Genomic DNA, 128,935 nt, shown 5'->3' with positions numbered 1-128,935 from the left:
AGGTGAGCAGTCAGTAAGGGTAAAAGTGTCCAAGCAGTGACCTGGCAGTCTGTATGTGCCAGATAGGTGCTACCAGTTTCTCTGTCCTGGCTGAACTGGCAATGTGTAGTCAGAAACCTTAGGTAGGACATACAGCAGTAAACTCTGTTGGGAAGGCTGCAGCAGGTTGAGGGCTTTACATGAGCTCTAGTATATCTAGTCCCTTTCCCCTCTACCTCTCCTACACTCACATTCTCCATTCTTTCATCACTGCCTCCTGACATTGGCCTTGTTTTTGCACAGGTACCCAAGCACTCTCTGTAGGTCTGCATTTGGATCCTTTTCCACCTCTTGGGCTCTTGTAGCTCTGTTCCCATTCTGGCTTTTCACACCATTGTCCCCCTCCCTGCATTCATCCTTCCCACTGCTTTGTCAGGTCTCATGTCCTCTATTTGAAGTTACAATCCCTCTCTGGACTGTATTACCTGCTCTTTTTAAACATGGTAGAGGAAATCTAGGGAAGGAGAGAACTAAAAAAAGTTCACTTATGGTGCACTTGATCCTAGGTTTGGAAATAGATTCCAGCACAGCTGACTCCTGGCATTTTTACCTGCTAGAGCTGTGAGTACAAATGACAGTCAAAGAGGTGTCACTTTGTTGGGATTTTGTTTATTAGGTTGTTTTCTGAAGTAGTAATTTAGGGTCTTTTTTTAAGTTCAATTTGTCAGACTTTGTTTAAAACTAAAATGTACAAAAATGAGTTTGTGGGTTTAATCTGGGTGTTAACTGTGGGTTTGTAGGAGACAGCACCATGCACAGCTCACTTCTGCAGCATACTTTAAAAGCTGAGTGGTTTACTGGCTTATGAGAGCGTTCAATGGCATCATATTGCATTCTTCAAGGGGTGTGCTGGTTCCCTGCAGCAGGCTAGGGTTAGATGTCCCTCTGTGAGTGCTGGTGGAAGCATCAATCACTTGTCTGAGCTCTGAGGAGGACACTTTCTCTGAGAGACGCTCTAATCTGGTAGGATTAGTGTTAAAATTCCTTTATTTATAGCTCAAGTGATAATAAAAATGCCTGCACTGCTGTGTGTGTATATTGTGTAGTGGTTATATGCCTTGGAAAACTCACCCAGTGCTGCTGACCTCATCAAGGCAAGAACTGAGAAAAACTGTGCTTCCTCCCAAGAGGCTGGATTTGTCAGATTCACATCTGAGGGAACGTGCTGGTGCAGTACAGCGTGTCCTGCAGTGCTTCACGCACGCTGGCCCAGGCTCCTTTTGGTCTGGAAGCACTGCAGAGCCTGCTGGAGATGGTGGGTTTAAGGCACGGGGGGCCCTGGCAGCGCCTTTGCCGGAGCACTGGGCCGCATCTGCCTGCTCTTTGCTGCCTGCGAGCAGGAGCAGGGGCTGACGTCAGCCACGGGCCGGGCACGTGAGCTCTCTGCAGAGGCAGAGCTGCTCCCTGGAGCCACGGGAGGCTGATGCTTCGCTTGGCATCTTACATAATCCACTCTCTGACATACATGTCATTTTCTGGGAACTTAATGAATCTTTGGGACTGTATCAAAATGGTAATTTGTTTCCTGAAGTGATGCTTCCAGCGAGGGGCTTTGTTTGCCTCTAGGACCTTGAAGAGTGTGGTTGTGTGTCTGCTCACGTCTGTGTTTTGGAGGGTTACCAGGTGTGAGATCTAGGATGAGGCTGGCCTTTCCTGAGGAGGAGCTGGTAGGAGCTCGGCCTTTGGCACAGCCCTGCAGATGGTGCTGTGGTCCCAGCTTGGCTGTGCCTGTGCTGGAGAACAGCACTGCCTCAGGCTTCCCCCTGGCTGGAGAGCATGGCAAGGTGCAGCCCCAGGCAGAGAACTCCATTCGGGACTGGGCTTCACTGGGCACAGCTGCAAAAGGGAGCTTTAACCTCCATTCCTGTGCCAGGAGGAATGACCCTGATGTGAGGCTTACGTGGGGGAGCTGGAAGGGGACTTGCAGCTTGTGATACAGGACTGGGGTTGCATCTCATCTTATTAATCTGAGGCTTGAAGCCCTCCTAGGGCTGCATTAGTCCATGATTTGGGACAATCTTTAGTGTGCTGGAGGAGAGAACTAGAGTACCATTCTTGTTCTGGTGTAGTTTCCATGTAATTACCCTGAAGTGCAAGAACTATCTGTCTTTTTAGTCTTCCACCCAAGACATGGGGTGAATGGGATTTTCTCAGGGACCTGAGAGAGTCAAATAAATGTGTTTATCTCTGCAGTGCTCTCAGCCAAGGCTGTGGTCTCATAGGGATGAGATTCCCTTCCAGCTGAGGAACTGACACCCACAGAATGACTCCACTCTATGGACGAGGGCACAGAAATTCTCTGGGGATGCAAGTGACTGAATGTGTGTGGATGACTGACCTGCACTCAGTTCCTTGATGCAGGGCCATACATCAAAATGGATTGGAAAGGAATTTGACAGTCATCTAGCCCAATATTCCAGTCCATGTAAGAATCAACTTGACTTACATCATTCCTGACAAATGTTTGCCCAGCCTGATCTCAAAGGCTTCTAATGCTGATAAGGAATTTTGCATCCAGTCTGTTCTGCTGCTCAGTTCTATCTGCCAGAAGTTATCCTTAGTGCCCAGTGTTCCTTGCTGCTGTGGAAGGCGAGTGCTTCTCCTGTCCTGAGCTGGAGAAAGCTGACTCACTCCTTAGAGCAGCTTCCATGTGTTAGTCTGTTGCTGTGTTTCCACAGGCTTCATTTCTGAGGGGGAAAAAAACACCAACATTGTGTTGTTTCTGTAGGCTACTTGCACATCCTTCCCTTCCTGCTTGTGAGATGGAAGGGAGGACGAGGTGTGCTGAAGGGTGATGTGCTCCAGGAGTGTTGCAGGTGACATTTGTACATGTGGTGAGTGGAATAGGAGAGCTGCTACAGCTCATCTCATTAGAGAGGAGGAGTCATTTCCCAAACAGTGAAGACCAAGCCAAAACTTGCATTAACTTTTATTTTGTCTGGGCAAGTTTCCAAAAGCTGTATTTTAAGTTTTAATAAACTACTATTTCTACTCTAGGTTACATCCAGAGAGACAAATACCCAGTAAGAGAAAGCTTGTGTCTCACAGTCAAGATGAGATACCAAGACAGACTTTATTCAGTTTCCAAACTATTTCTTCTTCCATAGGTGTTTTGATATGTTTTAAGGGTCAAATGTTCCTCCCTGTGGAGGGTCATGTCACAGTCCTTCTCTGTTTCTTTTGCCTGGCAACTGCTTACAGATCTCAGCACAGTCCCTTCAATCCTTGGTAAAGGCAGGAGTTCTTTACATGCTCCCATCCTGCAGCTCTGCAGCGGTGGCCATGGCCTGCTCTGCATTCAGCTGCTGCAGTTGGGACAGGTAGTGGAAGTTTCTGTAGCCTTAAGGATGTTCTCTAGTGTGCCTGAGTTGCCAAATCAGACCCCTACCCAGCTTTCCCCTGCTGTGCAGCTATGGCACATTGTTTGTGCCAGACAGACTTAGGCTGACATGCCCAGGGTTCAGAACCTGCATTTGAACTCTTCCCAAGGGCTTGGGGTAGGCTTTTGTAAGTGTGTCTGCAAGCTGGAGACAGTATTGTGTGGGATGCTGACCTATCTGAGCTGTCTGTCCCTGGACTCTTTGGTCTGACACAATGGGTCTGGCAGAACAGCCTTCTGAGGGCAGAATAAAGTACAACCAGTTTACTGAGTTACCTGTTCATGGTACTTGAGGTTTTTGATCCCCTCCAGAGAGGTTACATAAGTGTTATGTGACAGCCCCCCCCCAGGTAGAAGGAATGAGGCAGATGATGGAACATGCTGGTACTAAGAGGTGATCATGCTAACCTGCGTGTGTTCTGAGCTGAACACCACGATGGTTTTCCTTTGGTGCTGGAGCCTGGGATCAGGCCTTTGGAGTAATATGGTGTGTGCAGAGGCACTGGAGATTTTGCAAAATCAAGCAATATGCTCTTGAGCCAACTGCTTGTGGATTTCCCTGTGAGGACAGAGTGGTTTAGGATGACAAGGAAAGGGGAACCTGTTTGCAGCACTTCCTGCTCACAAGCAAGGCCTGAGTAGTTCCAGCAGCACCCAAAGGCAGATGTGACACGCACTCTCTTCTTCATCTTCTGTTGCTAGGTCAGAGACAAGTAAGCTGTCATTCTACTTTGCTTCCTTTGGGAAATTCAATGCTGCATATGCTGTGACCTTGCCAGTGGGTCCATCCTGTACTGGAATTCACCAAACCTGGATTCAGATCCCTGCTGTGTGACAAACTCCAGGCCTGACCTCGGGTGGATTATTGTGTATTATTGCTTATTCTGTTCCCTGCTGTTATGGTTGGAATAACATCCTTTTGCTATCTTACAGGCCATTGTAAGTGTGTCATATAGAGGACATGGGGTGTTCAGTTACTTCAGAAAGGACTGTGGCTGTCCTATGGCAACCACTTCTTCAATTACATCCAGAAAGAGCAAAGAATGAGGCAACTTTTATGGAAACCACCTCATCTGCTTCTTGGTTTCAGAGCACACCACCCTGCTGCAATGTTATAAATCACATTTGTTTTGCTGATTTCCAGTGCTGTCAACGCAAAACCAAAGGATGGGGGAGTAAGCCTAAGTATTAGCACTAGGTTCTCTGCAGCAAACACATCTCTAAGTGTGCTGAGAGCATGGCAGACAGCCAAGCCAGCCTGCTGCAGGGTGCTGAGAAAGGGCAGCCTGGTCACAAAAGCAACTGGTGCTTCTGCAGTGCTTGAGCATCAAATATGTTGCTGTTGCAGACAGGTGGAGAGAAGTGCTGCCACATGTGGTCTTCATGGTTTGTCTTCTTTGAGTGATTGATGTCAGAGCTGTAGCTTTGTGGTGGCTTCTAGGCCTAAAGATCTGCTTCACCTTCTCTCTTCACCAGCAGACCTGAATGGTCACTCGTGTGTGCCTCGTGCTCATCCTAACACTTTGGGCAGAGCAGGCATCAATGTGTCAGTTTAGTTGCAGTTCCCCCCCAGTATTAGGATGATGGTGGTGGCTACACGATCAAGGCCTTGTAGAAAACCTTAGAACAATTGCATGGGAACAAACTGCAGCTTGGGGAGGAAGGGGCCATGACCCCATTAAATACTTGCTCTGTGTTCAGCTTGCTTCTCAGGCCTTGTCCTTTCTTTGTGGTGGCTGGGATGCTCTGAGATAGTCCTGTCTGTGGGAGGGAGCATCAGGAGACATTGCAGGGATTCTCAGTTCCCAGGCTGGAATTTGCAGCATGTCAAAGAAGAGTTTGCCTTCTAAGTATGTGAGGCCAACAGTTGTAGCCAGAAACTGAGACACAGCAGAGGAAAAACCACAGCAGAGTCAGAGGAAGAGCTCAAGTGCTCTTAATGGCAGTTTTGGCATCCTAGCTCTAGCTGTACTTATTTTTCCCTTTACTGGTTCTTTAAGTAGTATAGACATCCCAGCTGGCACTTGGGAGGATGATGGTACAAGAAGAACAGTTTTTCTTGTTCCTTCCTCTTTGCATGAAGAAAGGATGGGAGAATGTGACCAAAGAAATGTTCAGTTTCAAGAGCCTCAGTCTTGAGACACAACATGAGAGTAATTTTCAGCCTGTGTTACTGACACAGCCATTACTAAACACTTCAGGACCTGGATGTACACAACTGACAGATGTGATGGAGGAGGATAGGAAGAAACCATTAAATGTTTATCTAGAGAAGACAAGGTTCTTGAGAAAAGGTTTGTTAAAATGAAGCTGAGGTTTAGGAGAGATGGCCTGTGCTGCCACATTCCTGGTTTGCCACTCTAAAATGGTAAGTACATATGTGGGGTGAGTCTGCAAAAGGTACAAGTTGTATACAGGAGAAACTCTGAACCCCTCTGCTCAATGTCTGTGCTTCAGAGGGTGAATGGAGCCCCTTCTGCTGTGAGGATGGCTTTCTGGTGGACCACAGGCAAGTAAGAGTGGGAGGGCACAGGACTCTGAGGAGCCTTGGTGATGGAGAGCAGAGCACTGCTCAGAATGTGTCACAAAGGTGCCACTTGCCTGAGTTTCTTTAAACACTAGCTGCACAGTTAGGTGTAAGGGAAGCAGAACTCTGCTTCTAGTGGGATGTCTTCTTCAACAATTCTTTCATGAGAGGTTTTCATTTCCACTTTGTGTAAGCTGCTGCCTAGAGATTTAGCTCCCCAGCTTCTTTTTCCTTTTGTGATGCTTAGCTTGTTTCCTATGTTTGGTCCATAAGCTCTAGCATGAGCACAGTGGGGCTTGTCCATCAGCCTGATAGCACAGTGCTTGCTGCAGTGGAGTCCTCACCTGGCAGCCTGAGCTGCTGTGAGACCTGCAGTACCCAGCCATGGTAGAGCAGTGGCCTCTGCCATCAAAATCCTTGCTGTTTATCTGAAGTGTTCATCCAAGACTGTCTAGATTGTGAACACAGTTGCTTGGGTTGTTGAAAAAGCCTTGAATTATAACAAAATCCCTGGCCTGGTGTTTGGCTGATGATTAATTACTGAGGTTTGTGTAATGCTTTGATGTTCCAGCTGTAAATCCAAAGTAAGCTGTTACAACTCTGTTGACCTCAGTGGGGTCATCCCACTGGCTCCAGTTGGGTTGAAGTTGTCTCATCTGGTGATAACGTGGTATTTGTATTCTGTGAAACAAGCATCCAGCCATTGATTTAAGCCTTTCCAGGGACTGGAGGCTGTTAAGCTGACAGACCTGTTCTCCTTTTCCATATTGCTCTGCTCCTTACCTGGGAGTTCCCTTCTCGCCATTCCTTTTGCCTTTGAGCTTGCTTCCCTGAGCCTTTGCAGTTTGTGGTGTGTTTGTGCTGTCACAGTGCTTAGAAGCTTTTCTCACAGGTTCCTCCATCTCTTTCTAAGCCTTCAGTAATCTATTCCTCTGCTGGTACGGTGTTGTGTGATTCTCCCCCTGCCAATATTGTTGGCTTGCATGAATACATTTCTTTAAGCTAGACAATTTAGAGCAAGCTTGTGACAGAACAATCCTAATTTAAGGGGGAGTTTTGTTTTGCCTTACCCTTCATGTGATTTTGCTGCTGATGGTGTTGGCTGGGGTAGGGGCCATGGTCCTGGCATTGTGCCCTCTCTGCTTGGAAAGAGCAGATTAAGATCATACTTCTCTCAAACAAGGCTTCTTCATTTAATGTGTATGGGCAGCGAGCACTCAGGCTGAAAGTAGATTTTGTACTTTAACTTCCAGGTCAGTGAGTTGTTTTGTCTCCTTTATGTCAGCAGACAGTAGCCCTTTGTTCAGTGTCACGTTTCCCACCTCGGCAGCGTGCACGCGCTCACATCCACATGACACAGATGCTGAATTGTGCAATGACCTCCATGCTAAGTTCCATAAACCCAGCAAATATATCATCTGTTCTGCTTCAGGGCTTCATTGTGTGTCCTACTGACCAGAAATAAAGCCAAGAGTATGAAGATAGTTAGTTATTAGTTTATTTTGGCTTTTCCATCCGTCACTGCCTATGTGGGAAAGAAGCAGCTTAAACACTTTGAGAGCGAAAGTTTTGTCTTTGGAGAGGTGGCCTTTGAAACTTGTGAAAGCTGGAAACTAGAATGAAATTAGTGAAGTATTAATTGCTAAATTAAATGATGTAAGTAATTTTGTTACTAAGTAGGGCCAGGATTAAGGCCAGAGTAGGTCATGAGCATGAAAGTTCGTAAGTCATCAGCACAAAAATTAAAAGACGAATGTGTCTGGATGAATGCCTTGTAGCCTGCTGCTGGTGTCCTGATCACAAAATGACTGCTTGAAATCCCATCTTTGCAGCTGCTGGTGCTTGCTGACACCTTCCTCTGCTCATGCAGAGTCTGGGAAAGCAAGGAGAGAGGCACCGTTCCGCTGCTGATCGTTCGCCTTTTCCCGAGCACTCTTCTAGAGGGTGTGGGCACTTGCCAGTACAGCCTTGAGCATCCGTTTGTGGATACTGCTGTACCTCCCACGCAGGAGGTGGGAGGTACACACACTTCTCCCTCTCAAGGTCTGACCTGCTGCTTTTCTCTAGACAGTGGGCAGAAGAGTGGAGGCAATCCCCTTTTTCCTTGCTCCTCTAATCTGGCAGTGGCTTACGCCTCCACCAAAGCTCTTCTCAGGCCTGGAGTGCTCTCAGCCCCAGCTGTGCCTGACCTCCCATAACCTCGCTGTTTGTGCTGTGGATCCCTGCAGAATTCCCTCCATCCTGATCCTCTTGGACTTCGTCCCTAGCAAAAAATCCCTGCTTAGGCTTCTCAGAATTAACATGCATCAGCCTAACTCAGAATTGCCATTTCCTGGGAAGTTCTGACTCTGTAAAGCTTGTTTGTTTGGTTTTTTCCCCCTCTTTAATCAGAATGAAAAAATCTCTGTTCCCAGTTTCCTATAAGGACACCGTGTCCCACATTCAGAGCTTTAGGAACAGAAACGTTTTGCTCTGGGATTTCTGAATTTTTGTTTTGAGTTCTCTCTGGTTCAAGTTGTACTGCTTATGCACACTGCTGATTTGCTAAGACATGGAGTAGGTCACAGTATGGATGTTATATAAGAAAGCAGTAGTTACTTACCACTTTGGGCCTTTTTGTTTGATCGATAAGAGGAGCTGCTGCTTAATATGACCGAAACGTCTTATTCTCTAGAACAAGGAGTCCCTTGTTTGCAATGTAATGAAAGTCTGGCACTGCCATTACAGCACCCAGGAATGCCTTCATCTAGAAAAGCAAGTCACATTTCATTCTGTAGTAAGTAGTGATTCATCTTAATGATCTAAAAAGTAATAAAATCTTTCACTACTTCTGTCATGTCAGGGCAAGATAATAACGATGCATGTGGGAGAACAACCTTTAAGATAAAATAGGTACCATTTGGAAGTTCTGAAACAGAGCTTCTGAACTGCCAGAAACAAAGCTGTTCCAAGTAGCTTTGGCAGGAACTTTTAGCAAAATCAATACTCTTTCAGAATCTAATTGAAAACAATAAATCTGTCCTTAAAATAAGTTCTTCCTTGGAGGATGTTTTGATGGTGCATTTCTACTCACTGGATTTCTGTCCCAGCAAAGGCACTTTTTGTTACACTCCTTAGCATTGTGACTAGGGAAGATTTAAACATCTCTCACTAGGACTTAAACTCAAGTCTCCATAGTGAAAGCCCTAAAAATTCCTCCATTGCACAAGCTGCCCTTCTTTGGCTCCTTCACTGCTTTTGTACTGCTTGCAATGTACCATGGCAGGTATGAAAGGATTCTCCTTATCCTGAGGCAGGAGCATGCTGTTCAAACAGCTGCTGGCTTTCCTGCCCCCTACATGGGGAAAGGGCTGTGCTCTCACTGCTGGACCTCATCCCCAGAGGCCTCCCTCCAAGTGAAGGACATGGCAAATGTCCTGCCCATTTCTCTTTTACAAGAGGCTGTCCAAATGAGCGCACAAATGTGTTCCAATGAAACCTGGGAGAGCCTGAGCAAGGAGGGTAGCTTGCATGACTGGAAGGCTGCAAAATTAATAATAGCCAAAGCTGCCTTTCCTGGCATGAGATTTGCATGCATTGCAAATTTCCTTTGCATTGAGATTTGATGACTAGTGGCTGGGCTGTTGCTGCTCACATAGAGGGAGGCCTTTCTGTGGTACCCTTTCAGAAGTCATCACTGCAGACATGGGTGAGAAGCCACAGTTGGAGGAACCAGATCCCAGTGTGGCTCACAACACAGGTGAAGAGTTTTGCAGTCTTAAATCCATGCAGCTATTACACCATAGAGTTAAAAGAAAACAAACACACCATAGAAGCAGCTTGCTTTTTTGTTTTAAGCAAACATGTTCAGTTTGGGAATAGCACCCACTGTGGAGGAGCAGATCTGAGCTGTGGCACGGGAAAGGACTGCAGGGGCAGTGAGATTTATAAGTGGATATTTTCATGGGAGTTGGCACACAATGCAAGCATTGATAGTTTTCAGGTGTCAAGTATCCCAGCAGAGAAGCACAAGTCAGCAGTGTGCTGCTGAAACTGGTCTGCTCTTAGCAAGACAGAGCTGCCATGTTCACCCCACTCCACTGGTTTTGTAAAGACTTTCATTATCTTCATAGTGTCAGTGAAAGAAACACATAACAGAGAAGGCTGAGCTTTCCAGAAGGTAGAAATAAAGATGCTGAAAGCTTTGTTGTGAATGTAGAGAATAAAAGGGTAAGAGTTTTTGAGTGAGTGTAGAACAAGCTGTGTGACCTTAAGGCCATGACTACTGCAAGGATGTGGGAGCAGTGCATGAGTGAATAACAGGGTATGAGGGCAGTTTCTGGAAGCAGGCCACTGAAACAGCACTGGACAAGTTCCCATGGGTGTGCTCAGTTTTATTTCCACGAGGCAACAGATATCCCTGCTTGTCCCAATTCACAGAATTATATTGAGGGTTGGAAAGAGGAAGAATTCTTTATTCCCTGGGCAAAGACCTGCATTTAGCCATGTCCAAATTGATTCTTCATGCAAATATGAAACTGCTTTGTTCTCAAACAATATTTGGTATGCCATTTTTGCCCTGGCTGGGTTTATGCTGGATCTTTGAAAGGCTGGGCAAAAGGCTGTCATCTGGGAGACATCATAGCTACATGGATGACAGGGAAACCCCAGTGTAATGAATTCAGCAGGAATTTTGCCCACGAGCAGCTAAGTGGTGTTTCAATAGCAGGGAAGCCTGAGGAGAGCTGGCCCATGTTAGGAAAAGATGTTCCTATTGTTCATGGCATCAGGGAAAGGTCAGTGTGGATGTACTTGGCCATTCTCAAAGAGCTGTTTGGTTGCATTTTAGAGCTTGCAAGGTCTGGCTGTGTAATTCTGAATAGGACAGAGGTCTAAGGTTTGAGGACCTAGGGGAGGCTCTATTCTTTTGTCACCACTGACTGAGCCATAGAAGATCCTGAGTTGGAAGCCAGAGAGTCAGTGGTGTTCAGAAGAGCCTACAAACACAGGAAGGAGGCCCAGGAGGTGTAGAGTCAGGGGAGTCTCTGGGGGGAGTTTGTTGTAAAGCCAAGGAGCAGGGCAGTGCACTGGTACCTGCAGTGTGTGCAAACTCCTGCAGGAGTGCAGAGAGCCCAGGATTCAGCACCGGCTTCAGGCTGTGTGTGTTCTCAGCTGGGTGGGAAGGATGTGCACGGGGTGGGGGGAGGCTGGCAGGGGGAGTGGAGGAGGAGGGAATGAGCTGAGTGCTGAGGAGGCTCCTGCAGGCAGCAGAGGAGCTTTGATAACATTAGGAACATGTGGTAGCGAAGTGTCAGGGCTGATATGGTTGTAGGATAGTTTCAAGGAAACAGTCCTGCTGCAGATAGGGAGGTTTAAAACTCACATGCAAGGGTGCCAAGAACACTGCGTACAGTTCTGTCACAAAAATGTACTTGCCCAGGAGCAGGTGCAGAACAGGGCTAGGAGAATGAGTAAGGGACAGAAAGCTTAGCAGATGAGAGAAAAGGAAAAGAGATGAGTTTGTTTTGCCTAGCAAAACAAAGACTGGGAGAGGAATGTGGTGGCTCTCTGTAAACACTTCATTGCAAAGTAAATACTAGAGGGGAAGAAAAAGTCTTTTATAATAAAGATCAATGCTAGCACAAGGACAAATTGGTACAAATTTGCTATTAATAAACTTAGCCTGGAAATTAGATTTTCAACCACTAGATGAGGGAGATTCTGGGGCAGTCTCTTGAAGGGAGAAATGGAAACCACAGGAGCTTTGCAAAGAAGTCTGAGGAGCCTGCAGTAGCAAAGGGAGAGGAAATTAATCCTCTGGCACAGTCTCATTTTATTTTATGCATGTTGATGCTATAGACAACCTGACCCAGAAGTAGGCAGGAGAGCAAGTTGCAGCAGGAGATGGAAACAGCAATCAGCAGCCATAATTAAATCGATAGCTGAGTTACAAGTCAGCTGTAGGAGATGGTGAGTTTCAGGACAGCTGAGCTGTGCAGCCATCCAGCTTTGGCTGTATCGAGTGTTTAAGAACAGACACTTCACCAAATTGACTAAGTTTAGAGTCTTTTCACGCATCTTTTAGAACCAAAACTTGCACAGTAGGACTCCGTGCTAAATCTTCTCTCTCCACTTCCCAGTTGCTGCCATTTGTTGTGGCCATAGTAGCGTGGCTTTGTCTCTCTGTCCCTAATTCCTTGTTTGTAAAAGACTAGGATGTATTTTAGGGTATGTTTTGAGAATGCCTCCAGTTTTGCTGGAGACTTCCCAAGAGAGCCTTCTGGCATGAAATTGTAGAAGGAAGGTTAGCAAAGGTTATAGCAGAGCTGCCTTTGTCAGAGGAGGTGCTAGGATCCTTTCACAACCCAGCTCGTTGGTTTGTAACAAGCTTCAAATCCTGTCGGTAAATTTTTGGATTAAGAGAAAATGAAGTAATTTCTTGGAAGTGTTTTGAAAAAACTGTTATCTCAGGTCAGAACTGAGGAACACTCACCTATAGGACAAGCTGAACTTTTCAGGCTAGAAAAAGAGAGGAAAATGTAAATAGAGAAGCAAAAACCAACCAGCTAAAACAAGAACTTCAGCCCTTAATGGTGGTACACAGAAATGCATTTCCAGAAACAGCAGTTCTTTGGAATTGGGGTGAAGAATGCAAGAAGCAAACAATAAATAGAAGATCCAACTGGAAAAAAACATGAGGGATGAAAGAAGGGATAGTAGGGCAAGCAGAGCAAATATCTTTTTTCAGCCCTTAATCAGACATGAGCATTTAGGGCAAAGACAGACCATTCCTTCCGGCTGTGCACACAGACAGCATCAGGCCACGTGAGGGAGAAAGCTGCAGGAGTATTATTGCCTATCTGAGGAAAAAAATATCTGCTGCTGCTTTGAATTTTGCCCCAATATCTATGGTGTAGCTCTGCTGAGTTTGCTTTTCTGTGCAGCATTTTTTCTCTTACTCATAGACTTTAGCTATTTGTCTCCCAGCAGGATCCTGACTTGGCAGTGAAGCTAAGCAGAGCGTTGGAAAGTTGCCGTTAATCGATGGAGTCTGTGCATTGAAGGGATAAAGTTAATATAAAAATTGCATTTCCCAGAGGAGGAGGCTCTTACCCCATGATGTGAGAACCCATATGTCTTTCCAAAGAGGCCAGCTTTTGTTGACTTCAACTCACTAAAGCATTCCGGCCCTGCATTTTCAAGTGATCGTGGGATCGGCAGCAGGGAGTTTTGTTAAGAAGAGAGGAAATCATGAAGGACTGACACCAATGTGATCTAATAGTTGGCAAGACCAGCAACCTTACTCCTCCTCTGCAGCCTAGCTGGATACCTGTAGTCCTTACACAGAGGCCTGAGCTCTTAGCATGCTCTTTTTCAATATCTTTGCCCCATTTGTTCTATGTACAGTGAAGTTAACTGTCCTGTGCACATGCTGATTTGGTACCTTGGTTTTATATTCTCCTTTTGGTGCACAGAAGTGGTGTGATAAGAAACAAGCCTCGGGGATATGTGACCTGCAGTTGCTATTGACTTTGGGGGATGTTTCTCCCCATTTGACCTGATAGATCCAGAGACATAGGGTTGAATCCCGGTCTTACCTACTATAAATGAAGACAAGAAGTTGCCAAAACTGTATTTGAGGATTTAGAAAACTGATAGAAAAAGTTTCTAGTAAACAGGTGCAATAAGCTAAGACTGTTTCATCAGCTGAAGGTTGATGTGATGTCTGAATTCCTGTCTGGTTTCCAGAAGTGAAAAGCTGTGGTTGAATTCTGCAAGACCCAAATCCGTAGTCTGCAGGAAAAGGGGATTTTTGTTCATTTTTCTTTTTCTGCAGTATTTGAAAAAGGAGGTTAGAGTGTTAATACTCTGTAGAGACAAAAATGCTGTCCTCAACTGTCCGAACAATGCCTGTTCCAAGCTGTCTTAGGACATTTGCCTGAGCAATACAGAGGCATTTTGAAGAAGCCTACTTTCATGGAATCACAGAATCTTAGAATGGCAGGGGTTGGAAAGGACCTTTAGAGATCATCCAGTCCAACCTCCCTGCCAAAGCAGCTCCACTTAGATCAGGTCACACAGGAACGTGTCCAGGCTGGTTTTGAAGACCAGCTCCAGAGAAGGAGCCTCCACACCCTCCCTGGGCAGCCTGTGCCAGGGCTCCCTCACCTTAGCACTGAAAGAGTTTTTCCTTGTGTTTAAATGGAACTTTTTGTGTTCCAGCTTCTTCCCATTACCTCTTGTCCTGTCACCAGATACAACAGAAAAAAGTGCTGCCCCAACCTCCTGACATTCACCATTTAGATATTTGTAAATATTAATGAGATCCCCCTCAGTCTCCTCTTCTCCAGGCTGAACAGCCCCAGATCTCACAGCCTTTCCTCATAAGGAAGATGCTCCAGTCCCCTGAGCATCTTGGTGTCCCTGCACTGGCCTCTCTCCAGCAGTTCCCTGTCATTATTCAGCAGTAACAGAAACAAAGGGCTCAACTCTCATTTGCCTTCCCTTTTTGTTATTGTCTACTCCAAACCAGAGCAGTGGACTCAGAGAGTACTGAGAAATGGGTAGTTGTCAACTTGCAAGTTTTGCCCTGAATGCATGTTCAGTATTGAAACTTTCTAGGTGTTTTTGCAAGGTGTTTGAGCTTAGAACATTGAGTGCTCAAGAGTTTGTGTATTCCTGTAAGTCATATTGAGAATCTGCCTCAGTTATGGACATTCCAGAATGGCAGTGCCCTCAGAATAATGGAAATTTGGAAAATGTTTGCTGTGTCTTTTTACCTTGTGCCACTGCCACATCTTCTGTATGAACCAACAGCACAAGAGCTGCTCTGCAGGCTTGAGAGCTTGTAAAAGCAAACAGTGGGTGTCAAACCCCACGTTCCTTTGGATGGAAAAGCAGACATCCATGGAGCAGCCCAAGCACACTTCTCCAATCAGAATAGTATTTGCTGAATGGCATTTGCTAGTTAGCACAGATAGCAGTGTTGAAAGAAATTTCAAGGCACTGTTTCTAATCAGAGTCCTTTTTCCTCAAAAATACAGAGCTGTGTATCTTGTCAGAATCACAGGGTCAGCACCTCTCTCAAGCTGAGTCTCAGTCTCTCCACTTACTTGTGCCAGTGATGGGGGTCATTGCAGAGAGGTTCTTGTATCTGTTCAGCTTTTGTTGCCTTAACTTCAGTCTGACAGTAAGCAATGAAAGGTGAAGGATGTGAATCCCAAAGAGTGTTTTCATACATTCAGATTGCAGAAACGCATTGAGTTTGGATGGTGTTGCACAAGATATATTGAAAAACCCGGCCAGAGTTTCCCTGAATGCTCCTATTCATGATTGACAAGAGTGTTTTCCATTAAAAGAATAAAGTCCCTGCACTGAATCATGAAAGGTCTTTATTCCAGAAGTTACATTCCTCACTTGTGGCTCATTTAGGATGTTGGTACAACTTTGATACACACACCACCTCCTGTCCTGTCCTTCTACCAGCCGTTCCTCTCCTCCTCTGTGCAGGTGCAGCATGTTTGCCTTCTTGCTGCCATGAAGGAAAAGGTTAAGCACAGGCTGCTATCATCCACAAGGCATTAGGAGCCCAATGCTGCTTTGCAGAATTCCAACACCCAAGGGACTGGACTTTGCTGCCTTCTCTGAAAGTCAGCTATGAGAGGTTCACAAATACCCTTCCATATGGCAGGACAGAACCTTGGCACATCACTGTGGCTTCATTCAGGTTCAAGTGATGTGAGCCTGCTCTTGAAATATGTCCATTAAAACCAGTGCCACAGCATCATGCTCTGTACCACTCATTTAGAAATATCTGAAGAGACAAATCTGGGTTATTTGGGATGTGGAGGGCCTCCCATGCAGAGTTCACTGCTTGCAGTCTCATCCTGAGCATGCAGCAAATCAAAAAGAAAGAGCAGATGGCATTAGAAGATGGATTAATAAAACGAAGAAGGCTACAGGCAGTGGGATTGTTCCCATCTTTCGCTTGTCAGGTCTGGCCAGGGGCTTTTACAGGCTTTATAATAGAGAGCTGAGTGCCTAGCTGAGCAGAACGGTCCAGCTACTAAAGTGAATATAGTTTCAATGTCCACTTCTCTGTCTAGGACTATGGATAATGACACTTCTTTTTAAGATCTGAATGCAAGAGAATCTGCAGTCTGTGCTGTTTGCTGCCCTAAGGTTGGATTTAAATATAGCTGAACAGTGAGGGAAGAGGAGGAAGGGATGTTTGTGTGATGCTGAAATCTGTATTCAAGGCAGTAGCGCCAGACTCTGGAGAGGAAATCCACTTGAGGAAGTGAACTAATGTGGTGTAATGCTCTGAGAAAAACCTATCCAAATTAGGAACTACACTAACCTTGGTGTCCTGCCTTTAACTCTTCTGTGCTGCCATTGACCAGGAGGAGCAATGCTAAACAGTCCCTGGGGCTGATGAGGCATTTGCCTTGCATTTCCCTCGGTCAGGGGAGGGAGTATCCTACAGAGACAGGACATCATCCAATTAAGTTTAGGTGCCATAATCATGGCATTTCATAGTGATATTTGTGTGAGGTGATTCTCTTCTAACCTGTTACTATGAAGGTGGTGTGTTTCTTCCTTTAACCACCTTCCTGAACTGCTTCCACTTTTGCCACACTTCAGCCATTCCCATTGACACCTGTTGGAAGTAGCTGAAATGCAGCTGTGGAGACTGACCTATTACACAACCTTGGGCTACAAGCCACCTGTAATTTTCCACCTTGAATCCTAATACTGTTGGGAGGGGTTCCTGTGTGCCTCATGCCAAGTGACTCATGACCTGCACGTTTCCTGCCCAGCTCTGATAAAATCTCTGCAAAAGGAGTTGGAGGATAACTTGCTCTGATCCCACCAGCTCATGTGGGTGCTTGTCTCCAAACTCCTGTCTCTGCTGTCAGACATGTTATTTGAAGATCCAAAGCTGACAGCTCATATCAAGCTCGTGGGCTTTTCAGTGACTTTAGCAGAAGGATATATCCATATCATATACATGTATGTATATATTGTCTTGTAGGTTGAGAAGCATCAAGTAGTTGGTGGGGTTTTATTTTTCATTGTCTTTGAAGTAACAACAAAGCCTGACCAGATTATTTTAAAATATTCTGGTTCTTGAACCTATACCTGTTGGGTTCTGCCCAAGCTTTGTGCTGAGTTTAGCTCACATTGGGGATGGATGACCTCTGTGAAGTATTTAAACAATTGGATTGGCAACTGGGGGACACCTGTGGCAAATGGCCCTTTTACCTAGCCAGTGAAGGCTGCTAAATGCTTGCCCTTCAGGCAGGTGTTACACAGAATCAGGCAGGCATTAGGTGTAAATACTAGTGTGTCTCCTGGAGAAAGCACATGGAGCAGCTTGGACACAGGTCTAGTTTGCAGCAGTGGGTTTTTTTACATCTCTGGTGGAGCAATAAAGGTGTCTTAAGGTAGGCATGGATTAATTTTTCATCTGTTTGACCTTTCCTCACTGACAGAGTAGTAGAGGGGCACTGTGATGTGAGGGCAATTGTTCCCTTCTGGTCAGCACAGTGGTGGTGATGAGGCTGTGTGATGATAAAATGGTGCTGTATTGTATTTGTGTCAGTTTGTTCCAAATGCTGGCACTGTTTGTTTCCATGCAAGGAAGGAAGGAAGAAGTGGAGAGTTGTGCTTAGTGGTAATTTTCAGTGTTGCAGTTAATTGTAGACTACTGTGAAAAGTGAATGTATTCCCTTTCCTAGTGTTCCCTGCTCTGTTAAATTAAGCCTAAGTGAAAGTATTGGCTTCCTAAGATAACTGTATCACCACAAGTTCATTTTTGTTTTGTCTCACTGTTTCATGTGTATCAAAAGACAAGGAATCCAGCCTTACTTGAGTGCCTGAAAGATGAGGCTTAAATACAGTTGTTCTTTCTTCAAGAAGGGCAGTCAGAACAGCCCTGATAGTCTCTGAAAACCAAAATGTTTGGGTTTTAGTATATGTAAAAAAGAGAAGGTCTTATATAGCACAAGAAAGGGAAAAATAGGCATAGTCCTTAGTAATGCTGGCAGAGAGAATGATTTTTCACAGGATTGGGAATGTTTGGTTAAAAAGGCTGTTCTTTAAGGCAAAGTTCTGGTTTTTATGTTTACTTGAATCAATGCCATGTCACTGCTACTTTGTGGTTCCAACAGTACGTTATCTTTTACACTTAGCTATAAGGTGGTTATTGCAGCTTAGATCACTCAGAGCTCTGCTTTATCTCTGTGTAACATCTGTACCTCAGCCTGGTTCAGACTTGCAGCAGGCATTTATGTTTATTGGATAGCTGAGGTGAACTCTTTATTCTTTGTGGTCTAATGAGAGATACAGAAGAGAAAGGATAGTGTGTAAAATAATAATATGCTCAGTACAGCTTTTATGTAACAAAAATTGTACAAAATACACAGTGATCCAGTTGGAGGGATGCATGAGAAAGGGCTGTGCAGAAAGCTTTGGGAAAGGTATCAGTAGGAGAAAGTGAGCCCTTGCCAGGGCTGTATGACAGTTGCCAGTTTCACTTCTGTAGCACTGGAATGAAAATATAAACAGCCATTTCTTTATTTTGATCAGTGTTTCTGGGTTTTAACAAATGAGCATGTTTTGTTTGGAAGGGCAGTCCCAGGTTTTTAATATCTCGGACATGTGTGATAAAATGGGGCCTCTGAGCTGCTGATTTCCTGTCTTAGCTCAGATTAAATGCTGTGGGCCCAGGCAGGTGGGCAGGCTCAGCCCTGTGCTCTGCAAGCGAGCAGGGCTGGGACTTAGCATCCCTCACAAAAATTTACATAGTCCTCGTGTGGCTTGGTGGTGTTTGAATGTTGTTACTCAGAAGATGTTACTGAGATGTCAAACCAGGAGGACTTCACATCCCATTTGTTTCGCAGGAAAGTGCCTTTTTGTGCCACAGGCTGCTGTGTGGTCCATGGTGTTCATGCCTGAAGTACACTAGTGAAACTGTTCCCCAGCACGTGATCCAGCTGTGGCCTGAGCCCCTCTTGTCTTCCTGCTTCCATATGTACCAGCACCTACTCTCTGTGTTATCTTCTCACTAGAGATATCTACAGGTGCCTCTGTAGCTCTGTTCAAAGTGTTACAGTTGCAGGATGTAGATTGAACGGAGAAACAAGGAAAGGCACACAGTGAGGCCTGTGGGACTCATAGAAATGGGGGAAAAACCCACTTCTGCCTTTTTTGAGGCTGATCAGCCTCCAGGGCTGTGGACAGCAGAGAGCCTCTGTTGACTCAGGAAGCTGTACCAGGTGCCAAGGCTTTAGTGGTGGCCATAAACGCGATGCAATCACTGTACCTGCCAGTGAGCTGTGTGGCCTGTCTCAGTGTGCCAGCGAGCAGGAGTCTGTCCTTCATGCTGCTTGGGATGCTGCCAAGTACAGCTTATCCTCAAGATTTCATCAGGCACAGCAGGAACAGAATGAAGGGGAAGGGAAAGTTAGGGGTATGGCTCCAGAAGCATCACAACTCTTTCTTCTCAGCAGATTCTCACCTTCAGGGCTCCCACTGAGTTTCTGTAAGGTTGGGAGCTGCTTCCTCACCCAGGAATAAGTGTTTTGTTCTTTACACTTTGAGGAAGAAGCAAGAAAAGAGTGTGCTGGATTTTAGAATGGGGCAGTAGTCATTGTCCATTTCATACAGTAAATGGCAACGTAAATCTCCCCTGCCTCCCAGTCCAGATGGATTTATGAGCTCTAGAGAATGCAGAAGCAGGCATTGAGCAAGGAGCTGCTGAAATGGGCTCAGCTGTCATAGAGAAAGAGCAGAAAGAGGATTAAAAAGACTTTTTGACTAAGAAGCCAGGTAGATCAAGCATTTTACCTCTGATCCTTGAAGGGACAGCAGTACTCATGAAATCTGACCCTACAAACCTAAAAAAAAAGGCTGCATGCTCTAGCTGAGCAATCTGGGCATTGACAAATGGGTGTAAGTCAGATTCAGGTGCAGTATATCTTTCTGTCACTGTTGACCCTCAGAGAAGCTTCTGTTTTAAGAACTTCAGTTAGGTGTGTGCATTTAGCAAGGTCAATATAGGCAGCAAGAGTCTATACTGGCCTTGTGCTAATTAGTTTTAAAAAGATCAGTTTGTTGTTTAATGAATCAGTTTTTCCTGGAAGATGGCAAAGTGAGGTTAACTATTTGTTGCTTTATTTAAACCGTTTTCAAGGGTGTGTGTGGAGCCAAAGTGGTGCACAAGTCTGGGCAGAATCAGCTGTGACTGATAAGTCATTCACTTGTTTTAAGATCTTTATATGATCAGTGTTGGGTTTTGTGCCCTGTAGTAACTGTAAAAGCTGTCATGCTGGGAAGAGGTAATGGCACCCTTCCCCCCCTTCCTATTCTAATGGGCCCAGCAGGCCTGAGATACACCATGGGCTAGGAACCAAATGGAACACGGTGGTTGGGGTGAGCTGTGGAGGGTGGAAACTGCTGGGACTGTTTCTACTATGATGTGTGGTCAGAACACGGCTCATGCTCTTCATGCTGCCCTCTGAGCTGGGGCTTGCTGAAAGGAGACTCTTGGGAGTGTCTTAAGAATAAGGGAATGTCATGCAAGGAAAGAGAGAGGGGCTGCCCAAGGCTCTCTGTGCCCTATGCTGTGTGCCAGAGGAGCTTTGTTGTCTCTTGCTTTGTTCTGTGTCTGTATTTTTTATAATGGGTTTTGTGAACATGCTTCCCTCCGAGGTTTTTCCTGTTGATCTGACAATGAAGTAAAAACATGTGGATAAAATAGATGTTCCTTCCAAAGCTCCATTCCTGAGCAGGGGAGAATTCAAGGCAGCAGCGAACTCACGAGACACTGGTGCTCCTTTATATCAGCTGAATGGCAGTTGTTGTTTGGGTTGGGTTGGCTGAGGAACCAGGAATTAGCTACCAGTGGTTAAAGCCATTCTGACCCAAGGCTAATTAAAAAAAAATCATTGAGTGCTTATATGTATTTGGCTGAAAAAAAGCCCAATTTACATATAGAAAATCTGTTTCATCTCCCAAGTTCTCAAAAAGCTCTGAATTTTAAACAAATTCTGTGTGTACGTGCATAGGTTAAAAATGAAAGTGTAACATTCATTTGAGGAGGGAGTTGTGATACCCTCTGGCAAACAGTGTTATAAATGTCTTGTGAACAAAAGTTCATTAGAAGTAGCTACAGGACTGCAGAGCTCCATGTGAATGGGCTGGATCTGTGTGTGAAAAGATGAAGAAGTGGGCCCTTTGGCTGCAGCCTGACTTCCCAGGATTAGTTAGTGAATGCTGCTTAAAGAATCTTCCCCCACTTGAAAGTCAGTTGGCATTTCATGTTAAAACTTATTTCAGTTAACACTGAGTAATTTTAAATTGCTATCGTTGTTGTTGAAAGCTAAAAGTACATTTAGAGCAGAAGTTACTAGTCACATACCATAAAGGCTGCATGCTGTGGCTCAGTGAGCTCCCACAAAACCCATCTTTTCTCATAAACAGGTTTTTTCCCTCTGACTTCTCCTTTCTGAAAGCTTGGGTAAGTAGGAGATTCACACATCTCAAAGTTTGTCAGACACAAATAGTCTAGAGTCAGGCTACAGTGTCACCAAACACAGGTTTATTTCTCCACTTAGTAATCATTAAGAAGCTATTGAAAACCAGACATATCAGAATGGTAGGAGGTGAGAACAGTTCTCCATTTGGATAGTATAAGATGGAAATGAGGAGGTTTTAAAAGAAATGTGATTCTCTGGTATGTTCATCTGAGATAATTCCATAGTGCCAGTGTATCTATAACTCAATGTATCATTGAAATGAGACACTTTCCGTTTTATTTGATACTATATCATTGAGTGGATCCCCTGTAAATGCAGTGTACCATTTGGAAACCACTTAAGGAAGCTAGAAAGTCATCAGCCTCTGGCTGTTCTCCACATCCAAGAGTAAACACTAGTTTGGCTTTCAAGAATTGTAGCTAAACAATCGTCCTGGGTCGTAGCAATATTTGCACTTCACACGTGGGAAAAGCCCATTTGCAAATGCAGCAGCTCATTCTCATTTGGTCTATTTGTATATGTCCTCTCTTTTGCAGCCTAATTACAGACCTAGTGGGTCAGAACTCATGTAGACAAAGACCTGAGCAACATGGTCTAACTTGGAGATTATCTCTGCTTTGAGCTAACTTGATGGGCTAAATGAAACCCAGAGATCCCTTCCAACCTCAATTATGTCATGACAGACAAGTTGAATTGCTCTGGTGCTGGTTGAAGCACTTCTTAGTGGCTAAGAGCCTTTGTTTAGCTGCTGATAACTGTCTTTGTCTTCCAGTCTGAATCTTCTCCGTGGTAGTTTTCATCAAATGGATGTATTCTGTGATCTCTGATATATTCTTCAGGATCTTTTGTTGGGAATTCTTGTACAAAAGAAAAATGACAAGGTAGGGGAGAGAGGGCTGGGAAAGCAGAAGAGTCCAACTCCCAGCACAAGGCAAGCCTTCAGAAGAACCTCCACCTTCGTTCTACGCAATGGATTTTTGTTTGTGTATTTGCTTTTTACTTCTCTTTGATGTCTGGGGCACTGTCAGATGTGGGCAAGCATTTGGCTGGTTCATACCGTTGATCCTGTTTGGCAATTTTGTAGGACAATTCTTCAGCTACCCTGATTTTTGTGTCTGGTCCTGAGCACACCTGGACTTCTTAAAGATCAAACCACTGATTTGTCCAGTGAGATTCCAAACCTAGGATTTTTTTCCTACCTCTTTCTACCTTTCTCTAAGACCAGAAAATGCAGTTCTTTGAGAGACAGCTTTGAAGAATCGTTTCGTGTTCTGACCTAGGAATTAGCAAGGTGTATAGACGAGCATCTGTTTGGGTTGAGGCCAGAAGTGTTCCCACAGTGAGATTTAGTAGAAACCCCAGTTTCCTGGACAGAAGGGTTAATGAGTTGACTTCAGCCTGCTGCTGAAGTTGAGGCTGGCCACTCAGAGGGTGTTTGTGTTTGGCTTTGCACAGTGTGGAAGGTTCCAGGAGGGAGAAGTTTGGTCAGTCACCTAATTATATGCTGAAAGCAACAATTTCTTGTTGGGTGGCATGAAATATCTGTGGCCCTAGAAGTTAAAAGCTTTTCAGTAACTGCAATTGTTCACCTGACCCTTTTCCATTCTCTTTTTTCCTCCCTGAGTTGCAACTAGGAGAGTTCTGCCCCAAAAGAGAGACCCAATAAGATATTTCTACTCCTTTCACTGAATAAGATATTTCTACTTCTCTTCCCTTCCCTTTCCTTTTGTCTTTACTGGTGTTTCCCAGGGGCAGGGGGGTCTCAATCCCCAGCTGCCAGCCTGCATCGTGATCAGCACTTCAGAATTTGGACTCTTCCTTTGTCTCTGCTGTTTTCCAGCCATGGTATTTTTCTTCCCTTTCTTTCACACCTATTTTTGGAGTGCTTTTTTTAAGCTCTAAGCCCAGCACCTGACCAAAGCAGCGGGAGGATGCTCTGCATTGCCAAGGAGAGGATAAATGTTCTCCCTTAGAGTTGGGGATGGAGGTGTGTGTTAGTCCCTGCTGCAACATTGACTTGGTGGCTGTTGTGCAACTGGAGTCCAGGAATCTGCCTCCAGAGAAGACAAGTGCATGGTGGTTATACAGGTGCAACCTCTCAGTGTGGAAGGATCTATGTGCTATGTGGCCTTCAGCAAATCATTGAATATTGTTTTAACAGACTCATCACACCTGGGAGCAAAGGATCTCAGAGCTGGACTGGATGTTGGTAGTATCTACGTGACTGTGACCTCATTTAAGATAAAGCTAAATAAAAATACTTTCCCAACTAATAATGTAACATCTTATTTACCCAAACTTAAAAGACTGAGTGAAACTTGGAGTGTTTTATAGGAAAAAATGTTACAATGGGTATTCATTTAGAACAGTGCATTGCATGGCAAAGAACTGTGATCATGCCCTTTGGAAAGAGGCGTCTTCATAAACGCTGATCGTTGCTCAGTGCTGAAGACAGCATTGGAACAAGAAATGAATAGCAATGTGGAAGAGGAGGGGGAATGGGGTGCAGTTAATATAAATTAGAAATGAAGTGCAGAAATCTGGAAATGAAAAGGAAAATGTGAAATTATCCTTGGCTGCTATCTTCAAGGACAATAAAGGATTTAAGCATTCGACTTGAAACAGAAGAATTATGTAAGGCCTCTTTGAAATGAAAATGGTGCAATTGTTAATGATGATGGAAATAAGTAGAAGCATTTAGTAAGCATTTCTGATCTGTGTTTGGATGACAGCAGAATAATATGCTTGAGTCACAGGAGGATAATGAATTAATTTCTGATTTATTAGACCTCAAGAAAAAAGTATTATAAAACACTGACTGGTAATAAGCATTTTAGAAAGTACATGTTCAGGTTAACTTGCAGGCAAGAGCCCCAGCAGAAGTGCTAAGAGGATGGTGGTTTAGAAATGGCAATTTTTAATGCTGGGAAAATCCAGGAGACTGAATTTGTGGTTGAGATTTCAATATGCCCGAAGGGAAACTGGATTAGCCAAACAAAAAAACTGCACGGAGTTTAGAGTGAAGGATTTCTTCCTTGGCTCCTTCCTTCTTTGTGGTCCCGAGGACAAGGCCTGGGGGAGATGATCCCTTTGTGTACCTGCTGGATTAAGGCCTCTCGTGACTCCTACAGGACACCTCAGGTTCTTTAGATCATTCAGAGCCATTGAATCAAAGAATAAAAAGGCTGTGGGTCAAAATAGGCCACGAAGGGTTGCTGGTTTGAGAGGAAAGTGATCTGGCTGAGATTCAAAGCCATCATCCCCCAAAGCAATATCAATTTTGAGTTAACTGTCAGTGGGAGGTGGTAGCATGCTGGTTACTCTTGGATGTTCTGTCTGCTGGTGAATTAAGCTCCTGCTTACTTATGAATTAATTTCCTTTGGCAATGTTCTGAATGATGATCCAGATGCTGAAACAGTAATTCCTCTTCTGATAGGCTAGGGAGTGTGGAATCTGTACAGCTTCAAGCCTTCCTGCTGAGAAAAGCACTGTTGAGCTTTTGTGCTTTCTGTGACACTGTCCAGCTGCAGGGCTCAGATGCTCTGTGGAGAGCTTGCCTGTGACCTGAGGGAATTTTCCCACCTTTGCACGCGCTTCAAAAAGAATTTCTAAGATTAATTATAGGAAAGTCTCTTACATGCTGGCTGTGTCTCCACTGAGGCACTAACAGAGGCTTGCCTGCTGTGGGCTGAAGGCCTGTGTTAGATGCCAAAGCCAAGACTGTGTAATAAACTGGAGCATAAAAGTGTGAGGTGTTGCCCAAGGAATCTCTTCAAAGATAACAGGAAAGATGTGCCAAGTGCCACTTACCAGCCAGTGCCTTTGAGGTCCTCACTGCAGAAGCATGCAGCAGTAAAGGAAAGCCTGTTCAAAGGAACAGCATGCCTTTGGGGAGAAAAAGAAGGCAAGGCTAAGGGTGAAGTACTAAACTAGTTCACATGCTGATTTTGCTTTGAATCATATGATATTTGTGGTCTATACATCCTCACAGTCTCCTACCTCCCTATCAGCTTTGCCTCACAGCTTCCCATTTACCCTCCATGGCAGCTTTGCTACCCTCAGCTCCACGGGCTTCACCACAACGGCAGAGGTGGAAATCCCTCTTCTGTTTCTTTGATGTTGCCTTCCTATGAAGGAAACCTGGCTTTTCTTCCCCGAATTGCATTTGACATGTATTTTTCAAATATACTTGTGTATCCAGTGAGTGTTTCATAGTTTAAATGATTTCTTCCTAGTGTTCTTCTAGGAAATGCTTGTGTCTGTATCAGAGGCCTTTGTGTTGTCAGGTGAACTCAGAGATCAGAGCAGTTTCTGCACTCTCACACTTTACAATTTGCACTTGATATTCATCACCATCCATTACAAATAAGATTCTTAGCCTAATGTTTTGTTCCTAACTATCAAGCTGGTATCTTTAATGATGATGTGAAAGCAGTATTATTAGATGAATGGAAGGAATTAGCTGAACTAGAAATGGAATTACAAATGGGACTATGAATGTTTACAAAAGCTTAGCTATGCCATAGTGCTTTGTAGACCTGTATTGAAAAAGATCTGCACCACCCTGATGTGGCTTTACATAATCAATTCTTAGTATGTGGAGATTCAAGTGAGTGGTTTTTAGATTCCTCTTCAGAGCCCAGCACTGCTTTTTCACTGCAAGGTTCATGGCAGGGAGGGAAGCCAGCTGGGTCCTTCCTTCTCTTATCTTGAGGTGAATCAAAGGCACAACAGCTGATTTAAGTTTATACTATTGTTGTCTCGTTCCCATATCCTACTTCCCTCCTTACTTTTTCACTTTCCCTGCTTTGTCCTCACCTTCAGCCTCCCACAGTAGGAGGGGGGTGGGAACGCAGTATATGAAACCAATATGAGGAAACCAGTGCAGGGAAATTCTTCATCTTTCTAACTCATTTGACTTGATCCAGTAGAGATTCCACATTATGCAGGGGAAAATTTGCAAGAAATTGAATCCTAATACTACTTTGACAAAAGCTGTTTGGAAGATGTTTCTAGGGGCATACTCTGTGTCACAGGCTGTTCCATCTGTTTGCAGAACAGTTGCAGGCAGTATGTGCAGAAGACATGGAGAGGTACAACTGACCTCTTCAAGGATATTGCCAAAGCTAGAAAATACACCTCTGAAATATATTTTAAAAGACCTTCCTCTGAGTTAGCTCTGCATCAATGTCTTTGCATGTCTTAACTGGCACTGTTTCTGAAGCATTTCAACACTTCTTAAATGTCTGACTATATTCCTTCTTACAGAACATTTTCTTTGTCTTATTCCTCTGGCAGTTGTTAGGTTGGAATGCAAAGAGATTTTCCCAATAGCAACATGAAATCTGGCTACAGAAGAAAGATTTTTGGTTTTTAAATGTGATTTTCTCATTCATCCCCCCATAAAAATTAGAAGATTAAGAAGAAAAGAACAGGAAACGGATTCTTCTAGTTTATCTTGTAATACCCATTAATAGTGAGTTTAAATGAGTGCAATGCCAGGGCCTCCTGCCTTCTTTCCTCACTTTGTTGTTAAGGGCTGCTGCAGTGTGATTGCTGCCAGGTTTATGCATCTTGCAGTTTGTACACTGGATTGTCTTTTAGTCACACCTTTCTAGACCTATTGCTGTTACAAAAGTCACTGACAGAGAGTAGTGTTATTGCAGAGGTATCTCAGGCTTGTCATTTCCTTCATCTGTTAGGGACAGGAGTCCAAGGATGTTCTTATGATACAGTGAGTTGCAGACCATCAAAGCTGGGTCTGCTCAGTGATTCCTTGTACGTGGGCTGTACATTCTGAAGCGTTTCATGCAATCTCTGGCCTGGGTCACTGTGAAGCCACATTTAATTTAGACAAGGGTACATTCATCTGGCCAGAATGTGTGTGTGTGTGTGTGGAGTTTAAACTCATGGTGGTTTCCTCCTGCCTCCATGAGACTGATTACCACACATTCCTTTCTTTTAATTTCAGCGCTCTGCAGTTCTAGGAAAAGGTCTCTGATGAAGTACTGAGAAATGAGTCTATTTGCGGATCTAATTTTGTTGCTTCAATTACATTACTGTATGCTAAATATAGGAAAGCACCAAGCAAATCCTAGTTCCTGGACAGAACAGGGTGTTCAAGAGCACAGTTCAAATTTAAATGGCACGGCTTGGGCTTCAGTTTAATTCTAGCTAATGAACCAGTTTCTCACTGAGTGTAAATCAGCACATCTACATTGATTTATCGGCAAGGAGCTGGGTCATCACAGTTTCACGTAGCTAAAAATGAGCCTAGTGCCCAACTCTTTGTTTCCTGTTTCTAATTGAAAGTAGCAGAGATAAATGGTGTGTCATGCTGCTGGAGTTCAGATGTCCTGGAGGGATAGCAGAGTGCTTCAATCTCCTAGCTGGCATCTGAGAACCTAGAAATCAGCAAGTGGAAAATGTTCAACGACCTGTAAACTGGTCTTGTGGTTCACTGCAGACTCTTTATTGCTGTCTGTGCTCTTCCCTGGGTGATGAGTTGTTTATAGCCCTGAAATCCATGAAAGATAATGATGAAGTCTGCTTGTCTTTTAACTGTGTCCTTGGCGTTACAGGGAACCCCCGAGGCCTGTGTAAACCACACGGTTTTGCATTTTCTATCTGTCCAGCACGTGAAGAAACCACCCACAAGTGGAAAACCACAGCATTATAAGTGCATGGGGCATTTGTAATAGGTGAGAGACTGATTGCTCTGGAGACAGGCGTCTTATCTACTGAACAGCTACTGTATATCTCAGGGAACAGCTTCTCCTGCAATGCCTCTGTGGCTGCGTGCCATGGCCCTGTCCCGGCGTGACCAGTCCTTCGTCTGAGCTGCTGTGTGGCCCATTCATTCCCCGACCTGTTGGCCAAGGCCCCTGACAAGGCAGCCAGCTTGCTGGGTGCTCAGCTCAGCTCTACCAACACAGATACAACCAGCTCGCTTTTACTTTTCACCAAGGCCAGACTTGAGTCTGCACAAAAGTGAGTGTGAATTCTCATCCAGCTGCACTGCTGACTGCAAACGTTGCAGCACAGTTTCTCCCTCTATTCACAGCTCAGTGCTCTTGCCTTGTATTTCAAGGGCAACTTGTGGGGAACAGATTCCTGTTTTCACTTTCTCTGTGCCTTGAGGCTGTCCTCACATTCCTCTCAGCTAGTGACTGCCCTGTTTCCTTGAATCTTATTCAGTCCTGTACCTATAAGCCAGATACTTGTCATCTCTAAGAGATGTTTATTTCCACAGAAGAATAGCAATGAGGTTACTGTCTGCTCCCTTCACAGTCAGCCAGGCTGGGAGAAGTTCAAACATCCAATCACCCCTTGGAATTTGTGTTGCATGAAGATAAAGCAGCCAAAAATAGTTTCCATGAGCTAGATGGTTCTATAGCTTTCTGTGTTTATCTAACAGGAAAATGTTAAGAAGTACAGGAGGTCATGCACTAAACTGTGCAAAATCATGGGGGATGTGGGAGCTCATGGAGATGAGCTTATCATGTATTTATTTGATTAACTTAACCTCACTCTGCTTGAGAATTGTCTGCAGTTTTCTTGCATTGCTCTTATGTTTGTTTGATAAAAGGAAAAACCAACGAGCTGTACTGTGAGAGAGATGCTGAAATTAGAGATGCTGAAAGAGGCTTTTGGGGAGGGGAGGAGGGAGTTTGCAAGCTCTGCCAGAGCTTTATTTTTTCCTGCCTTCCAAGAACAGGGCTGTGTTCCATACCCTGCCACCCCCTCAGCTGGTGCTGGGAAGAGCAGCTGAGTTTAGCTCACTGTTCCTGGAAGTCACTGAGACACTGAGCATCGAGAAACCAGCATTTTCTGTACAGGCTCTGCTTGAATGGAAAAGATGAGCTGATCTTCATCCCTCTTGTTCACTAACCTGGAATAACCTTCACTGCATCAAGAGAGGCTACACAGGCTACAAAACATGCTCTTTTAGAGAGGCAGAAAGGCTTTCTTCATTCATTGGGGCCATTTACTGGAAGCCACTGTGAATTACAATGTCAAATGTATCCCAGATGTAAGTCAGGTTCACTAGACTTTTGCTAGGACCACTTTTTATGTTCTATGTCTTGCCCAGCAAGAGCATGAACGGAGCAGACTGCTGCATTGGCCATGTCCTCCCTGGGCTCTGCATTTTGGTAGGGAAAGTGTCTTTTGGAGTGCAAAGAACTTCTCAGCAAAAGACTCCCCCAAAATTATCCTTGAAAAGGTAATTTCAGTGTGGTTCTGTCTACTGATATACAGAATGTTTGATAATGTGCTCTTAGAGCCATGTGAAAACTATGTGAGCCATAGGGTAAATTCCAGTCAGTTAAATGACATCACTTACATGAGGGCTTCCACTTCTGGTATGGATAGGGAGGAGAAGCTTGTAGCTCATAGTCTTGTCATTTGTATTCTGTTTGTTGCTGCATGATTGGGGCCAAGCACTGTTCTCTAGTGCCTCAGTTTCCCCTGTGTAGGTATAGGATGTACTGATACTGTGGTTCAGCTGGGGTTCGTGAGGGTTTGTGAATGCCTGTGGGGTCTCACAACAGAGAGATCTCTGGAAAAGCAAACTATTACTGGATCCCTGGGAATGCACTGGCTCATTGGCCAGTTTTCTCTTTCAGTGTTTCTGTCTTTATATAGGGGAGAAAGAAAACCCTTTCCTTTCCCTCTGTGCCTAAAATTGGCTTCGTCTTCTCACTTGACACAGGTCATCAGGTTGATTTTTGATCAGCTTGAGGGCTTTACTTTCTCAGTCAAGCTCTGGTGAGGGCTGGCCCCTGGTTTCAGCTCCTCAGTGCACTAATCTGGGAAAGAAAACAGACTCACCATGAACACCAGTGTAGGCATCTGTCAAAGTACACACAAAGAAGGAGAGAATGACAAGGAGCTGGGGTAATCTGGGATATCAAATTCACTCTGTGCTGGTACTGGTAGCTACATGTAATGAGATGACTCTGGGATGAGTGCAGAGGTTGTAGAAGTAACTGGCTTTTCAAGGCACAGGCCATGAAGGAAGAAGGGTTGAAGCATTGGGATCTTACTAGCCTCTGCTTTGTCCCATCCTGTCACCTGAAGGAATTTGCTGCTGTTTAAGTTTCAGCCTTTATCGTCATCAACCTGCAGTATTGCATGGCAGAGAACAGGCTGTGGTGTGTGAATCCATAGTCAGCAACCTGCAGTACTGCATGGCAGAGAAGACGCTGTGGTGTGTGAATCCTCCTCGAGAGTATGGCCTCTTGGGAAGCAGCTGTGTGAACAGCCCTATCTGCTGCCTTCCCCCAGCACCCTGTGGAAGCACTGTGGTTTGGGTAGCTGCCTGGGTAAGCAGCCATAGGGAGGTTTCTCTGCATTCTGGGGACGTGTGAGGGCAGGGGGCTGCAGGCTTCCTGCAGCCTTGGGGGGCTGCACAGGTGCTGGAGGTGCTGTGGCTGGCAGTTCCCTGCACGCCTCGCTCAGCCCTTCTGCTGTGTGTGGTCTTGGTTTGGTTTGTGCAAATTCTTGCTACAGCGTGGGAAGCTGCCAGAGCAGTGATGTTCATGCTACTGATGAGCCTGTGAAAGTTTCTTTGTTCGACTGCCTCAGTTCTTGGAATTGATCTAGGCCAGGCAGCATCTTGAAAAACAGTAACTAGAAAAAGCAGCTCTTCCACCTGATGCTTTGCTATTAGCACAGATTCAGAGGGAAAAACAAGGCTGCTGCAAAAGAGTGCAGGCATCCTGTGTGGTGAGGGGGTGTCAGCAGCTGAGTCAGGCTCACCAAACTTTCATTTCAACCAAAAAACTGAGTAACCTACTCAGCTGGACACAGCTTCATTCCTGTACTGTGCCCACAAAGTGAGTGTTTGCAGGGGGAAAAATAACTAACAAACTCTTACCAAGCATGATACCGATGGTTTCGTTCTTGCACTGTGACCTTACAGATACCACCTACGGGAACAAAAGATACTTGTCCTATTTCTGAGTAGCAGAGTGATCACCGTGAAACAAGGAATACAATACAGAGTCTCACAGAACCCATGGTAACAATCACAAATTTTTGACCAATTGCTTCTCCAGAAGCCTTGAATCTTCAGGGATGAGGCATAAGAATTTCCTTTGATTTGTTTTTTTATGGTTAAAATGTTACTTTTTTTGTTCCTGTGAGTTGTAGAGTCTCTTGCCTGCTCCTCTGCACACAGTTGCTATACACAGTTCTTCCCAGGCTTGCTAGCCCTAGGACATTAGGTCATATGAGCTGTGACATTTGTCCTAGAAATACCAGGCTTGAAACTTAAAGTATTCATTATTATTTCCATTACTGAACCATTCATCATTGTGCAGCCTGGGATGCATTTCATGTTACAGGCTTATACTGTCCAGCAGCCAACACCCAGGAAGCTTGCATTCAATACCAGCGAGGCAAAAAAACCAAGGAAAGGGAAGCCCAAGGCCACACAGTGGTTTGTCCCAGGATAGCTAACAGGTTGAGGAAGAAATAGAAATATGCTTTAGGTCTTCTGAGTCTCTGCCAGCATCTTCACTGCCCTTCAGTTTGGGATAAAAGTCTCTGGAACTGATGATTTGATCACTGCTGGTTCCTGACTCAAATAGTGTGACGAGTCTGCAGTTGAAAGACTATGGTATTGACTATATGGTATTGACTATATGGTATTTTTTAGTACCATATTGTGCACAGTGAGGACTCTGGAATGGTGCTTGAAATACAGTTTAGATGGACTTTGGATGGACAGTGTCTGTGCAGCTGCAGCCCCAAAGTGTACCTGGGTGTTGGAGCATGAAGCTCTCCTGGGAAGCACAGAACAATCCCTTCTGAAAATGGTACTTCTTGAGAGTGAATTTTCTGTATAACCAGGCCTGGATTCCCCTAACTTATATGTGGTTTGGAGGGTTGGAGTTTAGAAGATCAGCTGACATCAAGCTCCTCAAAGTGCCTGGGAGCTTCACTCGTACAGCAGAAATTTCCAGAAGCCTGCTTATGAGGCTTTTGCACCAGGTGCTGACTAACACAGGCACAGGGTGGAGCTTGTGAGTGCTAATGCTGCTCATGACCTTCCTGTCAGCTTGTTCCTGTATCATCTGAGTCTGGAATGCAGAGAAGAGGTAGGAGCTGGGAGCAGACAGAGCTGCTGTGGCACAAATCCTGCCCCAGGAGTGATGATGAGGAAACAAGCAGAACCCTATATTGCTGGAAAAGTGTGGGTTTTGTGTCTTTTTGCACTCCTTACACAAATGAACAGAGACCCAGAAATGCAGACTCTGGCTCTGGTGTGTACTGAGAACTCCAAATGGATGGTGGCCTCTCAGTGGAAAGTTTCTTTGCTTTCTCAGTCCCAGGGGCATTGTGTTTTCTCTGTGCTTCCCTCATCACTCCTAAGCGACTCTCCCTACTGTCTTTCCTCTGTCCTCTCTGCCCTTCTTACTTCCCTTGCTTGGCCTACACTCTTGACTTCTTTTCTCACAGTACCTCATGTACCTTTCTCCCCACCTATCCCCTTACCAATCCTGACCACACAGAGTGTCTCTTTCCCTCCTATTGCCACCACACTTGTCTTCCTCTTCGTTCCCCAATTCTCTTTCTTAAACCCTCTCCTTTGCTTTATAACTGGCTCTTTTGTGGTTTCAAGTACTTCTTTCACAGACAGAGAGTGTAGGGAAATAACAAATAGACTAAACAAGAGGTTTTCCAGGTCTTTGCTGTGCTGTTGATAAATTCAGTGCTTTTGTAGCTCCTCATTCCTCTGACAGTGCGGGCAGGGAGCCCAGCATCCCCCCTCCCACGCAGTGAGCTCACAGAGAGCTGTCACACTTTATTCTAAGAAATCAGCTAATGTACAGTACTCAGCAGAGGCACCCCTCCCCTGGGAGGATCAGCAGAATTAGGATGTGCAGTAAGTTATCTTGGGGATTACACAATTTTATCACCTCCACCAGGGCACTGGGGAGCAGCGAGCACCGCACACTGAGTCACACTTCCCCCTGCAACGCAGTACAGGTTTCCTGACTCACTTCCTCCCAGGACTTCTGTTTCCTTAGGTTTCTGCACCAACATCACAAGCGAAAAACAATGTGACAGACAGGGAAGCCAAGGCAGCCATGGCCTCCAAGCCTTGCCTGTTCCTTGTCTGTTCTGACTTTAGGTGGGAGGCTAGTGCTGCCCAGGCAGGCAGTGCACACCAGAGCCGCTCAGTGCTGGGGAAGTGCTAGAAGTTTCTTTTGGCTTGTTCAGACAGCTAAGGCCTAGCTGAACATTTTCAGTTAGATGACTGGTTTGTATTTTTTAACTCAGGAACACACCGTCATATATCTACAAATTAAATGCACACAAGTGATGACTTTCCTGTGACAGGCAGCTTGTTCCTGTATCTGAAATTCCTGTGTCTGTGTTCCTGTGTCTGTGTCCTGAGTTCCTGTGTCTGAAATGGAGAGAAGGGGTAGGAGTTAGGAGTGGGCAGAGCTGCTGTGGCACAAACCTGCCCCAGGAGCCAGCTGATTCCTAAAAGCAGATCATCTAGGCAATGATGGTGGGTTTCCTTACTGCTGGCTCTCTGAGAGCTGGCACCAGCCTAAGCTTCCTCCAGCATCGGTGGAATGCTCCAGTAGTTGTAGTAGACAGTAGCTCTGGTTGTAGCTTTCTGCATACTGTTTTTCTTCAAGCTTCTGGCTCTGGATTCATAATTCTCTCTTGTTATAAGATAGTCTATTATTTTCTCCCTGTATGTGTGTGTTTTTAAAGATGATTCTCAGCCCTTGTAGTAAGAGGGAAAAGCCTGGAAAATCTGATTCTCTAAAGGGTCAGCAGTCTGAGGGTCAATAACCAGCCACATGCAACTATTCCACCCTGACATCCCTACTGCTAGCATTGTAGTCTGCTGATTTCTTGACACCTGGCTCCTTGGATTCAGAGCACTTGGAATCAACCTTGTGTTGCTTGCTCACCTACTTTGGTGGAGTGGGAGAGGGGTGCTGGGTTACTGGAATAGCTGTCTCTTCAGTAATTGGAACTATTCTTTCTCTCTGCATCACAGCCTAGTTTTAGACTGTGCCGTGTGACATAAATTAAGTTCAAGTTGCTACTCGTCCCCAGGGCTCAATTTTGTCAGGCTTTTATATTGGAGAAAAGATCTGTGTGAGGACTAAAAGGTCCTGCTTATCTCCCCAGTGACTTGACTGGCAGTGTGCGTTTTCGGGACATGTTGATAGAAAGTCAGAGCTGGGTTTGGTGTAGCCACATGCAGAGCTCCAGATCAGACTGTAGCAGCTGGCGGACTTCCTGACATCTGCCCCCGATACCACCCATGTGTGCTTTTAAGTCAGTAATATAAAGCCACTCTGCTGACCTGCTGGCTTGTGTCTCCCTGCTATTAGAGAGAATGAACAGGCCTTTCCATTTAGTTTAGTATGACTTCTCTGAAAACACTAGAAGGAGCTTAAAAGAGAGTAAATGTGCCACCCGGTTCCCGTGTCTGTTTGTGTGCTTGTAGTTTGGCTGAGAGACACGAGAGGGAAGTGTGACTGTATGAGACTCCACTTGGGACTCCTTCCTACCCAGGATGTGTGTTGTGAATGAGAATTTACTCACACAAGTTAGTGAATAAGCTGCCCCAGGGAACTGGCTGTGGGTTTAGTTCTTTGGGAAGTTTGGCATCTGTACAGGTCAGGAGGAGGTTGTGAGACAACCAGGCTCCATTGAGATGGAAGCAACTTGCATTCTGCGCTGCAGATCAACACTTTGCAAGGGATGAAATGCTTTGAACTGGGTTGAGCATGTATTTTTCTGTTATTCTGACAGCAGAGGTGGTAGCAAGGTCTTTTTTTCTTCTTTTCCCTCCTCCCCCCCCACTAGCAGGAGCATACGCTGCTCATTTGTTTAGCTACTAATAGCCTAGGAATGCTCCATCCCAGCAGTGATGGCCCTAGCCAGGAGATAATAGTCATGTTTTTCCATTCAGTTACAGGTTTACAAAGCTAGTAACTTGTACAAGAATCACAAAGTAAAATACTAGTTTGAGAGTCTTACAAGAAGGGAAGATAGAAGAATTTCCCCAACTTTAATCTTTCAGAAGGCAAAAAAAGGAGCCTGCAGCACTGATATTTGGGGAGCAGGAGTAAGAGCATTGGCCTCTGCTTTGGGCAAGGGGAGATGGCTTTGGGTGTCTCAGCAGCAGGGGAATAGGAGGGCCCTGTTGTGGAAAATCCCAGGGAGTGTCAGGTTTATTGCTGTCAAGTGGAGGGATTCCAAAAGTGGTCAGATGTTAACTGTGAGCATGTGAGAAGACTGGCAATCTCCTCTCCGAAATCCATCGCAGCTGATTACTGTGCCCCTTTTTGTGTGTATTGGGTGACTGCTTTTTTCCATTTCTTTTTGCCCCCTGTTTATTGCCCTACAGTCCTTGGCCTTTAGACAAGAAAACTATAGGATATAATAGGGTGTTGAAGTTACATTAGGAGAGCTGTAATCTTACTGTGACTGCTGTAACTGAATCTTAGAGGGCCTCTTTAGCAGGAGAAGCCTGACCTAACACTACTAGTTCTATTGCAGGCACTTTTTCCCCTATACTCCCAAAGGGCAACTCATGTCTTGGGGCAGGCACTCAGGCAGATGTGAAGGCAAGGAATGGCTTGGATATGACCTCTACTAACATTGGAAAATGACCAGTTTGTCTCTAGCTGTCTCAGATTCAGAGAGAATCATAGAATGGTTTGGGTTGCAAGGGACCTTAAGGATCGTCTAGTTCCAACTCCTCAGCCCTGGGCTGGGACACCTTCCATGAGGTGGAAAGATTTCGTAATAGTACCTGGTCACGTTCTTCCTTCCCTCTTCAATATCCCTGAGTACCATCCTGGAACACTGGCAGTTTGTCCCTGTCTCTGTGAAGTTCTTCTCCTAGTATATCTCATAGTTAAGTAGTTTTACAGTCTTGTCTTAAGCTTATGGAAAGGGTCCTTGCTTGACAGCTCTTGTAAGAGAAAACTGCAACAGATAAAGCACAGGATGTGAATCGAGGGAGAGGTTAGCAAGAGGGCAATTTAGACGTCAGACAATTTAGACGTCATGAGCGAATTTGTTTGTTTTCACTGGAAGGGTTGACATTAGTAAGTGGGGAAAGGACTTTTCTTGGAGGTTTGCAATGAGTTTGCAGATCTGGTTGGAATACAAGCCTTTGCCCAGCTGCTTCCATGCCTCAATCTGTGAAACCTGCAGAAGGAGAAAGTCTTTGCAGCAAACAAAAGGCAGCTTTGACGTCAGGGCCTGGGCCCGTTGCCCTGATGCTGGGAGGTGGAGCACAGAAAGGAATCCATAGCTAATAAGCTCTGGACTGCACTTTGGCAGAGGGACAGCTACTACCCCTTCTTTCCAGGAATAATATTGTTTATTTCTATCTCACTCCCTCTGGCTAAAGTTACCCTAGTCAGGTTTCACTTCACCTGTCTCCACCATAAAGTCATCAGAGCCCAGGAAAAACCTCATGTGCAGACTCCCCAGTTTCTGTAGGCTCTTCCCCAAAGAGCTACTCTGCCTATTTGGTTTGCTTCTTTGATTTGAGTTCATGACCACAACTTTCTCTCACCGAAGCTTGTGCTGGTACAATGTAATGAGCACATACATGTGCAGTTGGCTCTGTCTGTGTGTGGCTGCAAGCAGAGGTGTAGATGTTGGAGGATCATTCCTGCATGCTGAGGAGGAGTGGTCCCTGCGGTGCTGTTTGGGACACAGAATTCACCCTGTTAGCAGCAGCAGCGGATGTTTCTGCCTTGCGCAAATGCCTCTGTGCTCTGGATGAAGGGCTTGCTTCTGAGAAGCTCCAAAATGTTGCAATGGCGAGTGGTAACAACCTGAAGTTCAGTGGATTTGCTACGTGGTTCTCATTGGCTCTGAATTTGTTAAAAAGGCACTATTTTTACATCAGTTTCAGGTTGCCAGACTTTCCTGGGCTGACTTTACAAACTGTTGAGTCATGAACCAAACCTTTAGTAAACTGTCCCATATTTTGTTTTATTCATCTTTTCTAGCTCTACAGTTCAGGTCAGTGGGTATTTGCTCCCTGTGCAGCCTGCAAAAGTTTGAGCTGAATCCCAGCCTCTGGGCAGGAAGGCACTCAGGTGTAGCTGGGTTTGGCTGTGTATGATCCAGGAGGAGCTCAAGGGGAACTTTATGACCAGCTTTGGAAAGCTTCGCTCAGTAAATTAAATGCAAGTTTGTGTGCTGTAATCCCTGATCACTTGTTCCTTATGCTGGCTGTAGGGAGCAGCCTGTAAATAGGCATCCCCAATGCTGCACAAGGCAATACTGCTACAGGCTTTTCCACCAGTTCTTATTTAACTCTTTTGAGGTTTAACATAACGAAAGTGTGTTGCCACTCTCTTTACATACACATGCAATATGAATGAGAAGTATTAAAAATAAGTCTGTGAGATATTAATGGTGTAAGCATTTCTAGTTGATTTTGGGTTTGAGATTTTTGAGTTAAAGTCACCCCTTTAAAATACATGAGTTTGCTTTTTCATTCATGGTCGGTTACTCAAGATTGTCCCTGGTGGGATCTGAGTGCTTTGCTGTCTTGGCTGTCATTTGCACCCCCTCCACCACCTCAAATTCACATGTTAAAATCATGGAGATTATCTGTGTTCAAAAATAAAGTTTAAACTGTGTATTCAGCAGCTCCTCAAATAGAAAGATTTAAAAGGGGTTGTTTTTTTCCTTCTACTTCCTAGTACAAGCCTGTTGCTCTCACCTTACAACATGTACTTGAGGATCTGCAAGTTTTCAGGCTTGGTTCAGAGCTGTCTCTGCTTCTCTCTGTACTTCCCTAATCTGAATTCCTCACTCTGTGTTGTAAGAGTTTCTTTGTGTGTCATTCTACACAGAAGCCAGATCCCAAGAAAGAGTAAAAAGCTTCTTTTTAAAAAATGAGTTTCCTCTTACAATCTCTTGCCCCTGCTGTATGATTGAGTGGTTGGCAGATGAGTGATTCTGCTCTGGTCTGATTTCCTGGAAGAGCCTGGCTGCTGGCTGAAGTGACCACAAGAAGGAGGATGGGAGGGACTGCCTTGAAAAAAACCTGGTGGCAAATGAACGTCAACAGAGGAGAAAAAGTTCTTGGATCTAGTTTAATTTCCCCAGACTTCCTAAGAAAGGGAGGAGAATGAATGTAGCTCTCCAGCACTGCACTGTTCCAGCTGCCTTCTGCCCTTCCAGATAGGCACTAGCTCAATGTTTCTGTGTTGTGCAACAGAGAAGATGCTCCAGTCTGGACCTAAAGCATCTTAACACTTTAGATTACACCATGGTTCCTCACTCTATTTTCCACTGCATTTTGATTGAAGCTTATATTGTGGTGTTACTTAGAGCTTTGGTTATCTCTTTAGACTGCACTATGAGAAGAGAGGGCACCACTTAGATGTTTCTTCAGCAGAGGAAGGAAAGGTGGGGCACATGGAGACAGAGGAGAAGACTTGTAAGTTGAGCACGCTGGCTGGGTGCTCCTGATAAACTGATTGGCAGTGAAGTAATTAGCACTGGCACGCTGCCATCACTGAATATTGATGCAGTTTGCTTGGATCGGGCTGTCAGGGTTTTTTGCCCAAGTTCTGCCCCTAGCAACTCCACTAATGAACTGCAATTTGCCACAGTAGAGGGGAAAATGCTGTGATATATGATATATCTGTCTAGTTATGATAGTTGTAGCTAGGGAATGAAAACACACAAGTGGAGAATTTCTGAGTGTTGATAAAGGCAAGTCCTGGCAATGAAAACCCCATTTGGAAACCAGCTCTGTGGGAAATGGCTTTGTATTTTATGCTAGTTGAGCAGAAATACATGCTGGTGATGTGTATAGATTCCTAGAATTGGTTAGATTGGAAAAGACCTTTAAGATCATTGAGTCCAACCGTTACCCAGAACTGCCACATCCACCAATGAACCATGTCCCCAGGCACCACATCTACATGGCTTTGAAATCTCTCCAGGGATGAGGACTCCACCAGTTCACTGGGCAGCCTGTTCCAATGCTTGACAGCCCTTCTGGTAAAGAAATTTTTCCAATCTCGAGTCTAAACCTTTCCTAGCACTACTCGAGGCCATTTCCTCTTGTACTGATCCAGCCTCTGGTCCAGATCCCTCCACAGACTCCTCCTGGCCTCCAGCAGATCAGCACTTCTGCCCAACTTACTGAAGGTGCACTCAACCCTCTTGTTCAGATCATCGATAAAGATGTTAAATAGAACAGGCCCCAGCACTGTTGCCTGGGGAACACACTGGTGACCTGCCAACAACTGGATTGAGCTCTATTCACTACCCCTTCCTGGGCCTGGCTGTCCAGACAGTTTTCCACCCAAGGAAGAGCACACTTGTCTACTCCATCTGTGGGCAGCCAGTTTCTCCAATAGGATGCTGTGGGAGATGGTGTCAAAGGCGTTACTACAGTCCAGGTGGCTCACATTCACAGTCTTTCCCTCTTCCACTAAGCATATCACCTTGTCATAGAAGATCAGGTTGGTCAAGCAGGACCTGCTTTTCATGAGACCATGCTGACTGGCCCTGAACATCTGATTGTCCTGTACCTGCCATGTGATGGCACTCAAAATGATCTGCTCCATAACCTTCCCCAGCACTGAGGTCAGGCTGACAGGCCCATAGTTCCCCACATCCTCCTTCCAAACCTGCTTGTAGCTGTGTCATTTTTGGTACCCTCTAGTCCTCTGGGACCTCCCTGGTGAGCCAGCACTGCTGGTAGATGTGGCTCAACGAGCACTTTCACCAGCACCCTCAGCCCCACAGACTTCTCCTATGTGTCGATGTAGAGCAGCAGGTCACACACTATTTCCCCTGGGATTATGGGAATTTGTTCTGTCCCCTGTCTCTGTCATTTGGCTCAGGGGGCTGAGTACCTGGAGAACATCTGGGCTTACTATTGAAGGCTGAGACAAGGCATTAAGTACTTCATCTTTACCCTCATCCTTTGTCACTGTGTTTCCTCCTGTATCCAATAAGGACAGAGATTCTCAGCTCTCCTTTTGTTGCTAATTTATTAACAGAAACATTTTTGTTGTCTTTTACAGCAGTAGCCAGATTAAGTTCTAGTTGGGCTTTGGCACTTCTATTTTTCTCCCTTCACAACCTCATGGCGTCCTTGAATTAAGCCTGGAGAGGTGACCCTTTGGCACAAGTGGTTTGCTGGAAAAAGGCAGAAGTTACCTTGGTGGTGGCTGAAGAAGTTAACTGAAAAATGTGCTATGTCTGCTTGGAAGGACTCAGTTGTTTTCATGCTCAGTCTCTGAGAACCCAGAAGAAATAGGAAGGGGCATGGAGAACTGCAAGAAAGGGAAAGAAAGGGGAAATAAGGGATGTTGGAAGTCACCTGTGGAAAATGGGTACGATGGGGAGGGAATGTGTGATGTAAGAATTGAGATGTTGAGGGAGTCTGTGAAGCCTAGAATAATCAACTGAAGAGCTACTTTATTTTAAAAAGTGGAAACGATGCATAGAGTGAAAAGGGTGAAAACAGCAGCTGTGAAAGAGGAGAGTGAGTGGAATATGACCTGGATAAAACAAGGGCAAAGAAAACAGCAAAAGTGTGTGAATTGGGATGTTTCTTACATTTTGTTCTGTACTTAATTGAATTTTCATGGCACCAGCTAATGTCACACTGCTGACTGCTTCCTGTGCTTTACACTGTGTGTAAGTGTGTGGGAGCTTTCTCAAAACCTGCTGAGTATACAATACAACTGGGGGATCTTCCACCTCAATTAATACTCACAGCACCTTGCTGTCCTTGGCAGGGCTATGCAGGGCTCATTGGGATACAAGCAGCTCCATCCTCTATGCTGGGAGTAAATTCTTCACTGTCTCATCAGGAATACAGGGGGAGTTCCTAAAGCTTATTGCAGACCTGCTTTTCTCTCCTAGATGCTTCCTTTCTTACACCTCCATCACATGGGATATAGTATGAGGCAGGTGTCTGATGATGTATTCAGAGGGGGTTAAGAACATGGTTAACCTTTTTGTGTATCTGCTGTCTGAGAAGACTTTAGGATCAGTCTTAAGTTTTAGAGATGTTTTTCTCAAGGAAGCTGCTTGGTATTTAACAGGAGGAGGTAAATAAGGAAAGAGTGAATATAACTCAGCACGTAGGTGGGAGGAGGAAAAGCATCACCTGTCAGCCCTCACCCAAAGCATCCAAAGACTCTGAGAAACTGTTTGTGAGTCATCACTTAGGATGCTGGCTGTCAACACCTTCAACATTAGTAACTCAAAACTTCCTATAAGAAAGTCCTGGGAGTAGGCTTCCTTTAACTGGTCATCTTTCATGGATGTCAGCAGTAATCCATGGAAACCCTCACAGTTCTGAGGACTGCAGCTTGAAAACCACTGGTCTAAGGCAGCTTCATGATGCCTCCGGTGATGCCAGTGTTTTATCATGTCCTTTCTTCTTTGCTCTCTGTGTCAGAAAAGGGCTTGGATCTGAGGGAAGTCCCACTTTGCATTCCCACGTGGTCACATTGTGCTGCTGGGTCACAGCCAGTCTAAGTTTGTCCAGAGTCAGTGGGACTTTAGCATCAGCTCATGTCCTTCCCCATCTGGTGTGTCCTGTCCTCTGGAGGTGTCTCAGGAGTGTGGATCTTTGCTGATTGTGCTTGGGTTGGGTAGGGAGGGATGGCTTCCTTCTGGAAAAGCAAGAACAAGTTGTAGACTAGTGTCAGACTCCCAGTCCTCTTGATTTCTGCCTGTTTCCATGGCCACTACTAGCAGAAAATAGACTGTTACCAAACAGACCGTGGAGTTTGGAGATGTGGAGAGGGGCACAGACTGCCTTTTGGATAATGTGCACACTTGAAGGCCTGCTTTTACAAACCACAGTGCAGGATGTGGAAGTACATGAAGTTCCAGCCCGTTGAGGTTTCCAGACAAAGTAAGCTGATAAGCCATGCTGGTGGCTTTTTGGGTCCCATGGAATGGGCAGTGTTCCACGTGAACTTGCTTACTGCAGCTCCTGCCCACCTATTTAAAGTAGTAAGTGAACACAGTAGCCTCAGTTTTGTGATCCAGCAGTGCTTACTGCTGGGGTTCTTTGGCAGAGATCAGTGTGAGTGACTCCCTGGCTGTGCCTGACTTGTCTGTGATCGATGGCTCGAGAGGATCAGCAATGTGCTCTGGGAACATTGTAAAGTCTAGATCTTGACATTTTCTTCTTGGTGTAATAAATAATTTGTTGAAAAAGCTGTTGAGAAGGATGTGGAATGAGACTGAAAGCCTCCTCTCTTCCAGAAGCTGACCCGTAATGTATGTAAACAGCAGTAAATATTTTTCATTGCGACTCTCACACTTGGTTTAAGATCGCGAAGGTGAAAGTCCATCGTAAACTCTCCATGTTACCCAAATATGCTGCTTTGACCTTATGAAAACCAAATAAACACACTGTGTTGTGGCCTTGGGGACAGGCCAGGAAAAACTCTGTAAATGGAGAAATATCATCACCTTTCCTTGCGGCACAGATGATTGAAGGAAAAATGTGTGCTGTCAGAGCAGGGAAACCCATTTAGTTTATTTGCTTTCTTTCAGCTCCTAATTTTCATCCACAGTGTTTTGGGGTTTTCTGGCTGTTATTTTTCGGACAGGTGCTCAGAGAGCTTCCTTCTGAAAACCCCAAGCCTGTCCACAGCCAAGTGCTGTGCTGGAGAGAAGCTGGTCTGTGGGGCAAATTCTTTCTCTGTCACCTTGGCACAGTTTTTTGAAGGAAGAGAAATTGCATACGATTAGCTAAGAATTGGGTCTCAGACATGTTTGGCTCACACTATAGACATTTATTCCCTGGAAATAAATTTTCTAGCTAGGTATGTGGTAGACTGTTCACAAGAGCTGCTTAGAGCAGAGTTAGGAGCCAAGGTGGCTCTATGGGAGTGCTTGAGAAAGCTGTGACATAGAGGAGCTGTTATATAAAGCAAGCGTGCTGCCAGAAGCGTGTGACACGGCTCCACCAGCACACAGCCATTGGGAGCTGGGAGTGGAGATAATTTGCAGTGTAGTGTTAGACTTGGCCTCGGTTAAACCTCACCGTTGTGAGGTAAATTTCCTTCTGAGTGATATTAGTTACCGCTGATGTTTCCGCTTGGAAAGGCCTTTCAGTGTGATACCCAGGCATGGCTGCAGCCTCTGGCAGAGGCGTTTTCAAATCCAGGAGCTGGAATTACGGAAGGCAAATCCAAGATATGGCAGGAGCAGGGAGGCAGCACCGGGCAGGGGAGCTGGGGAAGAGAAGGGAGCTGCTGCTGACAGTCCAGACAGGCTGCAGCTGGGCTCGTGCCTGCACTAATCAGCACTGAAAAAAGGGCAAAAATAGTGCTCCTGGGATTCACATGAAAAAGGAGAGGGGAATGTCTGGAGAGCTGAAGGGTCTGTGTAACATAGCCTCTTATTTGTCATCCTTCCTCCCCCTCCTATGCCCCCCCTGCCCCCCCAGCGCTGGGCTGAGCGAAGGCCCAGCGGTTCTAGGAAGAGCTCGAGCCGAGTCAGCAGCTGCCAGTTCCGCGAACTGTGGCCCCGGGCCCCGCGGGACGCTTCAGGGAATTCTCGTTGCCATTCCAAGGATGGCAAAAGAGCTCGACCAGTGACCTGGGGCTCCCCAGCGTCAGGGGGCAAACGGTTGGAGGCACGCCATGGGACTGGGCAGATTACCAGAGTCACAAGGGCCTTGGAGATTTATGCCCTGCTCAGAACTGTACTACAGTTGGTTGTTTGGCTTCTTGGGGGGGAGAGAGAGAAAGAATTTGCTCCACAGGAGATACCAGTAGTGACCACAGGAATTTAGAAAAGGGATATGGAGTTAAAAGGTCAAAATTTCCCGCCATCAGTCATCGTCTCCTTGGTAAGAGTCAGAGAGGGTGCCAGAAGCTCAGACAGAGATTTCAAGACCCTGAAACCTCCCACAAGCACGTGACCTTGAATAAATGAAACAAGAAGCAGCAAATCGAGGTTGAGCCTGGCTTGTGCTACAGTCTCGCACTTTCTGCCTCCCGGTGCCATGGCTCTCACTCGTTGTTTGCCTGGTCAGGGTTCGGGCCTGTTGCATTCTCCCTCCTTCCAGAGCAGGAGATGATGGGAACCTTCCTCCCACGCCCTGCAGAGCTTCTAAGGAAAATGCTCAACATGTCACTGACAAATCCATGTTATTCTTGCTGCCCGTTTGCAAGATAAAATGATTTCACATGCTGCCGGCAGCCCAGGAGGAGTGGATTTCTCACAACCTTGGGCTTCAGACACATATTCTACATGTACTGACAGAGTTATGCTGGGTCAGCTTCAAATCAAAGTGTTGCAGTTGGGTATTGGATACTTTTCTAAGTCGCTGTAGCAATGCTGTGGGCTGCAGATAGTGCCTGTGTTTTCTGGTTTTGTCGTGCACACGTGGAAGGGGCACTTTCCCGAAAGAGGTGGTCTAACCTACAGTGAGTTGTTCTGAGAGAGGGAGGCAAGGAGCTGTGTTGTTTGGCCTTCTGCTAGGCTAGACTAGACAGGTCCCTTAGGCCTTGACATTGTCAGTGCCATGAATTTTATTGGGATATTGCACACTATTTTGAGTCTAGTCCTACTCTTTGAAAAGTCCTGTGAACTCTGTTACAACTCTGACTGAGAGTTGTGCTGCTCTTTTCTGACTCGAGCTGATAACCACAGCTCTGGCATGTTGTGCTCTAGCCAGCAAGTGTGTTGTCTTCTGGGGCTGTTCATTTAATGCTGTCAGCTTTCCCCTAGACAGCAGAGCAGGCTGTTTCTTTGCTTTTGCATTTAATGCCTTTCTAAGGTATCAGCCAGCCCCAAACCTCTTTCTTCCCATGTATTTTTTATGATTCTGTTTCTAGTGTCTGACCAGGCTTTCTGGTACTCCTGAGCGTTCCTCCTCCATGTTTTGGTTTTTTCCTGTGTATTTTTAAACACCCTTGGTTTGGGAAGAAGCATATGCTCAAGGCTTGGGGGGGGATAAGGCAGCTGTTCGTGCTCTTCATGTAAAAGACCTTAATGGATTCGCAGGATTATGCTGCTGGAGTAGCTGTTTCATCAAAGCCATAGCAACTTCCTTGTTGCCTTTCATTTTCTTAGTCTATTAGATGGATTTGCTTTCTGTGAACAACAAATTAAAATGCAGAAAACCAGCTCCTTTATTAAGGCTTTATTAAAATTTAATTTGCTTTTTAGGTTTTGGGAGGATAGAGAAGACTTTGCTCTTTCCTAGAAAGATAACAAAAGGATTGCAGTGCTATGCTAGGGTTATTTCTCTCATAGCTTCCTGTGCTCTGGGCAGGTGCAGGCAGGGACTGCTGCCATTGGGGGTACGTGGAAGGAAGGTGTGTGGGGGTGTGTGGCCAAGCCAGATGCTGAGAGTCTCAGAGTGCCATGGGCAGGAGCCAGAGCAGCTCAGCTGACTGCACTGACATCCCTCCTGCCCATGGCATGGGGTAGGAGAGGGTCCTGCACACTTCTTGCTCACTTGGAAGCATCCAAAATCCCAAACGCCTCTTGAAATTCCAGAGTTCACCCTCCCTCAACCCATCTCCCTGCAGACTCTTCATCTGCATTCTTCATTAATCTCCTACCAGGTGCAGATTGGTTTTAGTTAATTTCTATTCAAAGTCCTTGAAGACCAGGAGAGCAACATGTTCAGGTTTTTGTAGATGCTGTGATTGAATCGAGCTATTCCTAGGCTTTCTAGGATGCCTTCATGGTGCCTCAGTGTAGCTACAACAATATAAGGAGCCCTTTGTTTTCATGTCTCTGTTTTTCCTTCCTTCACCAAATATTCTTTTGGATGCAGGCACGTATTTAAAACACACAGAGCTCCTTCTTGGTTTTGTGACATTGCTTTGCTGGATTAAAGAGACAGGATGGAGCTGAGGGAAGCCAAGAAATTCTACATCAAGTTAAAAAAAGAAATCTTTATTGCCTCTCTCTCTTTCTGTTGCTGCAACTGGCACAAATAGGTGCAGGTGCAACATGTCATTATTCTCTCAGTTATATGCAATGTCAGCAGCTATTGCTTACATGGATGAAACCTGCATTTCAGATGTTACTTACTGCCAAGAGAATGTTTTTGATGACAGCAACGTCTTGCTGCCTTTGCTTATCAGCAGAATCATAGTAGAGCAATTATCGGTTTTCTCATGAAACCTTGAGTGGTTTTTGTTGATCTGTCCATTGCTGCATTTTCTATTTATTTTCCTTCTAGGAAAGGTATGATTTGAAGTGTGCACATAAGGTGTTTATTATGTGTGTCTCCAAAAGGTGAAACGAGTCCCAGCTTTTCCATCTGTTAGCTTTCAAACAAGCTCTGCCATTATTCCTCAAAGTAGCTATCGACGAGTTAACATTTTATGAGGTTGTTGCCTGATCTGAAAGATAAGGAAAGCATTTAGCTTGCTGTTCCTATCGGAAGCTGGTATCCTAAAGCAAACAGCTCCTACTCCACCCTGAACATACTGCTATAATATTTTCTTTGTCCTCTCAGAGAAACCCCCTGTGTTCCAGGCACTAAATGCATAGTTATTTCCTGCCTGAGCAAGATCCCTTGCACGTGGTGAGCAATGCATGGGATTGAGAATCTGAGCGTGGCTGTGTCCTCTGCAACTTGGACTGGCTACCCGTGGCACTTTGACTAACTGAATTGTGCCACATGCTATTTTGGCTCCTAGAGTAAAGCAGCTTTTGCCCTTCCTCCTTTTGGGTGTTCTCTGTGTCACGTTGTCATGCCAAGAGTTGCAGTGGAAAATCCTGCTTGGATTCTGTGGAACCTGCAGACTGGCAGCAGGGAGTTTGGAGCTGGGAAGAAGTGGGAATAGCTGCAGCTTAATGTTTAAAAGATGTCTCTGTCTTTTTGTGGTAACCTAAGAAAGGTGCAGAATGCATGGGGCTCCCTGTTTTGTTATAGCCACAGCAGACAGCTGTCCAGTCTGAAATTTGCACTATTGTTGGAAGAGGCTTTTCCCAGTGAACTGGCTCTCAGGTGGGGTTTGGGGAAAGCCTGTGCAGATTTCTTGCTCAGCAGTGGATGGGAAGCTTCCAAAGATATTCACAGCACCATATGGTTGCAATGTGATCTAGTGCCAGTGTATTAATTCCCTCCTGATACTGCATACTTCTCCCTACTTGTTTGCCTTGTCACTTGTTAGTTTATTCTCCTGTTCCATGAGAGTATCTGGGAAAAGGTTGGAGGGAAGAGAGGCAGGTGAAAGGTTTAGGAACAGTGCAGTGTCCTGGAGCAATGCATTAGCAGTTGTCTTTATTGGTGCTTCTCAGTCCAAAGGGAGTGTTTAAGCAGCTCTAGGCTGCACAAACCACCTGTGATGACACTCAGTGCAGAGGCTATCGGAAACACTGAGCCTCTAAAACTGCCCACGTGCAAATGGGCTATGTTTGCATGATTTGTGCCCTACCAACACCGACTCACTTTGGCAGGACCTACTGGTGCTCTGCTGCCTGTGGACCACAACAGGCGAGCCCACGCAGTGCAGTGTGGTCTGGTGCCTTTGCAGACAGATAATCTGCTACAGTGAGAAAATCTGCTCTGAGCTCTTCTCCTCTGCTCTTAGGTCTTCCAGGGAGAACAGCCACATCTGCAATGGGACATCTGTGGTGTTTCCTGCTCAGAAGCATTAGGAGTTTGATAACAACATTTTCTGGCCGCAGCTGCTGGAGGAATTAAAATAGAAATCATAAATCTAGCAGCTATACAAGTCTTTGTGTGAATTTACTCCCAAAAATAGAAGGTATCAGGGAGACATTCAAGATGATTCCTCGATGTCATTTGTCCTTCAGCTTGATGGTTATCTTCTTTTCAGCTGTGCCTGAGTCCTTTGCCTTGCACAGGACTGAAGATCCTCTGCTCAAATGGGAGAGATGTGACTTATAGTCAAAGAGCCTGAGACAATACAGTGTAAAAAGTGAGCAGTGATGTTTGCATCCTGTCCAGCCCATGTTTATGGATAATGTGTTTCATCTCCCTGAATTCCTCGTGAACATTTCCTGACTGTAGTTCAGAGACGCTGCCTAGTATTAAATGTCTTTGTTTTGTGGGATGGAGATGTATGGAGTAATCCCTATATATCCTGGAGTGACTTGTCATTAATAAGTGGACTAAGGATAAATTCTAGCCATGGTAAAATTACACCTGTGCTGAGTTTGGCACATTTTTTTTAAGCCTTCAGAAAACATCAGATAAAAAGAAATCTGTAGAAAGCCAATTGCTATAAATAACTGTGGTAAGTTCCTGTGTTTCTATTTATCTTGCCACTGCAGTAAGAGCTGCTGTGCATGAGGTTTCAAGGCATGTTTCCTATCTGCTCCATCTTTATGTCCGTACCTGTGACCTACAGTAGTGAGCAACCTGTTCTCTTCTGAGAGTCAGGGAAGTGTTTGCATACTGCAACAAGCTGTGTTGCACAGATGCTCAAACCAGATCTACTCTGAGCTTCTATGTCCATTGGGTACCCAGCCATGGAGATACTAGGGGAGTCCCAAGGGCAGCATAGCTCTCTCTGAACTCTGTCCCCAAGCTCATGAGACTGTGGCTAGTGCCTGATAAATGCCTTCCTATTTAGCCCCATGTGTGCTCTGGTCCCTTCTGAGGTAGTTTTCCACTTCTGAGTGAGACTGTGAAGAGTATAGGTGGATTGAATGTGGTTATCATGTATATCTTGGTGGTATATCACAGAATCACAGAATGGTGGGGGTTGGAAGGGACCTATAGAGACCATCCAGTTCAACCCCCTGCTAAAGCAGGGTCCCTTCGATTGGATCACACAGGAACACGTCCAGGCAGGTTTGCAAACCTCCCAAGAAGAAGACTACACACCCTCCCTGGGCAGCCTGTGCCAGGGCTCCTTCACTCTCCCCTCACACTTTTTAGGTAACCAAAGTGTGACTCTCCTAGCCTTGCAGTGCTCCATGCCCTTGTAACATTGGGGTTCATTTCAGAATCTCAGTGCAGCAGAAATATAGGTTTCTTTACAAATTATTACAGCAGAGAGAAGGCAGCTGGAGCTCTACAAGTAGAGAGTGTGTGCTCAGTGTCCTTGGCCTTTCTTCCAGTACTTTGGTGGGCTAATAATCACTGCTAATGGATTTGTATAGTGAATAGCAATTTCTGTCACATGGTGAATTCTGAGTCACTATTTTCCCCACAGCTCATGCTGAAAAGTGTGCATAAAACTGCCACCTCACCCCTTTCCAGGCATTGATCCCCAACCCAAGACACCCCTTTGACAAGGTGTAAGGTGCAGATCAGGTATGGGTCTTGATGGTACTTCCAGACATCAGGGAAAGCTCAGCAGCTGCTTTGTCTGTTTCCCTAAATAGCATTTCCAGCTGAGCCTAGCATCTTGCCCTCTGAGTTTTCTGTTTCATAGAATTTGCCTGTAGAGAAAAGCGGTGGGTGTTGGTTGTTTGGGGTTTGTTGGTTTGGGTTTTTTTTCTCTCTTCAATAAAACATGTTCAATTAGCTTCCTTAGAAAAACCTCCCTCGGTGCTCTGATTGGATGTCTAGCAGAGGAGGGCCTGCTGTCAGCATGTCTGAGTTCCTGGAAGAGCTGAAGCGCAATGAAAATGACCCCAGGGAGCAATGGGCTTTCCAGAGAGAGCCGACAGTCTGGGGGAGGGCTGACTGAGACTGCATGGTTTTAAGAGCTCATTTAGTTTCCTTTCTGCAGCCTGACAGAGAAATGGAGGGAGTGACAGTGTTGCACACAGCTTCAATCGCATCTTTCATCCATAGGGTCTTAATGCTCCCTGCAGCATTATGCACATTAAAGGTGCTGGGTCATCCTTCTGTGATTTTCCTGTGTGCCACGGGGCACCCTGCGAGTACTATCAACATCCTCTTCATTTCTTGAGACCCAAAAGCTCAGCAGATAACTTGTCCACTCCTTATTTGCACTAGGGATTTTTTAATTCTAGATCAAATTTCCCTTTGTAAGATGTTTTCCTCCACCTTCAGCTACTCAGCTTGCACTGTACTTGCCTCTCTGCTTTTAAAGAAACAAGCATGAATTGCAGATTGCAGAGCTGTGATTTGGTCTTTTCCTTGGCTTGTGCTTCTGGACTGATCTAGTGATAGGGTCTGCTCTTACATTTTTATGATTGTTGGCATCCCACAGATGTTCTGGTATTTACAGAGTCACTTCAAGCTTGTATCTTCTTTTATGTGAACCAGCTGCCTTTTTTGCCTAGTCTTTGAGGTCGTTTGGGGAAGAAGAGGAAAATACCGCCTCAGTCCTTACAACAGAGGCCTAAAGGAATTCACGTGAAATGAAAAATCTGCCTATGCTGTGACCTGGAAATGATAGCAGTGGAAATATCTAGAAGTTGCTTTCCACCCCAGCTTGCTTGCCTTTGAGTGCAGAGAGAAGCATCCTCTGGATGCAGCATGCAGGGGAGGATGCTCCTGCTTTGGTGCTGTCAGACTGAAACTGCTGTGTAGGAAGATGCATGTGTCTGCTTTGCATGAGAGCAGTCTTGGTTGCTGTGTGCTGCACAGCAGGATGACAGCAAACCTTTGGAGCCAACAGCTTCAGCTATTTTGAGTTCAGGAGCTTGTCTTTATCAAGAAGTCAGAGTGCACTAAGACAGTGCATGGATTTCTAGTGTGCTCACTGCTCCCTATGTACTCACAGTGGTTTCAGAGAGGTTGGGTTTATGTAACTTATGAACTCGTTGGAATTATTTCATTACCTTGTGTCTGAAACTGAGACCAGAACTGTGGGGGACTTGAGGTACTGTGACAGTGCAGGGCTCTGCTGCCCTGCAGGTTCTGCCAGGCTCTGAGCATGACAAGCTATTGCACTGAGAATAACCCACCCTACACTGCAGGAGTGGGAGTATCCTCTGAGACTGCAGGCTCCCTTGGCACTAACATCTAAATTGTTTTCTTGCCTGCATAGCTTTAAATGGAAGTTTGAATAGAAGAAAGAGGCATGCTGCTATTGATATTACACTTGATCTGTGGATAGATCCTGCTCAATCACCAGCAACTATAACTCTGCTTCTTGGCTAGTGAGAAGTCAGAAATGGCTCTGCTTTCATTTCCCACCCTCAAATGCATGAGCAGCCCAGATTCATGTTTCCCCCTCTGGCTCCTTCACTGCTACATCAAAGCCTTTTCCTGAGCTGTCTGCACACAATGATGTGAGTGCCCTTCACACACCCTTCCACAGCCTGGGTGACTGAGCTGGGAGCTGCACCACAGTTACCACGATAGGGGAGGGAAATTGGGGCCACAGTATTGTGCCCAGGTTACAAAACATTAATGTGCCATATGGAAGAGGTAGAAGGTACTTTTCCAAAAAGGAGAGGTTCAGTTCAATCAAAAAATTATCTTTTCAAGGTCCTTTGGTCTGGTTTGGAGACTCAAACAAATAAGTGTACGCATAACAGAAGTCCTTGACATTTAACAGCACAGGGAAATTAAGCTAATCAGATATGGTGTATGAAGACAGCAGGAGGCAAGTGCTCTTTTGTAGTTGGTTTCTTTCCAAGCAAACTGTCTTAGTCATCTTCTGCTAAGCAAACACAGGGTGGAATAGGTGTTTGTCCTAAGAAGGGTACAGCTAGATGTAATCGGTAACAGAATCCAACCTTCCACAGAAAGGAAGGTGATGTGAGGAGTCAGACCTGTTCAGGTACTCTAATGTTACACTGCTCCTGCTACATTACAGCCAGTTTCACTGCTACTAGTGATTCATCACAGTCAGCAGCAGCCTCCCACCCTCAGAGTAGGAAGAGGGTGGGCTGTCTGCAGCACGCTGGCAGCAGAGTACCTGTGTTTGTGCAAGGCCAAGGGACACACAGGGTGTGAGCTGTCAGACAAGAAGTCAAGTTGGAGTATGTTCAAGGAAAGTCCATGTGGTTAGGAACCCAAGAGGCAGCTCTACTTCCCAAGCTCATAAAGCTGGGCTCACAAATTGAGGGGAGGGGGAGGTTCTCTGCATGAGGCTGTGCAGTTGCTTCACCTTGGGACGAGAGAAAAGCTTCAGTTAAGTCATTCTGCTTTCCTTTGTCATCCCACCAGTCCGATGGACTTGTCTCTTCTCTGGTAGCGCTGGGAAGAAGGGAGGTTGGGCCACTGACAAATAGTTCTTGCTCAGATTTGAGGCAGCGTTGCAGAGGGCAAGAACAAGTCACCTTTGTACAGAATAGCTTTGGGCCTGACTTTCTTTTTGTTAAGGTTCCTTGTCTCTGTTGGGCCTCAGCGGAGGCGGTAGCGCCGAGAACCAGCCCCTTTGTGCACTGGCTGGAATCCTTTCTCCAGAGTTGTTTTTGAGGTTGTTTTTAAATTGCACTGCAGGAGACTCCTCGAGCCTGGGTAGAGCCACAGTCGTTTTGGTGACGGGCTGTTTGCCCATTGCTGGTAAAGGGCATTCCCGCTGCGGCAGCTCCCAGCTGGGCGCGTGGCCCGGGGCTCTGCGCGAGGCCTCCAGATGAGGGCTTAGGTCAGAGAAAGGGGTCTGGGGGACTTGTCCTCGCTTTGGCCCCCTGTGCCCTTCACCCAGGGGACTTCCCTAGGCTGCCCTTGTCTCTGCACCACTGCGTGTAAATCCACTGACCAAATGTGAAGCGTTGGTGAGTTCTTTGTCACCCCTTGGGGATAAAGAAAGGGTTTGAACACATCCTCTCTTCTTGGGTTGTTCAAAGGGTTTTGAATAAGGTGCACAGGATCACTTTTAGCTTAAGCTAGCAATAGGAACTGCCTGATGGCTGGAATAACTGGTTTAAGTGAACACAGCTATGGTCTGCCTGTTTTGAATTTGATGTTGAAGAAATGACCTACTTTCTGCAGGGAGAGCTGTCATTTTAAAACAGACGTTAAATCGTTCCTTGGTAACTGTGTAGAGTTTGAAGTACCTTTAATAGTCCCATTTTGTCCTCAGCTGCTGAACTTTGTAGCTGCCTTTGTGTGTCTCAAGGTCAGGCTGGTCACCGCTGATAATTTTGTATCGCTCAGATATTTTCTGATGATGTAGAAGCAAATCACTTACAGGGAACAGAAAGGGGGAATGACCTGAAAACTGCTCATCCAGGCACTTCTGGCAAGTACCATCTAGGAGATGTACATTCAGTCCCTGTGTCCTCAGCCTTTTAGTTCCTGCCTCCTCACTGGAGGCCATGGAGAGAACACACAGAGCCCCAACGTCTCTGCCTCAGAGGAACAGAAGAGGTAACTTCCTTCATCTGACAGTTTTGCTTTTGTTCCCTGAATGTGCACAATGTCCAACAGGGAAAGGGGGAGAAAAAGAAGAAGACAGAATAAAAATAAAGTCACTGAGGTTCATAGATTTAAATAATTACATTTCAAAACAAATAAACCCAGATACTTTCCCATGCAGACTGTTGAAGTCTTTCCCATTTTGGTCTGCTGATTCCATTGCTTTAACTATTTCCAGGTTTGCTAGTATCCATGTACCACCATCCTTTTCTTTATTGCTGTTGGAAAGTATCACAAACATGATTCTTTCAGGAAACAAGAGGGTTATGTCCATGGAGTGATGCTTCAGAACACATTTCATGTTGATTTTTAACAGAACCGTTTCGGCATATGTGTTAATCCTGAGGGTTAGAATCTGGGACTGGAAGATGAAGCTAAAGAAAGCTCATGTGAAGAATATTTGATCATTAGCATTCTTTACAAACATACACACCCTTGTAGTTTTGGGGTTGTCTTCCACAGTAATGAGTTGGGCTCTTTCTTTGACAACGGTTCCAACTGGCATGAATGCCTAATGACAGAGTGGATGAAGGACAAGGCTTTTCCCCTTCTCCTTTGATTGATGCCCTAACATATAAGTTTCTTTTGACTTCATCTCCGTTTGCATCAGAAAGCCATGATTACAAGGCAAAGATACCTGAAAAATCAGTGTTCCCTGACAGAAGTCAAAGTGCTTCCTGTTGTGGACTTTAGTGATCAGCAGCCTCCAAGCCAGCACTGCTGTGCTGATTCTGTCAGCCACAGGCAGCCTTGAGGGCAAGGGTGAAAAAATAATCCCTTTATACTCTGATTTCCTAGGATATTGTCTTTTTCAAGTGCTCATCTTAGAAAACAAACATACTGGAACAGCAAGGCATAGAGAGTATTTGTATCTCTGTAGCTGTTCCAGGTAAACCCTATGAGGAGTGTTGACCTCAGCTTAACTACGTCATTCGGTATTTGTTGGGCCATTACACGAGATAGCTGGCTACCTAGAATCCACCAGTGTCCACATTGTTCCCTCTGCTGTTTTGTCAATAACTGCAGAGAAAGTGTTGAGAGCTTTCCATTTCTGCTCCAGTAAGAATTAGTAATGCTATGCTTAGGGATCACTATAGATGTACAGCATTTGCTGTAAGCCTTTGGAGTTTTAATTCCAACTAATAGACTGAAGAGAGATACTGCTGCTGGGGGAATGGGAGGAGTTAATTAAGAAACAGCTTCTTTGACAATTACCTATTTCCCTTAGTGTTCAAGTGTTAGGAGAGAATGCTTCTTTTGGCTCACAGGAAAAGGATGGTCCCTGCTTTAAGAAGCTCTTTAGCAGGAGTATCGCTCTTCCATCATTTTCAAGACCTGCCTGGACACGTTCCTGTTAACCTGATCTAGATTAACTTGCTTTAGCAGTAAAGGTGGACTAGAGGATCTTTAGAGATCCCTTCCAACCCCTGCCATTCTGTAATTCCTCCTAGAAAAGCTGAGAAAAAGGAGGTGATTATTAGAATAATAACAAGCCAAAAGGAAAATACAAAATAAACTTCAAAATTAACATACAAAATCCTGCTTGTTGCCTCCTGCAGATGGGCTAAGAAGCTCAAGCCAGATAATAGCTGTAGTTTTGTTGTTTATTAGTCAAGTAGGACTGGCTTGATAATGTGAGGCAGGACTTACCTGATTCTGTTATAGAACGGACTGTCTCCTTCTGAACTCACCTGTCTTCTCATCCAAGACTGAGTGGAGCATTTCTCCTTCCAGTAGTTTTGATGGACCTTCCCTTCAAAACCATGATTTATATGAGAAAGTAATGCCAGAATGATGTGCAATGCTTATTTGCTGTCAAAATCTGCTAATACACTTCTGAATTAGGAAACAACAGAAGCCAGCATGTGACACTTTCACTCCCTACACAAGTCCATGTCACACTGTGACTTGACACTAATGGGAGTTATTTTGTGTTCACCTGCCCCCCTGACTTGCGTTGTTTTGTGTGGTGAAAGCTTGTCTTTTCAGGTAAGACAAGCTGTGTTTTACAGCCAGGCAGGACAGAGCTCAGGGGTGTGAAGAACAATGGCCTTCAGGCACCTTCTTCACTCAGCACATCCAAACAGGGGGGACCCGCAGTGAAGGAGTGCACAGATCTGGTCTCCTCCCTGCCTGATGTGTTTTGGTTGAGGTGAGATTGAGCCAAGGAGAAGGTTATGTATGGCCTGGGGTGCACAAGTAGGTCAGGAGGGAAGTGAAGTGGATGAGGAGAGGGGCTGAGTTGAGGAGTGGCACATCAGTCTGGTTTGTTTCATCCAAGTCATCTACATTGAAAGTGGAAAGTGCAGCTATTTGCAACAGAATTGATGACTTCTGCAGCAAAGTGCTTCCCCACCACCTCACCTTTCTCGTAGTTAGTTTTCAGTATCCCGAGGCACTGAGGTTGTTACAACACTTGCATGCTCTTGCTTGGAGCTGCTGTTTGTGAATACCCCGAGTCAGCAGCCTGGCAGGTCACACTAACCCCGCTCCTCACTCCTGAGGGTTTGCACAGCAAGAAAAGGTTTTGCATGCATAGGGAAGCCTCCCAACTCCTATATTCTTGGAAAGAGTAGAGTAATTTGGAGTCCCTGTGTTGGGGCTGTTCAGCCCAGTGCCATTCCACCTCATTGCAGCAGGCTCACGGTGCTGTTTTGTACATGGTCCTTCCAAAACGTTGCCCAATGCCTCTCAGCCAAGATGACTTTCACAGCACAGGACTGGAGAGGAGGGAATTAGAGGGATGAATTGCAGAGTCTTAAAACAATGCAAGAAGTGTTCCAAAAGCAAAGGCAAAGAGAGAGGTATTTTCAAAGAGATTTCCAACATCTTCCCTGGAAATAATATTAGGTCACGTTTTGGGCTTTTTCAACTTTACATTTTAATCACAGCCACACCTTTGCTTACTACTTAACACTATCAGACAGGTGCAAACACATAGCATGTGCACGGTGCAGCATTTTCTTCACCATATTTACGGGCTCGGAGGTGGTGGTTTGAACTCTGCCTCTGCAGCATTTGGCAATGGCTGCGATGACACTTGCATGATGGGAAGAGTCGTTGCCAAGTTGGGTAACTACTGAACAAGTATAAACACAGCACTGCCTTCTGTAAACTAGATTTCAAACCATATTGCAGTTCTAGGGAAGAGATAGTCCTGACATTAAAGGCTCCGCAGTCTCTCTGATCAGCTATTAAATCTCTCTGCCAGTTTGCACTGAGAGAGCCTATAAAGAACAAGCAGCAAGGGACAGTTGGATGGGATGGGTATCCCTGGAGCTTAGCACTGGGTCTTGCTGCCTCTTTTCACAAGTATAACACCGAGCTGTTGTTTTTAAGAGTTGTCGTCACTGAAAGCTCTGCCCTAGCCAATGTGAAACGAGTTTGCTGAGCTCAATCCAGGTTTGTCTGCTCAGTTTTCCATGGACTGACATTTACATCCCAAAGTGACATTGCAAACGTTCTGGCTGGCGTAGCTGTAGGTGAGTTCAAGTGAAGCCAGAACTGTACAATACACAATCAGCTTTCCTTTTGCTTTTAAAAATATAAATGTCCAGGCTAGGGTTTCTGCATGCTGGTGGGGCAGTGTGTGAAGGTTTTCCTTGTGTTAAGCAAGCTGCACCTCAGAGTTACAGGTCCCTTTAATGACAAATTCAGAATTACACCAAGGCTAAAATCCTTCTCTGTAAAACTAGGAACGTCAAGTGGACCAAATTCAACCCTGAAGTGAATGAATTCCCACCACACTCAATGAGTAATGAACCTGGATTTAGCCCTTGTTGGCTGATTAGTTTCATAGGCAGGGCTGTTTCAGTAGGAGCAGCACTTCTACAGCTGCAAGTGGAAAAGTTGCAGAGTATCTTCTAGATCAAGGCAATCACATGATGGAGTTACACAGACTGCCAGGCTGGAGGCCAAGAAGTTGAGTCCTGGCTGGGCTCTGCCACTGCTTTTCTGGTTGACCAGCTCTTCCTCTGTCCTTCCATCTGGTGTATTTATATCATAAAGTTTTGAGAAACACCAAGCCTCTGATTGTAAGTTTGGACAATCTAATGCTGCAGTAGCCAGTATTATTTCCAGTCTTTGTTGCCACTGAAGTTGCATTGGGGTACCTTAGAGCAAATGCCTTTCCTGCTGAGACAGAGCACTCTTATAAAATAGCTATTGTTTTAAAAACCTGACGTTGTATTCACTTTTGTAACTCAAGCCTGAGCTGCTACATTGCATTGAAGAAGTAATTCAGGAGAAATCCCTTCCAAGTAAGGTCTGAGGGGAAAAAAAACCAAAAGGGTGAAAGTAATTTCTGTGCCCAAAAGGAAGCCCTTTTCTGCATCTCTAGGTTGACATGTGTCATGGTTTAACCCCAGCCAGCAACCAAGCACCACACAGCAGTTCTGACGGGATGCTTTGCTCTGCTGGGACAGGTTGCTTTCTCTGGATTCTGGTCTTTTCTGTACTTAAATTATTCAAATGATGATTTTGCAAGACCCAGCTCTGTGTGGAGCTGACCTGAAGGCCATATAGCCCAACAACCTGGCTGTGAGTACTACCATGATGGGTTAAAAGGAAATTGTAAGGACTAAGCCACCAATGCTTGGCAGTACAATTTCTGCTTTCGTCGAGTCTCATCTTTAATGAATATTAGCTCAAGTTCTGAAGCTATCTCTCCCCTTTCCCAATCCAAAAAGCCCTCTAAATTATCAGGTTAAGATTTTTATGTTATTGTGTAAAACCCAAATTGGATTTTACTTACTTTTCATAGTTGCCTTTTGAAGTTTAATGCCCAGGCTGATAATGAAGCATTAAGATGATTTTTCTTCTGTCTGGGCTCCATTTTGCCTACCAGTAGCTTATTCCTCTGAACAAGTCAATCTTTTGTCAAGTAAGAAAAATCCTACCTCTTGCTATAATTTGGAAGAGTATGTTTGTGCACACTTAGCAGTCTACATGATGTGAATACCGAGAGTCTCGTCTCATTTTAATCCTAGGTCCACTTTGTCACTTCTCTTTAAACTTGCTTTTGGATGCACAGCAGAGGTGATGATGGATGTCTGATGTTGCAGCACTGTGCCTGCTCCTAGGGCTATTTGCTTACTTGTTTGTATGGTGTGTAGCAGAAGCCACACAATCGTGTTTCTCAGGGAAGTGTAAGTGGAAGATGGCAAAAGGGCTCACGTGAGGCAGCACTAGGCTCCAGATAAAACCATGCCTCCGCGCATTCCTGCTCCCTGACACTCTGGCAGCCGTGATTATAAAGAAAAATAAATAGGCAGGGCTGGGTGTGGGCAGAAAATAGACATGTTTCAAGAAATGAGCCTGAGTCTGAACGTGTTATCAATGCACTTAGCAACTGCATAGCCCTCGTTTTGCTATCGTGCTGTTAGGCAACACTGGCAGGATGAGTTCCCTCGTACTCCCTCTTAAAAATCCAGTGCTATGTAGCTGTGAGCAGAAAAAAGCAGAAGAATGCACATTTCTGCCCAAGGACAGGGCATGGCTCTTTAAAGGATATCTCATTTTTACCTTTGGCTGGTTTGTTTCATAAGGAACTGCCTGATCTGCTGGTTTTCTCTTTCATTTTCTCCTGTGAAGGGTAGATGGGGTTCACTGGAGACAAGACACAGGTGTTGTGATGATGCTGATAGGAACTGAGTTGGAAGATGTTATTTGGCATCTAAAGTTGCCCTGACATAACTTTACTGGATATTGCTTTACCCCCTGCTCCTGACCTTTGCTGTGCCGATGGGGAAAGGGTTAGTGCATCTCTGTGAGGACTATAAGTGTTTCTGTAGTCATGAAGAAGAGACAGGAAAGGACTATGATATCTGGCTTTTAACATATTTGAACACAAGAATGTGATTCAGCAGAGCAGATAAGCCATACATACAGTGACCAGTTAATTTTGATTTCAATTTTCTAGTTTTGTAGGTGTCAGGTAAGACTGACATTGGAATTTGGACTGGAAATGCCATGTAATAGGTCAGTTGCTTGAAACACCTGACCATGTCTATCATAAGAGAATTAAATACTCTCTGCTGATTCATTTCTTGCCAGTTGGTCTGGCTTGGGCTAAGGGAAGTTATGTACTTGAGAGTAGCTAGGGAAAAGAAGAAGACTTCAGTAAGTTTGAGAGGATAGGAGCACATGCGCATAAACAGGTTCTTTTCCCTTTGTACTTGTTGCAGTTTCAGAAGGCTTATTAGGACAGAAAATGATGCCACATGTGCCTGACAAACTGCAGGGTATTTCTGCCACTGCAGTGAGCCATGGTAGCATGGGACTGGGATTTCTATTCCCCAGCCTATCAGTTTGCTTGTTGGACCTCTCAGACAGGGCTCCATGTCCAGGTGTCCTATCTGCAGCCAGAAACTTCAAAGCAAGAGAAAATCCAACCAAATTGTCTGGCATTGGCTCAGCAAACTGTACAGGTGTGGCAGGGAGAGGCACTGCTGCTGTATTTCACTACAGCTCAGTCTGCATTTTCACCAGTGCTCTTGTTTCCAGCAATGTGGACCTCAACTGTAAAAATCAGTTGAGTCTACCTGGAGCTTTGGCCCAGGAGTTCTCAGAACTGGAACCTTGTTTGCTCTAACGAAATGTGCTGAAGAGGCAGGAGTGGGAGTCATTAAGATAACAGCCGAGGCAGTAAACCCACGTGTGACTGCAGTTATGTCTTGGCGTGACTCACGCCAGGCGTTTCTGCCTTCAACCTGTGGAAAGTGAGCCACGGGGTTTCATACATGTAGCTAGGGGAAGAGTTTAGCCTAGCTATGGAAACTAAGAAACTACTTACTAATGTGTCAGAAATGCTGCATATCAGTGTTTTCTAGGGTTTTCAAAGACCCCTTTTAAAGACGAACACAGCTTTTCCTTCCTTTTGTTTTCATTTTTCCACGTGGCTGTGTTTCATTTCTACCCTGTCTAGCTCATTTCCCCTAAACCCAAGAGGGTTTACAGTTTAGATTGGTTTTGTTTAACAACTTTAACTTATTAACAAATTATTTACTATTAACAAACGATTCCATTGCCAACGCTTCCTGGTTGGCATGCAATGGAACTCTACCCATGGGCTCGGGTGGATGAGGTTGTGGAAACAGTTTTGCTAGTGAATGCCAGCCCCATGGCTGGGGTAGGAAGGACAGCACGTGCTTTAGGAACACTTGAAAGCAGAGTTTTGAACTCTGCCAGTGGATTCAGAAAGGGAGAATGACAGAGAGGAACTAGTTGAGCTGCTGGGTTTTTTTCTGAGTGTATTTCCAGTGGTTAAGGGCATGCTAGGACAGGATAGGGTGAGCAGCTCTCCAGGGAAGTGAATGCAAAGGGACCATAGTGGAGTCAGGTGCCAGCAGTGGGGCTGCCTCAAGGTATTCCCTGCATCTCCCCAAGGCAGGACAGATGGAGTGGCCTCTGTCTCCCTCTGACACCATAGGGCAGACCCAGCTGGTTTGCCCACTGCTGTGCCTGGCGTGTGAGGTGTGAGAAGAGGAAAGGGCAACGAGCCAGGCCACAAACATGGGCAGACTGAGGCCCAGTGGCAGCAGAACATGAGGAAAAGCTGAGGCTGTGGTCTCCTATCCAAAGCATGGTGTGCCTTTTAGAGACACATTTTTCAACACTTAACCATGAGCAGGATTTTTCTTTGCTGTAAACAAGTTGCCAAAGTTGCAGTTACGTTCCATCTCCTTTCCCCTAGATTGTAATGGTTTTGTATGGCACAGAGATGTGATACAAAAATCTTTCCTGAGCTTTTCTACATGATTGAAGAATGTTCCTTCAGCCATTAGCCTGGGACGTGGGATGTGCTGTTGCTTATCTGTGTGGTAGAAACCAGGCTGGCACTGATGATGACTTTGGTGTTAACTCTCCCAGTATCTGAGCAGCTTTTCTTTTGGTTAAAGGGTTTGTGTCTTGGTGGGAAAACAAGTCACGAGTTTCCTCAGTCGTCTTAGGGAGGAGTTTTGTGAGTAGGACATGAATTCATCCATTCAGGTTTTACCAAAGACTTGCACATTGACTGGCTTTAAAATGTATTTAAAACGTTTATTTAAAATCCATGTCAAATGATTTTTAACAAACTGTGTCAAGATAGAAGAAACTGACTTTCTGGAGTAACTGTATTGTTTATTCTTTGTATTGCAGTAGCACCTAGAGAACCCTATTGTGCTAGACGCAGAACAAACATGTAACAGACATGGTCCCTGCCCACGTGAGCTTACAGCCTTCAGCTTAGCTTCGTCCTCCTGGGGATTAACCAGGCATTCATTCTCCTTACATGCTTCTGTCATTTTAGCTGGGGCTCTCCTGGGGCAACGAGGTCAAACCTTGCAAGCTTGATTTCCTCATTACCCCCAACAGAGAAAAGATCAAGTAGGAGGCAAGTTGCAGAGTGCTGAGCAGCTTGTCCTGTCCCGCTGTACGTTTCCCAAACCGAGCTTTTACACGCTGCAGATACCAAGCCTGTGGCCAAGCCATATGGGCTTCCTGAGATCACTGCTGCTCCTTGAAGAGCTGTGGTTTCCTTGCTCCCAGTGTCCTCAGGCAGATAGAGGTGTTTGGATAAAAGGAAGCCTTTTCAGTGGTTTGGTTTCTATTATATAAAAAAGAAAAAGAAGCTTTTTGTTTTGCCTTCTAAGTTCTCATTCAGTACCCCCCCAGAGATGCCCAGATGGGGCAGGGGGAAGGCTATAACAAAAAGCAAACCTGACATCACACATGCACATTGTCAATCACCAAAGTATCAAAAACAAAGCTTGCAAGAGCACAAACTTGTATAAATGTGGAGGGGAAAAATAAAGGACATTGACTAAGCACATCAGGCCATCTCATCCCTTTGGGCAGCTTTAAGATAGGGTGCAAGAAAGTCTGCCCTTGTTTTGAGCTTGTCTCCTGGGTCACCATCCCATCTTTTCCCACCTTCTCTCTTAACCCTCAGGTGTAGCTGGGATTTGTCTCTTTTAATTTGTAGAGCCTTGGAGACACAGTCCCAGGGAGAGACGTACGAGGAATCTTTAGCATTGATTCATGCTTGATCAAATTATGGGGTCTTAGGGGCAAAAGAAGCCAAAATATAATTTCTCTAGACCCATCTGTTCCCCTCTCTACTCTCACTCAGTGGCATGGACTGGCTCCTACAGGGTGAGAAGGCGATGAGATCATGCAAACAAACAGAAGTGCCCACTTTTCTGTCTATGCTTTGTTCTGAGCAGATCCCATCTGCTGTTTGTCCCTCCTAACCACGAAAAAAAGCAAGGGAGAGCCATTGTGCTTATCTGCAGGGCTGTAAAGGGATGGGGTGATGGAAGGAAACCCAGAGTAAAAAGATCTTATTACAGATAACAAACATGCAAGTTGGAGAAAGGGAGAGGAGAGGGCTGGACCTTGGCAAAGAGAAAAGTTGGCTTGTGGTTTCCAGTGTGTGCTGGAGCCTAGCTCTGACCGAAGCCATGTGGCTTGGGAATAATGCTGGCAAAAGCAGAGCAACTGGCAGTTTGGCATTGTGTTAGCCCAGAGGAAGGACAGCTCTTTGTACTGAGGTGCTTCCAAATTGTTAGCCCTCCAAATAAATAAATAAATATCCTGAAGCCACGTATGTCTTTGGTGCAGCTCAGCAGAGCTGTCTCTGAACCCCTGCTCGAGGAGAGTCTGTTCTTGCTCCGTGTCTTGCAGGGCAAGGGCAACGTCAGGGAACAGCTCTTTTCAAAATGCAAGCCAAATTGCAGAGTGCTCTGCAACCAAACCTCTGCCTGTGAATAAGAAGGTTGGGTTTCTGACTGCTTGTTTCTAAATGTTTTGTCACAAACTTCCTTTGAAGATGGAGAAGGTGGGTGGAAAAAAAAAACCAGAGGAGGGGGGATGAGTGCTCCCTGGCTCAAGCTCAATATCCAAAATCTCTGCTTAGAGCTTTTCAAGGAAGAAGGGCTTCCTTGAAGACGTCTCCTGTCCATGACCTATGATGCAGAATGCAGCTGAGGGACGCACAAGCTGCTGCCAATGTGCTTTGAGCTTATGATACCCAGCCCCCTGGAGCTAAGGAAGAAAGAAAAAGGATATTCTCTGCTTCTGTAGAGGTGGGTCTAGATACAGTCATCTGAGCCCCACTTCCTCCAGCAGTCTGAGGGAGCTTGGATGTGGACTCCTGTGACCTGTTACAGGGACAGGCTCAAACAGGTACAATTTGGATGTGAATCCAAATCCAAATTCCCACAGATTTTTGGCTGCCAGTTGGCTGGGAATCTTGATCTCTAATTCCACAACAGAAAAAGAAACAACAACAACAACAAAAAGTAAAAGGTGCTTTTAAAATATCCCGAGGAGAGAAACTGCCATGGAAATAAATAGCAAAACTAACAATGTCAACATTTCTGGTGTCACAGCAACTCTGAGATTCAAGTAGTGTGCACATGCCTACAGCACATTCTCACAGCCACTGTCAGCGAGGCCTGAGGTTCAGAGCTCAGGTTGTGTCCCATCGTTCACCGAAACCACCAACTCCTCCCTGGCGCTGGAATGGATTCAGAGGGAAGGGGAGAGAGGGAAGATGGATGCAGTCTCTGCTTGAGAATCAGGGCTTTTACTGTGCCCACCCGAGGCCGCGTTTCAGCGGGACAAAGACACCAAGTTCTCTTCCTTCCGTCCCTGTCTGTCATGCCTGAGAGAGAAGGGCCTCGCTTCAGAGCTGGAAAGGGTATTGCTTCAAATAGTCCGTCATCCGGCGCGGCAGAGGCAGCTGCTCCACGTCGGCTGCCGCCTTGTTGATGCGCAGCCGGCACAGGTGCTGCAGGCTGGGGATGTTGTCCTTGCGGCCCAGCGGCCGGATGAGCTTCAAGTGCACTGCAGCTGCCGCCATCTCTTTCTGCACGGGAGGTAGAGGAGCCGGGGGCGGGTAAGGAGCCTCGCCCTTGCTTTCCATAGTGCAGGACGTGACGTAATGCTGGATGAGGCTGACCACGTCTGGGAAGGCCAGGATGCGAGGTTTGGACAGGTAGTTGGAGTCCAGCCGGAACTTGCTGTCAGTGTATTCGATGCGCACGTTGGTGGGGCCTCGATTGGTCTTGACCGAGAGTGTGAACAGGTAGCTGGGGTGGGTGCTGTCCCGTACCAGGAAGGTGCCCTCAGGCATCTTTTGGAGATGCTGCTTGGCCTCGCTGGCAGTGATAGATCCCCAGTACCAACCTGGAAAAGCAGGCCAGAAAGAGCTTGTTAGGGAAAGAATGAAGCAAAGGACTGGAGGTTTATTTAGGGAAGCCTTAAAGCCTACCGTGTTCAGGGCCTGGGAAGCAACCAGGCTCAGACTTGGTAAGGCCTTCAGAAATTAGGACTGTGTCAAGTTCTAAGGGTTTCCTACCTATGCTTGTCATTGTTGTGCTGGGGCTTGGGATGAGGATGATTACTCTGCCAGCTACTGCAGCTTACAGAGGGGCCTTTTTGCAATTCTTTCTCTTGATTCAGTGATAAAAGATGAAGCTTTTGCTTATGCTAGCAATAAATTACTTCATAAAACGAGCTTGTAGAAGCTGAAAATACACTTGCTGCGTCCATCCACATGACTCAGCTGTGTCTGTGACAGAGACAGGTTCCTATCTGAAGTGGGATCAGGAGACTCTTCCTGGAGCTCAGATTGCAGAGTTGGCTCCTGGCTCCCTGTAGCCTTCTGACCCCATGACTTTCTTGAGCCTTACCAGATTCTCGCAGATAGGAGAAGGTTTTTGCAATGCAGAGAAGGTCTTCTTCAGGGTCTCGTGTCTGAGGTGGGTTGCTCTCTGGAGCTGGTGCTGTAAAGGCAGGCGTGGACTCCTCCTGGAAGGCCATAACTGGGAGAGGCTGCATGATGGGCTCCGGCAGCTCCACCGCAATGCCCCTGAGCGACAGCCTCCTGATCTTTTCCTCCGCCAGCAAAGGATGAGGTCTGAAATGAAGAGCATACTCTGATATTTTTCTTTGCCTTGAAATAGTTTCAGTATCTGCTCCGTGCATGCTACACTGTACTAAAACATGTTGTACTTTGTACACAGATCCTCAATATGATGATGTTCCAGACAGAGAGGGAATAACACAGCTGAAGATGAGCCCTTAGAAACAGAGAGAGAGAGCTGGGCTCTTTTGCCTTGTAAAAAGTGGCCTGTCTTGCAATTTAGGTTGATTTGAAACCTGATATTTTTAGATGTTGCCTTTTAATATGTCGTTTCAGAGGCAATACGGTTCATAGCAGCATTACAGCTTCATTTACGTCATTACGATGTTGGAGAATTTCTTTTTCTGGCAGTGAGTTTCTTAGTCATTTACTGTAATATAATTAGAAGCAGAATTGGGACTAGCTTGGGTTTTGTCCTACCCACTTTCTGCTCAAGGTTGACCTGTTCCTAAATGTGTCTATCAGAATTCACAGTGATCTTGTAGCAGAGTAACAGGGATTCTTGCTTTAACCAAGCCCATGCACTACACAAGCACTAGTGTGCAACAGTACATCAGAGATTTCAGTGGGACTGTAAACCCTGCAGGATTACAGCAGTAGGAGGCTCTGCCATAACTAGGCTCCATAAGAATTAACCCCTCTCTGGCCTATAGAGCATGCCAGGGTAACCATTCAGCATCTAAGTGCAGCATCATGAACCCTGGAGCTCTCATGGGGCTCAGGTGCCCCTTCTCTGCAGCATGGAGATTCCCAAAGGAAAGCAGAGCTCCAGTGGGAGGATGGATGTTGGGGGCCAGGGAAGCCTTCGTTCCCAGGCAAGCTCCTGCACAGAACCACTAGTTTCTGTCTTTTTCTTCTAGGCTCTTTGCCTTTGTGTGCTTTGTACAGCTGCCTGTCTGGTTTTACATCCCTCACATGCACTTGCTTGAGATGTTCCTGCAGCCACTTAACACAAAAGGTGGCTGAGTTTCCAGAGGAATACTGCACAGACCTCTGCATGAGACCGACACAGCACCATGAGAGCAGCAGCAGCCACTTCTTCCCACAGCACTGGAGAGAGAAGTGGAAGGTGACTCTGAAGTCATAAGCACTTCCTTTCCCATCTTCTTCTCTGTGCTTCATGTGAGCAGTGACACTTCAGGTACACACACACGTGTTGTAAGCTGATCTGCAGCATGATGAGAGCTGCCCTCCACCTTCTCCAACTGCCAAGTCTCAAGTAATGGGATGGGGAGCAGGAAGAAGGGATTTGGGGGTAAAGTAGATTAGAGATAATCTGAAAACGACATCACAATGATTTTGGAGTGAGAGCCACGATCAGTTCCATGACTCTGCATTTCTACTAGAACCATGTAGGTTTGGCGCAGGTTTTTGTGAAGCCACTGGTAAATTGAATCTATGGACAGAGGCTTTTTGCCCACACAACACATGGCAAAACCCCACTGTTTTGTTGGTATTTAGAAAGGAACATTCTTCCTTTTCCCAAGTGCCAAATCACATCTCAGAAGCAGGAGATCCACTCAGAATTCATGCCATTTGATCCTCACTTCTTACTTTCTGTTACTGGGTAAGAAGCTAAACCTGGCTGGCCCTTATCTTCACCAAGCACCTTTGACCACAGGCACTGCGTTTTCAGTGGCTTTCACAGAACAGCAGATCTCAGTGTGTATAGATATAATGCATATACCTAGAGATCACTGCTGGGAAACCTCTGAGTTCTCTTTTAAGTCCCACTTGAGCTACATTTGCAGGTGTTGAGGGCTGCATTTTTTAATATATTTGGATGCCTCCCTCTTAACACCTTGGTCTTCACAACTATCTAGCTGCATTCCCCCTCCTTTCTAGTGAGGACACCCTTCCCTGCACTGACCCTAATATAACAGTTCATGCTGTGCAAGGAAGGTGTTAGAGGGGACTGGTGGCAGAGCATTCTCTCTCAGGTGTGTTCTTATCCCCACTGTTCACTGAGCTGAAAATGACTGTGACCAACGTTAAGTAAAATCAGTCCTGGGCCACTTACTGCCCACCTGCTCCCTGGAACTTGAGTACTGCAGTCCAAATTCCAAACCTCTCTGAACTTATTTTCTCCTGGAAAATGTTTCTGGACTACCTTTTGGTAAATGTTTTCCACAAAGAAAACTCTTCTTGTTCCTAGCATGGAATTACTTACTTTATCTATCTATATATATATATATATATATATACACACACCTACTTTGGAGAGGAAATTGGGAATTGGCTAAGAGACTGGGAAGGAAAGGAGAGAGCAACACTACCAGGGGAAAAGCACTCCTGATTCATTGTGGAAAGCTGTTTATTTCAAGGGCTGCACCAGTTCACATTTCATCCTCTAAAAGGCACATCAATGGTGTAAATTCATCAGCAGGTTTATTTTATAGAGCCACTGTAGGTCTCTGAAGATGAACCCACATGCTTGGGATGAGGTTCCCCACTGTGCTTGCTCTCTGCTGCCTTACACTTTCTGTCACCTGAAGCTGAGGAGCCCAGACCTAGTGCAGTCACTGTGGAGATTCTTCCACTACAGCCAGAAGGGCCATGCTTATACTCTTCCCGTTTTCCTTCTATTTACCTGCCTTACACCCTTCTCTCCCCCTACAGAAAGTCCTAGCGCAGCTGTTGTCTCAAAGGAGCATGGTGGAACAGTAGAGGGGGATTAGAAAACCTCACAGATAGGGAGGTGGTGGAGTCCTCAACAACTTGTACGTAAGTTGAAGGAAAAAAAAGAACTGCTGCTGTGACCAAACAGCAGCTCCAACCACAGGAAAGAGAGAGCAGAGGGATCGGTGAGTAATGGCCACTACAGTTGTCAGTGCAAGTACAGTTGCAAGAGGGATAAGAAGAGTTTGCTGGAATAAAGACACGTTGAAAAAGGTCTGCTGACATGAAAAAGTCAGCCCTTTAATGGGGCAAAGTAAGCATTTGAAAATAATCAGTGCTTGCAAGAAAGAGACATACGGAAGATCAGGACTGAACAAAGTGAAGTGTTAGTGTAACAGCTGCAATGAGGAAGAACCCAAATATACACAATTTGGCAGGTCTAGCTGGTAGTTTGTGTGGAATCTCAAGAGAAACAGCAAATGAACTTCGCTGTGCTTTGGCAATTAGTGTTTCAAAAAGCCTTGAAAAGCCAAGAAACTTCAAGAGAATCAGCTACCTCTGGTATCATGTAGTGTTAGCTCTGCAGTTACTTTGCTGATAAGCTGAACTTTGTAACATAATGCAAATAGTACAAGAAAAAGTGCATTGAGCTGCTCTCCCTTCCTTCAGCCATATCCCAAGGCTCTCATGGCAGCTTGGTCTGGATAGGAGAAAATCTATGGAGCCCATGATATATGAAATCCTAGAGGATAATGAAAACTGAGTGACTAGTGGTCATCAAAAAAGATATTAGAGACAACCACATATATATTTGGCTACATAACAGGTTCTTAGTGGGTGAAGGGAAGAAGTAGCTCTGGTATGTTGACCCTGGAGAAAAGCTTCAGATAAGAGTTTCACAAAGCCCCAGCTGAACAATTATTTCCCTTTGCTGTGGCTATAGGAACTGCAGCAGTAGGCTGAAAAGGAGAGTGAAAAACAACCCACTTGAGCCATAGGAAAGTATTGGTAAGCGTGAGCTGTGCTTGTCTGTGGAACAGATTTTGGGGGGAAATGGCAGAAAAGTCCCAGTGCTTTAGTCATTTAAAGCAGACAAGACAAACACCTCCGAGGAAAATCCCCTGAGTGCAGGAGGGATGGATGATACTGACATTACTGCTCAGGCTGAAACAAATGCTGACACTTTCCAAATGTGCAGCCTGTGTAAAAACATGAGGTGATCCTGCAGAGCAAGTACTTACACCTGTACCAATGACCTGAGCTGATACAAGGGACACTGAAATGCCAACACACCGGTACCAGACACCGATACCGGAGAAGGGACTTGGATGTCACCTGTTGTACTGAACAAAGCTGGTGTAACAACACGTGTGCCCTCGGCTTTCATTCCACAGACTGCCGTCTAGGTTAAGCCGGTATGTCTGTGCACACACTTAATCTTACCCATAAAAGCAGTAGAAAAATTAAAGTATGTGTTTGGTATATATATTTACTTAGAAAGAGACAAAATCCTCTGACCCCCGAGTTCCCCAGAAGCAGTTTGTTTCCACTGAGACATTAGAGAACAGCTCCAGCCTGGGCTCATGCTGCCGCTGGTGCCGCACACACCCCTGAACAACACACTCCCAGCTTCTCCTGGCTTTTACTCCCCCAGAGACTCTGGATACCGTGTAGTTTATTTGCTATAGAAAGCACAGAAAGCAAGAATACATTATAGCCACAGGGTTTTGACCATAGAATCTAAAAAGCAGACACACCGGACGGACGGGCGGAACGTAGCGCTCAGGCAGCGTCAGTCATTCCCGTTCCATTACAGTCACACATGGCAACACACAAGAGGCAAAACTATCCCAGAGAATCGCACTGATCATAGCTACAGTCACAAAGGACAGCTTTTAAAAGAAGGCTGCACAGTGTCTTACCCCTGAACACAGAGGATCATGTCACTCCTGGACCAAGGGAAAAGCATTAAGTCTTCAGGAAGGTGGGAAATGCTTTCTCCTCTTCTCCTTTCCTCCTTTCTCTTTGCTTCCCAGGAGTCAAGCTGGTTCCAGCCTCTGGTTTGGTTTTCACGGTCAGAGAAAGCTGGAGAGTCCCAGCAAACCCCTTCCACAGTAGGCTGTGTGTCAGCCTCAGGAAAAGCCAAGCGGGAGGCGATCGGGCTGTCCGAGGAAGCTTGTGTAGCAACTTTGGCCGTGAACGCGGGTGCACTCTCAGTGCTTTAAAAAACGTCTTGTTCTGCTGCTCAGAAACAGCCGGGGGGGAAGTTTAAAAAATCACCAAAGAAAAGGGAAACGATAGATATTTAAAGAGGAACTGATCTTCCTTCAGAGCAGTGGTTCAGAAAAAGAAATATTCAGAGCACTGTGAAACGGTAATAAATAAATCCCAATAAATAGCGTGTCCCCGGCTGCCGAGGCAAGGAGCCGGCAGAGCTGAGCCGGCGTCTGCACCGACTCCGGCGGTAATGAAGCTCCGCGGAAAAAACCCACCCTACTAAGTAATCTTTTGTTTGCCCCTTTTAATCTGTTCCAGGAAGTGAGGGATTCCTGGAATCGTATTGTGTTCACATCGCGCTTCCGAGATCAGCCACGCGGGGAGGGGAAAAAAAGAGCAGGTATAAATAGCCGTGTCCATAACGGCCGCGGTGATGTCAGCGCGGCGCGGCTGGCCGGGGGAGGGGAGCGGAGCCCTCCCGGAGGCCGCGCCGGGCCGGGCAGCGCCGCGGAGCCGCCGCCGCGCGTGTTCGCGGAAACGCCTTTGATCCATTTCCAAGAACTTTCCAGGAACGCGCGGAGCCGCGCCGGGCGCTGCCAATGGGCGCCGCCAATGGGCGCCGCCGCCGCCGCCCGCCCGCCAATGGGCGCCGCCCGCCGCCGCCCGCCCGCCAATGGGCGCCGCCCGCCGCCGCCCGCCCGCCAATGGGCGCCGCCGCCGCCGCCTGCTCCCGCCCACCGCATGCGCGGAGCCGCCCGGCCGGACGGGGCGCGGGGACTGGCCGCAGCCCCAGCCCCAGCCCCAGCCTCAGCCTCAGCCTCAGCCTCAGCCTCAGCCTCAGCCCCGGCCCCGGCCCCAGCTTCAGCCCCGGTCCCGGCCCCGGCCCTGGCCCCAGCCTCAGCCCCAGCCCCAGCTTCAGCCCCGGCCCCAGCTTCAGCCCCAGCCCCGGCCCCAGCTTCGGCCCCAGCCCCGGCCACGGCCTCGGCCCCGGCCCCAGCCCCGGCCCCGGCCTCGGCCCCAGCCTCAGCCCCGGCCCCGGCCCCAGCCCCAGCCTCAGCCCCGGCCCCAGCCTCAGCCCCAGCCTCAGCCCCAGCCCCGGCCCCGGCCCCGGCCCCGCTGCATTCGGTGCATTCTTTGCGTCCGTCAATGGTTTTTAATTTAGCTTTAACGCCCTGCTCGCGTTCCGGCATCGTCCCCGCCTCTGCCTTCCCCTCGCCCTGCTCCGCTTCAGCCCCAGGGCAACGCAGGGAACGGGCGCACGGCAGCGGAGCACGGTGCGTGGAAGCACAGCGCGCTGCCGGGGCTCCCAGGCTGGAGAGCGAAAGTACGAGGTGCGCTCGTAGGGCGGTCATCTGGGAATCCCCCCTGCATTTGGATCTCAGGTGGGCTGAGTCCTCTGGAAAAGGTTAAGCCATTTGGTCCTGCACTTGTAGACGATTGTCAGGTTGAAACTGGGTGACCCAGGAGGAAACATTTCAGTTACTTTTAGGGTTACTGAAGCTTTTATTTTTAAACACTTGATAACAAAATCCTGATCGTTGTTTTGCTGCCACGAGTTGCCACCTCGTCACATATCGGGCGAGAGGGGCTGTGAGAGTGAGCTGTCACCTCCCTTGAAGTGGATGGAATACTTTATTATTATTAGCCACGGTGCTGTTGAGAAGCAAAGTGGATGGGGCCAGGAGCAGAGGGGAGGGGAAGATGGTGGTAAGGGTGAGGTTAGAAGGCTGTTCTCATGGGCAGGGCATGAGCTTCAGAGCAAGCCTCTGCTAAGCTCCTGACTCAGCCCCTAAAACTCCCTGCTGTTTCATTTAGCAGCTGCTCAGCGTTCTGCATGCTTTCAGTTGGTTTTTACTACATCAGGGACAGTGCAGTTCTAAGTGCTACTATTAATATCAAAGTATTCAAAAGAGAAGTGCCGAGGGCCATCTCAGTATCCACAGGGATGGAAGTGTCATCATGCACACCCGCCTTGACCAGTTTGCTTCTGAGCCTGAGATGATTCAGCTGATGCTTCATCTGAATCCATGTAAATTCACAGGCGAGGTGAGGAGAAAGCAGTGGAATGGCAATCCTCACCCTGACAACAGCCAAAAGGCCAAAGGCTTCCCTTGGCAGCTCTGGCACAGGGCTGCAGGGGACCTGCATGCCTCTGCTCCTTCTTACCTAAATTTGGCGTGGTTTAAAACCTTCTGTTGGCTGTGCAGCAGCACGATGGATTTGGACACAGCCAGACTAGAGCTGGGAGTGGCTGCAGCTCCCAGCAAGCTGCAGTTAACCTGCACATTCAGAAGGTATTTCAGCTTCAGCCTTGGAGAGGATGCTGAGATGACAGCTGTAGTGTGCCCCAGGGCAGGAGTGCTGCAGCTCCGCACAGACATCGAGAAACTATTGTTTTTTTACTTAGAATTGGGCTCCATCTAGTGATCTTCTTCTGGAGGGGTCTTTGTGTGCAAGCTCTGTGCTGTTGGTTGAGTAGCCATTTGTATCCCTGGAGCGGGAATGCAGAGCTGAGAACTGCAGAGTGGAAACACGGCATGCAGAAACTGCTCTGGGTTGGCAGCTCTGTGGAAGCAGTGTGGGTGTTCCCACCCGAGCCCACACGATGCTACTCCGGATCCATTGCATCCTGATGCCCTAGGTTTCCACCTGCAACCACTAGAGCCCTGCTGCTCTTTTCATGACCCTGAAAGAGGACAATCGAAGTGAAGTACCTGATGCCTACGAGTATTAATGAAACCAGCAGGTTGTCTTTGGAAATCGTTTTAGGGGCTCCACTTAAAAAAACCTATTCAGGCTAATGCCTGGGCTATTTTTTCTACAAAATTAGTGAAGGGTTTTAAGTGAGGAGTGTTCAAGAGTACTCCATCGCTCTACCTGAACGTTTTGCCCCTCATTGGCGTTCTTCGTGCAGATGGCAATGCCCTAAGTAGGAAGCAGAACGGCGTGCCCCATTTCCCAGCAGCCCGGACCTCGTGCGGTACTGTCAGTACTGCCCTTGGAACGAATTAGCTGCTCAAACCCAGTTTATACTGATATAAATGGCTCTCCGGGGTTCGGTGCTGAAGAATTAGGACATTGCAGAGGCAGTAACAGCAAATGTTGTCGAGCGATATCCTTGAGTGATAAGCTTTAGTTATGAAAAGTCTCAAAGAAAGCTCAGAATAAAGGCGGGGACGTGAGATGCACAAATGGCGAGACAGTGCGTCCCTTCGGCAAGTTCACCAACACAACAGCACCATCTACTGATACTTGTCCGAGTGAGAAGGCCGGCGGCCAGAGTCCCCTGCTCACGCAGCCGGGTGACAGCTCCAGCTGCACTGTTGGAGGGACGGCTCTGTCACCTGGCAGGGCTGGCGTCAGTCAAAAATCACATCCACAGTCGGAACTCCCGCCAGAGCTCTGTGTGTCTGGAGACTAGACTTACCTTCACTAGAAGCTTGTGTATGGAAGATTGAAAGAAAATTGCCCTTCTGGCTGCTATGTGGCCCCAAGGCCATCTCTGACACTTGCCCTGAGTTGTAACGTGAGGAAGAGCATGCAACTGAGCAACCATTAATGACAATAAGCATCTCCTCCTTGTTTAGATGGGCTGTCTCGTTACTCGAGTAGGGCATGCCAGTTTTTGTAATCAACAGCACACAAGAGGGTGATGAACTTACTGTGGTGGTTGATTTCCCAACATGGTGTGGAGCAATGGAGGAGTCTCCAGGGTGTGGGTGAGCTGTGCTGCGGACATCCGGGCTGGCTCCATGAGACATAGCATGTGCAGGACAGCAACAGCTTCATTTCAGGCTATAACCTTGGTGTTACTGCAAGGAACTCACCGTATTTGATGTGCCTGGCCTTGCTGGCATGTGATGACCTAGAAGATGATTGCAATGTGGCATCTGTTAGGAACTCTTCTGTTCATGTCAAATGCTGTGTTTCTGCAAAAAGTGGTTTTCCAGAGTGGCCTGGAAGGCCACCCCCTGTCAGGCAATATTGTCATACTCATTAGTTGCAGGGTCTCTTCCAATGAAAGTGAGAGATTAATTTCTTGTGCTCCACTGCAGCACAAAATGAAGCATCATTTTCTGTAGACAGATGGGAAGATGTATGGTGCTTTTGATTTATGTTTCTTCCATGAAAAACCCTGTCTTTTTTTTTTGTTTGGAAATGTCCAATGGGTATCTCTCAGCCTCTCTCTGTAAGTAAGCTGTGTCCCAGAGCTCCTTCTGCTCTAAGAGCCCCACATAGCAACCTTATGAAGGAGCAGGGACAGAGCCTCCCAAAGACTTCTTGATGACCAAGGCAAGGTATCTGTAATAAGGTGTCTGAGTGCAGGATTGTAAAAGTAACTGTTCTACTCTCTTCTATAGAAAAATACCTGCTGAGTGTGTGCTAACAGGGAGAAACTAATCATGAGGAACTAAGTTAGAACATGCTCTCCAGATTGTTAAACTGGTGCTCTTGAGACTTCACTAACAACTGCTTCACAGCTAGAATTTGTAATTCCTCCTAGAAACTATGTTATAATCCCAGGTCAGGGCAGAGAGTGTTGAGAATAAAAGAGAAGTTGTTCTGCTGTGGTGATCACAAAGCATCAGGTAAACATCATTACCTATGAAAGAGCTCTATAAACCTGCTTTTAGCTCAGCAGTGGAGAGAAAAGAGCCAGGCTGTTTGCTGCTGAGCTTTCCTACTTGTATGGGTAATAGAAACTGTTTCAGTTCCTGGCTTGTTGCTGGGCTTTTCTTTCTTCTTCTGTTTTTCTTTTTTTTCCCTCCTTTTTGATAAGTCTGAGACAGACACCTCCAGAGCAGAACTGAAAGGCGAAAAATACACACAGTCTGTGTTTCAGACCACTCTGTACATGACAGACTAAAGAGCCTACAAGAAGGTTCTTTTCTTCTCCTTCCTATCACAGTATTGTTCTGTAGAGCTGCAGAGCTGCCCTTTCTTTCTTTTAATACCACAGATGCAGTTTCTGAAGAACTTCCTGAGGGATTTAATAAGGTTGTTGCAATCACCCAATCAGACAATCCTTGTCCTCACTTCAACCTGACAATAGGGAGGATTTTCTCTTTGGTGACATCTATATAACACATCCCAGAGAGTGGATTTCTCATAACACTGGAAATAAAATATATAGCTGTTACTCAGAGAAAGCAGTGTTGCAGAGAAACAAGTCACTGTATTTTCAGATGATGTGGATCATTTCTGCTCTGTAGCTGATACTGATTTCCACAACACATTGTTATCAAAGGACTAACCTCCTTGCAAATCACTGTTGTATATAAATAAACTCAGGTCACTGTAGCACTCGGGTAAATATCACTCCTCCAAAATATGCCATCTCTCAAAGAACAGCTTTCCTAGCTCTCCAATGACAGCAAATTCAGATATTTCATCTCATTTTTGTTAAGAAACGAGATCTTTGAAAGTCTGAAATGGTTTTGATCCCAGATATTGTTGTTATTGAATTGCTACAGCAAGGCAGTGAAAACACCCAGTGGGATAGCCAAAACTAACCTTCTGTATTTAACCAGTAGTGCTCTCTGTGTGTCAACCCAGTATCTGTGATATCTGAGACATGACAAAGTCAGGAGCAGTGCATCCAAACTCTGTGCTGTCAAAAATGTGAAGCTTCACAAGGTTAATACACTAGTTTAGAAAAAAGAGGCTGCTGCCCCAAAGCTTATTGCAAGATTAGAGCCCTATTGTTTGGTTATTTTCTCCTAGAAGCTACTCTTCTAGTTTGGGGCAGGGCAGGCATAGCTAAGCTACTAAATTTTCTCTTAAAATAAGTTGATTTGTGTTTTTGCTGTTGGGGATTTCTGGTAAAAACAGGATTAATATTTAATTTACCGTTTTAGGGATTTCTGTGAGGATGAAAGGACTTTTGCCATAGTGGGCTCTTACCCTGTGTTTGTACTGGGTTGGGTTTGGTTTTTTCAAACTTCAAAAAGCAAACATCAACAAATGAATAAAAGCATCTTTTTCCATGAAAAGTGTACCCCAGCTGAATGTGCTGCAGTGGGTCTGTCAGCCTGTCCTCCGTCCTATCTCTGGAGGCTGCCAACATGGCTGAGCCTGCCCTGAGCTCTAAAGAGGAGCTGCAGGGGAAGGTTGTGATCAGACAAGATGGAATTCCCTGGGAGATCTAAAACTGGCATCTGAAAGCAGACATTGTGGGGGATGCTGGCAGAGCCAGGCAGGGGGGCAGCCCCAGCCAGGGGCTGTGCATTGCACTCACTTGCCAGTCAGACCTCAGAGGCTCTGAGGTGAAATGGATAACACAGTTGCTCTCTCTGAGACACGTGTGCTGGGACCCAGCCTGCTTGTCCCTCCCCCTGAGCCTGTCAGAGAAATGATAAAACCTTAAACAGCTTAACAAATGAAGGTTCACAGCTCTGTACAACCTGCGTGTGGGTTGCCATGGGTGGGTTTCACAGGTGTGGGAGCTTCAGCGGGGGTACCCAGCTCAGGCTGGCAGGTACTGTCAGCTGAGACACTGCACCAGTTCACCAGAGCTGAGCTGTGCTGCTCCTGCAGCACCCAAACCAGACTGCTTTGGGACTGCCCAGGGTGCTCAGAGGATCACTGGATGAAAAGCATCAGCTAAGCAAAAAACAGGAGAGATATCCAGTGGAAGATGTTTAGATGTTCAGAACATGAGCGCTTTGGTTGTTACTGACAGTATCAGCCACCCAGTTGCTTGTGAAAACACTCTGGTGCAAAGGCTTAGATATTGAGAAATACTGCCTTTGTTACTGGTTCTAAAGATTTGCTGCACATGGTATTCACGTTTTAGCTGGGGTAGAGATACCTTTTTTTGCTTGGACAGCCCATCTGAGACAAAATATGAACACAAAAAGCAAGGGAATATAGCTGGTGTTTGTTCCTTGGCCATGGTCATCCCTGTGTACAGGGAGGCTATTTCATACTTGGGCTAGGGCTGGAAAGGCTTTTTTTCAGAGTTTATGGTGGGTGAAATTAGCAGAGAGCTGGTGTAAAGCCTTATTAACTGTGATTCCCATTGGATTTTTAAGGTCTTTGCCCTGCTTAGATTCATTACCCATTGCTGGTAAAACAGTGAACTTTGCTGTGAGCATATACAGACAGCATCAAGCAGAGAACCCAAACAAGCCCAGCTTTCAGGAAGATATTGTTTCAAGCAGTGACTGGAGAAATGTGGTTTGTATCTTACCAGTTGAACTCTTCTCAGTGGGAGACTGTTGGTAGCTGAGGCATGTAGAGCCAACTAACTTCACACAGAAGAATCCCATCTTATTCCCTCATCTTTCCTCCTTTCTTGCCACGCAAAGCTTATTTTGTAGAAGCTCATTCTTGTAATAGTTGAGAGTCATAATTTCTTAATGAAATTCCTTGCTTCTGACACACTCTGCAGAAAATAGCAACCCCTTTAAGTAGACATCTGTTTGGAATTTTTGCAACATTTAATATTTCCCAGAATAGGGCCATAAATTGCCTCCTGCTAGCTTTAATGTGCTAGCCGCTGTAGCTGTGCTTGCTTTGGTCAGCCATAGACTTCTGTGGGAGAGTTACATGCAAAGATCAGAAGTGGGGCTGGGAATGGGAGCTACAAATCACTGTGAGCAAGTATGTCTCTCCAATTAGAATATACAGAAGAGAGCTGATTTTGAAGTTTTCTGAAGGGTCTGGACCCCAGAGACTGAGAGATTGGAAGGGGACTGTGGTTACCTCTTATAAAGAGAAGGAAATTGCCATCCAGGAGAAGGAAAACAGCAAATACAGTCAGAAGCCGTGGGAAGGAAAATAAGAGCAAGCTGCTGACTACAGAACAGTGTCACTGAAGGTTTGCAACCTGGGAGCTTATAGTTATGTAGATATTTCCCTGAGATTGCCACAGTGGGAGGCAGAGCAAAGCCTAAGAAGGCTGAAGCAAACCTGAGAAGGAAAGGTTGGAAATAGCTGTTTTCCTCTGGGATTTGATTAGCCCAGAATAGGCAGAACGAATCAGGGACCAAGCCCTCCAGCAGCTGAACTGCTGAAAGCCTGGAAGGGAAACCTGAGGCAGAATAGCTGTAGTGTCACATCACATGGCAATACACTGCAGATCTGCATCCTGCTAAGTTGAACTACTTTTTATCCCTTGGAGAAAGGGCTCATTAGCCCTTTTAATTATTGTCCTAACCACTAGAACTCCAGATGCCATTATGTTATGTAAAATGACAAATGTATTTTTAACTCGTAAGGCATGTGAACTTTAAGCTCTTTCCAGTGATACAAATACAGCTCCATTTCAATGCATGACTCATCTTCACATGTAGGAAAAACTCAGTATTTCACATCCCTGTAACTACACTCCGTGCACCAGCGACGAGCGACAGTTGCTGTGGGAACCATCACTTTTAATACTCTGACTGTGCAAAGCGACTGCTTATTTGGCAAAGCTCGCCTTTAACGAACGGCACCGACTGCTCCGGTAGCCACAGCGCCTGAAGGGTCCAGTATCGAGTCTCAGCGTTCTGCTCCTAAAGCAGGTTTTAGAGGCACCGTGTCGATCCTTTGCCCTCCCTGTAAGAGGCGATGTGGGGAAGGTGCTGGTGCTGCCGGGCCGGGCCTCGCCTCCCCGCCCGCCACCGCGCGGGCGCGCTGCGGCACAAGCCCGGAGCCGCCGAGGCTCCCTCACGGCTTCCCCGCCAGCAGGGCCCTTTACCCCGGTATAACCGCATAACGCGGCCGGTGCCTTAAGCACTTAAGCACCGCGCGCAGGGGACGTTCCCCGCCACTCGCTCGCCCTTCCCCGCGGAACCTGCCGTCGCGCACGGGGCGCTCTCTGCCCCGCGCATCGCGGGGGGGGATGAGGCAGCTCCGGCCGGGGCCTCCCGCTCTTCCCCTGCTCATTGACGGCCGACCGGGGCCCCGCGGCGGGCGACCTCCCCTCAGCGGGGGCGGGGGCGGCACGCACCTGCCCAGGGCGGCGGGGCGGGCCCAGGCAGACCCCGCCTTCCGGGACTCCGCACCGGGAAGCCTCGGCTGGGGCCGCGCCGCGCCGCCACAGGCAGGTAACCGTCCTCCGGCGGGGCCCGGCGGCGGAGCCTCCCCCCGCCGCCAGCCCCGCGGCTCCCCGCCGCCCCTCTGCGCGCCGTAGGGTCTGCCTCGCCTCGCCTCACCTCACCTCACCTCAGGGCTTTCCCGCCTCGGGCTTTCCCGCCCTGCGCCGCCGCCTCGCAGTGCGGGGGGCTGAGGGGGCAGCCCCGCCGCCGGGTCTCGCAGGGGGAGCCGCTCCCTCCCTCCCTCCCTCGCCCGCCCGGGGCGGCTGTCAGCGGGGCAGGCCTCGAGCCCGGCAGCCCCCCGGCGTGAGGAGCGGCCCTCAGCCTCCGCGCCACGCTTCTCCTGCTCGTGGCTCCGCCGTGTTAACGGGGCTCGGAGGCCCTGGCAGCGGTGCTTCCCCTGGGGCTGCTCTTCTAACAGGCCCCCGGCTCTCTGATCCCCTGCGGGACCGTGCAGCTCCTTGGCGTTGGGAGCCACGGCGCTGAATCTCCACGTACCCGAGCTCTCGGGCGGTGTGATGGTTCCCCCTAAGTAACGCGCCACCCTCGCTCTGTGGGACCGAGGCGGTTTGGTAAGCACAAGCCCAGCATCAGGCCCAATGCCTGCCCAGGCAGTGCCCCTCTGGGGTTTAATCCAGTTATTTGTGGTTGTCCTACATAACGGGATGAGACACGGGATGGCTGTGGAGATACCTACATAAAACGTTTAGGCAACAAGTTGTTGATGCAGGCTTATAAGCTCCTCGAAGCAAAGGCGATCCGTGCTCTCTTGTACAGAGCTCCGTTGTGTGAGACTTTAGTCCAAGCCTCGGCGCAGGCACTTGTTGCAGTACAAGCAGTAATTTGTAACTGCTGACTGATAGCTGTGTATGCTGGAAGTTGTAAAGCTAAACAAAGCGAGCTTTCCTGAGGTGAGCCTCCACTTTTGCTCTCTCTAGGGCCTGATTGCCTTTTTAATACAGGAAGTGTTTAGGTGGGAGAGCTGTTAGTTCATATAAATTACTAACAATCGTTTACATTTTTACTCAGGACTAAATGGCGAGCAAATGGACTGTTTGAAGCACCGTGTGTGATTGCCTAAGAGGAGAGATTCTGTTGTGGATAACCCCCAGGGAACCTGTGGGGTACCTCTGTAGTCTCAGACTCAACCCTGATATGGAACAAAATGAAGGTGAACAGGAATCCCAGCCAGAGAGTCACATGGACAGCAAGAGCAGTGTGAAATCCTTGCCTGGGGGAGAGGCCCATGTCAAACTGGAGATAAAAAAACATGCAGTTACAGATGACTACAAACTCTCCAAACGAGTGCTAGGGTTAGGAATCAATGGCAAAGTACTGGAGTGTTTCAACAAGGAGACAGGCCAGAAATGTGCTTTGAAGGTATGTAGGCTTTTTTTTTTCTTATTTATGGTTTGGAGGCCAGAGTTCATTTCTGGAGCACTAGAAAAGCTCTTTGTTCTATCGCTTACATTGCAGTGTGCTGTATGAAGTATTTGAATATGTGGAGACAGTCACCATTACAACATTGTAGTCCAAACTTGAGTCTTTTCCAGAATATTCTGTGTGAGTTTCCAGAAGAGTGTTATCAGCTGCGAAATTCTCGTGTTCATTTTTAAAAGACAAAAAGGCGGGGGAGAGAACAGTGTCTTGGTGTGTTCTGTGAGAAAGCCTGCTAGATTTTGAATGAACATATTATGCAATACTTGGGAAGGAAACTATTTTGGATCTTGTGCAGTGAAATAGGCCTAAACTGGCAAGTATTGAAGTGTTCAATCAAGCCAGCTTTTCTTCCCTTTGAAGACTTTTCTTAAGGAGCATTTCCAGTTGTTTAGTCACTTATTCCCTTTATTCTTGTGATCCATTCACAGAAGGGTATTAACTGGGAAAGCACTGCTTACACCAGTATTGACAAGTAAGTTTAGTGGGTATTTATGGTGGTAAGCACCACTTCAATAAATGGAGCAATAACCATTCATTTGAGACCACAAGGCTTTCCTGCTTTTTGCTCTGCAGCTTTTAAACTTGAAGATTTCCCTGATGCCTTTAAACTGCATGTTTAGAAAAAGAAAAGCAGCTCAAATGAGAACCAGGATGGTTCTGTATGGTAAGACTGCAAACCAGCTGAAGTAATTGTCATGAGGGTTACTTAAGAATGTTACTGAGTCCTTACTGGTGTTGATCCGATAAGTTGGGATGTCTAGACAGCTTTCAGGTACCCTTCCTTTTCTTAAACCCCTCACTCTGTGTTTGTTGACAGCAAGATAAATTTGACAGTGGTCAGCTGGAAGGTCTGCCAGGGACTGGACGTGGTCTGGAGCTGTTATCCCCAGCAAAGCCTTTGTGCTTTGATAGAGCAGACTGGAAATATCCGGTAGCTTTGTATATTGAAAAGATTTTTAATAGAGCAAGTAGGAAAGCTTGTAACACAATAATATGCTGATTAATTCCCATGGTTCTAACACACTCGTTTTCTTGATCACATTGTTTTTTTTGTATTAGTTTCACATAGCTGAGTCACAGGAGTTTATCTCAGGGAAACTGGAGGTTTTGGCAATCAGACTGGAACTACTGGGGTTTTGCGCTGGCGTAGGGGAGTGTCAGGTTTGTACAACTCTTGAGGTGATCCATTAATCGGATCCTTCTGAAGTGCTATCAACATTAATTTCTACACTTAGCCTACTGTGATGAAGGGTAATAGTTAATACTGAAGCTGTTCTTTTGTTTCTGAAGGGTTCAGTGGCTTTGTTGCTGATTATTTACCATTCGTACTTAAAAGGATTTGCAGTTGTAAGGGCTGGAAGCATTTTAAAATACAAGTTGCCATTGCAGAACACAATCCAATGGGAACAAGTGTGTTCCAGAGAAAATTTTGTGCCCTTGGAATCAAATAGGAAATATATTCCCATGGATACTGGCATCTGTACAATATTTTATTAATTCAGCACCCACGAGGTGGGGAGTTGCTGTGCCCTGAGAGAATGCCCTCTGCCTGATGGGGAGGAGGAGCCTATGGGGGATCCTCTACTAGCAGTTTCTGTTTAGTACTGATTGAGCTGGCTGGGGTTCTTTTTCAGAACTTTAAAAAATCTGTTAGGGACCAAAGCACCATCCCAAAGTGGAGTTTTGTCAGGAATGGTTAATACATCACTGATATGGTGGTACATAGGTGTTTGTCATCCTCACCCCCAACTCCAGCTGTGGAATGTGTGAAGTTTTCTTCTTAAAGAGACAGAAATATTGAGATGTTTATGAGTTCTCTAGGGAGTTTAAATGGCAGATAATGGTTTGCTGCTTGCCTGTATGTATTTCTCATCATTATGAGTTTAAGTGCTGAATAAAAAGTTAAATATGCAATTAAGTAAAGCTGCCAGCAGCCCAGAGAGAATCTTCTGTTCTCTCCAAAGATGGTCTAATGAGAAGATTACCCAACAAGGAAGGATAAAAACTGTGCTTGGTTAATTGGCAAGAATAGAAAGATCTTTTCCTGTCCCTGAAGGTATTTGCAGGGATGGAAATATTCAAAAGAAGTTTTTTCATTGTTTCTTGTGAAACCTGAACTGGGCCATCCAAGTCCCAAAACTAATCCGGATGAAACTTCAGAGCAAACCATCCAGCCAAAACAGTTATGCAAAAGGGACGAAAAACTTGGTGAAAAAAATGTTCTGCTACAGCTCTGGTGCAGAATTATCTGTGTAGGGACAATAGGGCCTTGCCATTTCTGCATTGCCACTTCCTAGGTGTGGTGGCAGGGTTATCATTCCCTTACAAGAATAGAAAGTGGAGGCTGATGAAGCTGTCACAGAAAAAACCCAACTGGTCTGACAAGTAAAAAATTGAAAAGACTGAATTGCAAGTTGAACAGGAAAAAAGAGCTGTTGGATGGATTTATTGGTTTGTGGGTTTGGTTTTTTTCTGGAGGTTACTTGTGCAGTATCCATTGAGATCTATGTATATTTGTAGACAAATACTTCAGGCATGAGTGTGCTCACTGTAACCTGCTCCTGGGAAGGGAAAAATGTCACTCCTGCTGCTGAAGATAAAGCAGGAGTGAGATAAAGTAATAGTCTGTTCCCCTTCACACCAAATTTGCCCATTAAAGCAGCTTCTGACTTGGCAGATGGCACTGCTTTCTGCCTGAAGTTCTTTTATATGGGAACAAAGCCAGCATAGCCAGGATCTGGATGGAAATTACTCAATGGAAGGAATTTTAACCAAGGTATTCAAGGGGAAGGGGTTTGAACAGGCAGAAATGTTCATCCCCAGAGCCATGTGTCAGTTAAGCACTATGTACTACTGGGAGGTCCCTGTTGTCTTCTTTAGTCTGTATCTGCTAACTGAGACTACTTAGAATTTTGGTAATCATCTTAGAGTGGGAAAACACAAGACATGCTCTCAGAGATACTACAGGGCTTTGGGTATTTTCCTAAAGTATTATATGGCTCAGTTTACTCTGCTTGGGACTGTGATTTGCTACACACTTTTACAGTGTGCTGTCAGCTTTGTTTCTGTGAGACTGAGATGCCACACGCATTGCTGTCCTGCTCCAGAAAGTCTAATCTGGTTACTCACTTAGACACATCATGACATTTTGGCTAAACAGCACTGTTTCCAAATGGTGAGAATGCAGGGATTTTAAAAAGTAGAAGCCTAAACAAAACTGCTGTGCAGGACTCTGGCCTTCTAGAAGGCAACTAACTATGTTTTGGTCTCTCTCCTTCGCAAATAGAAAACCTTCTCAGATCTCTTTTCATAGTTGATCCAGAAATAGCAGTCAAGTGAAGTCTAGTCACTCTTCTATTTTTATCTCCTCTTTACCCACCTGCCCCCTTCTGTTCACTTTACCTTTTGTGGCTAAAATTTAACCTCCACTCCTTTAACACTGTTATCATCCTGAGTGTTCTCTGCTCTTTTTCACACTTCTTCCTGGTTTTAGGGGAGAGGAAGAGACCAAAATAGCTGACTGACTACCTGCGACGATAGATGTCAACTCCTGGGACTTTCATCCCATTAAACAAAACCCAACCTACAGCTCCTTGTATTTTCTTTTTCCCCCCTCACTTCCTTTTCTTTTTGGCTCAAATTCCTGATAAGTGATGTCAAAATAATATTTCAGTGCCCTTGATGCCCTACTTTGTGAAAGGTGATAGAAAGGGTTCAGAATTAGGATCAAGAAAAGAGAGCTAGAGAATGTCCTGCTGGGGTATTAGAACTTCTCTGCATCTGCAGCTTCAGGATTGTGGTGGATGTCCCAGGGTGTAAAAACAGTGCAACATGTCCTTGGCATGCTATTGACCTTCAGTAAACAGATACTGCTTTTTTCCAGGAGAAGAAATGGAAGGACAGTTTAGGCATAGGAGGAGTAAAACAAAGACCCCTGTACTTTAGGAAGAGAAATACATGAGTTATGAGTGTGTTGAAACTATTGCTATGAAAACTCCGAGTAACAGGAGAGTGTGGCAGTTGTAAAGTTCTTCTCCCCAAAGTACTGCACAGATGTGCCAGGCATTGCAGCCACTTTCCAGTCGTCTGAGACTTCTATGTTGAGTGTACATGAATGGGCCTGCTAGGTCATAGGTCTTATCCTCTAGAAAAAAACAGTGAGTTAAGCCATGACCAGCCTGAGGGAAAGTGTCCCATGCTGCCACGTGCCAACAGTACAGTCTATGTGACTTGCTGATTTGAAAACAAATAGGCGAAGCCCAGAAGTTAAGTAAAGCAAAAAGCCAGGACAAAACTAAGCAGACTTCTTGCCTTCTAGATTTAAGGAACTTTTGGTGAATGATATAAATGATAATAATAGAGTAGGAGGCTTTACTGTAATCTGTAAGACTATTAACATAGCTTGTGCTCGGAAGGAGGGAAAGCAGGTAATGAAAGAAATTTGGCAAAAAAACCCATTCCTACAGAGAGAATGTTGTTCTGCCTTCCAAGCTCGAGTCACTGTGGAGAAAGGCAGGCATCCTGCATCACCTTCATTTTATTTAATCTTGAGCTACGTTTCTGCCTCTCATTCAATTTTAATGTTTCTAATTACTTTAAATAGTACTGCATCATACAAGCCAATTGCTGGATAGTCTGTTTTCAGTTAGCATACCTTGAAGTCGTCACAAACAGGAGACTCTACAGGCCAAAGTGTCTGCTTTGCAAGATATCTGAATAGCTAGTACTTTAAAAATACCCTTTGTTGCCTGAAATAAGATGGTGATCAAGGAAAAGAATGCAGCAGTGGAGAAGGCAATGCATACAGTGAAAGTTATTTTAGGTTGGTGATTGATTGTAGAATAGGAGAAGTTACCAATCATCATAGGTGCTATAGAAGAGAATTATAGCAGATTAGGAATGAAACGTCTCAAAGTTTTTAGAATAAGGCAGAATACTATTGTACTGAGCTAGAACCGTGGTGAGAATTCAGGGGAAACAAATGTAGTTGTTGGTTAGGATTTGTGCAGGATGAAGGAGCTCATGCTTTACTGGAGTGATTGGCTGTTTCTGGAGGAAATTACCACTTTCTTCTGAAGTGTTCTGTAGGTCCCTCTTACCTACCATATTTCCTGCAGCCTATTTATGCTGGTTTATCTCATGTCACAGTAAATTCAGTGGCAGTAACATAGCTGAGTATGAGTAATAAACTCCAGCAGCTATATGTTGTAGATCAATGTCAGATACAGCACTGAATGAAGATGAGTTCAGAAAAGTTCTAGTTAAATAGCAGCCCCCAGTGTATGGAGGAGTACCTAAAATAAAGCTAGCATGAGTCTGGTCCTTGAATTTTATCCTTCGGCGCCAATCTTGGTAAGTATTACATAAATATGCATGAAATACCTAAAATAACATTCAGTCAATTAAAAAGTGGGTCGTTTCTACTGCCACAAGAATTGTTTTTAAACCAGTGAGTCATTTAAGACCTCAGTCTTTCAGCACTTTGTACACATTTGGGCCACCAAACACTGACACCCTCCTGAGTGTTAGTTGGACTGGTTAATTTGTGAAAGGTGAACTTCATCAATTTACTTTGAAGATCTGACATTCTCTATTGATCACCTTCTTCTCTGAAATAGAGCCAATAATTTGGGAAAACAAGGAAGCAAACAAAGATTGGTCTTGGTCTGAAATAATCAAACCTTCCATAGTAAATTCTGACCAGGTTCAGAAAAGTGACAGTTTATTGAGCCCCAAAAGTGCAAACAGAAGGGCAAATGCTATAAACCAGTAAGTCATCTTGGGAAAACAAAACTATGTTGATGCTACTTTGCACTTTCTGTGTTCACTTCCAATCTACCAGCAAGCTGGCACAAGTTATACCCCGACTTGTGTAGCAGCAAAGCTTGGGAAGAGCAAGGTGCGTTTCTTTGCCCTCTCCCAGGTTCAAAGATCTGAGAAAGTATTATAGATACGAGTCTCACTTCAACTGTGAGGAAAGTGCTTAAAAGGAGAGCACGTGTATCAGTCAGATATAACTAATTACTTGACAGCCTCTTTGGACTAGAAGACTCTTCTTGGTCTGTCCCTCCTTCCTTTAGAGTCTAAATTTTCTTATCTCATTTAAATAAGGTAAAACCTCTCTGATTTCTGCTAGCTGGAAGTCTCTTTACAGCTAACTGGATTTTGCAAATCAGCTTCAGTGCAAGAATTTTAAAGTTCTTTTGCAAGATAAGTGTGCTTCAGCCTCATTTACTTACATTAATGCCATCTAGAGAGATGCCCACACTGGAAAAACCTGATAACATCTTTTATACTTTGAGAAGAATTGAGGCCACACCTGAATGTCATGACTCAGAGGCATCTTTTTTTGCTCTGTCTTTGGTAGCACCCTGTGTAAGAGCAGCCTGGTCTGAGAATAAATGACTTCTCATGATAGCTTGCTGCCAGTTAATTCTCATGAGAAAAGGGAGATTATCTTCATGCTGTGATAAATTCATTGGAAGCACATGGAAGGAAGATGTCACTGTTATTGGGAGCAGGAGCCAACGTGAATTTGGGAAAGTTAATAGAAGACTCTCTTACATATAAAGGCTGTTTTGGGTTAATCTATAATTGTATATAGTGATTTTGTTTTTCTTAAAAAGGGAAAAATCATTGGTTTATTTACATCATCACATGCAGCATTTTGCAGTCCAGGATGTGTTTGCAGTTATTATTTGCTTGATCCTGAAAAAGTTTCCATTTCTCACCTGATGTGCCTTTCTTTTCTTGTTAAGGAATCTTTCCATGTTAAATGTGTCTTTAGAACATCAGACTTTAGCATCATGGGTAATACTCTAGCAACAGTAGGGCTGTCTGCATAGCTACCCTCATCTCTTGGGGTTCATTGGAGTTGTTTCAACTGTTTGCATGTGACTCTTACACTGTGAGAAGACACGATGACATTCCTGAAAAGGAAAGTGGCAGAGATGTGGTGTTGGAGGTGGGGAGGAGATGACCTGTTAATTGGAAATACTTAATTGGAAAACCGTGAGAACGGCTTTCCCTCCTCACCAGTGAAAGCTGCCAGGGCAGGAGGGCTGGATTAAAGTGTATGAACTGCATGGATTGGGGTATTTTACACGGACTTTCTAAGTACTTAAGATGATTCAAAGCTCCGTAAATGCGATTAAGCTCTAAGGCTCCAGCATTTTAATACCTCAGGAGTGAAGGGGGGAGGGAATTCTTGCTCAGCATGTAGATCACGCGTGGCCTCCTAGTTCCTGAATCTTCGTAATATATGGCATTTTGCACTGGAGCTTTCGTGGCCTGTTTGAAGTGAGAAAACAATGACTAGATTTGTGTAAAATTAACTTTTCCTGCAGAAAAGTTTGCTTGCTGAACTTAAAAAAACCCCAAACAAACCGCCCCGAATGTGCCATCTTTACGAGTAATTTCAGATGTTCTGGCTAAGGAGCCAATCTTACTAAAGTTGCACTGTTCACAGATCTTAAGTCTTGCCAGTTCAAACTCTGGCTCTTCTCCATGGGCTTTTTCCCAGGATTTGGGTGGGTTTTTTTCTTGAATACTCTGTTAAGTACACTGGTGATCCAGCTAACAGGCCCCAAGGCAGCTCCTGGCATCTGAGTCAGCTAGGGCTAAGGTTGGATTTAAGCTCATTGTAAGAGAAGAGCTCAGAAAACACTTTTTTGTTGTTGTTGGTTATTTTTTTTGACAGCATTTCTAAAACATATAAACTGTTTGGAAATGGCAGGGTGTGGAGTGACTCATGTTCTTCATCCACTGAACTTTCTTGTGTGGTGAAATTTTGGCTGAGGCAAGTGGTTTGCCTAGGTGTGAATCAGCTGTAAGCCTTAGGAAAGCACTTGAGTAGTGATTTGTAACTGCAGTTGGTTTCTATTATACCGATTTGGGTTTTACTTTTATTTTCAAAGGAGAGCAGTTAAAATCTGGATAGGGAGCATACACCTTACACACCTGTGTTCTGCATGGGACTCCTGTGTACTCCTTAGCATCAAATCCACCATTTATTTCGGGCTTGAAGAGTCCTTAAAATCCCATTTGCAGTGTCACATGGTCTAACATTTGGTACTGACATAGGTGCCAATGGTCTCCTTGCCTGGAGAGAAATGATGAGAAATACTATCCATCCTTTACTTGCTTCATTTTTAACCAAAAATGTATGCATATGCTTGGGTTTTTTTCTGTAAAGAATTAATTTCTCTCAGGGCCTTATTCCATTTTCCCACATGTTGCTTTGAGTCAATGTGGCTTTGTCAAAAGCAGTTTGGTTTCCACAGCAACGGAGTTGTTAACACCAAAGATGTCAGCGTGGAAGGTAGGGAGAGGGCTGTATTTTCTGGCTCAGCTGCCTTGCCAGGGTAGGGACCCTTGCTGCAGCCACGCTACAGTACAACGTCTCCATTGTCTTTGTGACGAGTAAAAGCCTTTCATTTTGCTCTACTGTTTCCCTTCCAATCAATTTACAGTCAAAATTTGACACGTGGGAGGGTGACAGGGCTTGATGGTCCCTTGATGCTGCAAAGCTTCCTGTTCTTTCATGCCCTCTGTTCTGAAGGGCACTGCTCTGTTGTCTTTTTGAAGAGTGCTTCCGTGAACAAAATTGCACTTGCATACATGCATACCCTGTAGCAGAGAGTGTGTGATAAAGGAGAGTAGAGCTCTATTCTTTCTGACTCATGGTCAATGTCTCCATATGAATGGTAACATGAAAAATGTTCAGTCCTTTTACCTTGCCTAGTAATGTGAAACCTGCTCCAATTAAACCTGCCCAGATGGGTTTTCTGAGGCATTAGTCCCCTTAGGGTGGGAACTAAGCCTCACTCCTGTTGACCTTGGAAAGCTGCATTGTTTAAAAGTGCTTTCTAATAGATAGTTAACCTGTGAAATTCATTGCCTCAGGAGCTGAGTGTTAGTGATGCTGTGAAGGTCTTGAGAATAAGGTGCATCTCTGAGTATTGCAAATGTCAAGAAAAACCCCTGTCATTTTAATATACTGTACAGATCTGACTGTGGTCTTCTGGATCCTGTTGTTACAACTTATGATTACGAAACTGTCAGGATAAGTGATGCAACAAGCTCAGAAGGCATTTCATTGCTTGTGTTGTGTGTAGTCTATTACTGCTGCAGGTATCAAATACCCTCCTGCCCAAGGAGAGGGAGGTGGAGCTTGGGTCTAGGCTTTGCTGATGGCTGTAGTTCTGGGTAGTGCCCATCACTTGTGTAATAGTTTCACATTAAGGGTGTGACTTCCTGGGCAAGTTGTACTTGTCTATACTAGGCTGTAAACATAAAGTGAAATAGATTTTTCACAATGGCTATTCATATTTAAATGCCTTTTTTTTTACTCTCACAAAGAGCAAGGCAGGAAAGCACTTTTATCAGACTTGGGCTATGGAAATGTAACAGTACAATGTTGTTGAAAACTCTTCTCAGGCACGTTATGCTGCTTATTTGCACCTTTAATAGAAATCAAGGTAAAAAGCAAATGCTGCAGAGTTAAACCCAAAAGCTGAAACTTAGAGAAATGGAAAGTTAATGCTTTATACCGGCTCAAACACAGGATGAAATCATGCACTCAAATACAGATATGGTTTTAACCAATTCTTGGATACTCATTAATGACTTTTAAAGGCTGGGCTTTGTATCTGCAACTTAGAATAGAATTGCAACTCACTTGTGATAGCTGCCAGTATTACTGCTTATTTCTCTCACTTTCATAACAAGTATCTGGCTCTGCATTGGAGTTCATAGTACACAAGTCATTCTTACAAAGGCTGAAATCTCTGGATATCTGTCTTGTCTGCTGGAATTAGGTGTTTTGCCAGGTTTATCATGTTTGATTGATTGACTTTTCAGTTGATTTTCTTTATGTTGGGAAACCTGCAAAATAGCATCTCACAGGATTTCCGTCACCAGCAGACTGACAAAGTGAAAGTGGTGGATGAGGAAAGGTCAGTTAATTTAGAAATAGTCTCAGTTCTAGTGGACTGATATCAAGTAGAATTTTCCTCCAGTCTCTCAGCAATGTAATAGCTTTTTCGTGTGCTGAGATGCTGTGATTAAAGGCCCCTTGAAGGCAGAGGGAGGGTGAGTGCCTTTCTGCCCCTGATTGCCAGGCATGCCTCTGTTTTGGCAGGTGACTGCCTTGACTTGGGCTGGGCCTATATGCTTGTTACCATTGAAAAATGGGACATGACACTCAAGATGTACAAAAATTAACCTCTTGCTGCAGTAGGGAGAAGGAGAAAACAGCAATATACATTATTGGTAAAAGATTTTATTCAAGAGTAATTAATTCTGAGTCTTTCCCATTTCTCTGCTCTCTGAATCGTTATGAAGATGTGAGGGAGGGTGAATAACTGCAGTGTTGTGTGTTTGAGCACAGAAGCCAGGTCTCACAGGGGAAATATGGAGAAAGTTTGCACAAGTGTTGGTTCAATAAAGCATCCGACACCACAGGAATAACTTTGCTAAATCAGAATACCCCAAACAGTTTCTTGATACCTGCAACAGTCTTGATTTATGGCAATAAGAGGTAATAACTGTGTAGGCCTGTTTCAAGACTGAAGCAGGAATTTGACTGCATCATATAAGAAAAGGAGCGTGTTTCACATCAGGGCAATTTTGGAGAAGGAGAATGATTAGAGCTTGGAGCCTGATTAGAGTCAGGGTGAGAAAAGACTGTGACAGGCAGTCCTCTGAGGTTAGGGTGGGACAGCATCCATGATACTCCTGAACGCATAACTTATGATTCTAAGATTCTCATGTGACATCTTTCCCAAGTATCAAAGGTCATGAGGAGATTGGTGGTTTCTGTTTTTGTTTATGTAAACTTTCTCAACTTGAACCGCTGAGCCCATTCTGTGTGCTATGATGTTGTATCATGTGCTGAACAACTGTTTTATAACACAAGTCACGTGTGTTCCAGGTATGATTTCTTCATCTCTGTCTCTTGAGAATGCTCTGACTCAGCAGACCAAAATAGTAATTTCTGTCTTATAGAATTGACCTACTGACCTACATTTGAGCAAGCTGAAGTAGGGACGACTTGGTAGAGGAGGGTATTGTTAATATTGCTGCTAGTCACCAGCTTCTTATGTGCACAACACACCATTTGCATCACTGAGAAACATGACACTAATTTATATTACAAATGAATAACTTTCATGTGTTCCATCTTCACTTGATTTCCTGCTGTGTAGGGGATTACCAGGAGACAACTGCTTGTCATTACACCCAAGAGCATTAAATGCTCTTTGTTTGAGATTAGCACCAATAATTTATTAATAACATGAACCAAGGTTCTGTCTTATGATTGCGCCTTATAACCCAAAGGTTCTTCTCCATCTCTGAAGGACAATATCTTTCAAAGCTGCCTAGTACCTAAGGTTTTTTTTTACAAAATAGTTCACCAGAGTCGAGCTCTCTCAATTTCAGCTACTTAACTTGACATGATTCGAAAGAGGAATCACTTTTCTAGTGTGGTGACCCCACTGAGAAATGAGGCTGCATTGAGCTGTCTCAAGCTGTCTGTTCAATCTTCAAATAATACTTAAAATTTAATTAAAAAGTAAATTAACTGTGATAGAGATAATTTACACTTTCATACCACATTTAATCGAAATCTGCAAGTTTTTCATGGCAATACCTCACACCTTTGGACTCTTCAGAGTTCTGTGTGTGATCATACAGAAATCTTGGCTGATGTTTTGCAGTTCAGCTTGCCTCTACACAGAGTGATTAGTGTCCCACCTACTAGACTCATGAGGGTTTTCTTCCTTTCTGTTTGCTTTATTAAAAAGAGTTCATTACATTCATAAAGCATTTTCCTAAAGAAATAAATAGAATCCTATGTACGTCCCAAGCTGCATGTTAGGGTGTATTGGTCACTAATTACTGCCATTGAGACAACGGGAGTGATGATCTCTTCCAGTTCAGTACGACAGATTACCATTAATGCTTTGTCGTTGACTGCTTGCTTTGGAGGGAATATTTCTAGGGAGCCCCAAATCCGTATTGCTGGACCTCTGACATCCTTCTCTATGCTTGGGAGAACTTAATCTGTCAATACTCATGATTTTGTGTTTTCATTCAGTTTGTTCCATGCGTTTTAGCTTTTGTCTTCTGTGTAATCAGAGCAGAAATTGATCCCTTCTCTTCCACCCCCACCTTTATCTGCTCTTCAGTTGCTGGAAATTTTAACTGCTAAATGTCAGAAAATGTCAATTTTTTCTTTTCCTTCCACCCCAAAATTTCTCTTTTATTATTAAAAATTATATGAGGGCAAAGGAATGTGAGACATCCTGTGCAGTTTTTCCCATTTCTCCCCTCAGATCCGTTTAACATTTAATACATGGAAACTGTACTTCCAAAGTAGGATTAAGTTTGCTGTTTGTTGTCTTTTTCCAAACCACTAAATTTGGACTTTGTAGTGTCTAATTTTTTATCTAACAGGGCATATGTTGAAGAATAAAAAAGCAAAATTGCTTTAAACATAAAACAAGTCTTTCCACTTTAACTTTTTTTCTGAGGCCAAGTAGAAGTACGTTCTCTCTCAGTTCTGCTTTTTCTTTACAGTTGGTATGGTACCCAATTAGCTTTTAACATTTCCTAATTTATTTTTTCACTAGTGACATAGAAATGTGAGCTCTGGTATATTATTTGGATGTTTCCTGTTTTCTGAAATCATGAAGCTTGTTAGCTCAAAATAAAATACATTGTTTTGCCCTTTTTGCATGTTTGTATATATCTTTTTGTGAGAACATGAAAGCCAAAATTTTTCTTATTTAGGAAAAGAGGAACAAATAAACATTAATTGCTGGGAACTGTAGCCCACTAGAGGCTTGTTAGCAACCACAAATATACAACAAAATCAAACTTGTAGGATGAGTAACTAAAGCAAAACTGTTAGATTCCTTTCTGCCTTTTCCTTGAAAAGTCTGTTGGAATTTGGCTTGAATTGGGAATTTGATTTTGGCCTTATATTTGTTTTTCTCACTGACTTTGAAAACAGAAGTCAGTAAGCATTGCCATTTTCAGGAAACACTCAGGCTTCCATGCATAATATAAATCAGGGATACGTGAAAACAGTAGTCCCAGAATAGATGGCATGCTACTTCTGCAGTTCAAGCACAACCGCTGCATTGTGCTTCTGATGACCCCACAATAACCTCAGTTTCTGCGATTTAACACTGGGCCCATGAGATCTGTGTTCCAATTGCAGCTTTTACATTTTTGTGTCTATCCACACAGGATTATAATTTACATCTTAAAATCTGCCAAACCTGTGAGGAGAAAAATTTGGATACGTGAGGGTTTTACTCAGCAGAATATACCAAAGTTTGCCCAGTTCCTTTGTTTGGTTTAAGCACTCCTATGGGAGACTTGGAGGAGCTATGAGGTATGTTTTCCTAGTACTTGTACTGCTTGACCAAAGTACTTTCTATGTGCAGTTGTTACTTTGACATGCCATTTTTGAAGACTTGGAGAAACCCTGGGACATGTTCACTGCCTGCTTCCAGTGGGGTTGTGATGTGAGTGCCCGTGATGCTGCAGCAGGGCAGCCTGCCTCCTGGGCTGCTCTGGGGCAAGTGCAGTCCCTGCCTCAGAACCACTCATCCAAAGGACAAACTTTGATTACACAGGGAGCATTCTAGGATGTGTGGATCTGTTCTTCTAATGTGCATGCTGTCCACTGAGTTTTCTCTAATACATAGTCAGATAAGTCTTACAGGAGAGCATCTCCCTTACCACTTCCCAAATGGTCGAGTGAGGTGACCCAGGTACATGGGCGAGAGCAGGCAAGTTGATACGGATCACGTGGAATGATGCCCCCCACAATGGTGAGGATGTGCCCAATTCAAGTTCTTAGAATCATAGAATCGTGATGATTGGAAAAGGTCTTCAAAATCAGAGTACAACCACTAACCTCACACTGCCAGGCCCATCGCTAAACTAAACCATATCCCTCAGCACCTCATCTATGTGTCTTTTGAATATCTCCAGGGTTGGTGACTCTACCACCTGGGCAGCCCTTTCCTATGCTTAACAACCCTCTTGGTCAACAGGTTTTTCTTCATATCTAACCTAAACATCCCCTGGTGCAACTTGAGCCCACTTCCTGTTGTCCTGTCATTCATTACTGGAGAGATGGACCTTCACCTCACTACAACCCTGTTTCAGGTGGTTGTAGAGAGTGCTCATGTCTCCCCTCAGCTTCCTCTCCTCCAGGCTGAACACCCCAAGTTCCCTCAGCTGATCTCCATCAGTCTTGTGCTCCAGACCTTTCACCAATTCCAGTGCTCAGCTCTGGACACACTCTAGCACCTCATTGTCTTTCTTGTGAGGGGCTAAGTAGTGGGAAGGCTATAACCTTTCTTGGCTAAGTAGTGTGAAGGCTATAACCCGAAATTTAGTACAGGTATCATAGAAGTAGTCTCCTGTAACCTGAAATTGCAGCACCTCATTCTGTGCTAGCAGTAACAATTTATATAGTGTCTGTAGCTAGCTGATGGAAAACACAAGCCAACTGTTAGCACTGCCTTCCAGGAAGCCTGGCTGCTCCAAGAGCTGCTTCCACGCATTGTATGTCAGCCTGCTTCCCCTTTCTTGCTGTTGCATTGAGGTCTCTCTGCTGGAGGAACAGACATAAGTATTATAAAAAGCCTAGCACAGAATTGGCCAAATACTCTTAAGAATTCTTTGACTTGCCTATATTTATTTAAAATTCTCTTCTATTCTTAGAATGTGATTTGTTGTTAATTGTTCCAAAAGTAAAGAAGCATGAAATAAAATGTCTTATAACTGCACCTATTTTATCATTAGTGTGAAACGGGAGAATGGGAGGCAGCAGATCACTTATCCATAGACTTTGTACCACAAAGAAATAAGGCATGCAAATGATCTAGTGTTGCCCAGCAGAACTGAGGAAAATAAAAACTGGTAAGTATAGTGGGATTGAAAGACACAGATAATGACCATTGCTGACAGAGGAGAGCAATTGGATAAATGAGCACAAGAATTATTGATTTTATGATTTTAATTGAAATAAACCAAAATCAGAGGGGTAGAAAATTACATCGTTTTAAAAAAGCAATATAGTGGCACAGTTTTCTGTAATGTAATGGTGAAATAATCAAAACCAGACATTATCTTTATTGGATTGAGCAGGCATTATTAGTTAGAAAGCCTTTTATTTAAGTCTACTACACCCAGTCTTCCTCCAAAAATGTGTCTGAATTTGAACAAAGCAAATGAAGAAGGTACAGTAAAAGATGCTGAAGGTGAAGTCATTGATTCTTTCAAGCAGAAGTAAATGGTACAGAGTAATAACAAAGTCATTGACACTGTGTTACAAAACCAAAACAAAGGGGAAGATGGTGCAGCTCTCCAGAAGATAGAAGAAACAGAAAGAAGTTAAATATTGGGAATGATGCAGCCTGATACTTTAGTACAACTTTATTGCTTTTGGAGAATAACTAATGACTAGACGTGTCTTACCCTGTCACCCTTACAATCATCTTGAGTCAAATTCTAAGTCTTTAATGGTCAGCCAAGATGCACTCAGTTTTAACAGTTAACTTTCCCAAAGGTGCATTGACAGTGTGACAAACTGCAGCAGAGCAGGTATTTTCCAGGGACTGAATGCCTGTGCTCTTGAAATCTGGCCTAGCTCTGGATATGGGAATTAAGAGGAGCAATTTCTAGTTTGGTCTTTGACTCTCCCACTGTCCCCTAAGAGCACAGAGGAACAGAGATCTGTTGGGTACCTGCAGAGAAACTGAGGCAGAGAATGAGGAAGAGGTACTGCTGAAGGAGCGGCCAGGATGTAGAAAGAGGAGCAATAAGCTCACAGGGAACAGAAAGTCAAGGCTGAGTCTGGATGAAGAGCCCCAATAGAGTGGCAGAGACAGGGTGCCAAGGGGTGGAAAATGGAGAGGGGGAAGAAAAGTAGCTGGAGGCAGAGAAACAGACTACAGGAACCAAGGAAGAGCTGGTCTAAGGAAGAGATGATCCAGTAAGGGCTCTGGTACTAGTTTCAAGGAGTGGTAAAAGACCTTGTTGCATGATGAGACTTAGTAGGAGAAGATGATAGGATTAAAGCAAGGGGTCAGAGGTGTGGATGGGACCAACAGGAGGGTTGGTTGGGGTTTTTTTTCAGAAGATAAGAAGAAAGCTGCCTGGCATAGTGCTCACCCTCACAGGTGGACGGCATCTCAGAATCTCCTAGTTTCCTGTTTTCTCTCCCAGTCATCAAGTAGCTGTAAAACTCATTGGTATTAAATGTTTTACACCCTCTTGTTTATCCACAATTGTTGTTATTGCTTGCATTGGCTATAATTTTTTTTAACTAGAGACGTCTATGCAGTAGATATGTGAGCTTTAGCTCTACAGGTAAGTCATGAGGGATATGAGTATGAAGATGCATAGGGGGATTTATTTTCAGGGTTGTATTGCTGTTGCTAAAAAAATCCAAAAAAACCCAAGTACCACGCCACAAAAACTATAGACAGCCTGTCTCACATACACACATCTCACTGCTTCCTAAAGTAGTGGTTTTGGGTTGGGAAACTAGCACTCAGACGTAGCAAATGTCAGGATCCGTGCTATGAATATACTTTGTCTGGCATTCTGTGTTTTGTACTACACTTCAGCCTTTTTTTGGTGCACAGAAAAAAAATATTAGATTGTGAGATGTTTGCTTTCACTAGCTGGGTTTGTTGTCATTGTATGGATGAGGCTGCTTCAGGTTATTTTAGACCTACCCTGAAACAAGACTTTTTCACTTCCTCCTGGTTGTGCCTTGTGGTGCTTTCACTGTCATGGCTGGATCACTGTTATCTTCACAACATTGCTTTAAGGTAAGTTTATATGGCTCCTACTTCACATAGAGGAGCAGAGGAATAGGGTAGACTTCTAGAAGTATCCACTGAATTTTGGGAACTCCATTTGAAAGATCTTGGATGAGAGTGGTCATTGGGTTTTTTGCATCTCCCCAGTGTGCAGTGCAGCGGATTGCACTGACTCAAGCTCTGCTACAATGGGGGGTACCCAGGACTTTTGCAAATGAGACTGCAGCATGGGCTTCTAAGAAACAAGGTAAAGGCAATGAGTGACTGACTACCTGTTTGGCATAGTTGACTTTCTAAGCATTGCATAAGACATCAGAAAAGGACAAGAATAGAATCCAGATTTTTGAGAGTAGCATTCATCTGTGGTAACCACAAGCCTCTTCTTTATTATATTATACTTTCCAGTTTCTGTATAAAATGAAGAGGAGGTGGGAGAGGCTACAGATAGCAATTCCTGTCACTATCCTGACTTGTATCCCAATCAGGTTCAGGTTGTACCCTGACTGTTACAAAGATGAAGCTGAAGAGGGAGGAATAGTGCATAATATAAAAAAGGAACAATATTCATGTTATTCAAGTACCTTAATCCTGGAAATCACTAATATTAGAAGGCCTAAAGGGCAATTTTAATCATATTATGAAATCTGTTTTGTTCTTGTTAATTATCACAGAGGCCTGTTGATAGCAAGAACAAGATAGACTATTAGTTCTTTTGTTCATCTGCAACACTTTATTTATTATGTATTTGTTGAAGGGGTATGAAATGGTTCAGAGAAAACAATTTAGAGAAACAACAGAATGATGAAATTGCTAAGTTATGCTGTGTGCACAGAATTTATATTATCAGGATCTATTGCAGCCTCTGTCAGCTCTGTGTTGGAGATTCTCAAACAATTTGTGCCAAAAGCACCCTGTTGAATGAAAACATGAGGAAAGTGACACCCAGAGATGGGTTTTGTCCCCAAAGACTGTGACTAGAAAAGGATCTGAGATTCCTGAGTCCAGTCCATTCAAGGCAAGAACACAGACAGCCTCTTAACCGTGCCCCAGCAGTTCATATGTTGCTGAGAAGTTCTGTCAGAAAAACTCCATGGTGTAACCTTACAGACACTTTGCAGGGCCATGAGCTGCAGAAAACTTGTGAGTCCGTGCAACACGTAAAGACTGTGTCACACAACAGCTTTCAAGAAACATGTCTCAGAAATTCATCTGCTGCTGGGGTTATTTTTACTTCTACTATCAGTCACTACTGATGAAGCATCGTAATTCTCTGCTTACTGGAGCCTTTTCAATGACAACTGCAGCCTGGGCCTTGCCTGCTTTACTGCTGCTTTTTTTTTGGCCTTTTTTTAGTGGCATGGCTTTAACTGTGTAGCTATGGAAAAGAATGCATCTGAAAAATCCAATCATTTGGGGTTTTCAAACCCCCAGCCCTGCATATTCTGAGCAGTGAAAAGAGGCCATATTGGGGTATCCTCGTGGCCAGGACCCAGGGAGGGAAGGCACAGGATGGGGCATGGGATGTCTGCTTGCTTTCATGTGTTAAATTGGTAGGACTACCACAGTGAGCTTCTATGCTAACTGGACCCAGGTGATAAAAGCTTGGAGATGGGATGTCTGAGCTGAAGGTACAAAAACCAATAAACTCACATGGAATACAGTAGATTATTGATGATAAGGAAAGCTATGGCAACAGTATTTAGAGCCTAACAGCATGGAGATGGGCAAAGAAAGGAGAAGGAATGTGACTACAAACTGAGTGCCCTGAATTTTACAATGGCCAGCAACATGTTTTCTGGAAGGTTTTGGTAGTCAGAGGAGATGCTATCAATTGTGGCCCACATGCAGTCTGCACAGGGCACTGCTGAGGGACTCTACAGCACTATAGAGTATTTATCACCTATAAATCCGTAATCTTTAAATCTGGTAGTACCTTTGCAGAATGGAACCTTTAAAGTTCATCTTTGAAGTACCAGAGAGCACTGCTGGATAATGAGATTTAAATATCTGTCAGTCTTTGGCTTCTGACAGGTATTTGTTGATTTTTTTTAGTATCTTTTGCAAGGGATGTAAGACAACTGGGTGGCTGTACCTTCCAGAGAGCAAAGCTACTGCATGTACTGCAAAACAGCAGAGGGTTCATGGCCAAGGCCTGCAGGGTTGTCAAGGGGAACACATCTCAAAGAGGGGTAACATTTATTTCCAAGGTTCCAGGCACATGTAGGCTGTGCTTCTTTAAAAGCTACAGTCAGGCCTTTTTTGGGCAGACCAAGAGGTGGGATTATGGATTGTGGTGAAATGTCACCCTGTCAAGCTTCCAAACTAAAGGAGGATGGCGAGCTCTTGCTTGCTTCATCTGATGCACAATCTGGATTGGCTTTTGTTTAGTTTAGCTTCCCTAAATGTTTGCTTAATTCAGAACTGAAGCTGTATGCTTTGTAACATTGCAATCTTCTTTCTTTTTTTTGGGGTGCTATTCTGGTGTAACCAGAACTTGGGTCATGAAAAATATGCCCTTAGTCATTTGAGTAAGCATCTACACTCAGTCATGTTTCTGGAGTAGAGCCTTGTTCCATCTTTCTTGAAAGGCAAGAGAATTTTTTCTTTCTGATAGAGGCTGCAACACCCTGTATTAGAAATTTCCTTGGTAGGCATGTTGCAGAGTTATGAAAAGGTTTCACTTTTATATTGCAGGTCCCAAGTTCCTGTGATCTCTTTGCCTCAGGCTCACAAGGATAAATGAGTGAAGCAGGCAAAGGTTTTTATGTAACAGTCCTTTGGGAAATGAACAATAATATTTTTCCAGTAATCCTTTCTATATCTGTGTGTGTTCTGGAAACTAAGTGCAGCTATTGCATGGCGTCCCCCAGAGACACGGTCAGAATCCTGGTGTGCAGCTCTCTAGTTCTGCCAGCGTCCAAGAAACTTGTCTTAGGGGTGCCCCGTGTTCTCAGGCTCTTTTCTGAACCCCCCTCACGTTACTGCAGTGAGTGACTGTACCCTCATGGAGGTTTTCTTGCTATGGCTCACCTTTTCCTTTCTTTTGTGATGTTTTGTAGAAATACCTCCCTTAAAACCGATCAGGAAATTGCATGAAAACGTTATCAAATACAGAAATAGTTATTCCCAGGAACTTCTAAAACTCTTTATGAGAGATTAGAGTAGCCATACCCATCCCAAAACAGGCAGTGATTCCCACTCAGCTGAGGTCTGAGAAATTCAGGGCTTCATCCCTACTTTGCAAACTTGTGTTTCAGTAGTGGGAACTGAGAGACTGTGCACACTGTAGGCAAGCAAAGAGTCATCTGTAGGAGCTGTAAGGACTCACGTAATACAGTGGGAGACTGATCTATTTTAGGCAGAGCAAGGATCTGCAAATGGATTTCTGCACACAGGTTTAATAGGCATATCAGCTGTTAGTTATCTGATATGTAAATGCAGAATCTCTTGGTGGTTTTGAATGGTGGATCTGTCCAAGACCTAAGAATGCTTTTCTACCAATCTGCTGTATATTTTCACGTGGAAACTTAAAAATAGTTCTAATCTTGCAGTTGGAGATACAGCTAGTGATGGAGAGTTATGAATTCTAGCAGAGAACCCCCCACATTCAAAATAACAGCTTCTTAGCTTAGAATAGTCGACTGTGAAGAGGAAAGTGAGACTGCAGGAGCTTTAAGATTTCATGAATTACAGTTTGAAAAATGTCTCCAGATTCTGCAATAGTTGGTATCATCATTTAGTATTAAGGAGTGTTTTGAAAGTGATTGCATTTGATCTGGTTGAGATTGTGTGACTTAGTTATATGATGAGAATGATATATCACTGTCTTGATGTTCTTTCACTGGACCTTCAGGGAGTCTCCTCCCTCACCCAAACCAGAGTAATGAGAGTTAAGAAGCTTGCAGTGGTAGGGATGCAGGGGTGCTCTTCAGAGCTGGTCTCTTGCTGGTTGTGAGCCAACCTTATAACTGCTGTTATTAACTAAGGGGGAGGCAGGAGGGTGCAAGTGTGCCTGTGAATTTGGACAAATAAATGAATACCTGCTTCACGATTATCCAACGGTGCAGCCAAACCAAGAGGTTTCTGAAAGTTTTTGAAGTGGCCACTGCTTGAAAAAGTGTCGTGTTGCCATATATCAATAAATACACCATTTTTGGTAATTGGAGAAGGATTAACCCACGGCAGTTGAAACTACCACCACCTGGCAGGTCTTTGACAAGTCCTGCATGTTAAGAAGCCAGCATGCAGGTCTTAGGGAGTGCTGCATGGTGTTTAAAATCTGCAAATTGCCTTTTCCATTCCTGTCTCTGCCTGGGGATCCGTCTTCTCAACTGATGGGAAGAGCATCATGGCTGAGTGCCTTCTCCCCTTGCCACTGCCTGCTGTGAAATGTTGAATCCGCTCTGTAGAGAGACCAGCAGCTGCACAGCTCAGACAGTCTGTTTCTCCATTAATATGGCTTTAGAGCTGGTGTATTTCCCCGATTCCCTGATGTGTCACGTCTAGGAGAATGACACCGGATGGTACATAGCTTCTGTGAAATCATCACCTCAGAAGTCATTAACACTTTCATGGAGCAGCTGTTTCCACAGTACTAATGTTAGTTGGAATCAGGCAGGTGACTTTAGGCCAGAAAGATCTTCTGAGTCTGTTTTAATCGTTGCTCCAGCTTTCTCACTCCTCCCCCTTCCTGAAGCCCAGACTTCTCTCAGGCATGCTGACTTGTGGAAATGAGCCAGTGTTGCAGTGTACCACAAGCAGATACTGCTGCAGGGAGAGAAGGGGAAAGGATAGTGTCTTAAGAGATGGAAATGTATGTTTTTCAGCTTGGAAAGACAAAAAGGATTGAAATTCCTGGAATGATTTTTTGTTCAGCAGGGCTTTAGCTGCAGCTCATTTTTCTGACCCCAGTGCGGTGCTCAGCATGATGCTGCTTTATCCGAGACATCAAAACATTAGACTTCCAAATATTCTTGGGATCCTCCTCCTCTTCCTTTTGCATGTGTAGTCATAAAGCAGCCAACACAGCACAGGAGCAGAGAGGAAATCTATTCAGGACTGTGAAGGAAATGCTCTTGATTTGGGGAAAAAAACCCATCCGTTTAAGCTGCTCTGTTCTACCTCTGTGGTGTCTGACTGCTTTCTGTCATCTGGTTGCAGTGAATGTGAAGCTGATCTATCCAAACAATGGAACATGGCTGTTGAGGAGAGAGCCCTCTGCTCCCACCTTTCACTCCACAGCATATCCTATCTTCAGTGGGAGTCTAGATGGCTAAAAACTGAAATGAAGTGGGCAGCAATGTGGAAAGATGTTCCTTGCTGTCTAGAGCTTGGGGGAAATAGAATCTGCTTGCCCAAGTAGCTGGGAGCAGTGACTTGTCTGGGGCTAGCAGAAGTTCTCAGCAGTTAAAGATTGACAGGCAGGATGGGAGTCTGGATGGGCTGGGCAGATAACTGAAAAGGTTTAGAAGAAGAAGGGGAGTTGTGGCTCAGGAGTATCATGTTAGAGTAGAAGAATATTACTTATAATATTATTTATAATATTATTAAGCATTTATATGTTATGGGGATCTTCCTTAAAGGCAGCTTACATGGCATTTCTGAAAGGAACTGGGAAGGACTGCTAGGCTGTGCATGAACTGGCAACTCCCAGTTGGGTTCTGGGAAGTGGCTGTTTTCCACTGTCCTGGATATTAAAGAGTATTTAATCAAGTAGTGAGTGCTGTAAGGCATCAGCTGCTCCAGGAGTGTGCTGTGAGGCTTGGGGAAAAAAGTAATGGTCTTGACTGCTAGATTTTGATGCTGTTCTGGCAGAGCAGAGCTGAAGCCCTGGGTGGCTGAGCCAGTGCACTGAGCAACATGAATCAATGAGAATTGCAACACTAACAGTTTTACTGTACCATCACTTGCTTATGTTGATTCCATCTGTTGAATTCCCCCTTTCCCTGTTTTTTTTTTTTTCTTTCCTCTGTAATAGTCTACTTGGCTTTAGAATATATATTCAGACAAAATAAGCTCAAAAAGTCTTGGGATAGCAATATACTTTTCTCTTTCTTTTAGTGGTTTCGTTTGTGTTTCTGCAGAATGCTGCATAGTTTCCTTTCCTTTCACAGTCCCACCATTCTCTGTCATGTCACAATAAGCATTTGCAGGGATCTTCATGCCTGATGGACCTTTAAACCATCAACCATTGAGCTGTCTTCAGAGTTGTGACTTAGAAATAGATACAGATCTTTGCTTGAAAATGCCAATGGCAGACCTTGCAGAAATGTGAAGTGTGAAAACATATATAGCAGTGATCTGAAGCACTAGAAAAACCTTATAGGTGTCCTTCCTGAAGGTTTTAGGGCTTAATTTTATTTTTGAAGATAAGTCAAGTTCCCACAGCTTTCAGGAGCAAATATTTGATGTTTTGCTGGCCAGAGTAATTTCAGTTAGATTCCCAGTAACTGGGTGAAATCTCAGCATCAGTTCTGCAAGGGTCATGAGGTACAGTTGCCATCAGTGGCACTGATGTCTGGGATTTTGCAAATCTCCTCTTAATGAGATGGCTTAAAAGATGTAGAAGAGCCTTGTGTACTGGAAGAAGGAGGATTTTAGCGTTCTGTTTATTTTTGGGGAATATTTGAGATGGTGCAATAGGAGAGACACACACTGTTTGGCCTGGTAGGTTATGTGTCAAAAAGCACAAATGTAAGTGTACAGAAAGGAAATAGAGAAGAGAAAGAACAGAAATATATGAGAAAAAAAACCTGGCTGGAGGTGGCATATTGCCAAGCTTTGCATGCATGGATGACAATCTTAAATTCACGTGGAAGAGAAGGGGAAGCCAGTGAAAAGGGAGCTTGGGTTTACAGGCAGTGGTATGAGAGAATGGTATCTTCTTTCTGCTGCCAAATGGTGGGCTCATAAATGAGAACATAGCTGCAGTTGTGGGGGGAAGCTCATTAAAGTATTAACTGTCAAGAAATAAGGCTGGGGTGCAGAGCAGAGTAAAAAGAGAGATGCATGGGAAGTGTCTACAGCATGGATCCAGCGTGGACCCTGAAGAGCCTCTGGTACTGGGGAAGGATGTCAAAGTCTGCCTGGGAGTTCTTGAGTGATTTTAATCTTTGTGACTGTAGTCACACATGTGAGATAAAGAGAAATGCTGGGGGGCAGGATGGATTCCTCTTGGAGCTACTGTCATCTGTGGTTAATGAGATTAAACATGTTGCTAATTTTTGCTTCTACCTTGTTCAGTGTTATCACTTCAGCGTCAAATTTGATACCACTTATTAACATGAAGATTAGAAAAGGGAACATCAGACTTAGATCTTCTCAGTACTTCCTCTTTTTTCTGATCTATGCCTTCTGCCACATCTTTCTCCAACAAAGTTGTGCCATTCCCCACTAATCTGTCCTGCAGTCCCACACAGCTGAACAGGTGCATTTCATGGTGCTTAGCACTCAAATGAGCATTAACCTCTCTGATTATCACCTGTGGTGTTTGCTCATGTAGAGTGCAATGTCTGTCAGTGCTAGAGTAATTAGGTGTGCTGTTGGGGGGATTTTTGTGGGGTTTTTTTAAGACAGAAGTGAAAGACTCTGTAAGCAAAAATGTCATTTTATTGGGAGGGTTGATGTTAGGGGTGGTTAAAACTTAGCAACTGTAGCTGTCAATATTTGGAAGCGTGTTGAGAGGGTCACATCCTGGCAGACAGCCATTTAATTCCATCTCATGACCATGACAAGTGCTAGTATGTTTTTTGAAATTAGTGTGGCATCATAGTCATTGCACAGGAGACGGGCAAAAGTAAGGAAATACAGCTGGCACTTAAAAAAACAAATGGGAGGGGGTTTTTTTAATGGCCATAGCTCTTATGAAAGTCTGTGTCTCAGTCTCAGGCTGGCCCCCAAGGCAGCTCTGACTCTTGTACAGGCAAGATATATCCTCATTCTGGGAAGTTTCACTATGGCAGGGTAACAGAACTATGGCTGTAGTGTATGTCTCAAAGTTTTAAGTGATCTTTTATGTGCTTTGATCAAGCATATAAAGGTGTTAGACACCTAGAAGATCAAAATCATGGTCTTGAATTTCTTTTAGTGCTCTATGAGTAGCTAAAGTCAAAGCAGGGGGAAAGTTTGATGGGCTCATAATGTGAGAAAGTGCCACAATATTTTGTACTGCTGGAATTTTCTTCAACAGCAAAGTTTCACGAGCAAGCTCTATTACTTTTGACCAGCCAAGAATTGAGATGTATGAATTACTGAAGCCAAGTCACCTGGATCCTTGTTACCAGAATTTATTAACTCATAGCTGTCTGAAATGAAGTTCTCCTTGAGGAGATTTTTCCCCTCTATCTTTTCCCTTTCAAAAGCAAACATCCCATCAGTCACTGGAGTGAAACTATAAAGTAAAAAAGTGTCGTAATTTTCAACTGGGATTTTAGACTTCCTTTTCCTCTACTCAGAAATTTAGGAAGAGGGGAAATAGTGGTAGAGTCACAGATTATTCTCTTTTAATCACAATCCCATTTTACTGTTGGTCTTCTTGCCACACAAGGCTTTTGGAAAATCTGGCATTGCTGTTAACCTGAGAGCACTGTAGGCAGAGCAAGGCTGGCATGTCAGGCTGAACATCCTGCATTTTAGGTGCTGCAGCTCCAGAGTGTCCTGTGGTGTATGCAGGTGTACAGTCAAAATCCTGCTCTGAGGAAGGAGACAATGGTTTTGGTGATGAAGAGCATCATGGGGCAAAGCCATGTCAAGGTCTTACAGACCAAAGATGAAACATGGAAAGAATGTGAACGCAAATCCAGTCCCTGGAGAAAGAGGAGGCTTTAGAAGGAAGAGTGGAAAGATAAAGATCTTTAGAGCACTTCCCATATTTTTTTAATCTCAGATGGTCATAATATGCATATTAAAGCATCAAGGACAGAGAGGATGTTTTGTAGTGTGTCTGGGTTTTGGACAGGGCTTTGCAGCAGGTCTCCTCAGGTGTTGAATATTGACTGCAGGTATCAAATACAGTTGTCAGCATTTACTAAAGAGCAGCATTTTGTGGTAGAAGTTGTCAGAAGAAGGTAGAGTGAGGAGCTGACCTCTAGGCCTTCTTGTATAAACAAGCATTTAAAGGTGGTGTTCTGTGTTAACAGCATGTTAGTACCTGTTGGTGATTTATTTTTTCTTTCAAAATACAGTTGGTTGCCATTTTGTGAATAAAATAAAAGCTGCATGTAGCTGGTTTGCAGCCTGCCACAACTGACTGGAGCTGGAATCTTAAGGTGCCACTAAGAATTATTTTTCCATCCACACAGCAGAGCAAGTACAGTATTAAAGTGCAAAGTAATCTTATGATTGTAGCAAACCATAGCCTGCTTTTTATTTAAATCTATATATACCCCATAGTTTGAATGTAGAGTCACATACTTTTGTCACTGCAGTTAAAATAGATCCATATAATATTATCAGAGTATATAACAGGTCAGTAGCTGTTCTTCATGAGTATTTGTTGCTCATTTTTGTGCCTGCCTTTTATGCTGACCTTACATACATACCTTTGAAATATATACTGGCCTACTGCTTTGCCATTGCAGTTGTATTTGCCCTATCTCCACTAACATTTATGAACAAAGACAGTTGACCTTTGTGGAGTGAATGGCTACATGCATGTGTAATTACAGAATGAGTAGTTGTATGTCTCATTTCTTTACCTCGGGTTGTAGATTCACATTGAGTGCCTGGTGGTGATTTGAATACTGCTACAATAAATAAAAGTCAAAACCACACCAAAGTTATTTTTGGGAGACCTAGTTAATTTGCTGCAGGAGAGATGCTTGGAGCAAAGTAACATTTATGTGGTGTGCGCTCTCTGGGATGGAGAAGCAGGAGTGCCAAGAGAGCTAAATATTTCAGCAGATTTGCTGTATGTCCAGCTTGCAAACTTTCAAAAGAGCACATCTCTGTGTTAACCTGTTCTTTTTTACCTTTGTCTGTTCTACTTTCTCCCATTTTCCCCTTAAAATGCGTGCCTAAGAAATTTGAAGCCTTGTGTGTCAGCAGGAAATTGGTTTCAGAGTGTGGCTCTGACACTACATGCAAGCAATCCTCTCCCAGTCCTCTTCATTCTTGCTTATGCTGGCAACATACCAAAGATCTGTTGTAGCTTTTGCCATTTCAAAGGGTAAACATATTGGAAGACTAGAGAGAAGAGGTGGATAGAGAAGCGTCCCTCAGTGAAGACAGTAAAACCCTGATACTTAATGGGTTGAGTAAAAGGATTAGATGCCACAAGCAGCAGTGCTGCAAAATCATGCGACTTGACTGTTGGGACTAATATTAACTTGGAGAAGCCTGCCTCTGGGAATGGCTGGCTACCTGAGCACTGATGCAGATGCCAGTTAATGCCAACAGTTAATGCCAACTCGGACAGCTCTGTAGAAATCAAGATGACAGTTGGTTTCAATGAAGCCTCCAAGAAGGTTTAATTTCAAATAGCCTAAGCTGGATTTGAAATAGAAGCAGAAAAGGGAAAGAGGGATGGCCCACTACCTATACCTACTCTGCTTTTATCCCTTGTCTATAGACTGATGCTTCAGTACTAAGTAATTCAAGCAGAAATGTGTTGTGTTCTTTAATAACAAATGCAGTTCTTGCTTTGAGTTTTGCATGTGTGGATTGCTCTGCTTGCTGGGCTGCCATTGCAAAAAGACACGTGCTTCTTACTGCAGCTTGACTGACTGGCAGCACTGATGCATGAAGAGGAAAACCTTGATAATTTCAATTCCTTTTGCATTCAAACACAAAGGATGGCTTTATCCTGTATGAAGAGATTTGGAAACAGATAAAGATTGTTAACATTGAATTAATAGCTGTAGTTCAAATAATTGGTTGTAATAAAAACCAAAATGTCTAAAGCCATAGTGATAGCTCTTTTTTTCCTTCTTCTCCCTCTCCTTCCCCACCCTCCCCCCTCCCCACTTCTTTTTCTAGCGTAAGGAAAGGAGGAGATGAAAGAAACATTATCCAAATCTCCTTTTGCCATTAAGCCATCCTGAATAAAGAATGACTGGAAGAGCTGCTCAGCAGCAAATGGTGTTAGTTTCCGTGCATCAGCATGAATTTAGATTCCAAGGCTTACTTGTAGGATTCAGTATTTTTGTAACAGCTCCATGCAAAGAAGAAAGAAAGAAGTTAGACATTTATCCATTTGTGCCTGAGCTGTGACCTTTTTTCCCCAACTAGAAAAATAAATAAAACTATCATTAAATGTCTATATATCACTATTACATGTAGAAGAACCTTAGGACCGAAACTTTCTGCTGGCCCTGCTTCTGTTTTAATAATAGAAGGCCTTCCTTTGAGGAAAATAGCATAAAGGTTATAAAACTGATTGTTTAGTGAAGGAGAGTTCAGATTCTGGAAGTGGTGTGAGTAAAGGATGTTTGCAGTGCAGGATGCTGCTTTAATGTGGCACATGCAGTAGATGAGAACTGAGCCTGTAGGAGTTCTAACCCAAGCACCACAACTGTTTGGAGCTAGGAGGAATTGCTCAAGTATAAAATAAATTTAAAAAGCATATATGGGAGTCTTAATCCCCTTTACAGGGAAAACACAGCAGGTGTCATAGTAATCTGTGTAATCTACTGGTGCATATTAAAAAGAATGCCACATTGATTCCTGTCCTCAGCCTGTTTTATACCTGTGCCCATGGATATCTTCTCTCTCTATTGTCCAGAAATCACTTGTGACTCCCTGGAGCCCTTAGTAGGCTGTTTCCTGTATAGATCAGACCATTAAGGTCTGAAGGTTCCTGCTAGCCTTCCTCGCTTACACAACACTGAATCGATGGAAAAGCAATTAAAAGATACCGTGTCACTTTTTAGTCTCCATTTCTTTTCCTGTCAAGAAATTCTGCACAGGGAGAAATTTCCCAGAGTTGGCCTTCCAAGCTGCACATCAGAATTTGTTTTGCAGGCACTTGCTAACCTGCATTAGGCCACTACCCCAGAACTGAAAGAGTTCAGGCCTCCCTCTGCCTTGAATTAGTAGAGCATCCTGGAGCATCTGTTGGCATCTGCACCGTGGTTCCTCAGAAACAGGCTGAGCACACTCAGGGCACAGCTCTCTGCCCTCTCTAACTTTTTCAGGTACTGAGAAGAGTTGTGTGAATCACTAGGAGTTAGGGCTTAAGAGCTCTTGTGCTTTCTTGCCTTCCATTGCCTCTGGTTTTGGTAATCTCCCTGTGAATAACTCTTAATACTTGCTTCTTGCAGACCATGGTTCAGTAATGCTGAGCTCCAGCAAAAATATAGCTTTCTAGTGTGCAGCTCCTGTTCCAAACTGAGAGCATCCATCCCCTCGCTGTTACACAAAGGCTGCTGTGCATTGGAACCCTTATCTGGGTTCATGAAAAGCTGGGAGATGGGGCACATTTGTTGGGTTTGTCTTGTTTTGAAGTTAGGTAAGTTCACAATCCTGCTCACAGCCCAAAGTGATAAGATGTGACTCAGCCAAGCTGTGTGGGAATTCTAGGGCAGTGACTGGGGGCTCCTTGAGTTGATACTGCCTGATAAAGCTGCTCTTTCCATGAACCAGCAGTGCTGGAAAACTAACCTGAAACTCTGGGTTTGTTCACAACTCCCTCTGCACCTTTGTAGAATGTCAGGGGAACCTGGTTATGGTCTAATGAAGCAAGAGAAGCCCAGTCCCTCTTCAGGCTTAGGAAGATGGCAGAATGTCCATTTATGGTTTTTACAGGTTTGTTAAATTTGACCATAGGGACAGAATTGCAGTCTGTGTTTCTACATCATCACCTAAATTTTGTGGATATTGGTACTTTCAGCCCTGCCTGGTTTTCATTATACAGGTGTCTGTGTCTCTAACGTGTCTTCAAAGGTATAATTATGGCTTCCAGTTCTAGACATAAGGAAAAGATTTAGTTTCTCTTTAAGGCTCAGAAGGAGAAATCCAAAGGTTAACAGTCAGTTGGTATATCAGATGTTGCTTGGTATGTGTATATGCTCTTTATTTTTGCATTTCCTTTTCCCTGCTTCTCCAGGTGTCGTCTTGACATGGGTACATTCAACTTGGCACTCAGGAGTATATGTAACTTGGTTGTAGGGGTGGAGAAAGGAAACTGCAGCATCCTTGTATGTCTCAAAATGCCTTGTAAAAGCTCTTTAGAGAGTGAGAATTTAATTCTGTGAAACAATTTTCATAAGCACTCGATACAAACGTGGAAAACAACATCTCTGCACACTGTGCAAGCACAAACCCCACAGAGTATAGTGCAGTTAATGTTGGTAAAGAGAACACTTTCGTCTAATTAGTAACACGGGATAGGTGAGGAGGTTCGTGAAGAGTCCCGCTCAGAAGTGGCATGAATCCAGTAATATCCAAGCAGTAAACCCTGTAATGCTTTTCTCAATGTCCTGGTTAGTCCTGAGGGTGTTTGGACTTTATTGTGGTGCATGTAATTTAATGAACTTGAAAGAAACCTCCAGGCAACAGCCCAAAATCAGAAGGGCAGAGGGGAAAATGCTGATAGTTCTACTGAGCTAGAACACAGTAGCTGTGAAGGAAAAGATGCTGAATGGGCTGATGGCTGAAAGAAGTAAAGCAACAGCACTTGGACTCACTAATGGGCTTTTTGTCCAAATTGGAGCCATCTCTTTCTTTAGGAAGTCATTTGTGTTGGAAATCAGGCCACAGCCAGGCTGGAGCAGGAAGGAAGAGGCGGGTAGTTAGTGATCTCAAAACCATGTGCTCTGGGTGCAGAATGACAGCTGTGGAAGAAGTAGGTTGACTGTGAGGGCATTGAACTCAGCAAGAAAGCTCCTTCAGCTCCCTGCACTGCTGAAAATCTGGTGTCATGCTGGAGCCTTTGGAGGGGAGCTGGAGAGAGTGGTCATGGTGGTGAGGCTCCCTGCCTGTTCAGCTCAGGAGCCAGCAGCCCTTCTGAGGTCACTCGTGCCCTCCTGCAACCTTTCTGTGCTTCACAAAAATGCAAAAAGATGCACTCAGCAGAGGAGCTCTTGTCACCCTTATGCTGTTCCCAGCCTGGAAGAGAAGTACTTCCACAGCATTTCATAAAGTGTTAAGAGTCCTATGCTGCAGCGTGACAGGGTCTGCCTGACTGAAAGAGCTGTGGAAGCAGCACTGAAGTGTAGGCTTCTTGGGTTTGTTTTTTTTTTGCAGTGATGCAAATTGTCTGTATTGGACTCGATAAAGAAAACAGAATTTGCAACTTCCTACCTGTTACCTTTAAATCATACCTTTCCTTATATTGAGAAGTGCCTGTGACACCGTTTGTGCCTTAGCTTGGCACTTAGATGGAAATCTCATTTCCCTGGGCTGATTCATAGGTCCCTAATGACAAGTTATATGTTAATACTTGTTTTCAGCAATTATCATGCAGTTGTGTTTTGACTGGGACCTGATAGCAAACATGAGTGAGAAGAGCTTCAGGATAAGGCCAAATAATGCAGCAGTGGTACTTTCTGTTGGCCTGCTTGAAAGCAGTTCCCCCCAGTTGTCGTAGTCCTTTTCTAAGGAGAATAGATCAGAGGTGATTTTACTTGGGTTTTATTCTGTTTCAATGCATTTAACAATGCTTTATATAGCATGGGTTTTGTTGCTGCTCCATCATTACAATGATTATAGGGCACCAAATATCAAACTCAGATCACAGCCGTATTGTGTAGGAACCATGTGAATGTGCAGTAGAGGAGGAGTGTCTGTCACAAGTGTTAGTGGTGTCTAGAGAGATGAGGCAGAGAGGAAAAGCCACGATTCAGCAATGTGTCCCTCTTGCACAAGAGCTCAGTTGCAGAGTCTGATCCAGAGCAGGTCTTAAAATGGGAAGAGGCACATTTCTTGTGTACAAGGCTGCAGGATCAGGAAAGATGAGCTCCTGCCTCCCTTCTAGAGATTAACACTTTTAAAATAAACCGGCCTTGCATGTGACAGATAAAGAAGTTTGGGCATCTAGATAGTCCTTCTGACACTGATGGAATCAGAAATTTCTGTTATGTTTAAGAACCACATCCAGAATCAGTGTGAAAGCCCTCATTGTCTAAATCTCACTGAACTTTTTGCAAATTCTGAAAACAAGTAGGAAAAACCCAGTTGTTTCCCATCCAGGAGTGGGTCAGATAGGTCTGTCTGCCGCAAGTGCAAAACCTCTCCTCACTGACACTTGAGGTCCTTCCAGTTCCCAGGGGCTAGTTGTTTCTGTATTCTCAATCTAGGAAGCTGGTCAACTTGAGAAGGTGAAAGTCTTGTGGTGGATTGGCATCCTTTGACTGGAGAAAATGCCAAGAGTGGTCTTTGCCACCATCTTTGAACTCTGCATGTAGGTGTAGATTTAAAGCAGAGTGATAGTGGCTCACTGACATTGCTGTCTCCTGTTTTTTCTACAGCTCCTGTATGACAACCCAAAAGCCCGTCAGGAAGTAGAGTACCACTGGCGAGCATCAGGCTGTCCCCACATTGTCCATGTGCTGGACGTCTATGAGAATATACATCATGGAAAGAGATGCCTCCTTATTGTCATGGAATGGTATGGATGAGCAGCAGCCTCCCCTCAAACATTGCTCCTTGAGGAGGTAGTGGTGGGTGGAGAATGTGTTGGCTTAGGTGGGAATTAGCTGAGCTTTCTCAGCAACACCATTTTTTGGTTTGGATGGAAAAACCTCTGTAGTGGCCTCTATAGAACTGGGAGGGAAAGGTAGAGCCTTTCCAGACATCTTGTATGATGGAAGAATGAGGAACCTTAACCAGAAAATAAGTTTTCCTCTTACTCTATGACAGCTGTCCTCGTTAAAATATTGCCTAATTAATACAACCTTGCAATATATGTCTCTACAACACACTTTGATAGTGTTTGGCTTCCACCTTCAGATGTTAATCCAGTGATCCAAAATGATCTTTTGCTATTATTTTGACCCTTACATTTTCTTGTTCTACCTTTGATATTTAATACCACAGTTACTGTCTTCTTCACTGGGGACAAATCAATAATACTTTGAAGTATCTTTGCTCCCTTCTTTTTTTTTCATCTCCAGCCCTTACATAGAACAAGATTACTGTCAGCCTCCCAGTGCAGCAAATCTGACTTCCCAGCTATGTGTGTATGTTCCTTCTGACAGGGTACATTAAACTGAAAGCATCAAAACTCCTTGGTCTTGTTTTGTTTTCTGTTTATTCCATATCAGAATGGCTTTGTACTTCTTTCAAACAAGTGTGATGTATCAGACGCACTGGCATAGGAGGCAGCCTGTAATCTCATCTAATCTCTTTTGCCATGGTTCTGTGCAATTATATGGGTACACAGTCAGGTGTTAATTTGATCTTTTCTGCTCATGTAAGGTGGAATTTTTGTGTTCTTTGTTTCAGCATGGAGGGAGGAGAGCTGTTCAGCAGAATCCAGGAGAGAGGAGACCAGGCTTTCACTGAGAGAGGTGAAAAGTCATGTTCACTTTTGAAGTTTGTGGAAGATTGCCTCTTCCTTTGTCTGTCCTCTTGCTTAGTTCCCTTACAGGAATGTTTCTTTCATTTGGTTTTTGGTTGTGACACTGTGGGGTTAATTTTTTATCTAACTCTGTATTAAATAGTCATTTTAAAAGTTCCTCAAAATCAGATGTTGCCAGAATTGACCCAGTTCAGACACGGTATGGAAGATTTAGAGGAAAATTCTTTACACAAATGTGCTCAGCTTCATTTCTGAACCACCAGAGCTATCATTACTCTAGTCCCTGGTCTCCTGCCAGACCACCTCTAACATGATCAACCCAACTCCTACTGTGATTTCTCTTCTGGCTGTCTCTCAAGCAACATTACTGCACACAGCTATACTGTTAGATGATGAGCATAACAAGCAAATCACATTTGATGAAACGTCTCTTATTCAAGGGTTTTAAAGTACTACTTGAAAGGAAGTGTTATTAGCCACATTGTAAACAAGTCTACTCATCTGTAATAAGGACTATGTACAAGACCTGCAATCGGTCAGTGACAGAGCTCGTGCTAGAACAGTCTTGCCATTTGTGTTGTTCTTGTTACTTGTTATTTGCAGAGCATCACAGGTGTTCTTGACTGTGGAGATCTGTGGCCATTCACAACACACAAGAGCTTATTTCTACTCAGGAGTGAAAATATTAGTGTTTGTAACTAGCATGGTGACAAAATGATTAGATTAGAAATTTAGACCCGAGCTTGCAAATTGCTGGGACTGTTTTGCAAGGGTGGTATAGAAGGCAGCCTGTTTTTTAATCCTGTGATCTAGTGTTTCCTAACCTGGGATGAATCCTTTAAGTACTATGAGAGACTCAAGTAGGGAAGACAAGCATTTTCAGGAGCTTACTTTGTTTCTCTCTAAAATGCAAGATTCCAGGGGGAATACTGGTTCTGTGATCATTAGTGATTCCACTCTGCTACAAAATGTGATTTTTCTACATCAAATACCATTGTATAACATTCTAAATACTCAGAAATCATCTGGGAGTGTTGAGCAAAAAAACTACCTTCATTCTTTCCTGAGATGAAAGAGCGCTGTTCCACTGGATTCCCTAGGCTCACTGACTAGGGAATTATGTATCAGCCACACTTCCAGTTAGGTACCAAGGTTTTTGGCCTGGATCAGGAAGGAGGAGGTTGTGCGAAGTTCTTCTTTAAGATGAGTGTTTCTGCTTTCTGGTTGTCCTTGCCTGAGATTGTGTAATTTCAATCTCAAGCCATATGAACAAGGATTCCAAGTTACAGGACAAGAATTTCTACCATCTCTCTCACTACTGCAGCTGAGGTTTCTACCTATGCAGAAAACAGGATCAGATTGAAGTTGCTAATTCTGTTTCCCTGACAATGGAGGTGTAATCACATAATACTCACTGGGAGTGTCAAACCTTTCCCTATGTCACTGAACTCTTCCAGACTTCCAAGAGTACTGCTATGTCACTGAACTCTTCCAGACTTCCAAGAGTACTGCTGTTGTGTTGCAAGGCAGCTCACCAACCAGTAGCATTTCCCACTGGGGTTATGTTACATTTTAGAAACATGTTATTTCAAAGGTGGCAGTTTCTCCTGAGAAAAAAGACTTGTAAAGACAGTGAGGAATGAGCATGTGACCTATCCTAAAATTATTCTATTGTTATGTTGCTCTATTTTTAGAAAATCTGTTAGATCCTCCTATTACCCTTGAACTAGAAGCTGAAAGTTAAACTTCTGTCTTGGACAACCAAGGATATGTCCTGGACAATCAGGGATACGTCCCAGTTGGGGCTTCTTTCTCCAAGGTCTTTCACCTTGCTTGTGTACCTGCTCTGCTTTTGCTGCTTTTCTGGTGAGCAAATTAAAGCACAAATTTACAAGCTCATAAAAAGCCAGAGTCTTAACTATTCAGTTGCAGTGCCTGCTCAGGAGGAGGGCTGAGCAGCAGCCGGGGAATTGGGGGTATGGTTGCCTACAAAACCAAAACACAGCTGTTAGGGCTAATTTTAGGTTTTCTAGTCTTGACGCTAGCCCTGTATTCCAGCAAGCTGTTTGCAAGTCATAAGCATTCCCAAGCATGTCCCTGAGTTACAGTGGGAATGTTAATGTGACCTTTCTCTAAAATTGTGTTTATAGAGGCCTCTGAAATAATGAGAGACATCGGAACAGCCATCCAGTATCTGCATTCAATGAACATCGCCCATAGAGATGTCAAGGTGAGGCCTGAAGGTGTGTGGGCTGGGAGAAAAAAGCTTAAGGCAGAAAAATAAAGGGGCAGTGATGGTTTAAAAAGAACTAGGAGTACAATCAGATGGCCAAAGTGTTCAAAGCCCTCTGCCAGTGCAAGAAGGGATCTGTTCATAACTAGTTTGTAAGTAGTCAAAGGTCAGAATATTCATGTATGCTAATGCCTTCCAGTTGTATATGGAATGCAGAAGAATCTGGTGATAGTCAGATGGTTAATTAAAGAGGTGCTACCAATTTGCACTACAGATAATTAACAAGAAAATAACACTGCTTGAAGCAAACTTATACTAGATGCTATACCTCTGTGTACAGTCTTCACCAGTTGTGAGTTGTTTTCAGAATCATACTTGCTCCAAAAAAACCAAACCAAACCAAAAAACAACCCCACACAGCAAAACCCCTTTCAGAAACAGGAGAAACAACATAAATGGGTGGAATAACACCAATTCCATGCATCCAACACACTTTAGTAGTATACGTAAATATTGAGGACAGTGAGAAGATCTCAGTTACAGTCACGTGGAACAGTGTGCTGTATTAGCTAAAGCTTGTATCCAGATCTGGTTGCAGAGACTGGACAGAGTTTGTAGTATTTTGTATTTTGTTTTCACTCTGTAAAGCACACAGCATAAGCAAAGACAAGATAGCTGCAATGTGGCATTTCAAGCACAGCAATATGGCAGTGTGCTGGGGAACAGGTCATGTAATGACAGATGGAGGCATCTGATTGATTCCACAGTTCTGAGCTGGTGAATTTCCTACAAATACTTCTGTGTGTTTTATATGAAGGGAGAAGTGCCATTGGTTGGTGGCAGTGAGGGTTATTTAGGTAGGAACCTGAGAGTGACTGAACAGTTCAGTTGTGTAGCTATGTGCCATTGCCTGTCACCAGCACAGAAGCCATTAGCCCCAAGCATCCTCTACACACACTCAGTAAACATACATAGAAATGGTTCAAATTGCTTAACAGACCTAAATCTTGTTCAAGATTTAAGCCACTTATGGTTTTGGAAAGCCTTTATGGAGAGTGGAATTAACCCAGGTTTCAGGAGACAGAGGAGGGGGGAGCAGGAAGGAGACTGTGTCTATATCAGTTCTGATGGAGTTACGTCAGTTGCTCATAGGGAGTTTGACTGATGTCTTCTCTTCCACCTCAGCTACTTGAGTGTGGTACAGATTGCTGTCAGATCAACTGGTGTTGGTCAGGCTGAACAGCCCTAGTGAATCAGTGAGAGGTTCAAGAAGCCAGCTTGATGCCCATTGGACCTAGTCTTGTGATTGACTCTCCTAAATACCATGTTGAAGAGGATGTTGATCCTTAGGCAGAGCAAAAATGCTACTTGTTGGGAGGGAACTTTCAGCATGGTGTAGTGGGGATATATGAGAAGTAAGAAGAATCAGATGGTGGTGATGATCAGGCAAGCAGTGAAATGGTTTGACCTTTCAGCTCATTAGAGACATCTCTTCATTGTCCTTTCTTTTGGTGGCCTTTCAGCCTGAAAACTTGCTTTATACATCTAAAGAGAAGGATACTGTACTCAAACTCACAGACTTCGGCTTTGCCAAGGAAACCACTGTACAAAATGCTCTACAGACCCCGTGTTACACTCCTTATTATGTTGGTAAGTTGTCCAAGATGCATTTCTTTTGTGTTTCAGTCTGTCATCCTTCCCCTTATAGTGGGCCTGCAGACTGTAGGAATGGATGGGAAATTTTCTGTTGTGGATGTAATGCAGAGAGGCAGCCTGCTGAACTTAAACTGGGATCCAACCCAAACCTAGTCTGGTTCCACTATGGTTCAGTGCCCCTGCTTTCTTCCTTGGTTGCAGAAGAAAGAGTTTTAACAGGGGATGCAAATGAGGATCGAGAAGAGAGAACATGTTGCTTCTGATTACACTTGAAGGAATCCTGATTTTTCTACTGAATGATGGAATAAAAAACATCTGAACTCAGCTTCATGATTATTTGGGAGTTTCCTTGCAAAACTTCCCTTAGCTTAAGTAATTCAAGAAAAGAGAACAGGGAGAGTACTGCCTCAGCTGTAAAGCTTCTTAAAGCTGGCAAGTGGAGGGATTACTAATAAGAGACCAATGAGACTTAATCACAGCTGAATTTTTGCGTGCATTTTGTCCAAAGACAGAGTGCTGTGTAATGAATGCCACAGCAGACTGTCCTTTATGCACTCATTTTAGAGTACGTTCCTTTTGGTCTTTGAGTTAATAGTCAGTCACCATCTGGTATGACTGAAGCAGTCCACGCTTGGAATTTCTTTGGAGGAAAAAGGCCTTCATTTTTTGGAAGAATCAGTTCTCTTCTACAATGTAGGTTTTTGTAGCTTTTGTACTGAAAGGTATTGTTATTCATTGTTAGCAGATAATTTAGCAGTATTTTTTTTCTGTTGCTTTCTTCTATTTTTTGGTAGGCTGGGATTAGTGATAAAACATTAAGGAATTCACACATACATGTTTTTATGCCTTTATATTTGTATATAAACAAGCTGACATTTCCCTTCTCAACACCTTTTCATAAACCAGCACAATTGCTCCCATGTTTAGGGAGTCATTTTCCTTACAAAATCAAGCTGCCTGCCAGTTCACCTACCCAAGGGGAAAAAAATCCCTCTAAATGTATCTGTGTGTGATTTTGTTACTTAGTGAAAAAAAAATATAATGCTCTGGAGGCCAGAGAAAAACAGAATGCTCTGTAGTTTCTGGAAGTAAATGCATTCCACCTAGGTGTCGTTCAAAATTTTATCACAGTTCAAGTAGGTCCTTTTTTGTTCTGATTTCTGGAACATATGCTCCTGCCTCTTTTAGTGCCGTGTCTCCCTGTACGCATTTAGCTGTAGCTCCTTCTGCTTTTGTGTAATCTTAGTATTCTCTTGAGCAAAGAGACACTAAGGTGAAGAGTAGGGCATTTTGCCAGCTCTGTTCCTCCTTTTTAAAGCCACATTACATGTGTTTAAGAACTTGTCAATAGAAAATACTACCCAGTTCCTGCAGTGAGTTGCATTTTGTTCATGCCTCTGTTATTTGCTGTTGAAATGTGCTGCTGCTTGTAAGGTGATGGAGGTGATAGGAAATATCTGGTACTCTGTTAAGTTCTGGTTTTAATCTTCTTCAGCCCCAGAAGTCCTTGGTCCTGAGAAGTATGACAAATCTTGTGACATGTGGTCTTTGGGTGTCATCACATATATTCTGTAAGTATTTCAAAAGAGGCTTGATGAACAGAAGGACACAGCTTGTTAAATCTGCACTTACACATGGGTAGTCACTAGAATCATGCAACCAGCAGAAGAATATCAGCTTTTAAGAGGTGAAAGGAGTTTCCTAGTTATAAGAGTTCTTTTGTCCATTCTTGCAGCCTGTGTGGGTTCCCTCCATTCTACTCAAACACCGGTCAAGCCATTTCTCCAGGGATGAAGAGAAGAATTCGGATGGGGCAATACGGGTTTCCCAATCCAGAATGGGCTGAAGTATCAGAAGAAGGTAAGGAAGTGCACTGCTGCTGCTGAATATGTGCATGGTGGTGATGAAGTGCTCACAGAACACAGTTTCTAAAACCTTCTCTTTAGTTTTTGTTTCCCCTTCTTTAAGAATTTAAATTGATTTTTTTGTAAGGTGATACAGAGAAGTCTGGGAACTCAGATACCAGCCAGCAACCTAAGTGCTACAGAAAGTAAATGACTACTGAAACCTTTCTTTCAAATTCCAACTAGTGCTGGTGAATGCTGAGATTAAACCCTCTGGAAACAAAAGTCTTTAATCCTGACAAAGGAGACTGCCAGGACAGCTGCAATGTAAGCTGAGTTGGAAGAAAGGCAAACTGTCTTAAGAGCTCATTCAGTCTTTGCCCTCCTTGGTGATACAGCCAGCAAGTTTTCATGTGTGGTTTTTGTGATGTGGGAACTTGCCAGCCACCACTTAAATCAAGGTCAACAATTTATTTTGTGTAGGCCTTTCACCAAAAGCTGCTGACGTTCAACTGTGACCTCGATGGGCTCAAAACAATGTCCTGAGAGTGGATGTTTTTGATTCCCTCTTACTCTGATAGTCTGATAAGCTGGAAGTCTCACCTGCCTGTCATGTTAGAGAGAAAGGTCAGCCATCTCTGGGCACATCTTCTTTCCTAACAAGCCCTTTATATTGCTGTTGCTAGCATCCTGTTATTGTCTGCTGTTTAGCACTAACAAATTACTGTTTGATAATGCTGTCATCTGTGGCATTTTAATCCCTCATTGGATCTCATGGCTGCATGTGCAGCATAGACTATTGAAAATGATTGAGGAAGATGTTCTACTTAAGGGTTTCTGGCTTAATATTTTGTCTGCCTTGGGTCTTGTTCATATTACAGCAGTTATTAAAATGCTAGAGGAGCTTGGGGAGGGAATATGTACTTGGAAGATTTGTAGGATCTCTGTATGCTTGCCTGAGTGATGATAGGCACCCTCTACCTTTGGACCTATTAAGATCAAATAGTTTCTGTGTGTTCTTTCAGGCTGATCAGGCATCTTCAGCAGATTGCTTCTTTTTGCCTTTCTTAGTACCGTTCTTGTCATGGTTTTATCTAAATCATTCCATCATTGCATCATCTATGCAAGCTTCCTCTAAATTCCCCTCCAGCTTCCTGTAACCATCATAATGGACTCTAGTTTTGTTTCTGTTTCCTTGTACATTTAGACTCCAGGTAATTTCTACTGCAAAACTCCTTTGTAGCATCTCTTGACAAACTACAGTCTCAACAAACTAAAGTCTTACACATGTCAGCTGCTTACAAGCATTTAGTCATCTTTTGTTAAAAGTTTCTAAAAGAGAAAACTTGTTCAGAAGCTTGTCTAGGTTCCCCCAAGGAAGTTCTGTGTAAGTCTTTCTGGATAACATCCCTTGGATGCAGTGTTTCCTATCTGTCCGCCCGCATTTAATGAAGCTCTTGTCTAGATTCTCATCATCTTATGTCTCAGTTACTTAGTACTCTTGTTTTGGCAGATACTGTGTTCACAGAAAGCTACTGCAAAGCCCATTTGTGCAATCCATTTCTTTGATTCTGTTGTCCTTTTAGTGGCCTCTCAGTTGTCAAAGAAAAGTTTATTGTCCTTTCTGTTTTTCCCTCAGCCTGTGCTAGTTTTAGGCTTCTGTCATTTCTCAAAACATCAGCTTATGCATTCATTCAGCCCATAATGGCAAGCTTGTCACCATCTTTCAGACAGGCAGCTTGGCAGCTTTCTGTTCCTATGTTTCTCTTTTTCTCAAGTTCTTGCTCTCAAAACAGTTGGTTTAGTGAAGTAGATAGCGTAGCTGGAATCTCTAGTTCTTTGTCTTTCCTTCTTATCTCTTGTTTTGGATGTTTTCCTGTTCTGCCTCTTGAAACACAGTAACCTACCACACTGTACACGGCTTCTTAACATGCTAACAACAGTAAGTAGGTGGTTTGAGTTGTGCAAAATTGTCTTTTCTCATTCAGCAGGTCTTTGTATTCTCAAGGTTATTTGGGAGCACAGTAGGAGACTATAACATGTCACGTTGGTCCTGTTTTTCAGCCAAACAACTGATTCGTCATTTACTGAAGACTGACCCAACAGAGAGGATGACAGTTTCTCAGTTTATGAATCACCCTTGGATTAATGTGAGTTTTGTATCTCTTTTCTTACAAGATTAATTCTTGCATGCAGAACTTACATGTAGGTCCACATAGCACATCAAGAGAAGGATGATGATTACTATTAATAACTTAATTAACCTACTATGCCCTCCACAGAGGGTCATCTGCCTGTAGAACCACAATTCTTTGTGCTGTTACCAAAGGACACACAAAGACACCCCCACAATAGCATCCTTGGAAGCAAAAGCTGAATATATCTACATCTTCAGTGAGCAGTCACTGTTGACTCTGCAGCATATGCGTGTGTTACCCTCTTTACAAATACAAAAATAAACTGGATATACTTACTTCATCAGTGCAGGATTTAAAGAGAGCTATTATTAGTGATCTCAGGCATCATTGTGCATAGCTGTGTTAGTGTGAACACAGTCCTGTGCTTGGTGGGAATCCTCATCCTTGGCACAGTTTGAAAATGCATGGGGGAGGAGCAAGGGTCTCAGTGCCCTGTAAGATATTGTCAGACAGAGTGGTACACAGAGCTATTAATGTCCCAGATTGGATTTCAGTCTGTAACTTGGTTGAATTTACATTTCCTTAAAAAATATGTTTTGGGGAAAAAAAGGAAAAAAGACTAATACTACAAGATTCATTCTTTCAAACAAGAGACAAGAAACCCCAGAGCTTCAGGATATAATCTCAGCTCTGTAGGTATCTCTTAAATTAATAGATTATACTTCTTACATTTGTGCCTAAAAGGACACCAATCTTGTTCTTGCTGCCCAAAATATCATCAGCCAGGAGCAGAGTCACTTGTGCTGTAGAATGCCCCTTTCTCCCATGGTGCTTTCTCTGTCTCTGCTGATCTGCAGAGGAAGGGGCGGAAACAGTCATAGCTAGTAGTCAGCATCTCTATAATGCCTGTTTGAAGATCTGAAAGCCCTTAGAATCATATAGAAATGTAGCTGCATAACATCCTAATGCAGTGGGTGTTATGTCTTTAAATGTTTAGAGTTGTGAAAGCTGAGAAATTAGGGTTCCAAAGACGGTAGAACTAGAACGGAACCGAGACAGGGTTTCAAAGTCTTTTTTAACCAAATAAAAATATAATCACTGTTCAGAAATAAATACTTCCAGCTTTAAGTGTCTGAAGACCCAAGAAGGAGGTGTTTCAGAAGTCAGCAGGCACAGAATGAGTGCCTAATAGCTAAGGAAGCTACCACCTACAGCGACACATGTTACTTGAAATATGCATATAGCCAATTAATGAGGAGGAGATTAGAGACAAGGTCTATAGACTCTGCTGTGCCAAAGAGCTGTGCTAGATTACTGTTCCTGGGAGAATGCTCTAGGAGCTGCAGATTGGCATTTTTTTCTGCTAAACCTATTGTTCCCATGAGGCAGAGGGAGGGAGAGGGAAAGACCAACATAGTGAATGTCTGTGTTCTTCCCTTTCCTGAATCCCTAAGTGGGAACGTGTATGGGGAGATACCTTGCACAATTCAGCAGAGGAGGATGTTTGTCTCTCCTTTTTTCTTCCTTTTTTTTAATAAGATGGATGTCAGAAGTATTATTGTGAACTATGCAAAAATTGTCAGTTTAGGTGGAGCACATAATCCTCTAATGATCTTGTAGATATGGTGGGATTTTTTAACAAGTAGCAGCTCACAGCAGATAGAAGGGCTACTTCAACACTTGCTCAGGGACACCACGAAAGCCAGTATGCTGGTTTTCCATTTCTCTCATCCTAGCTGTGCTTGATAAAACTATACCCTGGCCAGCTAGGGTCTTTTTCCAGAGGATACAGAAGTCATGATTTCTGCATCCACTTGTGTTAAGTACTGCAGTGCTGCTGTTAGTTCAGTCAAGCATGAGCATTACTTCCAATGTAATCCTTATTTTACAGTGACAGTTCAGGGATCTCCTTAGACTTTGTTGACATGCAGATCCATCTGGTGTAGGACACCACAGCAGTAGAAGGTTTGGGTAGAAAGCATAAGAAAGACAGAATATCCAGGTGGAATTATAGCTTGGGTTATGGACTGGCAAGAAATACCGTAATTCCTGTTGAATTTAGCTAAGGAGCTGTGGTTTGTGCTTTAGGAATTGTATCTTATTCTAATTTACCTACTGATCTGTCATGGCAGGTGAGCATAGATCTCAATTTCATGTGGAAGAGCATCTCAGGTGATGCTGTGCCTTATTCTCAATAATAGTATAATTTCCTCTTATGGGCACACTTCCCATCTGATATCCATTAATTGAGATTAACAGTTCCTGTATAAGAAAATTTCTCCTGGGACAAATCCTAGAAGATAAAGGTCAAATTAAGCACTTTAAAACATTGATTAATGAGTAGTGAAACGACAGTTAAAATCTAAAATGTACATCCAGCACAGGGTTGTTGTTTGGATTGGAAGGGAGCAGAGCAAAAGGAACTCAGCACTGATTTATCTCTCTTTTTGTTCATTAAAGATACTATAGTCTTTCCCACCTCACACATTAATTTGCCTGTGGAGTGACTGCAAACATGAATAATGAGGGCCACCAATGGACATCAGCTGAAGTTTTATGCCCTCAATACACCTAGAAGAGCAAGCAGTCACTTCCCAATTGTGATTTTGCAGAATGCTTCTTTTGGTATTTTTCCCTTTTCTCAGAGATCGATGGCAGTGCCACCAACTCCTCTTCATACTGCACGGGTCCTGCAAGAGGATAAAGACCACTGGGATGAAGTTAAAGTGAGTTCAATCATAGTTCAGATTTCTTGAAGTCAAGTCTGATAAGAGATTAGATGGGCTGGCTTCTCCCTGTGTGCTTATTTCCTTGGAGATTATGGCTATTTTGAATACAGACATGTTAAACAAAGGAAGCATATGAACAGTCTTGATTAGAACAGTAGTAAGTACAAAAAAATGCTGTCTGAGCTTCATCTAACAGCTTTACATCTGTGTCAAATGTCAACAAAGATGATACTTGTGATCAAAGGTATTAATAATGCTACCTGCTGAGCCAATGTATGTAACTACAGAGGAGAAGGGACAGTGTTCAGGGAGTTTGGATTCATTATAGTGAAATGCAGAATATGATGAAAATGTAAGGGGACAGAGTGGGAGGGTTGAGCTGCCTTCTGGTTTTCTACTCTGTTCTTGTATTGTAAAACAACATTAAATAACCTTAGCCTTGTCTTGCTATGACATTTGAGGGGGGAGAGAAAAAAATTGTTATCTGTCTTTCCCTTAATCTAACCAGGTGCCTCACGTACTGTTTGTACTGATGACAGTTGAATGCTTCCTGCAGAGTGAAACTGTAGGGCAGAGTAAAAGTCGTTTGCAAGCCTTAACTCTTTCCTGCTGGCCTTTATCAGGTTGGCATGCTTTTACAATTAATTCTGAATTTTCTGCACTTACCATGCTTGGCATCTTGATAACTGCAACATTCCTGTAGTGTAAGTTACTGATTGCTGATTTTGTTTATGTTACTGATGTATAGCCTCAGCTGTTGCGCTAGGTAATAGTAAAACTTCATGAGATCTAGGCAAAATTTGCCTCCCGAGAGACAAAGAGATCCAATAGGTATTTTCAGTTAACCTTCATTTTTGTGTTTCTGAGAAGTTCTGATGGTTATGTGTTGTATAGATCACAGAGGTATTCCCTTGGGCCACCAACATTCACATAATATCTAATCAGTTTTCCTTTCCTGAACTAAATTCCTAGGAATCCGTTTACTGAAGTAGACTTTTGCTCAGAACCTTATTAAAAAGCTGAAAATTTGCCTGTACTTAAACATTAATTCAAACTAAGGAAGGGTGTGAATTTGAAGCACATATTTTTAAACAACTTTGTGTGGACTCTTTCTTCTGGTTTCTGCTAATCTAGTTTGGTAACAGAAAGGAAAGCAACATTCTGAGGCTGGAGTGGGAAGCCCAGGCCCAGTAGCTGGTGAAGGCCTAGAGTCAGCCAGTAGAAAGTGCTGGGCATAGGGACATAGTGGAATTTAGGCCAGCAAAGTGTGGTCCTGCATGTTCACATATGAAACACTGTATGAATAGTTCCTCCTGAATGAACCCATGAATAGAACAATGCCTTTAGCCATAGCTCAATTGCATCAGAAAGGGCTCAACTATTTCTGGCTATAGTGTAAAAGAAGGTTCCTTCTTGTACATTCATCTCCTGGCAGTAGTGTGGGGTGGCTGTGTGTTCTCTGTCTCGGGGTTTTCAATAAATTGCTTCCTTGGTTTCAGGAGGAGATGACCAGTGCTTTGGCTACCATGAGGGTGGACTATGATCAGGTGAAAATCAAAGACTTGAAAACATCCAACAACCGCCTCCTGAACAAACGCCGTAAGAAGCAGAAGCAGGCAGGCACCTCTTCCGCAGCCCCAGGGTGCAATAACCAATGAGAAGAGAAGCCAAGGACCTGTGGGTGGAGGGTAAAAGTTAAAAGGAACAATTTAAAATCATCTACGATCAACTCAGTCTGTACCACAAAGGCAAGGAGACTGTGAAGAAGCTATCCTGCAAAGAGGGAGCAGTGTGGGAGATTGCATTTTTATAACTTGAATCAGGGCTTTGCTTTTAAAGGCTGATGTAAATGACATGATTCTGCTGCATATTGCTAGGTAAGGTGCAGTAGTACCAGAATTGTTATGGGCTTTTGTTTTGGCTTTAACTGTGTCAGAGGAGAGAACAGGAGGCAGTCTCAGCATACTAATGCACTGAGGCTTTCACGGCCATTGACATGAGGAACTTCTGCTACCATTTGAAACTTGGGAATAGGAAACATGCCAAGTGTTCTGCTAGGAATGTTTTTGTGGTTCAAACATAAGTATTGAGGAATGAGAAAAATGTTCCTGCTCTTTATCCAAGTAGCACAGGTGCATTTCCATCAAGGATGCATCTGGACAGCACTTCACGTTATAATGGTAATAGTCAATATTTCCAAGCTTACCTCCTATAGTTGCAGAATATCACCTATACAGATATTCCTGTTACAGGAAGAAGCATCCATGTATTTCCATTTTCATAAAGTCTACATGTAGTCTCATGTAAGGACTTGAGTTTATTGTGGATTCTCATTTGATAACACATAAGCTTTCTGAGCTCTAACCACTGTGTCTTGTCTATGCCACTGTATTGTTTTTAATTTAAATGATATTTTATGTGAAGAGTTTTAATACGGATTTGATTAGTTGAAAGCATCCTGCAGAGAATATTGCCATTCCTCTTAGATCCACAACCTCTAGGGCATGCAACTGGACATGCAATTTTATACAAGAGCCTGCTGTAGAAGAGACACTTCTCAATTCAAGAAGAAGTGGCAAGTACATGTTCTCTGAACGGACCTTGGGGTCTGCCAGCATTCCTTCTGGTAATTACCTCCAGATCCTGTGCCTAAGATGTGCTGATGATAGCAAATGTTGGGGTGCTGGGGTCAGTTTGTTTCCTGGTCAGGTAGGGGGAGGATGCTACTTAATTTGCAGTGTTTTGTCAATGTTTCTGGATCCAAAGATTTTCACCACCTAAGGGAGGCTAACTATAAATATATCTACCTGTTGGGTTTTTGTCCCTCTTCTACTTCTTGTTTTATGGGATCCTAGCCACGGTTTGCTGCCCTGTTTAACTTTGTGATCAAAGTGTTTCCTCTCACTGTATTTTGGGTTGTTTTGCAGTTGAGGTGAAGCAAATGTTTGTGAAAGCGTTATCAGGGTCTAGAATGAAAATGACGTGCTTCCAGTGATACGGGCAAAACCCACTTTGTGGTAGGCACACAGAGTGCTTGTAGGCACACAGAGGCTCGGTAGAATGTTGAAAACAAGGCTCCAGAGAGGATCTGAACTGTCAGATCTGACTGCCACATAGGTCTCTACCTCCAACAAACATCAGCTCAAGGCTTTGGACCTTGTCTGAGGAGCCCTGTTCCCATCTTCGAAGTACTGGATGAGACCTCCATTCTTCTCTGTGAACTGGTCCTAGAGTTTTATAAACTGATTTTAATAAATCATGTTACAACGCTCCTTCCTCCTGTCACCCCTGTTTTGTTGAGATGCTGCAGTTTGTGTTGGCTTTGTGAGGTGCTTCTGTATTGAAAGTGATGGGAAAAGGCAGAAGGAAAGTGTTCAAAGATGTCCACATGCAAAGGCTACTCAACTTGGAGCTTTTTTTGTAAATTACAAGGGATATTTTAAAAATCAATCTCTTTTAAAGATGCGTTTTTAAATTATTTCATGTTTGTCTGGGTGTATCTGTGATTATATCATGTCCTGTATAGATCTGTTTTGGCATATTACTCCTATGAATCATGCAACTAGTATTCACTACCTGTAAATGATAATACAATGAAGTTATGACATGTTCAGTGTGCAACACTTTGGATTAGAGACAGAGCCAGGTTTCTGTCCCTTTATTCACATTTTTTTCATGTGCCTCACTTGTGCCTTCCCACTCTGTGCCCCATCAGGGTGGTACCTGCTCCCACTCTCCTGGCTGACAGGGCAGCAGTGGCAGTGACCTGGCTGCCTTGGCAGTGTGATGTTGAAACTGTTGTAACCCACATTTTTGCATCTGTCTTGCACAAGATTTGTGCAGGAGCTCGCAGTTTCCAGCAGGTGCCTTCTTGCTTATCGGTTCAGTGTGGAACCTGAAGACACATGTCTGCTCCTGAGCAGCTTTCCATGGGGTTCCAGTCTTTACCACACGGCAGCTCAGAAGCTGGGGCGATGCACATGGGCACAGCACGCTCAGCTTTCAGTCCCTGTAGAGCAAGGGCAACGCCATCTCATTACGTTAGGACTAACAGTTCTTGCCTTCTACCTGCAGCAACAGCGTCCAGGAACACTGTAAAGC

At 44.4% G+C, this 128,935-nt stretch overlaps 2 protein-coding genes across 3 annotated transcripts; one reads left to right on the top strand and one right to left on the bottom strand.

The window, feature by feature from the left end:
* Positions 1 to 61,731: 61,731 nt before the first annotated feature.
* CISH (cytokine inducible SH2 containing protein) lies at positions 61,732 to 70,967 on the bottom strand. Its single transcript, XM_010204332.2, has 3 exons — positions 70,165 to 70,967; positions 65,391 to 65,617; positions 61,732 to 64,884 (listed from the first exon to the last, which is right to left on the bottom strand). Exons 1-3 carry the CDS (start codon positions 70,209 to 70,211, stop codon positions 64,382 to 64,384), a joined length of 777 nt encoding a protein of 258 aa, XP_010202634.1. The 5' UTR covers positions 70,212 to 70,967; the 3' UTR covers positions 61,732 to 64,381.
* Positions 70,968 to 71,549: 582 nt separating this feature from the next.
* On the top strand, positions 71,550 to 128,323 carry MAPKAPK3 (MAPK activated protein kinase 3). 2 transcript variants are annotated; one of them, XM_062008467.1, is made up of 11 exons: positions 71,550 to 71,841; positions 80,512 to 80,862; positions 113,183 to 113,322; positions 114,159 to 114,223; positions 116,385 to 116,464; positions 117,991 to 118,117; positions 119,619 to 119,694; positions 119,859 to 119,983; positions 122,032 to 122,117; positions 124,751 to 124,831; positions 126,334 to 128,323. In XM_062008467.1, exons 2-11 carry the CDS (start codon positions 80,638 to 80,640, stop codon positions 126,490 to 126,492), a joined length of 1,164 nt encoding a protein of 387 aa, XP_061864451.1. In that variant the 5' UTR covers positions 71,550 to 71,841; positions 80,512 to 80,637; the 3' UTR covers positions 126,493 to 128,323. The 2 variants fall into 2 exon arrangements, with proteins under 2 accessions (XP_061864451.1, XP_061864449.1); XM_062008465.1 differs by lacking the exon at positions 71,550 to 71,841 and adding an exon at positions 79,387 to 79,494.
* Positions 128,324 to 128,935: the final 612 nt, after the last annotated feature.

Source organism: Colius striatus, chromosome 15 (genome assembly GCF_028858725.1).
Source record: "Colius striatus isolate bColStr4 chromosome 15, bColStr4.1.hap1, whole genome shotgun sequence".
Lineage (NCBI taxonomy): Eukaryota > Metazoa > Chordata > Aves > Coliiformes > Coliidae > Colius > Colius striatus.
Note: the sequence above shows the minus strand (reverse complement) of the source record. Positions and strands in the feature narration are given on the sequence as shown.

Excerpts from the sequence above, each read along its gene's own strand:
- MAPKAPK3 (XM_062008467.1), top strand. The coding sequence starts at position 80,638 with ATGGAACAAAATGAAGGTGAACAGGAATCCCAGCCAGAGAGTCACATG. Across the intron at positions 116,465-117,990 it reads TCGCCCATAGAGATGTCAAG|CCTGAAAACTTGCTTTATAC; the intron begins GTGAGGCCTGAA and ends GTGGCCTTTCAG. Across the intron at positions 119,984-122,031 it reads GGCTGAAGTATCAGAAGAAG|CCAAACAACTGATTCGTCAT; the intron begins GTAAGGAAGTGC and ends CCTGTTTTTCAG.
- CISH (XM_010204332.2), bottom strand. The coding sequence starts at position 70,211 with ATGCTTTTCCCTTGGTCCAGGAGTGACATGATCCTCTGTGTTCAGGG. Across the intron at positions 65,618-70,164 it reads ATGATCCTCTGTGTTCAGGG|ACCTCATCCTTTGCTGGCGG; the intron begins GTAAGACACTGT and ends TCTTCATTTCAG. Across the intron at positions 64,885-65,390 it reads CTCCTATCTGCGAGAATCTG|GTTGGTACTGGGGATCTATC; the intron begins GTAAGGCTCAAG and ends CTGCTTTTCCAG.